General features: G+C 43.5%; 1 protein-coding gene across 6 annotated transcripts; it reads right to left on the bottom strand.

Moving 5' to 3' along the window:
* Nucleotides 1-9,223: 9,223 nt before the first annotated feature.
* Bcl11a (BAF chromatin remodeling complex subunit BCL11A) lies at nt 9,224-111,649 on the bottom strand. 6 transcript variants are annotated; one of them, XM_004665527.3, is made up of 5 exons: nt 111,098-111,648; nt 103,928-104,257; nt 24,492-24,593; nt 17,477-19,222; nt 9,224-9,730 (listed from the first exon to the last, which is right to left on the bottom strand). In XM_004665527.3, exons 1-5 carry the CDS (start codon nt 111,150-111,152, stop codon nt 9,639-9,641), a joined length of 2,325 nt encoding a protein of 774 aa, XP_004665584.1. In that variant the 5' UTR covers nt 111,153-111,648; the 3' UTR covers nt 9,224-9,638. The 6 variants fall into 6 exon arrangements, with proteins under 6 accessions (XP_004665584.1, XP_004665585.1, XP_045003285.1 ...); XM_004665528.3 differs by having other exon boundaries at nt 19,080-19,222; nt 111,098-111,631; XM_045147350.1 differs by lacking the exon at nt 111,098-111,648 and adding an exon at nt 108,839-108,919.
* Nucleotides 111,650-144,179: the final 32,530 nt, after the last annotated feature.

Genomic DNA, 144,179 nt, shown 5'->3' on the forward strand with positions numbered 1-144,179 from the left:
GAACCAACTGCTTTTGATTTGGCTAACTGATCCCCTCAGTGGTACTAGACCCATAGCTGGAACTGGGAAACAAATCAGAACCATACCCAAACACAAGCCCACTCTCCAATATCAAGCTACCATCAATCATGGGGTACAAGAAGGCCTACACCTATCAAACTCTCTATCAAAAAAGTAAGTGTTATCTCAATTTTCTGGGTGCTATCTTACTCTCCGTTGGAGAATCTGCTTTTCTTTTTCAGATAGATGCAGATCCTAAGGAGAGAGCTGCCCCAACATACCTCAAAAGGGGCCCAACTGAAACTAAGGACAACTGGCGAAACAAGCAAGGGTGATGTTTTCCTGTGAACCGGATACCAGCACAAAGGGGAAGGAGACCAACACAAAGAAAAATCAACTCCTACCAAATCAGAGCGCCAGAGCCTCAGAGGCCCCCAACACCTCAGCACTGAAGCAGACCAAAAATGAACCCAACATGGCTCAGGGAAATTTTGCGGGGGGCAGAAAGAATGTCAGAGTCACATGTTGGGTCATGATTTGCAGAGACATTTATCATACCAATAACTGGGGGCTAACTCCACAATGCACGACCCATTTACATCAACAAGGAGGGTCCAATGGGAGGGGGTAGATCATAGATGAGCCTAAACAATGGTACCAAACTGCCTGTATTTGCTGACAAGAAAACTAATAAATTAAATTTTAAAAAAAGAACTGGAAAAAAAATTCTTGGAGGTGGCTGACCTATAAAAATCTTTTAGCTTTGGACTGGGGAGATGGCTCAGCGGTTAAGGCACTTGCCTGCAAAGCCTAAGAACCTGAGTTCTAGTTCCTAGTACCCACGTAAAGCCAGATGTGCACACTGGTGCATGCATCTGGACTTTGCTGCAGCTGGAGGTCCTGTTGCACCCATTCTCTTCATCTGTCTCTCTTCTCTCTACCTCTCTCCCTCTGCTTGCAAATAATTTTTTTTTAAAAGAAGAATCTTTCATCTTCCTGTTCTGTTTCTGGTTTTCCCTTTCAGACATGGCGCTACAGTGTTAAATGCTTGATGAGACCTGATGGCTTCTGTAGGGTAAAACAGTCTCCTTAGTAACTGATCGGTTTGGGCTCAAAGTCTGCACCTTTAAGCTCTTCTTTGTGAACCCAGACTTTTTTGTAGGCTTCCAAGGACAGTCTGAGGTCAGATGATAGGGCTCAGTGGTAGAGCAGTTACCTAACAGATTCAAGATCCTGGGTTCAAGTCCCAGTAAAGAGAGCCTGAGGTTAACCTGTATCAGCACAAATAGGGAATCCAGACATGTTATTGAACAATGGGACCACTCTCCATTTGAATGTGGCAAGGATGACTAAATAGTGTGGCCCAAATGCTATCTCTCTAGCAGAGAGAGCCCTTCCTCTATGAGTGGCCAACGCCATCAAACTTCAAACTTCCTTTGAGTTCCCCTTCAGTCTTGGCCATGCTCTGCTATATTCACTTGTAAACTTATCTGTGGACATGATTTCAAAGAAGCATTTTCTGTCTATAAGATAAAAATACAAACCCCACACTGTCACATAGTCCCAAGCTAACTTCCAATATTATCTTCTAGCATTTTCATAGACAGACCTCTTCTTGCCACACTGCTCTACTCATTACCCTCCAAGCACCACAATTCTGTCTTGGGCTGATTGGCTCTCATCCTTCCTAACACCAAAATCACAGCCTGCTTCTGAGAACCGACTGCAAGCCCAGCTTCGCTGCACGCCCCAGAGAGTACTCTCTCTCTGCATTCCTCCAGTTTCTGTTTCTCATTTATGAATTAATCATATTGCACCCATCCATTGTTGTGTTTTTATTCTTATAATCTTATCTACCAAGTAGGACTGACTATAATCCCTCTGAGGAGAGAAGGGAGCTGGTTTTGTAGCTCCTAATTGTTCCCACAGTGCCTAGGACACCCCCTTACACACTATGGGGTGTTGGGAGCTTTATGTGTGCATATGTTCTGAGGGAGATAATAACTGCATGGGGGAGAAGTACAAATTTCTTTGTCATGTTTCATTAGACTGAATTAGCAGCAGGTAATCAGTCACAGGTCAGCTTGGAAGGTTAAAATACATGGACTTATTCCCTGTATAGGTCACTTATCTTTGATCACAGGACAAAGACTATCTTCCCATTATGGCTCTCTTTCTAAATAATGGTAAGACTGGGCCAAATACACAAAGACTTGTGAATGTACACATATCCTTCCCATTGAAAAACAATTTTAAGTGTGAATGCTATTGACGCCACTACATAAATGCCTCAGTGCTGGAGTCCCCTCCCTGGAACTGCTGTCTGTATTGGCAGAGTGAATCATATATTAGCATTTTAAAAGGCCACATCAGCTTACCCGAGACCAGTTATTGAGAAGGATTCTAATTAATTTAATTCTCCACTGGTGGCAATTTCTGATGGGCAAAGACTGGGCCTTTTGCCTCTTTACATGCCTTCCCCAGCACTTTATTCAGTTGGTGGCCTAGAGTAGGGGTATAATAAATATTTGATGATTAAACAAATGGACTGCAATGAGTTTGAGGCGAGCCTGGGCTACAGAATGAGTTCCAGTTCATCCTGGGCTAGAGTGAGACCCTGCTCCAAGAAACAAAAACAACATATGCAAAATGTCAAAAACTGAGCAGGCAATTTCATGCAAACATGCTCATATGTGAAATATATTACTACAACATTTGAATGTTAAAAAAAGAGAGAGAAGACTCGCAGGCAAATTCTTAAGACAAGTCTCCCAAAACCAATTTGGTCCTCCCCAAGGGACAGTGGACAAATGTGAGCGGTGTGAGAGGAAAGGACCGCCAGCCTTGTCAACCGACAATAGAATCAGACCTTTAAACAAAGCCACTTTGAATAGGCTAATCAGTGTAATTCGTGCTGGTGTTAATTCTTTTTTTATATTTATATTTTTATTTATTTATTTGAAAGAGAGAGAATGGGTGTGCCAGGGCCTCTAGCCACTGAAAATGAACTGCAGATGCATACACCACCTTGTGCATCTGGCTTCCATGGGTCTTGGGGAATCAAACCTGGGTCCTTTGGCTTTGCAGTCAAGCCCTTTAACCACTAAGTTATCTCTCCAGCCCAGTTTTAAAATATGATCACAGTCTTGGTGTTACAAGTGTGGACAGAAGGTGAGATCAGTACTGAGACCCAAAATGCGGAGATTCAGAGTGAGGGTCCTGGAGCCATCTGTAGTGGTAGCAATAGGTATATAACATTGGACATGTCACTTGATCTCTCTAAGCTTGAGTAGAATGGGAGAATTAATAGTGCATATCCCATAAGATGGCCATGAAGAAAATGTATGAAAAACACTTGTCCTCGCTATAGAATGTAGTAAATTATCAATAAATGGTAGCTGATATCATTACTTCAACATTATTTTTCTCTATAACATTTCTAGGCAGTCTGCCAGCCAAGGATGGGAAGGGTGAGGCTCTTAGTCAGAGGTGGTATATTGGTCACATATAGTGCATAGTCAGCAGAGGGAAGATGTGTGTGGCTTTACCTACCCAGGGAGTGCCCAAGGCCCCGTGGAAGCATGCTCCATGAGTACTTCCCTCTCACAGGGCAAGAGCCAGTGAGGAATTCTCAGTTTTAGGATGCAGTCAAAATGACCCAATGTACTGGAGCGCAGGATATGCAGCTGCTTAAAAAAATGAGCACATGGGCATGGAGAGACAGGCTTGCTTACAGAGCCTGATAGCCTGGGTCCAATTACCCAGTACCCACATAAAGCCAGATGCACAAAGTGGCACATGCATCTGGAATTCATTTTCAGTGGCAGGAGGTCCTGGTGCGCCCATACTCTCCCACCACCCTCCGTCTCTCACTCTCCTGATCTGTGTCTCTCTCTCTCAAATAAATAAAAAACATACTTTTAAAAAATGAGCACAATGACAGTTTGAGTTTTCAAGCCAAAGTCACAGCTGCTTTTTCCCCCAAGACATAAACTTGTAAATAATGTGGTCTTACTAGCCAAACACAAAGGAAAGCCCACCCCACATCCCCACAGCCCTCCAGCCTATATGCCAATACTTCACATCCATCACAGAGTCTATATAACATTGGCTGTTCCATACTTTTGTGACTACTGTGTGCTGCTGGTGAGTGCAGGGGTAGAAGGAGGAATGGGACATCCATGGCATCAAACACCGAGAATCTGGACAATGGCAATGCCAGGATGGCAGCCCAGAGCTGCAGAGACCACAGCAGCTCATCAGACTGGACAGAAAGTACAAACGTCATGCTGGTCCACCAAACAGCCCATCAGAGGGGGAAATGTGCTCCCAGAGAAGCTGAAAAATGGCCACAGGCAAGTCTACACAAAGGAAACTGCTTCAAAGGAAAAGGCCTGGTGTTCCTGAGTTGACACTTTGGGTGCATTTCTGGAGAGGTATATTTGCATTTTTAGCCCCACCCCCATGTGATGAAACAAGCAACACAAAGAACTCTGAAACACTGGAGCCAAGAGAAAGGAAGGTAGTCTGCGCACACCCCGCAGGTGCTGACTGAGGGAGGGGACAAGAACCAGAAAAGGCAGCAGGAGCCCCAGCTTATAGCACCACTAAAGGAATTCAGGGCAGCCCACCTCTGGAGCTGGACAGTAGGCCTTAGGGAGCCAGAGAGATTGGGGATGGGGGTGGGGGGGCGGGGATGGACAAATTCTGGCCTCTCAGACCATCCTTGGCAGAGACATTTGACTCACTGTTGTCAGGAGAAGCTGCCCACGATTTCCCTTTGAGTCCAGTGTGGGCTTTGCCATCACAGAATCTGCAGGTAAGTGTAGCACCATCAGACCCCAAGACATTCAAAGTCCACCCATATCCTTGCCAAAACATAAATGTGAGTCAAAGTAACTGGCAGAAAGAAATGACAGAAGAGCTGAACACAGCAGATCAAAGAAAGGGCAAGGCAGATGATGCTCATCTCTGAACAGAGCCAGGACCCTGATCCAAAGAGAAGGCAATAGCTTCATCTTGAACCCGGACAGAACTGGAGGCATCAATAACATAGCAAGAGAACAATCCTCAGAGCCCAGTGCGGTAGGCGCCCCCCATCAGCCCTCCCACAAGTCATTGTATTCCACCACCTCTGAACTCATTAAACAGTTCCAAATAACAAGACTCAGGTATACTACTGGGCCTTTGGGTTCCTAGCAGGATGTGATGAGGCCTGGAAATTCAAATTAAGTGGGTGTTTCTTATAAATCCTGCCTAGAGAATGGAACAGATTGTGAGATCTATTTAAGTCATTTAAGATGAATTTGGTTTGATGAGTAGCTCTTTTTTATGCTCTTTTAACTTTAAAAGCTATATCTCAGCAATTCTTGGTCCCCAAGTTTATTTCTACCATTGGATGGTTAGATCAAAGATTTCTTCCAGGCAGTGACCTCTTCTGTATTCTTGTCATACTCTGGCCACTACTTAGAAAACCTTGAAATATGGAACAAGCTTACATGTTCCTACTAGGACTGACAACATCATGTACACTTTTAATTTTATTCTTAAATATTCCTGAGATACAGATTTTTCTGCATTTCAAGTTTCTGTATTTCAGAAGAGATTTGTCACTTTAATTCCCTTGCATAGAAACTCGATGATTTGGGTTCAGAATCTGTCTTAACCACTAAGCAACTGTGTACCTTCCCTCTTGGCACTGACTGGCTTTCATCATGTGATCTTAGGTACTTCCTTCATCTTTAGGTCTCTGTTGCCCAAGCTTTAAAATCAGTGATTGTTATGGTCCCTTCAGTCTCCCCTTCCTCTCCATTTGTAGAATCACAAGGAGAACGTATCACAAGGACATATATGAAAGTGTTCTATAATCCTTTAGTATTTGCTTGGGCCAGTTTTTAGAATATGACAAGAAGAAAAATCATGTGATTAGAAATTCACAGTCATTTATACAAAGATAGAAAGAAAAATAACCACTGTTTCTGGATTTTGTTGGGATATCTTTGATTCAATGTAAAAACCCAAAGGAAGGCAAATTGAAGAGTGCTGTTTCTACTTAGGAGTCAGAGGAAAGAAACTTGATGCCCGTGTTTCACACAGGATGAGCTCTTGAGGAAGGAAGGTGTGCTTTGCAATGTTTGTTGAATTGAACTTCCACTAGCCTCCAGCTTCCTCAAATCAGCTACTCTCACACTACACTCAGCAAGCAGCTGAAGCTATGTTACACACTGAAAAAATTAAAATAAAAAAAGCCCTGACCATCTCACCTACACAATAATTCTAGTCATTTAAATCCATAATCCTCTCTACCTCTACTTTCAGGACACTGATTTGTTTAAAAAAATGTGTAGGACTGTACATTAATAGTGAGATTAAGAAAGCCTATGTTGATACTAATAAGCACTTTTTCAATATTAATATTACTCTCTGGTTCTCAAAAGAAATGAAATGTCAATGCACCCAAACCCTGAAAGGTATTCCTGTAGTTCAAATGCTCTTAAACATTCCAAGCAAAAGAACCTAGGATGGGCTGGAGAAATGGCTTAGCAGTTAAGGTGCTTGCCTACAAAGCCTAAGGACCTAGGTTCGATTCTCCAGGTCCCACGTAAGCCAGATGCACATGGTGCTGCATGCATCTGGAGTTCATTTGAAGTGGCTAGAGGCCCTGGCATGCCCATTTTCTTTCTCTCTCTCTGTCTCTGTTTCCTTCCTGCCTCTAATAAATAAAAATAAATCTTTTTTAAAAATTACCTAGAAAATATTCTGCCAATGTTTGGGGCACTTGGTGTGGCCTCAGTAAAAGCCAAGTTTGCCTTTCTTGACTAAGATTTTTCTTCAAACCATCACTGGATTTTGGTACGATTACTTCTCAAGCACTGCCAATATCCAACAGGCTAGCCCCATAAAGGATCTGAGTGGTTCTATGCCATCACGGACCCAAGAGTCACACAGTACTTCTTTTATGTGTGGAGGTTGGTTCAGATCACAAAATTAATATGCATAAGCCAGGATTGGGAAGGTAAAAATAATGCCCATACTTGGTCCCTACCATCTGAAGACCCAGCACCCCAGCACTGTGTCCTCTAATCTGTGTGCGGTGCATGCCCGGCAGCCAATTAATCTTTCTACAATTTGAAGTTCCTCTCTCCAGAAAGGGCACTGAAGATCCCAGTCAGATTTATCAGTCTCTTCCCCAGCTTCCACCATTCTCAAATAACCATGACCTTGACATGTCATACAGAGAAATGGCTTCCCAAATCATCAATCCTATGTGGGGTTTCGAAAATTCTAGCCTTAGCAGTAACACCATTCCGTAATGACTCCAACAGAAAATAAAAATAACCCTCTAATTTTTTTCAACTACAGAAAGGATATGGGAAAATATAAAGCATTTTGTTTTGAGGAAAGATCTTTCTTCTCCAATGGAAGAAGGTTAAAAAAAAAAAAAAAAGTATCCTTTACCCACATTGATTCCTTCCCCGCCAATAAAGCTTCTGTGAGAGCCTCCCATTCATTTAGAAACTGACTCTGAAGAGGAAGTAAGAGGTGGGAATGGAAACAGACCAGATCTGAAAACTGTACAGAATGCCAACTACAGATGTCAAGTCTGCATTTGGATCAGATTCTACAAAGGGTTCTCTCTGGTCTGCCAGTGAATGTGGTAACAGCAAGGACCTGGGCACACTGAGGGAAAATGCCAGTCACAGAATCCTTCATGGGCTTAGACCTCCATACTTCGGAGGCACAGCTCGGAACAGGAAGAGAATTTCTGTGAAACAACTTCTCGTCTATAAAGCCTATCCTCACCTAGGAACTATACCAGGAGACGTGTGCAATCAGGGTTACTTTTGTTGTTGTTGTTTGTTGTTGTTATAGAAGATTCACAGGAGACATTGAGGATGCTTGTGTGGTACACACAGCTGTTAGCAGGAAGAGACAATTGCATGCCTTTCCCAGTGACCATCATGACCTTTCTGTGTGTAAACACACACGTGTTTGTGAACCTGTATGGCCTGCATGCTAACAAAGGGAGACACACCCTTGGGATAGGCATGCCCTGTGATCAGTTCCTCGGAGTTCAGTGGTGAAAACTCTCGACTAGAAACTAGAAAACCTGATTCTCTTAGTGATGAGGCCTCCAACAAGCCCTTACTCTTGGGGAGCCCTAGTCTACTCCTCTACAGTAAAAGCTGTGACATCTGTCCCCATAAGACTCATGAACATTAACAAACAGTATGAAGTAGAACACTATTACTTATGATTAATGAGCAGGAAGGAATCTAGGTGCCCATTATTTTACTCTCTTTTCACTGGGTTTAGGTAACCTAGCCAGAGGGTGAATGAGTGAGACTTTTTCCCCCATGTGGGTTTACAGCCAATATGTGAATCTACAACATACAGGTGTTTGAGATCCATAGTTTATAAACTATACATATTTGATACTATATAGTTTATAAATCTCCTATGAATCTGTATACAGTAGAAAATACAAAACTGAAGTTATTAGCAAGTTCCTGTACCCTCCCCCACACACAAAAAAAGATCACCTGCTTGCAGCTCTCACTGTGTCTCCATTTCTAAGGAATGAGGCAGTACTGAGATAACAAAGCCATTTTCTGTAGTGCTTCTTATAGCTTTCCCCTTCTAACATCTTCTCCAAAATTTTCAGATGTAAAGACTAAAGAATATTATGTCTGATTGCATTAGGAGGTATTTGTTAAAAGTTTGAAATCCTCAAACTAAAATATTTAATAAGCAACTACTGATATTTATCACCTTGGTTAGGGTTTACCAGCCACTCAAGGACGTTCTCTTTCTTGAGCTAAATTAACAGACAAATTCAAACCCTGCATGGTAGCCACCAAAAGCATATATTTGAAAAACAGGATTCAGTGTGCCATATTATGCATTATTTAATGGTATGCAAATTATAAGTCAAAGAGTTAGGGAAACCACACGTCAGCATGAATAAACAGCAATACTACTACTACATTAATTATGATATTGCTATAATTTATTCCCATTTTGCAGTTTGATTCTCCTTGAAAATGTATGCCTTCTGATAAGCAGAACCCAATTTCCCCTCCTACACTCCCCACCCATCCCTTGAATCTCTTCCTTCTAATCACCCAATAAGCATCTGCAGAAACGGGTACACAAATACAAAGTCATAAGCAGCTGCATTGTCTTCTGAGCATTAAAAATTAAAGAATAAGCAAACACCGCCTAAAGCTCCAACATTTATTGTATCAGTGTGTTAAGCACACTTTAAAAGACAACATAGAATGTATAGAAACAAGGGGTTTGGGGCTCATGCTCATTTCCACAATACGGGGAACTAGGTTGGCTGGTTTCAAAAGGGCACAACATCGGTCAGGACAGCGATGGTCCCAGGGCCCTCTGTATGGGACTGATTCACTGTTCCAATGTGGTCTGTTTTTTTGTTTTTATTTTTTATTAAAAAATATAAATAAAATGGCACTGCAGGCCCAGGCTGGAAGGACTCCACAGGACTCTGTCTTCGAACAACGGCTTCTTGGAGGCTACTGTCAGGAAACATCACAAACTAGCAGGCTGAAGGACCACGCTGACTTCGGCTGGGCAGCACGCATACACCCCACCCCTGGGGGCTTCAAATTTTCTCAGAATTTAAGGGCTCTCGAGCTTCCATCCGAAAACTGCCACACATCTTGAGCTCTCTGGGTACTACGCCGAACGGGGGTGTGTGAAGAACCTGGAAAGAGGATGGAGACAGAGGAGGGGACAAAAAAAGTACAGGTGTGACTTGGCCCAGCGATTTTCTGTTCTCTCACTAGCTTTTAAAATTATGACTTAAATCAACCACAGGCTGAGCCACTTGGCAGGAATCTCAAATGTAATCTCCCGCCCCAGATACCTGACTTCTGAGTTGTTAAGCCATGCCTCCCCCTCCCTTGCGATCGTCACCCAAAAGACCCAGACCCCCAACCCCATCATATGGAAGCCCTATAAACTTGGGACACACCTGAAAGAAACACTTTCCCTTATGATTGAGAAAACTTAGTGGCAAACAATCCTTTGGTAAAGGAGAGTGGGAGCGGAAGGAAGGAAGAGGGACATTGTCTTAAAATAATAAAATTATAAAGAAACAAAAAAATCAAAATTGATGTAAAAGCAGCTCAACAAAAACATGAAATGTCATCAAGTTCAACGTCAAAGCAGCCAACGATTTACAAGAGATGAACATATCTCGAAGAGACGACCAGAACCTGAGGGAATGGCTCTCAAATCGCACCCAAACTGCCTGGAGCTTCTTTCAAACATGCAGGGATTTGGGGAGTTTGTTTTGTTTTTCCTTTTCTTCCCTTCTTTTCTTGTTTGTTGGGGGAGGGACGGGCCATGGTGAAGGGAGGGGAGTGGCTATTCTCCTCCAGGCTTCTCCCTTGCTGTGGACATTGACTTGAAGCAGCAGAACTGGGAGTCCAGAAGATGTGCCCGAGGAGGAGGGCTACCATTGTAGCATTCCAGACCTCGTTGCCATGGTGACCCAAAGCAGGGGTCTGGAGCTCAGCTGTGCTTTCAGTTTCCCCCACCCCCACGCCCCCAGCAGTGAAGACCTGGGCAGAAGGGCCTGCTGTGTCCAGGTGGACTCTGGGGAATCCCACTCCCAGTCCAGCGCTAGTCACTGCCCTTGAGCATCAGCTGACACTCCCGCCAAACCCCTTTGTCTGACACACTAACCAATATTTAAAGCCCTAGACAAATACAGCATGGGCTTGTACCACACTCCTTATTATTTAAAAGCACAGCCCCCTTAGGATTCTGGGAGCTCCTGCATTAGAAGCAGCAATGGGGGAAATGTTTAATTTGCCTTGTCTCTACGGTCTGGTTGATATATATACTTCTATTCCATAGTTCTTACCATGGTACAGAAAAGAAAAACAGCATTTGAATCAATCATCGAACTGTGTTCAGCCAAGTTGAGGAAGTGAAGTATAATATCACTCCTAAACTGTATTGGTCTCCTTTTCCCATTTGGAAGGGAGGGATTTATTGGATCCCATCACCAAAGACTGGTAAGTAGAGAAACAGGCTGACCTTCAGAAGGCTGATTCCCTGGTTGTATGCTGTGGTGAATGAAACAGATGCCAGCAAACAAAAGTGCATGGCCAATCACCCTTGTCTATGATCTGTCGCTCTAGTAGCCCAAGAATACATATGTCCATGTTGTCTCCAAAACTACTGGGAAAGCCACAGCTTCTCAGGAGACACACTTAGGAAAACTTGCTAAACAGATCATGCCTTTTAAAAGTTATCAGTCTACTAAAAAAAAAAAAAAATAGGTAAAATAAAATAAAAGGGTTCCTAACAAGTTAAAAGAGCATTGCAAATTCTATCCTCATATCAGCAAAATTTCCATTTTTTTTTAAAGGGAAGTAGTCTTTCAAAAAAGAATGGGATAGATGCACCTTTCAATACAGAAGGCCCAGGGGCAATGAAGTGATAGCAACAGTCATTAGGATTCATGGTTGTTTGTAGTAGGGAGCAGAGATTTCAAACCAAAAAATACTGCATGTCCTCCCTCACTCTCATACAGTGCTAATCACAGGATAGGACAGGCCCCAAGAGTCTCAGCTCCTTTTCAGGATGGTCCCAAATAGTCCAGTACCTTTCAGCCAACCACCTCATTTCTTTATTTCTCTAGTTGAAATTATATCTAATCTACCCTCCCTCTGTCACTTCCTTCCAAGTTCTTACTTCAAGCTTTATGAATGTACACAGTAAGCATCATTGCATATACAGAGATAGCACCTAAATAAACAGTTCTCTGCACTGAGTGCCCTGGGAAGATCTCAGCTACTTCACACTGCCCTCCAAGGCTGGCACACAAGGAGAACCACGCTCCTCCACTTCTCAGCAACCTTTAAAGTGTGTTAGTCCCAGTCCTTCTGTGGATCCTAAACCATGAGAGGAGAGCAAAGGGCTCAGAAAGGAGACAGTGTATGCACGGGAAGCATTTCTAGGTTAAAATTTGTGAAAATAGTATTTCCTGTATTCTTATGAAATTGTTCTTGAAGATTTAATAAAAAAGGGGGCATCTTAAGGCATCAGGAGTTCAGATTCATAGAGAACACCCCATCAGCATTTAAAAACTTACAGAAACTTAAGTGAGAACTGAGAGATATTCACATCCTTAATATTTCATCATTTTAAAATACATGTTACTGTAGGAAATGTTTGGGTTCAGATACAAAATGTCACTTAGAAGTTATATTCTTATTGCCCAAATTTCCATGTTCCCTTGTTCACTCAGCTTCAGAAATTACATTTTATCAGAAGGATTTAACCTAAAGAAACTGTCTCCCAATAAATTTATGTAGCTTTGGGATCATGTAAATCAAACATAATCTGTGATTTATCACCAGATATTTGCGCCACTCCTCACTCTCAGTTTGATTTAAGAAATCTGAACATGGAAGTATACCATAACCACCATTAATTCTGTCTGTCGGGATGCAAAACCTAATTACACTAAGAGCATCATATACTGAGAAATTAAAATGAATTCTGTATATAAAACCTACCCAGCTGCACTCAAAGCTCCTAATAAAAGAGTGATAGGGACACAGAGAAGTTTTATGGACATTTAATATGGTGAAGCAGAAATCACCAACACGACATTGGGAAATGCTTGTATCTGTCTCCCGCAACATTTTTGGAACCAGTTTTGAAGTAGCCTATTCTAAAACACAGTATCATTTTTCAGTTCACAGACAAGCATCAAATCCTCCAAGGCATCCAATCCCCACTCCATCTCAGCTCCTGTGCAACGTTCTCCAAACTCCTCATAGCGGAGTCTTGTTTTCCAACCCTAACTGGCTTTTAGAATAAATACCTACTTTCTCTTACTGTAAGAAGATAAAACTCTTCTTGCCTCAAATGAAAGGCATTGCATGAAAAGGCCACCTCACAGGTACCAGGGCTTAAGAACTGCGCAACAAAAATGCTACCACAAGAAGACAACAGAACAGCTTTTGTTTGGATTTTTACAAAAATAAGAACAATGTCAGATCCATTCATCTACACTGGGAACAGGGAGACAATATCACAAGAGGCAGGTGCTGTAATAAAGCAAATTGAGGCTACAACATGTAATAGTTGAAAAACTGACAACACAGGTTTCTGAGGGGTTTTTAAAAATAGATCTAACCTGCTTTCCAAAGAAGTTTCAAAATGTGAAAGGACAAAATTGAAGAGTATCCCACCTTCATTTACCATTGGTCAAGTGACCCTACCAAAAAACCTAAAATAGCTATCCACAGCATCTATAAACTTGTAGAATATCAGAACTACAGGTAAAACCATGATGCATCTGAGGAAATCAACTTGGGAGTCCAGAGATCTGGTTAGGTCTGGCTACCTCCAGCTCCTCTGTTTTGTTTATTTTTCTTATTCCCCGCCCCCCACACACACCTTTTAAAAACACATATATTTGATGTCTTTTGTTTCAGGATTTTTAGGGTTGAGGGGTAGGGTCATTTAAGGAGTTGATTTTTTTTAAAGACCTTTTTTTTTTTTTAAATTTTAAAGCATTGCATTCTAAGATAGAGCAGCAAAAAAATTTAAAAAAATCCAAAGGAAATAAAATTCTAAGATGCTATTACCAGCAAGTTTTCCACTTATATCATGGATTTCTGCTAAGAGATGAAGCAAAAGTTTTGAACATCACACTAAAAACGCCTTCCATTTCTTGAAAATTATTTTAGAACTTTGATGGCTAAAATTATTTCCATGGTTTAAAGTAGCTCTATTTTAATATAGTTAGTAGTTTATTTTCCTGTAGGGTATAATACACGCATCAAAATACCCATAGAAATAATCCTGAAAAACACTAACTGGCCTTCTATCAAAACCTGTGATTATCTTGAAAGTAATTTACAGAGTGTGTCAAATGAGGACACAAGAAGCTTACATTGTGTACTTTAATTTTTTTATTTTTTTCAATAAAGGGACAAAATGGGTGTATGAACAGGTTAATGCAGACAACTGCCAAAAAAACACAGACAGTGGTTTTTCCAATAGAACTTAACAAAGACCAGAAACAAATACAATAAAAAGCCAGGTTGTAATGACCTTTGGTCATCCAAATAAAAAAAAAATAAAAACAAAGAAAAATAAAAGATCAAATTAGGTGCCTCCGTTTTGAACAGGGCACATAAGCAATAATAAATAGTGACTCCCATAGTAAAAGATAAAATTTCAAGTTATGACAAACAGCTTTCATTACAGGAATAGAAAAGGCCAATAACAAAATATTCTGCATTGCCATTTACAAAAAAGTATTGACTAAAGCGGGCTTTCTCTTTAATATGCTTTGCATATGAAATTCTTTCCAATCTAAATATAAAGCACCATTTAGTTTTTGGCAATGAAAAAAACTGCAAAACATTTGTTGTTGTTGTTGTTTTTCTTTTTTTTTTTCTTTCTTTCTTTTACTGCATATGAAGGTAAGATGCTGGAGTGTCGGGTGAAAGGGGGGAAGGGACAAAAGCACACTACATAACAAACCAACGTTCTTAGCTCGCAGTACTGCATACAGCATGGCAGCAGGAAAAAGGAACAAAAAAGGATATGTACACCCCATGACAGCCATCCGTGTGACATTCTAGTAGGCTCCCCCAAACCGCCATTATATGGCTTCTCATCTATACAATGTCACACTTTTTTTTTTGTTTCTCTCTCTTTTTTTGTTTGAAGCATACAAATAATTTGCACTATATTATCCTGCCAAATTAAAAAAATATACTGTGGCAGCCTGTCTTTTTTTTTTCTACTACCAAAAAAGGTACATTGATACCTTTTAAGAGAACAAGCAACAGTTAAAAATACAAGCTTCAATATAAATACTATAGTGCCTAACACTAGATGAACATTTAATTCAAATACCATTCTAGAAATACAGAAAAAAGACCGTAAATGTGTTTTAGCATAGGAAACAACATGAGTGTGCATTTTCCTATATTTAAGTACTATATAATCTTAAACCTTTCCCCAATGTATGTTTTTTTACAACCTGAAGAGCGGTGTGTAATCCAAGGCATAGAATTTCCACTACCATTTTTAAATGGATAACAAGTCTTGTAACACCACCAAGACAATGGAACCCTAAAATGTTGTTCCCCCCTAAACATAATGAAGTGTCTTTTAAAAAATTTTTTTTCTTAACATTTATAGTTAAAAAAGTTTTGTACAAAAAAATCCTTGCACTGTAGAAGCGAAAGCAATCATTCATTTCTATGTTTAAGTGTGTTCTGTTTCCATTCACAGCGCTTGCAAGGTTGCGTCCAAGTGAGCTCATTAGTCAAGTAAATGGCTGGCAAAGTTTTTTAATTTTTTTTTTAAATGCTCATCAATGAGATTGTGTTCAATTTTTTTTTCAGCATTCTTGCAACTTTTCCCTTAAGTATAGACCTGTAAACTGGGAAAATTGTACAGTGCACTTAATTGTCCTATCTGAGCAGATTTATTTTATACTCAACCTCTGTATCTCTGATTAGAGAAAAGATACAGATATCACAGGCAGAGTCAAGTGCTATTTGAACACCAACTGGGGCAGATGCTAGCTTATTTTTAAAAAAAAAGAAGAAGAAGAAAAAAAAGAAAAGAAAAACAATGAGTCCTCTTCCATGTTAACACAAATAGCACACAGTGTATGGAAAGAAATGAAGTACAACTTTTAGGGAGCACATATATACTGCTACTCTTAATAGTCTTTCTCTTCTTTTTTTAAGAATGTCACATTTAAATGCAAGTCTTAAAAATTCATAGTTAATCATCATTATATCAGTATCAGCTTATACACCTGATCTAGTTTAAAATGGCAGATAGTACCAAGTTGTGCTAATAAATCACTTATGTTTTTCCTCTGTCCCCATTGTCAAACCTTATTAGAAGCCTCCTGTTTTTAATATGGTCTACAAAGTCTTAAGTTTATCATTTGATTGTCCATTTGACAACCAACTGGATCTGGATCTATTTCTTTCAGTGCCATAATTTTGTTAACAATATTATTGAAAACAAGTACTTTCTTCATTAAATGAACTCCTTACTGATGTATTTCGCCATGTTCCAGGGCTTTTGCACGTTTAATATTCAATTTAATTATCATTTAAAAAAAATAAAACTTTGGGCAAAAGAGCCCATTTCTTTTAAGCTCTCACCAGGAGCAAAGTAGCTTTTATACTGGTATAATCAGTTTTTGTTCACAGAATTAAACTAAAGGGAAATTGATGATTAACTAGGACATAATGGGTCATATTTTTTTTAGGTAGCCATTGTTGTGAGAAATACAATGTAGAATTACAGGCTAGGTCCTAAGGTGTATTACCTTACCCAATGCTGAATTAAGCTACAAGTTTATAACAAGTAGAAAGAACCATCAACGTGGTTTCAATAGATCCAAGGCACTCATATTTTAAAACCAAATGATAGAATAAACTTGTTCTGGTTTTCTGCTAATTTGTTAATTCAAGGCCCTTTTCTCCCCTCACCAGTTGATACATTAACCCTTTAGAGACAGACATTTAGCTCATAGATTTTTTTTTTTCAGTGCTATGCACTCTGTCTACAGAGGGTTAATCCAAAGACTGTTTGTCCTCCTCATGTTATAAAATAAAACTGTACATGATATGTATTACAGAATATATGCAGCATGGTATCTTTTTCTTTCTCTCTCTCGCTCACTCTCTTTCTCTCAGAACTGAACTGGAAACAGCAACATGTTTGCTCAGCAACGAATTAGGGACAATTTAAAATAGCCATAACATACCATACATGCTGTCTAAGTTTAAAAAAAAATAACATACACAACATGTAAATTATTGCACAAGAGAAAGGCTCAAAGTTTGTGTAAAATGCAATAGTATTGCCCCATACAGATCATGCATTCAAACGGTGAGAACGTAAAAGAATTTAAAAAGAAGAAAAAGAAAAGAGGAAAAGAAAAAGAAAAAAAAAAGGTGTGCTGGTGACAAGCACTCTCAAATTCTTAGCTTCCGTCACTTCTGCTTGTTTGTAGTTTGTTTGTTTAAATCACATGGGACTAGAAAAAAACCCTACAGGGAAGTGGGGCTGGAGGACCATGGGAAAGGGGGAGAGGAGTGTGTGTGAAATAAAGGGGCGGGGGGTCAGGTGGGAGTGAGGGGAGGGGTGGTAATATACCTCTATTCAGTTTTTATATCATTATTCAACACTCGATCACTGTGCCATTTTTTCATGTGTTTCTCCAGGGTACTGTACACGCTAAAAGGCATCTTACAAATTTCACATTTGTACACGTCCTTCCCCACCTGGCCATGCGTTTTCATGTGCCTGGTGAGCTTGCTACTCTGGGCACAGGCATAGTTGCACAGCTCGCATTTATAAGGCCTTTCGCCCGTGTGGCTTCTCCTGTGGACAGTGAGATTGCTACAGTTCTTGAAGACTTTCCCACAGTACTCACAAGTGTCGCTGCGTCTGCCCTCTTTTGAGCTGGGCCTGCCCGGGCCCGGACCACTAATATGGGGCGTGCTCCCTCCACTTCCCGTGCCGCTGCGCCCCGAGATCCCTCCGTCCAGCTCCCCGGGCGGCGTGGAGAAGCGCAAGCTCCCGTTCTCCGAGGAGTGCTCCGAAGAGGAGGCGAAGGGCGATTGTCTGGAGTCTCCGAAGCTCAGGAAGGGATCTTTGAGCTGCCTGGAGGCCGCGTAGCCGGCGAGCCACTGCGAGTACACGTTCTCGGTGTTGGGCATGGCGGCCGGGGGCAGGTCAAACTCCTTCTCCAGCTTGATGCGCTTGGAGAAGGGGCTCAGCGAGCTGGGGCTACCCAGCAGCAGCTTTTTGGACAGGCCCCCCGAGGCCGCGTCGCCCGGGGAGCAGCCGCGGCCGTTCACGGCGCCATCGTCTATGCGGTCCGACTCGCCGGCCACCGAGTCTTCTTCGTCGCAAGTGTCCCTGTGGGCCTCGGCCTCGGCCAGGTGGCCTCGCTTATGCTTCTCGCCCAGGACCTGGTGGAAGGCCTCGCTGAAGTGCTGCATGGAGCTGAGCACCATGCCCTGCATGACGTCCGGCAGCGCGCGGCCCTCGTCGCCCACGCCCACCACCGCGCCCCGAGAGCTGTTCTCGTGGTGGCGCGCCGCCTCCAGGCTCAGCCCGAAGCCGTAGTCCACCCGCTCGCTCTCCGTCAGCTCCTCCTCCTCCTCTTCCTCCTCTTCCTCCTCTTCCTCCTCGTCCTCCTCTTCCTCCTCGTCCCCGTTCTCCGGGATCAGGTTGGGGTCGTTCTCGCTCTTGAACTTGGCCACCACTGACTTGAGCGCGCTGCTGGCGCTGCCCACCAGGTCACTGGTGCCCGGTTCCGGGGAGCTGGCGGTGGAGAGGCCGTCGTCGGACTTGACCGTCATGGGGGACGACTTGTGCATGTGTGTCTTCATGTGGCGCTTCAGCTTGCTGGCCTGTGTGCACGCGTGGTCGCACAGGTTGCACTTGTAGGGCTTCTCGCCGGTGTGGCTGCGGCGGTGCACCACCAGGTTGCTCTGAAACTTGAACGTCTTGCCGCAGAACTCGCACGACTTGGACTTGACCGGGGGCTGGGAGGGAGGAGGGGCGGACTGCAGAGGAGGGAGGGGGGGCGTCGCCAGGAAGGGCGGCTTGCTACCTGGCTGGAATGGTTGCAGTAACCTTTGCATAGGGCTGGGCCGGCCTGGGGACAGCGGTGGGCTAGACGTGTTCCCTGCCAGCTCTCTAAGTCTCCTAGAGAAATCCATGGCGGGAGGCTCCATAGCCATTGGATTCAACCGCAGCACCCTGTCAAAGGCACTCGGGTGATGGGTGGCCAGGGCCATCTCTTCCGCCCCCAGGCGCTCTATGCGGTGGGGGTCCAAGTGATGTCTTGGTGGTGGACTAAACAGGGGGGGAGTGGGTGGAAAGCGCCCTTCTGCCAGGCCGGAAGCCTCTCTCGACACTGATCCTGGTATTCTTAGCAGGTTAAAGGGGTTATTGTCTGCAATATGAATCCCATGGAGAGATGGCTGGGAAGGACATTCTGCACCTAGTCCTGAAGGGATACCAACCCGCGGGGTCAGGGGACTTCCGTGTTCGCTTTCTAAGTAGATTCGTAATCCGTGAGTGTTCTGTGCGTGTTGCAAGAGAAACCATGCACTGGTGAATGGCTGTTTGCAAGTTGTACATGTGTAGCTGCTGGGCTCATCTTTACCTGCAAAATAATACAATACTGACATCAATGTTTAATCACCGAGGCAGGAATCAGCAGTTGTTTATTCATGTTCCACCTCCGGCCTTCCCTGCCCCCACCTCACCACCCGGAGGCCTGAGCTCTCACACATCCACCTCATGCCGACATGGTGTCGGGCCTATCTGGTGTTGGCACCCAATAAATATTGGTCCATATAGTCTTCTTGCCATGAAACACAGTTCTTAGAATTCTACAGCCAAGCCCTGAAGCAGACAAGTCCTGAACAATTCAAGATCTTGGGGGAGGCACGCTCTCAGAGTCTAGGGACCTCACAATCTCTTTGGCTATGGTGTGGGCCAAAGCATTTACCTCTGTCCCTGTCTCCTTGTCTGATAAATGAGGGACTTGGACGTGGCCAAGGAGACAGCCAGCTTGACTTCACTAAGGGAAACTGTTTTGCTTCCTAAATCCTATAGCCCTAATCTATTCCCTGTGGATGGTGGGCAAACTTTCTAACTAGGCAATCATTCCAAGGTAATATCAAAGTAAGAGGAGGTCAGCTCACTACAATTCTCCATGGCCCTCCCGACCCAGGTTTAGCCTGAACCACACTAATTGTTGGTATTGTTAAAATGGCAAGGGGCTGGGGAAAAAGTCTGTGGTAGAAGAAAAGCTAGCAGTAGTTTCCTGTTGCAGCTTTTGTGCAGGTCAGTGAGTCCTAATTTTGGTTCTGTAACATCCCATAGGGATACCATATTTAATCTCAAAGGATGTTGTGATTTTAAAATCTCCAAAGAACCTCTGAATTACGATCTCACTGCAAAACTGCACTGAACGCTCAGGAGTTGTCCTCAGTGCCACAAACTCAAGTGGAGATAAGTTAAGAAGAGTGCCTGGTGCCAGCCGCAGCAGACCCAGCATTCTGCTTGTCGCAGCCAGGACCACGACAGGCAGCAGCTGAGCAATGCTCGCCTAGCGTCCTCCTCATTATTTTGAGAGGCTAACAACGTGAACCAAATTATACAACATCCCGCGCCCTCGGCTGAGATTCTGCTCCAGTTGAGAAAGAAACAGAAAGATACAGTTCAGCTAGTCAACTCTTTGGCCAGTAGCCAAGCTGTCTGGAGAGGGGCCCTGCTTAAGTCACATTATTTCTCTCTTGCTGAAAAGAACCCGAGAGTGGTAAATGCCACTTTGGCAAAGAGGGGCTCAGCTTGATTCACAAAATCATTCATCATTCATTTCTAGAGCTAGCTAAATTTAAATGTATATACATATATATGCTTTATATATACATCTGTATATATACACACACATATAGGGAATATATATATATATATATATACACACACACACACATACATATACATACATACATACATATACATACATACATACATATATATAGAGAGTAACTAACCAACAGTTTACCAGCCAACTACAGCCTTAAAAAGGACACTTGGGATAGTGGCCTAGGGACAAAAGTGAGAACAGCTAATGTCCCAGAGATTCAAAATAGGGGCTTAAAATATAACTGAGAAATAAACTTTCCCCCACTTTTTATAAGTGGAGCTAGTGGATTCCTTAAGCCCCTGGCTAGTATTTGTCAGTAACTATTTTAAAGGGACAACATTCACCAGGGAGCTAAAAAGCAGGCATGAGGAATAGATCAAAGATCTGATTCTCCCATTTAACAAGTCAGAAAGAAAGCTGGCAGGGTCTTCTTAGGAGTCCTAAACACTTATATTCCAAAACAAGCCAGCCTTGCTCAAGCACTTGTCTAAATAATGGACTCCTGCCCTGACCTTGTAATTTACTTTACAATGCATTTATAATCTCACTCAATATAACCCACTCCTGGGTAAATCTCTTTAACAAGATTAGATGGTAAGATACCAAAATTAGGTTTCAAACGTTTGTCTAATGTGGAAGGGCGGGAGGGGAGGCAGAAAGATTTTGAAAGAAAACGCTGACATTACCATCACATTATCTGCCTATTTTTGTTTGCCTCTTCTCTTCAAAGGGAAATAAAAAGCTTCATTGAGAGTATTTTCATAAATTTTTCGTTGTTGTTGAACAAGGGCTTGGGTCCCAAATAGGCAGGGGAAAAAATGGTCTGGTTCCAACCACTAGGAGCCTCCTTGGCTTTCTCCTTTGCCCTCTATAGAGACTCTGGGATCATTACATATTTAGCCAGACAATCAGAACTGGGGAACTAAAGAGGAGATTTGTCAGGTGAAGCAAGTCCTTAACATTTTAATTTCACTCCAAATGCCTGAACTCCTATTTTACCTTTACAGTCTCATCTGAAAACCAAAGGCTAGTCCCATACTTGGTGAGGCTGGTTTGCAAGGACCTTGATGGGGGCACAGATAAATGCTGAGATTTGTGGCATTCTCATGTGCATGCTTTCCAAGAGGCAAAGTCCACTTTATTTTGTTGCCCTAAGCTTCCTTAAAACAATTTTTTTTCAGAGCCTGTTACATGATTATGCTACAGTATGTTAACACTATGGTGCTAACGTCCCCCCTCTCATGCATCAGGTCAGAGAAAATGGCATTTTATTTTATAATGAGCACACAGCATACAGTTTTCACTAGCGCATTTTAGTATTCCCATCAACTAGATATTCTAGATCATGAGGGCAGCTAGTATAATCATAATGTCAATGAGAAGGGCTGTTACGATTGAGACTAAAGATTACATGGAAAGAGCTACTCTGAAACTGGTAATTATTACCAGTCCACTAATAGCAAATGATGCATTACAATTTCCCCATATAATCTGTATTTCACTCAGCTAAGGCCAATGCACCACATTATATTACAGTGTTCACAGATTCTAAATTCCTAAACTGCAGTCATCAATAAATGTGTTACTTGCCATAATTTGTGAAATTACTTTGTTCACAACATCTTTGATGGTTTTGAAAAACCAGAATTGATTTCCTGTGTGGCAAAATTAGGACTACATTGATTTATTGATGTTTAAAATATAATAATATTTTTCATTTACTTTGATGAAAATCAACTTTTCAATTTGAGAGACTCATCAGGCATTCACCAGGATTGTTTTAATTTGAAGCAATAAATGGAGTGAGGGCCCCCAAGCTTAAGTGCTTATGGTACCAAAAGAGTTAAAAGCAACTGTTTGTCTAGTGATTTTTATGTGATTTCATTTCATTTTGGTAGGGAATGAAGCCTCCATTTCTACTGTATAACCATTGTGAAAAGGTCATGTGACTGAAGCCTTGAGATTAGGGCTGACAAGGAAGTTTGAGGCAAGACCCCGTTATTTTCTTACTTTTGCATCTGTCCTTTAATTTCACGGAGCCTCAGTATCCCTATCTGCAAAATGCTTAAAAACAATACCTTTCAAGAATGATGAGTGTTAAGTGGCAAAAACATCTAACAACCTTCTGTGGACTATCATGTCCAGCATGCAAGATTCCATTACTGCGGGTGTGACTGGTTAATAACTAGCCACATTGCACACCCAGTATGGCTTGGAGAGGAAGGTCCATGCAGGCCTCAATCCATACTCTGGATAAAGAGGTGGGAGGGGGTGGGAATTCTAAGTCACTGTTCCTATTTCACAACCAGGGAGGCAGCCACAAGGCCAAGGGCTCTGAAAGCCAAGGGTAACTGATCATCCCACGTGAATGGAGTGGACACTCACTTTGACCTAGACCTTTCCAGAACACCACGGCCCATTTCCACATACCATGATCTGTTCACTTCTATTCTCATTCTGCCTAGCTGAACACAAGCAAACTATGCACTGTGCACGTAGCAGGGAGAGGATGAGGGCTCCTGAGAAGACTCCCATTTTCTCACCCACCAACTCAGACTCCCTGTCCTCAAGAAGACCGAGCCTGGGAGAGAGGCCAAAACTTGTCCCTAGTCCTTGGCCCCTCGACTTTACCCTCCTCTCCACTGCCCTACTCCCATGTCTACCTTCCCTCCCAGGGTGGCCTGTTCCCACAGCCAAGTACAGGCCCCAGGCAGCCCCAACAAAAGGAGAGTGCTCTCCACCCATTTAGCATGTAGGAACTTGAATGCACGAGGGCCAACCTCCTAGACTCTCTGCAGTGTGTGACCTAAGCCAGGCTCCCTCAGCTGGGAGGAGGTGCAAATGAGGTGCTTTAACCCCTGCACCACCCAGCCCTCAGGAGCCAACAGCTTGTGAAACTCCTACAATAACTCTTTGTTACCTAAGAGTTAATATAAATAAACAGCTGGCTTTGAATTTGGTCTCAGGGTACATGTGTGTCCCACTCTGCAGACACCATTCACAAGACAGACAAGGCGAGTGTCCCCGCCCATATAAGAGACCCAACTCTTTTACTGCCTTAACTCTTGCATTTTACTCTTTGATATTCTCTTTTCCCTTTTGTTTTTCTTCCCAGAGCAAGTTATCTGCTTCCACAATAATAATTAGATGTTATGTTTCTTTTAATCTTGAACCTGTGTGTATGTGTGTGTGTGCACACGTACCCCTCCCCAAGCATTTTTGCCATGCATGATCCGTACCATATACTTCTACACAGAGAATAAAACTGAATTACTTTGTAAAACATTTTTCACAAAACATTTTTATAAATGAACAAATCTAAATTTCATGAAAGGTCCCCACTATAAAAGTTGGCTCTAACCAGTAAATGATGGTGGTGGGAAGTGTGGGGGTGGGAGGATGATAGTGAAATATTTACATTTTATCTACATTACTGCACATTTTCTCTCAAACTAGAAGAAAAATAAGCAGCAAGTATATGTATGTGTGTATCTATATGCATATATATGCACATATATAATGTACGGGTATATATAAATATGCCATGTTCAAATGCACATGTGAATTTATAAATAACATACATTAAAATATCTCTGGAGTAACTGTAAACTGACTCCTCTGCTAAAGATGTATGCCATGGAATAAATGCCAAGCCCTCCGGGAAGCCACTGGAGTGAGTGTCCAACAGTAATACGGGTTGTAAACGTACAGACTTGTCTAGCCACCATCCACACAGGAAGACCCTAGAGAGATCAGCAGGGATGAGCTGCTCCAGGATTCCAGTGAGACAAAAGAGGTGGAAGGAAGGGAAATTCAATCTCTGGGCAGTGCAGTTGAAGGCAGGGGGGACAAGTGAGTAATGGAATAATACACCTGTAAGTACAAGTCCATTTTGGAAGTAAGTAACTCTCTTCAATCCTTAAAAAGTAAGGGTAATTTCTGACCCTCATCTCTGTACACATAGACATTTGTAGAAAAAAAATAATGTTCAACTTACAAATACCCTGCGGGGCATATTCTGCACTCATCCCAGGCGTGGGGATTAGAGCTCCATGTGTAGACCGAGGGGAGGACAGGCCCCTCCAGTGCAGAAGTTTATCTGTGGAAGAAACCCAAAATCAAGCACTACTGTCATAAACAATATGCATCGTAAACCACAGGACATCACATTTTAATTCCATTAAAATAGATTAACATCATTACAACAGCTTTGCAGAGAGTTGTTTCCAACAGTTTTTGTTTTGTTTTTAATTTGGGTCCTTTGGACAATAGAGAAGGGGTCTGGTTTAGATGTGGAGTGGAAAAGGGTTCTTGGGTTCATTTGCTTATGTGTAGTTTGATGATTTTAAGAGATGTGTAAATAGCAAGGAGAAATTAGCACTAATATGTAGGTGAGCTGGAAAAATGAGATTGATGTGCAAGGCAGCGTTGCATGCATAAGTTGACTCCACTTTACAGACAAGCCCAAATAAAAACTAAGCTAATAGGAAATGAGTGGATTTGTGAACCATTATTTTACGGGGTAGTCCCTTGTGCCTTTCCCCATCCCACATCCCTCTCCCCAGAATAAAACAGGGAAACCACAGGCATTTCAGAATTCCACTGAGCCACACTCTAGAATTCTATCAATGAATGGATAGGCATGCCTTCTTACATACAAAGCCATAGAGAATGAAGATGAGGTTTCTAAGGTTAAAATAACTTTGGCCAAGTCTTTGCTTGAGGGTGAGGGATCATGCTATTAAGTGACAAGGAGTAAAACCAGCACCTAATAATGACAGCACTCAGAAACCACAGCTCACTGTCCCCACTACACTGCACACCTGGTGAGGAAGAGTGACTTCTCATTAGCAAACACAGTGGCTAGCAGTCCATCAGGCACTTAGTCTAGCACTGATAAGAAAAGCTGAGTTTAATGTTGAATAAAAAGAGTGTGTCTTCTGTCCTTTGTTACCGTAACTTTAAAAGTACGCTAGAAGTGGGGTGTGTGTGTGTGTGTGTGTGTGTGTGTGTAATAGTACTCCAGGACAAGGTTCCTTAAACAGTGGATCACAACCTCATATGGGTCATATAACTAAATGTGGAAGTTGTGAAAAATATGGCAACAATTAAAAGCTTCCAAATGTGCAGCAGCCAAAAATTAATCCAAAATTAACTGTCTTTTGAATCTGCGGCTGTTCAGGCGGTGCTCGCCGGTGTTGCGTCCACGCCTGCTTCACTGCAGCCTGGGTGCAGAGCACACAACACGCACACCTTGCGCTGCGCACGCTGGCATGCCACACAAGGTCAAGGAACAGTGCCTATTGGCACCACCTCAACTCAGATTCGAGACTATTATTTGTTATGAATTGCAGCGTTCTTACTGTTCACACAAAGTTCTCTGCTCTTACAGACACATAATGGTCTAATTATAGACAACAAGGACTTTTAAAAGTTCCCTATCATCACTGACCAGTGTGTATCAAACTATGTCTTTTGATTGTACTGGGTTAGAATTTTCATTTTTTAAAAAATTACTATTTGAATTACTGACCTGAGTTTTTTTGGGGAAAAAAACTGTGTAATGATTAGGACAAGTTTTCCAACAATAATTGAAATGGCCCTAACACCCTTCTGCTACTTTTTACTATATATTTATGTAAAACAGCAATCTTAACAGTGATAATTATAAATTGACAATATTGATTAATGCTGGGTGGAGCACTCAGGTGGCTGAAGGAGGAGGATTTCTGTGAGTTTGGAGCCAGCATGTGACAATATAGTGAATTCCATGTCAGCCTGGGACAGAGTGAGACCCTGCCTTGAAAAATGAACATACACATACAAATCAATTAACTCTGAAAAACTTGAAGATGCTCTCTATCCTACAGTATCAAATTTCAGCCAACATTCAATTATTTATGCAAAATAAATAAGCATGTTTATGTCATTAGTAAGCAAATTTGATTTCCTTTTTAATAAATGGTGTAACCAAAGAATTGTTTTAAGATAAAATTATTTACAAAAAATACCTATTTTATATACCTACATACATCAGGTCATGTGAAGGCTTCTCTGATTTAAAAAAAAAAAAAAAAGGACCTTGCATGGAAAAAGTTTAACAGCTGCTGTAGGGCAGCAGACCTCCAGTGTAAAACACATCCAGTTATCCTTGTACAGACACGTTGCCAAGTGCAGCTCAGAGCAGTTGGGGCCAGTCCCCTTTCAATGAGGAGCCTTGTGGAAGACAGTGTTGGGCAGAAAGTAAAAATCTGCTGTTTCTGAGACCAGATCCCAGCTAAATCACTCACACATATCCCTAGTTGCCCATTAATCTTGTCTACTAACCCATTAGTAGTAAATAAGCTGAGTTCAGAGCACCTCAGTATCTGGCCACCATAGTTTGGGGTTTTGATCGTTGAGGTTTTGATTTTTGAGTTGTAAGAAACCTTGGTGATTATCCACATGTACGCCACCTTCAGTCCACTGGTGGGAAAGTAAAGTAGGGCCTCAAAATTAAGTGGCTTGCCCATGGCCATGTGGTAACAAACTGAAAATCTAAGTAAGTTAGTCACCTAAACCCAGTCTATGCTATTTCCTGGGACATCTATCTACTCGCCTCGGCTGTGGTTTTCACTGCCTAGGAAATGCCAGTAACAGAACTTCTCTTCCTATTGGCCCATTGGGCAGACTTAACCTCTAAGGGACAATCCAGCAGAGTTGTGAGAGGGACTTTCAGAGGTCCCAGTACACCGACTTCCTTTCATAATTGGAAACTGCCCTTGCCCTGCAGCAAGAGCTTTTACCCTTTGTCCCTGCTTCCTCTGCAGATGAACCAGCTGGGGAGAAACAGCCTTGCTACCAGCCTGGCAGAAGATTTACTTTAGGAAACTGTACCCTGTCGTGGTGACAGGAGGAGGGGGACGCAACTTGCATGTCTCCCCTTCCAGGAAGAGGGTCCAGGTCAATTATGAACCTGATTCTGGTGCTGCTTCCACTATAAACCATTCCTAATATTCTCCTTCCTAAGGAGAATCGACATTCCACATGCACTGGAAATCTGAATTGTTAATAGCCCCCCTAGGGGTTTACTTCTTGCTATGATGCCTTCAATTATTTCATCACAGCTTAGACAAAGTAAAGTATTGCAATGAATGCTTCTAGAAGGAAAAGGCTATACACTGCTGAGGACTGGCTCAGGGAGAGATGGGTAGGAGGCTGGCTGGGATGTGGCGATCTACTTGTCGTCTGTATTTCTTTGCTTAGAAAAGTGGTTCCCAAAGTACAGAGCCAAGCCTGGCATCAACATCGCCTGGGAGCTTGGAGGGAATGCAAATTCTCAGGCCTCACCTCAGATTGACTGGGTCAGGGGATTCAGGGACAGAGTCTATGTTGAATGAGCCCTCCAGGCAGTTCTCATGAGCAATGAAGTCTAATAAGCCCCATGTTAGAGTGAGGGGAGGGTGGAAGCTGGAAGAAACCCATGGGATTGTCATCACTTCTTGTACAACCCACCTTTCTTAGGACTGGGAAAGTCAAAATCAGTGGAATGAATTCCTAAGGGTCCCTCCATATGGAATTTAAGGTTCAACCCTCCAATGATCCCATCACTAACCCAGACAGGAAAAAGGCTTAAGTCAGACAGATGATGTTCTCACTGCTTCCCAACAAGCTGCAACATTGGAGCATGCAGCTGTGACCTGCTGCATGGACAGACCAAGTACTGGACTCCAGTGCAGTGGATTTGAGTGTAAAATATCCCCATGGACGCCTGTGTCTGAATACTCAATCCCCAGCTGGTGGCACTGTTAGGGAGGAAATGTCACTGGGGATGGGCCTGGAGGTGTCACCACCCAGACACACTTCCCTCCCCGCCCCTGCCCCCTACTGATATGACAAATGTGAGCTGCTTCATGCTCCTGCCATGCTTTTCCCACCATGACAGACTCGAGCCTCTGGAACTTGAGCCAAATTAAACCCATTCCTTCCAGAACCTGCTTCTGGTTGGGCATTTTGTTCCAGTAAGGAGAAAGTAATTGATCACTTGTTTCCCTTTTTGGTTTCTGCAGTGTGGTGTGTGGCCTTCTTCTCAATCAGAATTTCAAATGCTTCATGCTCCTCCAGTAGAAGGTGTTTCAAACTGTTGTTTCAGAAGGGTGTCTTTAGAGCCATTACACATAGGATTTCAAATGCTTTATGCATTATTAAATTGCAGAGTCTCCTTATGACTGAATAAGAATTATGACTTACTTTTCAAATCTCATTCAGTATCTATAAAAGGGCTAGAGAGCTTGTTGAGTGGGTAAGGCACTTGCCTGAAAAGCCTAACAACTCTGGTTCAATTCCCCAGTTCCCACATAAAGCCATGTGCATAAAGTGGCATATGCATCTGGAGTTCGTTTGCAGCTCATTTGCAGCAACCAGTGGCCATGGCACACATTCTCTCTGTATCTTCTCTCTCTGCTTACAAATAAATAAGTACATTTTTAAAAAAATCTACAAAAATGGGAATCGTTTTGATTTAAGGTTGTACACTAGTCACTTTACAGTTCTATATTCAGTTGGGTACCAACTGACACAGATCCAGTAAGATTCCTGCATGTTTAAGATCATCCAACATATTGTTGGCTTTCTCAAGAACATCTCAAAGATTCCTTGACTATTAGCATGTTGTTTGTCTCTGCAGCCAGTCACTGGACACATGATTGTGTACTGAGCTCCAAATGCCCCGAAACAGTCAAGCACAAAGCATCATTTCCAGCACACTTCATGACTACTTCAGGAACCCAACTTGTATCAGGTCTCAGTTACCAGGCTTAAGGACTAAGGATGCAGCTCAGTGGTAGAGCACTTGCTTGGCATGTGTGAAGCAATTCCCAGCACCAAAATAAAATAAAATAAAACATGAATCCCAGGCCTCTCCACAGGAATACATAGATGTGCACTGTTCACTGAAATGTAGATGTGCAGATTTGTCTGTTTTAAAAATTTATTTATGAGTAAGAATGGACACACCAGGACCTCCTGCCACTACAAATGAACTCCAGACCCACATGCCACTTTATGTGTCTGGCTTTACACTGGGTACTAAAGAACTGAACCAGGCCATCAAGCTTTAAGAGTTTGTGCCTTTAACCACTTAACCATCTCACTAGCCCTTCCCCCCCACCATTCAACATACACATTTATGTAATTAGGTCCCCAGGTAGAACAGGCTCTTGTGAAGCTTTGACATCTCTTTCATTTAAGTCTTCAAGAAAAACATGGATGACAACCCACCACCACCAAAGACACCTACACTGGTAACAGGTCACAGTGAACGACTTGAATAATCCCTTCCAGTTCCACAAGCCTTTAAGTTCCCCCTTCTCCTAGGAACCACTTTCTAGAAAGTACTTAAAATGCATCCTGAATGTGTGTGAAGTTTCCCAAGGAATTAATTCCAGTTCTGGATCTAATCACTGGGCTCAAGCCATACAAACAATACCTCAGCTCGTGGCAGGGTAGAAGCTGCTTTCGCCCTCTGAGAAGCAAATCCTCTTCAAAGTCCTTTGTGGTCACCTACTTCTAGCTTTTTTTTTTCTTTCTAGAATTTATTTATTTGAGAAAGAGGCAGAGAGAGAGGGAGGGAGTGCCATATATGCATGCACCACCTTGTGCATCTGGTTTACATGGGTACTAGGAAATTGAACCTGGGTCCTTTGGCTTTGCTGCCATGCGCCTTACTTGCTAAGCCATCCCTCCAGCTCTACTTCTAGCTCTTGACTCTGCATTTACCTTGGCTACCAGCTCTTCTTTGAGCATCGGCCGGAGGTCCTGGCACACCCATTCTCTCTGTCTGTATGTACCTCTTCTATTTCTCTCTCTGCTTGTAAATAAATAACAAATAAAAATACTTTTAAAATATTTCTCTTTTTAAAAATAAAAACTGTTTTAATTTTTGGCTAATGCTATCCTCACAGGACTGGGATTATCCAAACAAGTAGCTAGTTTCACCTTTTAAGAGTTCTCATGCAAGGTCTTGTCTCAATAAGGGAGGAGAGAGAGATGACATCCTTCATGCCCCTTTTATCTATAAAAATGCAAAAAATGCAAGCCACCAATCTGTCAAGCCTAAACAACATTTTCTGCAATCTGTGTCTCCAACATAAGCAAAGCATATAATTCAAAAAAAAAAAAAAAGAACTTGCTTTTTTGAAGAATAACTGGAACTAGAGACATTGTGTTTTATCTTTGTGTTGAAATGCAGAGTTCTCACTAAAAGGCAAATCCTTCATTTCAAAAGGTTGAATAGGATGGTACTTAAAAAAAAGAATTCCAGCTGGTTAAATTTAGGGTGTTGAAAAAAGTTCACTCCAATAATATTCTTTGGCTCTGGGCCCAAAGTATTTTCACTTGATGGTGAATTAGATAAATTTTTATTACACTTTAAGCTTTCGCCTTAGAATGGTGGGACTTTTTAAGACTGGAGAAGGGCAGCTGGAAAAAGAAAAAAAAGCAAGTTGTTTTATAGCTAGTTTTTGTCTGTTTAATCATGCACCTCACTATGCAAAATATGTTTTCTCAGATTAAGTTTCTTTCATACATTCTTCCATGCATTCATTCAACAAATATTTACAAAGTACCTACAATGCCCAAAGCAATAGGCTAGCCCATGTGAGCAGTAAAAAAAAATTTAAACAATTCTCCTGCAGAGCCTTCATCCAGCACAGAAGGCCAGGACAGAAACTGCTCTACCCAGCACAGAAAGTGTGTCAGGCTGTGGAAACCCACAGGAAGAGAAATTCTGATGGGTCTTTAGTATCCATGGGGGCTAGGTTTCAGGAACCCCTCTCAACCCCAAATATGCAGATGCTCAAGCCTCTTCTACATGGTGGCATATACAGACGCACATTGTTCCATATCCTTTGTATAAAAAATATTTTTATGGGGGCTGGAGAGATGGCTTAGCAATTAAGTGCTTGCCTGTGAAGCCTAAGGACCCCGGTTCAAAGTTCGATTGCCCAGGACCCACGTAAGCCAGATGCATAAGGGGGCGCATGCATCTGGAGTTGGTTTGCAGTGGCCAGAAGCCCTGGAGCACCCATGCTCATGCTCATTCTCTCCCTCTCTCTCTCTCTCTCTCTCTCTCTCTCCCCCTCCCTCCCTCCCTCCCTCCCTCTTTCTCTCTGTGTCTGTCACTCTCAAATAGATAAATAAAAATAAACAAAAAATTAAAAATATATTATTTATTTATTTATTTGCAAGTAGAAACATACACAGAGAAGAGAGACAGGCAGAGAAAATGAGCACACCAGAGCCTCCAGTTGCTGCAAACAAACTCCAGAGGCACATGCCTCTTTGTGTATCTGGCTTTACATGGGTACTGGGAAATCAAAGTTGAGTCATTAGGCTTTGCAGGCAGATGCCTTAACTTTAACCACTGAGCAATCTCTCTAGCCTTGTTCCATATTTTTAAACCACCACTACAGGACTCAATATCCTAAGGCAATGCAGATGCTTAGGAAATGTTTATATTGTTTAAGAAATAATGACAAGACAAATCTGTATATGTTCACGGTAGATGCAATATTTTCAACCCAAGATTGGATGATGAACTCACTATCATAAATGGCTGGCTATACTTCCCTTTGGAAGACAAAGGCCTTAGGCAAGAGTAACTCATAAGCTAGACCTGGAAAGTCAAGAGGACTTTCTAGACAAAAAAAAAAACAGTAAGAAAAAAAAAAAAACTGCGAAGAAGAATGGATACTCTGCAAGAAGCAAATCCCTAGGAGTACAGAGTTAAAGGGGTTCAAGGCAGGTACATTCATTCAAATCAAAAGACTGTGCACTCATTCATCCAGGTGACAGCAATAACTATGATCATCTAAGGACTTTGGGGCAGTCTTTAGCTTTCACAAGTTCATCTTTTCAAATACCAAGTTTCCTTAAAATAAGGGACAGAGGATTATTATGAGACTCCATATAAGCTCATCTGTCCTGTTTTGTTTAATCCCCCACCTCAAACTTTCTTCCCTTGCTGAGTAGTGGGTGGCCTACACAGGCAGAATCCCCTATGTCATTCCTCCCAGACAGACAAGTGTTGATAGCCACGCTCTCTCTTCTTTGCAATATTGCTTCCCTGGCCTAAATAATCTATTTCAGATGTACCATTGCCAGTGGAAGATGAGATGAAACTTGCAGAAACATTTTCAACGGATGACTGTGCAAGAAATGTTGAGATTTTCCTACACTACTTTGATTCTTCCATCATCAACTTGACCTTCCCTCCAAATTTCCCCTTTCTTCTCTTCAAAGCCGTGGCGCGGGGTGAGCGTGGGAGACTAGCAGGGACCTTAGTCTGCCTCCTGGCCTTTATTGGAGGATTGTATGTGTTCCGCTACTGTGGGCATTTTTCAGATTGTTTCAGGGAACTTGAAAAGTTTTTTTTTTTTTATCCATCCCACAAATGATGGGGATTTTAAAATATTTTATTTTCATTTATTCATTAGAGAGAGAGAGGGGAAGAAACAGGCGCACCAGGGCCTCCAGCCACTGCAAACAAATTCCAGACACATGCGCCATCATGTGCATCTGGACCATGTAGGTTCTAACAAAGCCAGGCATGGTGGCACATGCCTTTAATCCCAGCACAGCGGTAGGAGGATGACTGTAAATTCGAGGCCACCCTGAGACTACACAGTGAATCCCCAGGTCAGCCTGTGTTAGAACGAGACCCTACCTTGAAAAAACAAAACAACAACAACAAAAAAAGATAGTGGTTAAGGTGCTTGCCTGCAAAGCCAAAGAACCCAGGTTTAACTCCACAGGACCCACATAAGCCAGATGCAGCAGGTGGCGCATGCACCTGGGTTCGTTTGCAGTGGCTGAAGGCTCTGGCACACCCATTCTCTCTCAAATAAATAAAAATAAACATTTTTTAAATGCTAAAGTTATGATCAGAGAAGATGGCTCAGTAGTTAAGGTGCTTGCCTCTTCAAAGTCTAACAACCAGGTTGGATTCCCCAGTACCCCTGTAAATCCATATGGACAGTGGTGCATGCATCTGGAGTCTGTTTGCAGTGGCTGGAGGCCTTGGGGTTCCCATTCTCTCTGTGTCTCTCTTCTCTGTGTATGTCTCTGCTTGCAAATAGATAAGTAAAACTATTTTTTAAAAAACTGCTCATGATAGCTTTCTTTTGTAAGGCTAGGTGGGATAGTGTGTGCCTATAACCCCTGTCAGGAGGATGAGGCCAGACTAGGCTACATAGTTACGTTCTAGATCAACCCTGTTTCAAAACATACATACAGAGAGAGAGAGAGAGAGGGAGGGAGGGAGGGAGGGAGGGAGAAAGAGAGAGAGAGAGAGAGAGAGGGAGAAAGAGAGAGAGAGAGAGAGAGAGAGAGAGAGAGAGAGAGAGAGAGAGAGGCCTGCCTTGACTCACCACCTTCCCCTCACCCCCACCCCCATCCTAACAATTCCTGGAGGAACCTTGGTGCTTCAGTCCTAACTCTGCCAAGAACCAGCCATTTCTTTCTTTCTTTCTTTCTTTCTTTCTTTCTTTCTTTTTCGAGGTAGAGTCTCACTCTAGCCCAGGCTGACCTGGAATTCACTATGGAGTCTCAGGGTGGCCTTGAACTCATGGCAATCTTCCTACCTCTGCCTCCTGAGTGCTGGGATTAAAGGTGTGAGCCACCACGACATGCAGAACGAGCCATTTCTCACTTTGAATAAATCCCATCCTCTTAGTGGCCCTAAGGGAAAGTTGGATCAAGTGAGCAACTCCTCTCTTCTGCTTCTCTGACAGTGCAAGCTTCCTTGTAATCATGCTAGAAGCTAGCAGGGCAAGGCCTTGTCAGGATTAGGAGGAACCCACAAAATAGTGTGGCCTGGGCCAGGACCCCATGCTAATTCTTAGACAGGGACAGTGAGAGTAATGATGATGGATTTCAACCTCCTGCCTCGCAGACTTGCCAAGCTCACCCTGTGAGCTTCAAGAAGGAAACTTAGGTGAGTCCTGAGCCAATGAGACTGAAGGTCAGAGAACCAGGAAGAAGCTTCCCACACACCCAGGCTAAATGTCAAGGGAAAAGGTCTCTGAGGCTGATGACAAGAAAACCAGTGGCAATGCTCAGCTTGTGCCAGAGCCTGCACCACTGCTAAAGAAAGCACACACAAATCTCTAAGAAACCCGAGTCCTCCAACGAGGGTGCCAGGGACCCAGTGCCCTGCAGTCTGTCCCCTCAATCAGCGGTAAGTGTTCCTCGAAAGCCAGGTGTAAAACGAATTTCAGTAAACTGAATCTCATTTGCTAACTGATAACTTCAGAGAGGTTTCGTCACCCTCTTGGGCTCACTGAAAATTGGCAGGGCTTCTAACATTTTACCTTTTAAGTGTGTCCCCCCTCCCAACATCCTCTCTGTCAAGTAGTTAATGATCTGTAAACAAACACTTTACATTCAGTGGGGAAGCTCACTATTAAAGAAGCCCTGCCGTGAAACCTTTTTGAAAAGTTAACAATCTTTCTATAATGTGAAAAATCACCCTTTCATTTATCAGTTTCCATTGATGAAGTTTTGGTGTACATTGGGGCCCCTGAAAGTGGGGCAAAACTAGAAGTTTCTTGCACACAAGTGGTCCAGCCTCACACAAAATGTATTGGCAGATTTCCTACCAGCAAAATGAAGAAAGAAGGAAAAACAGGATGGAAAATTGTCTTCTCAGACACCTGCAGGCGATGGAAACCACCGCACCTCTCCACACTGGTTAAGTATTAGGTACCAGAGGAGGCTGAAAACCTGAAGAGAGAAAAGCCTTGGGGCTGTGAGGTGGATCCAGGAGAGTGACCATTGCCTAGCAAACATTTAGTTCAGATAACACCTGCCAGGGCAGAGACGGGCTTGTCTATCAAAGCCAGCAGAACACGCTAGTTTCCAGTTACTCCAAAGAGGCCACCCCTATCCTTTTTATCTGTGCCAACTCACAGCAAATGTCATTGATGCCTCTGTGCGTGCTACCGTTTTGATCAGTCTGGAGAAAATGCCAGAATAAACTTAAAGAAAGCCAATCCTGGCTACTCTGTTCTGGGGATCATGGGAGCTGAGGGTGATAAGGAGAGGAGAGACATGGACAGCAGATGCAAGGCAGCCCAGGCAACACACCTTAAGCTAGCTGGGAGTGTTCTGGTCTATCTTCCATGACTGGTCTGGTCAACCCTTCAATGGACAAGGGAGCCCAAAGAATTAAAAGACCTAGAAAAGATCACACAGGCCGCTCCCCACTGCCTGAGAGGGTTAGAGAAGCCAGCCTCCAAGGCTGCCCTTCCCAGGAAAGTGTATCCTGGCCCTTTTTTTCAATTTTTATATTAGTTTTATTTATTTATTAGAGAGAGGGGAAGAGAGAGAGAGAATGGGCACACCAGGGCCTCCAGCCACTTGTGAACGAACTCCAGACGCATGTGACATTTTGTGCATCTGGCTTATGTGGGTCCTGGGAAATCAAATCTGGATCCTTTGGTTTTGCAGGCAAGCGCTTTAACCTCTAAGCCATCTCTGCAGGCCCTGTGTAAAGCTGCACATGTTCTTCTCCCCAGGAGAGCTCTGAGAAGTTCCCTGCTGCAAATACTGAGAGCAAGGCTGACTCTCAGAGGCCAGCCCACCCACTTGGGGACCCACAGTCACCTCAGGACCTCAAGAGGGATCAAAGCAGCTATGGCACAGCCACAGAAGGCAATTGCTATGGTTCTGATACTTGGTAACATGCTTGGCCAGAGATTCTAAGAACCAAGAATCGCCAGAATCAAAACCTATTAATGTACTCAGGTTAACACAGAACTGCTTAAAAATCATCAGAACTAATTTAAGGCTTCAAAGCTCCAAAGGGAAAAAAATGGTCTAGCAGGTCAGGCTCTGACATTTCTTCAGAAACAAAACTAGGCTGCCCTCTTGCCTGAGGTGAGGCTGAATCTAGGAGGTTCTGGGCTGAGGCGGGGCCTCCTCCCTTGACAGCAAGTCCTTTCAGAAACAGGCCTCTTCTGTGGGCAGGCAACAACTGCTGTTTCCTCAGTCCCATAGCACTTTCATGCCTCCAAGACTCAAAGCAGCCCTAATCTCTCTAGCAGAGTCCCACAGAACAATAGACAGGCCTGTTTTATTGTCTTCATGGGTATTTTTCTGGGCTTTGATCCAGTTTCAAATCCTTCATTTCTACCATTGACCAATATAAAAAAGACTTCCCCGAACAAAAAGGAAATGTCCACAGGTACAAACCACAGTCATTGGAGTGGCCTCATTCTATGGCTGTCCTGGGTTTATTGATTCTGCTGATGCAATGGGAGGAACATCCCATGGTCACAGACACCTCCAAGCTCCTCAAACAAGGAATGGGCCCAAAATGGACCACTGTCAACTCCTTTCTACTCTCTGGCTGCATCCACTTAAGAACTAAGTGTGTAGGGACCTAATCTTCCAGGCAAAGAGGCTGCACACCAGAGGCCCTGGGGGTAGGGTGGGGGTAGCTAACAGGATCTTAGACAAACATTTTTATCTTAAGTTTCTCTGAGGCAGCTCAGAAAATGAAGAGGACCAGCATTCCCAGAAACCATCTAGTCCTATGCAGTGCCAACCACGAGGCTAACTGGAGGCCACCAATGTCAAGATCTCTCAGGTCTACTACAAATGTCAAAGATTCCACTCTCTCTTAACAAGCCCCTTAGGCTGAAATCCTTTTTCTTCCAGGGCCTCAATGTTCAACTGCTCAGTAGAAAGCCCCCTCTGTCACCTGCCCACAGATCTCTGCCGCCATGGCACTCAAACCCTGTCAGGTGCTGAAGACTGGGGACAGCAGGCTGATGCCATTTCAAAGAGGCCGACCAGGCAAAACCCATCCAGTACTCCTGCCCCGGCTATAATACAATAAAACATCTTCTATCAATGTAATTCAAGCCAAAGAGTCAAGGGTCTGTCACCATTTTAAAAAGGCTTATTACATGGCCACAAAAATGTGCCTCAGGCTCAAACTTGGCATGTAAGGTATCAGCGTGGGACAGGTTCTTTTGATTTGATTTGATTTTCTTAGAAAATCTGAAAATGAAACGCTTCTATATCCCTCCCCTCCACCAACAGTTTTTTGATTTATGGATAGGAGGAAAGAAATCTGAACTTGACAGGTTGGGACAACTCCACTCAGCTTTCTCACTTAAAAGCTGCTTTTGTAAAATCATACCTTGCATTCATGGCCTGAGGCTCTTAGCTGATTCTAATGGCTTCTCTAGTGTGGAGCAGGCAGTGGACTTCCCAGAGAGGAGGCCCCAAGGAGAGGGCTGCCCTCTCAGCACCAAGGAAGGGGGGCTGTCACAAAGGACAGGGGGCTGGATTGAGGCCAGCCAGTTAGGGCCCCAGAAGGACTTGCCTTTCTGATGCTTGCTCTCACTACATTTTTCTCCATGTCATCAACATGTGTCTACCACTGGATCTCCAACTTATGTTCCAGCTTTCTGAGAAGCAAGATTGCATCACCTACTCTGGTGGTCAGGCAGCATATTACCTGGGCAGAGAAAAAGCCCTTCATTCAGTACTCAGATACCAAGGGCTGCAGAGTGGACTTTTCACCCTATTAGCTAGCTAGTGTCAATGAGCTGTTTGCTGGAAGGACCAGGCCACAGAGCCAGCAGTGACCAAAAGGAAACCTTGCCTTTTTCAAGGGACCAAGGTCTCCCTAGTAAATGATTCACTAGCCAAGGAGCTTATGGGTCAGCTTTGAGCCAGGAAGCAATTATGACCCCCTTGAATGTGGCTGCTGGTCCATCGGTTCACTGTACTATTTTGGCAATATATAATTGTGTATTTACTCAATGGTTGTTAAGGGCAATCAGGTTAATAATTCACTCTGGAAACGTTATGTAATTACACAGAAGAACCACAATGGATGTCAAATTTCCTTAAGTCTTTGATAAACTCACCTCAATTAAAAGGCTGGGTCCCTTCTCCCCCTCTCACATTGCTAAAAGATTGTTCCACGTTTTCTTCTATCTTATCCCCCTCATCTTTCTGGCCCCAAACTAGAACAGTATGCAGCTCGACCTGTTCATGATCCTACTGGGGACCCATAATCCTAAGGCTTGCTCCACCGAAGCCTAGGAGGCTGGACGGGAAAGGCGCACTAAAGGCTGGCTGGCCCCAGCATCAGGTAGAGCAACACCTACAGCAACCCATACCTTGCCACCAAGCTGCCCAAGTCACAGCTCGAGGACGCGACTGCAAAGCTTCGGTGTGCTGGGGTAGTTGGGACTTCACAACCAGAAGGTCCGTGGCACAGGGAACCATGTATATGAGCTTCAGCTGGGGAGGCCCATTGGCAGAGCTCCCTTCCTCTGTCATGCCCAGTCACACACCTCTGTGTGTGCAGGCTGGAAAGCATGAATGGAGAAACAAGGGCATCCGTTTTTGTAAAAAATAGGGCAGGGATCCCAGAAAAAGTAAAAACATTCAGGACCCAAGAGCAAAACACCTGTTTTATGACTTCCACACACTACACCTCACCCACCACAAGTATAGAAACATGTTTTCAGGGGTCAAAACAATTTCTGTAGCAGAAGAGCAGTAGAATCAGGACCTGGATCACCCTAGGCTGAACCTGAGGCAACTCAGGTTACAAGCTTGGGGTTGTCTCAGAACACAGCTGGTAGCAGAGGGGACCATGGGTGACAAAGCTATCCAGGACCAGCCTCTGGCTGCAAGTGTCTGCAGCAGAAAGTATTTCTTCTTCATCTGGATGGCTCATGATTTTTAAAGTCTTTTTGATGCTTCACCCAATATTTTTATTTCTTCCTCTTAGTCTCCAGTACATACAGCATAGGGCTCCAGTGTTTCCAGACTTCCTGTTTCAGGGTGAGATTCATCCATTCAGTATGTTTTATGATATGGTGGGGTAGCCTGTAGAACACCCCATATTGTAAGAAGAGCTCAGTGTGCTCTCAAGGACATGAGCTGAGGAAAGACTCAATAGACAGCCAGCCTTTCCCTTCCCCCAGCCAGAAAACCCTCAAGCTCAGACCTTCACTGACAACCAAAGACCTTCCCTATACTGTCTGGTCAGTCCTAGCCTTGGTGTCAAAAGGACAGGATTGGACTTGTGTGGTCCATCTGAGGGCATGGATGTTACCTTCATAGCTGACACACAGCTTGTGGGGCACATAGAGAAGCAGGCCTCCTGAAGGGTGATTTCTACCCATCCAGTACCTTTAGAGACATGACCTGGGAAGAATCTGGAAAGTTTAGTTTAGTTGGAGTTTTCTAGGTTGTTCAGGTTGTGGTTTTTCTTCCTCCATTAAAAAAAAAAAAAAATCAGAGCTGTGCTTCAGTTTCCTGTTCATGAGCAGACAGAAGGAGGGTGTGCGGTGGAGGAGGTGTGCGGGGAGGAGGCGGAGAGATGGAGCAGGGCCGAGAATATCCGGAACTGGGGAAAAGTGAGAAATGGAGCTTTTTCTTGGCTCCCAAACAGTTGTCATTTCCATGCCACTGCCTAGCTCCTGGGCACCAGGCAGAGAGAGTGGGAAAGGGGCATGTGACAAGTTTGCCACAAATCAGGATTTGGCATTTAAATCCACAGGAAGCAAGAAGAATAGAGGGACTGCTTATTTATAGATTTGCAGATGAATCGAACGACATAACCAAAATGCACTTCTCATGTCTCTGAAGGAGCAATTCCATTTTCAGGCTGGGAAAGTTCTCCGTAATTGAGTCCTGCCCGACCCCAAGAGCACACCACCTCCCAAGGTTAAGATCAGCTTCCTGAAAGCAAGGCAGAGGCAGCTGCTTCTGTGGTAGCTCAAGAATTCTACTTTGAAGGACAGGTTGGTCCCACACTACATTTAACTGTATTCAGTTCATCTGATTATACAGTGCCTTGCTTTCTGGAATATGTAATCATCTTTCTCTGATGACATTTTAAATATCCAACTAGACAAATAATTGCAGCAATAATTGATAGCAGAGTCAAGCTGGAAGATCATTGATTGGCACAGTCCCCACTGAAACAAATCTCCCTTCTTTCAAACCTTACAGGAATGATCCTTAAATCTAACTTTTACTGATAAATGCCCAAGATTTGATTTACTGATAACGACACTGCAAAAAAAAAAAAAAATAGCACTTCAGCCTGTGATTACTTTGTGAGATGTTTGAGAAGAATCAGGCAGGATGATTTATATTATTTTCCATGAATAATTGTAAGGTAATGTGGGGAGCTTGAGAAGAAGTGATAAGGAGGGCTGCCCCATAATACGGTATTTCCTGGACAACACTGGCAACAGTTAGGTTCCCAGCCCAGCCCTTGGGGCCTCTAATGTCTATGTAGGGTAGAGAAATAGTCTCTACAGAGGAACACTAGAAAAAAAAATTCAAATGATCAGCTCCACTCAGGCCTTTGAAAGCTACTTTAAATCAATGCCTTCAACCCCCTGCTTTGCACACAGCCCTGGCTACGGTCAGGGGGCCTGAGTGCAAACAAGTCTCAAGCAGTCTCAGGCAGGTCCCTGTACAATCATGGTCCCCTCAGCCCTAGCCTCTATTTCTTCATCCAAGGTAGGACACAAATTAACAGTTGTCTGTATCATGTGTTTTGATTATAATATTTAAGTTGGCACGCTGTGTTCACCAACTCAGACCCTGCAGAATGCTGCAGTGGTCAGAAATAACTCAGAGGATGCGCGTCTCCAGGAAACATCAAATGAATGAGCTGGCATATTAGCAGATGTGGATTACAGTAAGGGAAATCGGAAAGAAAAGATGCATGGGAATGCTTCAGCTAGCGGCCACGAAGAACTCAAGGCAGGGCAGGGCATTCGCTCCAAGCACTGGGATGCTGACTTCATCTCCTCCTAGCCTGTTGTCTTGACCTCTTGTTCGTTCTTCCCTTCCTTCTATTCCTTGGTTGCTTTTTCTCCCTTGTCACTGAGCCTTGTTGTAAGCCAGTTGGTCTCGTTGCTTCTGCTGAAATCAGAAGCTTGTTAGATGTAATGATTATCTGCATTGTGACACTTACCGCGTGTGAGGGGGCTTGCCGAGCGCATTACTCTCATTTAGAGCTCCTCCGCTAATTAGGAAGCCCTCAGATTTTCTGCGAATGCAGGTCACTATCGACAGCTCATGCTTTTGATGCTTTGCCTGTAACAGTTGTTGGACTGCCCTTCCAGGAGCTGCCAGGGTTGTCCAGACCCTGACAGTGTCAGAGAATTCAGTCACCACGCCAAATCGCAGGAAGTTACAAGAAGGTCTCACAGTCTGTTTCTCTACAGTATCAAAGCCTGGAGAAATCTACATTCATGTTCAACTGAAAATAGCTCAAATTCCTTCTCTCTTTTCTTCTTCTATGCCCCACTCTCCTCCTGCCCTCTCTGTTCTCTCACCTTTGCCTCCCCACCTCATCACATCCTCTACTACCAGAAATGGACACATTCACCACAAAGAGAAGTCAGCCTTACAGATAAACCAGGTGGGTTGTTTTTTAATTGAAACAGCAGAGATTGTGGAACAAAAAACACTCCCCAACTCCATTTTAAAAAACATCTTCCTGTTTTGTTTTGTTTTTCTTGCAGTGGTCATAGCTGCACCTGACGAGGTTGAGATCAAGCCTACCCTTCTATCTTGATGCAACTTTTTTAAGAAAAAGAGAACCTTGGAGGGGCAGAGGGAAAAAAGGAGAATGAAGGGAGGAAAGGTTAACAGCTCAAAATTCATATGGGGCTCAATTAGAGGAATTCTCACTTTGGAAGAGCTCAGTGTGAGATATACATGTTAGGGGAAGAAGGGATATGTCTATGGTCATGTGTGTGTGAACTTGGTCAAGATCAAACCACAAAGAAAGCCCCTGTATCACTGCTTAGGACTTGGCCAAAAAAGAGACCAGCATCTTAATCTAAATAGAACAACTATTTTCATACCCCCACCAACAGTACAAAGTATCACTATGGACAAACAAGCTGGTCCTTGCAAACACAGTTCTGAAATGCATTCCTTCCAAGCAGGCAGAAGCCCAGCTCCCCCCAAGGGTCCCCTTCTTACTTGAGGTGGCAGCCAAGCAATGGGAGTCAGCCTCGCACTAGCTGGCCTGTGGCAATGGAATAGGAAGGGGCAGGATGCCAAAGGACGCAGCAGGGCAACCGTGGTGAGAATATGAAGGATGCAGCCACAGTGGACAGTTAATCTAGCGGAGGACAGTCAGATGCCAGTCCCTGGAAAGCCCTGGTGCCTTTAAGCTAAGTGAAAACATGTGACTATGTGAAGCAGAGCAGAACCCTTCATCTTTTAGATCCTGCCTGGGAGAGAACAACAAACCAGACCCAGAAAATAACCTGATCTGTAGCAAAACCTGATAATTCATTTAAAAGAAAACCCTTCTGTGGTGATTTGAATAAGATGCCCCTCCATAAACTCATGTGCCCCAACTGGTGGCAGTTTGGAAGGGAGAGCTTTGCTGGACGGAGGAGGTGTGTTGCTGAGGGTGAATCTTGACATGTATTAGCTCCTAGCTGCCAGTGTTAGTTCGGCTCACTCTCCTGTTCAAGTCCAGCCTCTGCTCATGCCATGCTTTTCCCTGCCATCATGGAGCTTCCTCTCGAGACTGTAAGCTAAAAATAAATGTTTTCACTCCATCCACTGCTTTTGATCAGGTGCTTTATCCCAGCAACAAGAAGGTAACTACAACAGCCTCCATCCAACGTCACAAAGCCGCCAAACATCAGGTTCTTAGGAAGCTGTCCTAGCAACCTACATATGAGAACCAACACTTGCTATTCTGAGATGAGGAAGAAAAGCTTCCTTTCACTAGGGACTGTAACACATAGTCTATAAATAGCAGCAAATGTCCCTTATGAACAATGGGATGAGCTCAACTCAGAGAAAGCAAGTATTTCCCTAAGGTCACACAGCAATTACAGGTCCTTCACACACACACTCCTTTTCCAGAGACAGCTCTTCATCTCTTAGAAATATAAATGACTACATCAGATTCCCATGTTCAACAGGAAGAAGAGGAATGTTTGCCCATTTGAGTATTTCCCTCTCCACCATTCTTTCTCCACCCTTTGCTCTGGTCTCCTCTCCCTCATCGAGAAAGAGAGAGGTGGGGGGAGAATATTTAAGATCTAGTTCTATATCTATCCAAAGACCTTGTTCTAGCAGCAGAGCAAGAGCAGAATTGTGCCTCCAGCTTCTGCATTCTGAGCTGAATTTGGCTAAATGGCTATTGGAATAACATGTTCTGCGGGGACTGGTACGGCAGTCCTCAGTGCCCCTGTTCTGTAGGTGGGCCATGGCTCATCCCATATACATCAAATCCACACAGTGAAGGAGAACAAGTGGCCTAGTTTGGTAAGCTCACTTCACATACATATGTGAGGTTAAGTACTGAAGTAAGGTATTTGTGAAAACTATGTTTGGACACACATTTTAAGAGAAAATTTCTAAGGACTTAGGAATCTAAAATATTGAAAGAAAATGAGTACATCTGGCCCAGAAAAGTCTTCACATTGTCCTTTGCTACAGCACACAGGCCCAGTAGTAGACATAAAATAACGCACAGCAGTGGGCATCAAGGTGCATTAGTAGTGCTGGTAGGTTATTAGCAGATACCTGGCAACTCAAACTCAACATCAGGATTGGGCCTGGACCTGCTTACAGGAAGACCTGGCAGCATTTTGCACCTGGCATGCCTCTTATAGGCCCATATGCTTGAACACTTGGTCCCAAGCGAGTGGTCCTATTTTTGGAGGTTGGGACCTGGGTCTCAGTTGAAGGACATAGTTCTCTAGGCACAAGCCTTAAGGGCTATCATCTGAGCCTCCGTCTCTTGGTTTCCTATCAGGTACAAATGGGGTCACCCCAGATGCCATGCACTTCCCTCACTTGATGAACCATATCCCCTGAAACCATGAACCCAAAGAAATCTTCCCTCTTTCGGCCTGATTTGTCAGGCATATTATCACAGGAAAAGTATCTAAGACAACCACAGCCCTTTCCTGAGTGGCATCCCAACAGTGCCCTATAAATGTTACTACCAGCAGCTTAAGACAAGCCACCATGTCTTCCAAACCTGACCATTGCTTTGCCCTTTCCCTGCCAATACACATGGAATCCGAGCAAATAAAAGTTTAAAATGACTGTCCTATCTGAATAAAAAAAGACTCGAAAATTCAAAGCCAAGCCTAACTAGGCTGCTGAGATATGCGGAGGGAGGGTTTGCCTGCCTTCAATCCATTACTTGCCACAGGCAGGAGGGAGAAAGACAGCGTGACACCCCTAAGTGTGTGCAGTTCTAACCTTTTACCCATGTAATGATCTACTTAATATAATATTTTGTCTTTAATCAGTGAAAGTGTAAGATAATTTGATATCCCATAAAACTCCCTAACCTATATTTTGCAAGTCAATTAGTCAAGTTCCTCATGTTAATGTCAGTACAGCCAATGCTGCACCTCCAGCCAGGCTTTCGGGAGTCTGTGCCCCATGCCATCGCACACCTAAGAAGAGAGCTCAGTGGCGGAGCAGCGCAGCGTGCAGGTGCGTTTTGTCATGTGTGTGGAAAACTCAAATGGAAATGATCTTCCTCAGGAACTTCTAAGAAGAAAATAACATAATATACTAAGCAACACTAGCTTCTTTTTTAAAGAATACAGAATTAGATTAAGGAAAAAAACTAAATTAAATCCTTATAAAATCTAAAATAATGTCTCAAAGGGCATGAAAAAACAAGTCTTAGCTATCCCCTCTTGTTATGTTCATATTTCCTGGCAACCAAACCAGCCTTGAAAGATTTGTGTTCAAAGCTACCATTTCTCACTCCTTTATTTATGAGTAGAATGTGAGAAGAAAGAGACTTAATTTTAACACAATGATATTCCCATCTGAGAAGTACAGAAAGGTGAAGATTCTCCTAGTGATAATATGGAGGAGAGGGTTGTCTACCCTGTGAGAGGAATGTGGTCACGTGGCACAAGCACAAAATACAGGTAAATTGAGCTCTAGCTATCCCCTCACTGCTGCCTCTAAAGAACTTGTAATTTGGGCTTGAGAAACGGCTTAGTGGTTAAGGCATTTGCCTACAAAACAAAAGGAGCCAGGTTCAACTCCCCAGGACCCACGTAAGCCAGATGCCCAAGGGGGTGCATGCATCTGGAGTTCATTTGCAGTGGCTGAAGGCCTTGATGTGCCCATTCTCTATCTGTCTCTTTCCCCTTCTCTCTCTCTATCTATATGTGTGTGTGTGTGTGTGTGTGTGTGTGTGTGTGTGTGTGTGTATGTGTGTGTGTGTATACATATACACATATACACACACACATATATATATACATACGTACATATATATACACACACATATATATATATCAAATAAATAAAAATACACATTAAAAAAAATGAATTTGTGACTCAATCTCATGTCTAGAATGGACTCCCCTACCCAAGCCTGGGGAAACACCATGAACACCAAGTGGATGTTCAACACTTTGGTCCTTCTCTTCACCACTGCTTTTGCTTTTGTTTTAAAAGCAAAACCATAATACCCTTATCTAGTGCATTTTACAGAAACCTGTTCTCAAAGAATTTATCCCAGTGGCTGTTAAAACTGCTTCTTTTTTTTTGAGAGCATAAGGAGTGAAATGTGGCTATTTCATCAGCGCCTGTGAAAGAACCTGGAGTTGTGATTTTAGCTAAACAATATCTCCAAGAACTCAACCTACCCGATAGGGAAAAACACTGCACCATCTCTGTGGTGAGTTGAGAAATGCCATTGCATTCTCCCTGAATCCTCTCCTCTGTCCTTGGCAATCCAGTTACGACTTGACAGCATTTCAAGTTGACAGTACTTGAGGTACTAGGACAATGCAGTAACAGGATTACAGCAAATGCGAAAGAAAGGACACACATAGGTACTGTCATTTAGGTAATGTCATCTATGATCCATTTTTTGGTTTCATTTTTTTGCTGACACAGAAGTCAGTATCACTTACACAATTTGTTGTAAACCCTGTTATGGCTATAAATTGTTGTATCTCTACTGTAGAGGGATTCCATAAACTTTCTAGCCTTGGTCAGTGTGAAAATAGTAAAGAAATGATCATACACTAATAGCCAAAGATTAAGAACAGCTTACTATCAGCCCAGATGAATTTATCTTTACAGAAATCAGGGGGGAAAAAACCTTCTGTGAGTCATAAACCATAAAGAGACCATGAAGTTTCTGAAGGAAGTCTTAGCTATCAGTGAAACTGCTACCTACGTTAGAGACGTTGGGACAATGCAGTGGAGACACCAAACCAGATTTATGCTGGGACAGCCCATCAACACGAGCTACTTACCAAAGAAGTCTTGCCAGTCGTGCTATTCTCAATCCATTTCCTTTTTCTTAACTTTTTATTTTTTGTTTTATTTATTTGAGAGAGTGACAGAGATAGAAAGAAGCACACAGAGAGAGAGAGAAAGAATGGGCACTCCAAGGCATCCAGCCACTGCAAACAAACCCCAGACACATGTGCTACCTTGTGCGTCTAGCTTACGTGGGTCCTGGAGAATTGAACATGGGTCCTTAGGATTCACAGGTAAGTGTCTTAACTACTAAGCCATCTCTCCAGTCCCTCACTCCATTTTCTTGATGTCACTTCATTGAGAACATGCCCCAATCTATGGACAACCTGCCTTTGGAACCCAGTCCTACTCTGTTTCCTAGCTAATGTATGTCATTGGAAGTCTTTTCCCAAGTTTACCAGGTCTTCAAGAAGCCATTGACCCTGTGCAGGGAGCACATGGCTGTCCTGGCATTGAAACAGCACCTTCATTGTCCATGACAAAGAGGCATGCTGTGTACCAAGTGACCAACCACAAACAAAAGCTCCTTTGATCAGCATCTGTCTCAAAAGATAATCTAACTAGAAGAGGAGCTATCATAAAATAGGCTACAGAGAAGTTCTGACATGGTAAATCCAACAGGGTCTAGTGCTTCTGTAGAACATTCTGGGTCACTAGGTTATCTGTTTTCTATATTAACTAGCTAATTTCCTGAGACCCCAGACCCCCCTTACTTTTCAATTGCTTGTCCACTGCCCTCTTTATTAACCACTCTTCTACTCCATCCAAAGAGTTCATTCAAATTCAGGCTATCATAACCACCTTCCAAGTCAACAGAGGAGAACTCAGCATGAACAACTTTTCAGAGGATTTCAATAACCCTCCACCTCGCCCCCCCCCCCCCCCGTAGACTCCTCAGCATGGGGAATGGAATGCCACCTCTGTCCCTTGCTCAAAGTATTTCTATAACTTCTTGTGATCTCTAAGATGTCAACTAGCTTCTGAAACTGCCATTTCCAGAGATCTATAATCCACGTCCAAATATCTCTTCTAACCTTGGCTCCCTGTGCCCACCAGTGGGGGAAAAAAAGAAAAAAAAAAAAAACTATTTTGCTCAAGTAAAATTCCCTTCTGTCTTCATTTCCTTTCTGGCTTTTCTTCCTGTACATTTCCTGGAATGCTGCACCCGCTTCAAAGCCTCACTGAAGGTCTGACTAGAAAGCTGGCCTCATCCTTCTCCAAACTCCCAGAGCACTAGAACTTCCACCACTGTTATCTCTTTGCCTCTGTTCACACCTATGCCTTTCCAATGTGCTTCCTAACCCACATGCACGGACTCTGTCTTCTACTTGCTTTTATTGCATTTTAAAGCAATAGCACATGTGACATATGATAATCCATATACCCAAGGAATGCTTGGATAGCACTGTGGTTAAAGGGCTAATTTATCTTCTTAAATGGAAAGTTACTTTTCAAAATTACATTTCTGTTCAAAATGGTAATTTTAACTTTCTCAGTACCCACAAACAGTTCTCTTCTGATATCTGCTTGAACTTCCAGATAAAAAGAAGGCAAGTGGCAATAACATGCTATGCTATACAAAGATTAGCATTAATACCCACCCTCTTAAACAGCCACCCCACACCCTGGAGAGAGCAAATGGGAAGTTCACGGGCCAACCAGACCACACATTAGGTTGATCAAGTCTGACAGTTGCCAAAATATAACATCTTCGAAATGAGAAATGCAACTTGAGGATTATATAATTCTGTAGATGTGTTTTAACCATGTTCATATGCAGAAAAGTTAGGCTTAGCATGCGCACACCCTGAATGCAAAAAACTAGACGCTAAAAATTTCTTTGTATTCTGTTTTGTTTTTAATTTTTCTTTTTATGTTTGATTATTGTTTATTAGGTGACATAGTGGCAGGGACTCACTAGATAGACCTGGCTGGCCTGAAACTCACTATGTAATTAGACCTGCCTGGTCTCAAATTCAAGGACATCCTCCTGCCTCCACCTTCTAATTGCTTAGATTATAGGCATTGGCCACCATGTCCAGTCCTACATATGCATTTTTTAACATTCTTTTAAATCCAGAACCACTAAGAAGGATTCCTTTTTGATGTCAGAAAGCAGCGAACATGGACATCCTGGGCCCAATTAGCTAGCGGGTATGGCAAAAGGAAGTCTTAGCAAAACCTTAACGTAGCAGCTAATTTAACTATGATTGGAAATGCTGACATTAACTTCTCCACACTGGGCTGACTTGTCCATGGGAAACCACCGTGAACATCCTCATTGTACCCTGAAAGCCAGCACAGGGATCAGGAGGATGCTCACATGGGGCCTACCACGATTCAGGCCACTTTTCCACAGGAAGGACCCAGATCTACAGAGAGCCCTTAGTGCCCATCCAGGTTCAGAAAAGGCACGCTACACAAGCCAACCAAATAAATCAATTTAGATACTACTTTTATACCAACTACCTATGAAAACTCTGCATGAGAGTCAGTTTTGAAGGAGGAAGTATGTTAAAATCTCACAGGGCATGATGGTGCACACCTTTAATCCTGGCAGAGGCAGGAGGATTGCTGTGAGTTCAAGGCCAGTCTAAGACTACATAGTAAATTCCAGGTCAGTTTAGGGTAGAGCAAGAGCTTACCTCAAAAAAAAAAAAAAAAAAAACTCTCACTTTTCAGTACTGTTACAAGTTGGAAAAGGGGCTTCAATGTATAGGACTAAGCTAGGTTCTTTCTCTTCATCTTGTAAAGGCCACTGGAATTCTAAGAAACTCCCTCCTGTCTCTTTCCCTCTCATACTCACAAACACACATACTTTTCTCACAAACACACACGCTCTGTTAAAGTGAATAATCCCATCACAGCCTGCCTCTCAGTAAGATTACTAATTTCTCTGGAGCCTACTCAAACCCGAACAACATTCACATTTCCCTGAAATTTTCTTTGGAGTCTTTCCGAGTTGGCCTGAGCCCTTAAAAAAAAAAAAAAAAAAAAAAAAAAAAAAAAAAACTCAAATAGTTAACTAGTTAACAGCTACAGACAGCAGGCAGCCTTCCACGCTGCTTCAACTCAAGTAATTGGTGTTTTGTAAACTTTATTAAGGCATAATTTACATACTCATTTTAGGTGTACAGTTCAATGAATTTTGCTATGTAGTCATATAACCAACACCAAAATAAAAAATATAACTTGTGAAAAGAAACTGAAAAGTTTCCTTGGGATCTTTTACTATAAAATCTCCCCAAAGCTCTGTCTCCTTGTAATCACTGATTTCCTTCCTAGCGATATGGTTTTGAATCTTCTAGAATTTCAAATGAATGAACTCATATAGGATATTACCTTTTGTGCCAAACTTCTTGTTCACTGAGCAGAATGGTTTGAAGATGCCTCCAGGTTGCTGAGTGTATTCCTGGTTTATTCTTTCATTATTGAGGTCTAGTCTATTGGACGGATGTTTATTCATTCACCAATTGATTTGACATTTAAGCTATTATAATTTTTTACTCTAATGAAAATGCATTTTAAGAATGCAGAAAAGATGTTGTGTGCTCAAAAGTCACAAGGAGCCCCATCTTGTCATACTCTGACTGCCCCACTTCCATCCCATTCCCTGAGGAATTCAACTCCTAAGCTGATGTTCCAGCCATCTGTTTGTCCTAACAATAAAATGCCATCTTACCTCAAGCAGAAATCTGTCAAATACACTAAGGAAATGATGGGTGGAGATCACAGTGCATCCATGTAGTGGACATTATTTGGACTGAGGCCCCTGTGGGCCACAGATGTGATGCTGAGAGTCCTAAGAGCCCCCACTAGGCCAGAAAAGGGGTGGTTGGCTCCCCATTAGCAGGAGAGCTGAACAGCAACTAGAGGTAACCTACTTTGTCAAAAAGGTCTCGGGAAGAAAGAAGACATCAAGTTCTCAGACAACAGCTGAACAGGACCAGCTGATGCCCTGTGCTACAAAGACCAGCGCAAGAGCCTAAAACTCACCCTTCTCCCCCTCCCTCATCAGCTAAGACAGAACAGGGCCAGGAGGAAGCTGGAGCCTCAGAACTAAAGCTGCCCTGGCCCCATGCCATGGTAAAAGTAAATTAAGGAAAGTATAGGGAGTGAAAGGGTCGTGAAGACAATAGAGAGGGTAGTCATCTTAGCAGAAACAAGTCAAGGGTTGAAGAAGCTGAAGACAGAAGGGGGACTGCTACTGGCGATGAGCAGAGAGAAAACAGAGCCCCAAGAATGGGGCAGTCTCTTACTTAGGACACCTGAGTGACAGTGCTTCAGCTAAGTAGAAGGAGGGAGCTTGAAGAGCAGGGGTGAGGCTGACAGCGGCACCTGGGAGTGCGGGAACCTACAAGGTGGTATCTGGGAGTCTGGCTTTTCACGGGTGCCTTGTTGCTACATGGGCTCGTGACCATGACCAGACTTTCTTACCACTCTGGACCTCAGGAAACTCACTAGAAATGAGCAGGTTGGAATAAATTACATCCAATACACCAACTGCTTATAAATCATTGCAGAGATGAAAGTGTAGAAAAAGGAGAGTGGAAATGGCCCAGAGCCAGCAGTGAATGATATCGAAAGGGAGGAAAAATATTCATTCCATTGCTTAATCTCCAGTTGGCAAAGCCAGACTTGGGACAAGACAGCCTGATTCTGTGATAACAAATAACTCCAGGTCCACTCCAAGTGATTCACCACCAAACTTGATTTCTTCAGCTGGAATTAAAAAGTGACTCATCTGTAAAATAGGAATAATAATAGTATCAGCTTGTTAGGAAAATAGAATGAGTTGCACACGTTCAGCAGAGTAAGGGCTTGGTGCTTGTGAAATAAAATGCATGCCGCCTGGTATTTATTAGTTACACCTCAGCAAAAATGAGGTTATCAGCTCTTTTTCTAAGAGCAAGTTTGGGTCATTAGAAAAAGGACTGAGAGGAAAAAAGGCAAAGAATATAAGGCTGTGGGGAACTGTCAATTAAGAATGTGGGTTCTGACACAAGCGTATTCTACGCAGCAACAGATGATAGATGAGTGAACACATAAAAATGGGTGGCTGGTGAGAAGGTGGGGAAAGTACAGACAGGGAAACTTTTACCTTCTTCATAATTTGGGGAGGATTGGTGTCGTCTACTAATAACTTTATTCATATTTAAAAATAAAATTCAGTTCTTCATTTAAAGAAGCCATCTGAGCAACAGCCACAGATTCAGAAGTCTACCATTCCTCTTCCACATACATGCCCACACCCCCACCCCAATCCGAGGCCCAACTTTTGTTTGGGGCATTGTGATAAGGGAACTGTTGGCCTGCACTAAGCCAGCTTCAAAGTTGTACTGATCCCGCTGCATTATGTTTAAGACGAGATACTGTCTGCCATTTTGGGCCAAGGTTACTTCCTGCTGGGGATCTGAACAGGAATCGGCTACCTGCTCTTCTCATGCATGCACACCTGGGGCAGGAACAGCCCCGTGAATACCTTTAGTCATATCACTACAGACAGTCCCAAAGCCCTGCCACCCTTTCATCCTTATCTCAGGGGTAACATGCAGGCTCCCCTCGTATCTCAGAGACCACCCCACTAGAAACAAGTTCAAATTCAGTTCAGCCAGTGGGCACAGTCAGGCTGTTTTCTGAGTGTGATGTAAATATGTGTCTGTTGTAGGCTCTGTGGTTTGAGTTTGGGGTTTCCCTGAAAGCCAAAATGTTACAAAGGGACCCTGAATCTGCATGCATAGATAAAAAGGTGTCTAGCACCCCCAATTCCCCTCCTGCTCAGGGAGAGGTGATTCAATTTCCTCTCCCAGCCCAAAGCCCTGCCACATGGGAACTGGGGGCAGAGAGAGCACATTTGCTTACAAATACAAGGTCAGCTCTCAACAGTGCCATCATGTCTCCAAGGCTCTAATCCACATGGATGTTTCTATCTTAGGATATTTTTAAACACCTGGGGAACATTGCCAGAAAGGACAGACCAACAGAAGAGAAGGGGTGCAGAGGCCACCCTCCGTGACTGAAGGCTTTGGGATAAGCAGGCACAGGAAGTAAAGCTGTGCATGGAAACTGCATGAGGAACATAAATGAGGGAACAGGGACTTGCTCACAGGATCCCAGAACAGAGGATTGGGGACGTTCTGGAGCCAGGAAAAACCATGACCTTTGCAATGGAGCTCTAAGAAGCATTCACAGGACGTCTTCCCAGAGCGGCAGGTAGACGGGATGAGAGAGGGCCGCAGAAGGTGCTTCCAGAGGTGCGAAGGTTAGCGTTCAAAGCAGAGACAGCGGCAGGCTGCTGGTGAGCGTGCCGATGCCCCAGTCTCCTCTCCTCTGCTCTGGGCACATGGCAAAAATGAGACTAGCGAGAGCAGCTGCTCACAGAAGGGTGGAAAGACAGCACCCGCCTTCCCTGGGACCTGCAATTAAGGCAGCTGCCCCTTCTGGAAAGGCTGGGGTGAGCTCATCACTCCTGTCCTAGGCAACCCAGGCCATCTCTAGAATGCAAATGCTAGCCACACACTTATATCACAAGCTAGCCACCCGGTAGCCTTTCACACTTGAAAGCCATGATGAGCTCTCCCCACACCCCCAGGAGTCTTAGGTCAGCTCCTTCCTCAAATCTCCTTCCTTGTCTGCAACAGTGTTATTTCTGAAAAGTAATGTAGTCTGAATTTCGGTAAAACAGGACCCATTTGCCTGTGGACAGTCTTAAGGCATGAGCGAATACCACTGAGCCACTGACCTGTGACACCAAGTCTGGACTCCAAAGGGACTATAATTCCCAGATGGAAAGGCACATGCTCTCTCCTCCCCCACCCGAGTGCACAGGAGTACTCAGCCACCAAGTGTGGGCCAGCCAATTCTGATTCTCACTCTGAGCAGCATACCCTAAGCTAGAGCTGGGAGTCTACTTCCCTGCAGCCTTCCTTTTCTCCACCCACCAAGGTTCTTTCATAGTGTAGTTAATGACCTGTAAACACTTAATGAGCTAGAGAAACAGTCCATGAAAAGACATACCACTGTGGATCCTTTTGTAAGGTGTGTGTGGCAGGAGGCATGTAAAATGAAACCTGTTAACTGTTCTGCTTTATAAATTCAAATTTGGGGGGAGTATGAGTATGTCGTATCCAAGTACATGTGATTTGTCTTCAAGTCAATCCCTAAAAATTTGACTTCAGCTAAGCAGGCCTTATCAGAGAACTTTGAAGTGTAGACTCAAACTCCAGCTTTGGAACTGAGTTGGAATGCCACAGGAAAGAACTGGAAACTTGATCAGTGCTCACCAGTCACCACCTCCCCCACTGCTATATCCTATAAAGTAATAATGACCATGATGATGATGATCATAATAAAAGCTTCCACTGGATGGCACCTTGCTGCATACAGAGCAATTTAACAACCTTTACTTCTTCTGAAGCCTTTCCAGACCAAACTTCTACTCTGCCCTTTTTCTGGATGACCACTTTACTAAGAGCATGCGTTCCTCCAAAGGGCTCTGATGTAACTGATTGCTATGAACAGAACCCAGAAGAACAGTGAAGGTGATGGATTATGGTGCCCACAGAGCAACCCTAGACAGTTGGGTTTGAACCCCTGGGAGGGGGGGGAAGGGGAGGCATTGCTCTGCACAGGGCTGGCATGAGTCCAAAGTCCAGGTAAGTGAGGTCAGGGAACTAAGTCAGGCTCCAAGCAAGATGGGCCTGCAGGTAAATGGGTGTGAAGCTCCTTGAGGGGCACTTCAGCCCTGAACAGGGAGGTGGTGGGTAGAGATAATGCCCACAGTGATAACCAGAGGCCCCAACAGAAGAGGCCCTGGACACAGGAGGCTGGGCACAGCCTACCTCAGGGACAGCACGCAGGACCTGTAGCAGCATGCTCCAAAACTCCTCCACACCCACGACCCCTATCAGTGCCAAACAAGCACCCAAGAAGCACACCCAGGTTGGCCTGGACAGAAGGATCCCTACAAGGTTGTAGGGCACACCCTGAGAAAGCAGGAGGTCCCAGCCCCCACGTATTACATTACTATGATACCAGGAAGGCAAGAGACTGCCCCATTCCTGCTTCATTTCCTAGAAGTGGCCAGGTACATTCATAATCTCTGGCGCTTAGTTTTCTCAAATTTCAACAGCAAATAAGATCAGGGGACTGAGCCAAGCTTAGCAAGAGTGAGTTGGACTCCCCACCTACTCACCAACATATAAGATCAGTAAAGGCAATGAAGCAGGCAGAAGAGGGAAGAGGCTAGAAGGCAGGGAGGTTATTCAGATTCACACCACTGTTGACCAAGAACACTGTTTCTCTGAGGAGCCTGGGGACTTTGTTGCTTAAGCAAGCATCTTAAATTCGAAGACAATATTTGTGTACCTCACACATGCATATGAACTGTAAATCTTAGCTGTCTAGCTCACCCAGAAAGTACATCTCTCTACTCACACAGGAAACAAGTAGTGTAGGGAACAAGGAAAGGGTAGTGTCTCTTCCCATGTTCCCTTTTTCTGAATCTGTCCACTGATGGACAAGACACAGGGAAGAATGCCACAGCTAGAACTCTGCCATCTACCTTTCTTGGGGTTGGTCCACTGATGTGTCCAATGGATTTCTGGTTTCTAGGGCTTCTATTTTCTTCTCCAGTCTTTAAGGCCCAGGCAAAGATATGACAAACACTGTCTGGTGCCAGAGCCTGGGAAGACTTGGTGAAACCTAGGTGAACCACATGCATGGCAAGCCAACAACAGTATCCTTAGGTGGGCTAGCTGGCAGGGCCCACACATACCTGATCCTCTGCCACACACTTCTGGTCCATGCTGTTGGAGACAGAATTCAGTCAGATAACCCTAATACCTCATGCCTTCAGGAACAATTCCCCTGGGAGAAGCTGCACATTCTGTGACTCCCGAGGGAGCAGGAGGGCATACCCTTCAGAAGGATGGCATGGTGCACACACACAAACTTTCCAGGAGCAAGAAGAAAGGAAACCTGTTCCATTTTATAGGCAGGAGCCTGAGACTCCGTCCAAGGCCACCCAACGAGCGGGTAAAAACCCAGAAGGCCCTGCCTTCTCAAGACAATGTCCGCTGCTTGTCCAAGGGCCCCACAACTCCTGCACCAGATCTAGGCAACATGTCCCCCAAGTCCAAAGGGCCAAGGCTGGGCCATGGGGTACAGCGGAGGGGAGGCAGGCGCTGAAGCTGATCAGTGCTCGGCAATCTCGGTCCTCTCCTCCTCCCAGTGCCTAAGCAGACTCCAAGCCCCGGGCGCAGCTCTTAGTCAAGTGGGACTAAGAGAGCAGGCGCCAACCTGCTTGCCCCCAGGGCAGGCCAGCCTGGCGAACCCCTCCAGCCAGGGCACCCACCCCACTGTGGGCTATTTACTCAAGGTGGCTTTTGTCTCTGGTCCGCCCTGCTGCAGCTCCTTCCCTCCTTCTCCAGCTTTCAGTCCTCTGCCCAGGCCTGCCTGAGGCTGCTTGCCAGCATGAGCACATGTCAGGGCTATGCCCTGGGCACCGAGGGCCTGGGCTCTCAGAACCCTGCTGTCTGCCATGAACAGGAAGCCCAGAAGCCTGTCACAGTCTGACGACTGCACAGGGCTACGTGCTGCTTGAGACTGCATTCAATTAAAAAGTTGGCCTTTGCTGCAAAAGTCCTCAAGATCAGCCTGAGAAGAGAGGGGAATGGGGGCAAGTGAGGTTCTGAGACCAGTTCCCAAGGCCACCGTGCCTCTGACTCTTCCACTCCCATGCACCACGCCTCCGTGGGCTGACAGATATGCCTTCACAGCAGGGAAGGGAGTGGTTGGTGGCATGGCCAGCACACCCTGGAAGGAATGGGCATCAGAGCAGGCATCCTATGCAAGAGCCAGGAAGGGGAGGTGCGGCCCTGTGAAATGGGGTAAAGAGCAAAGGGGGCTAACGTGAGCCAGACACCCTGTGCTTCCCAAGCCCTTGGCACAGAGTCCCCCAATGGGGGCTGCTGCCTGAGAGATAGCACCTGCTGTCAGGCAACGTGCGAGACCGATGGCCTTGAACAGCGAAGGTAGCAAGCACAACACGGAACAAGGAGCTGAGGGGGCACCCAGGCGCCCACATGTGGCAGACAAGCTACCACCTTCCTCAGCTGCTACAACCCGGCTGTGAACTCTGAGCAGCTCTTTAACCTCTCGGAGCCTCACTTTCTTCATGAGTAAAACGTGCAGGATGACATGGTGTGAAGCTCCCTGGGGCTTCTATGGGGAGTGTCTGTGACGCACCATGTCCAGAGCAGGAACCCCGTAGTTCCTGGATCTGTTTCAAGAGTTGTCAATAAATGCCATTTTATGCTTATTTCCACCATTATTTGGGAAACATGACCTTCATCCTGCTTGGTAGTCAATGGTAGCAAATTCATTTATTCTAAATATGTATTGTTCATCACTGGAGATCTTAATGGCCTCTGCCCTACATTTGCCCCCAAGGAGCTCACAGCCTGAGCCCTCTCCCTCTAGTGACCTCTGAACACATAGGTAGGGGTCCCAGGGAATTCTGGAACACTTGGAGAAATAAAGGATCCTTCTGTCATATCTCTTCCAAATGTTTTACCTGCTCCATGTGTTCTCCCACAGGTGCTCACCCGAGTGGCAAAAGATACAAACAAGCCTTTCACAAGTACAACCAGGCTTCCTTACAGCCAAGTACTCATTTCACATTAAAAAAAAAAAAAATCTAAGATGGGGAACATGGAGACATTCAGAAGTTCTACTTGTCTCTCTGTTTTCCAGACAGGCCTTGTATTCCAATTATTTCACTACTGAAGGATGAAATAAAGCACTACTTTTCTTTCTACCCAACTTGTGTTGTCCTGGGTGAAATTTCAAGCTAACAGAGATACAGAGAGGAAAGGCCAGAGCAAGGCCATTGCATGCTCCACAGAGAAGCTGTCCACCAAAGGTCTGGGAAGCCTGGCAGCTCCGCATGCTGTAACAGCACAACTCAAGGCTATCAGAGTGACAAATATTTATACAGACATCTATTCAGGCAACAGTCACAGACGAGGTCCCTCATGTGGGCTGATGGGTTTACGCTTTCCTGTCCTGGGTTTTTAAGTTACCAGAACAGAACGATTCACAGCATATCTGCTGAGCTCCCAAGCCAGAGAGGAGGTAAAGTAGGGCACACACGTGCACACACACTCTCTCACACACACACATTCCAATGTCTGCATCCTCCTTGCCCCTCTCCTATGGGCTCTGAGAGAATGGAAAAAATAAACGATCAGAAAAAGTCTCAGCCCAATAAAATTACACAGGCAGGGGAACTTGTTCAGGGGACTAGGGAGCAGTGCAGAGGTTGAGCCAACAGACAGGAGTCCAGCCACTGCGCTGCCTACACAGCTCCCCACGTGCCCTGTGAGCTCCCTCCGTTCACCCTTCTGCAACAAGTACACTTCACACTGAGCCCTGCTATCTTTCTTAAAACTAAGATAAGAATGCAAAGTATAACCATTTAAGAAATGTTCCTGCCAGGTGTGTCACATACCTGTAATCCTAGCACCAGGAAGACAGAGACAGGAGGAACCTGCGTTCAAGACCACTAAGTGAGATCCTGTCTCAAATAAATAAAAAGTTTTCCAAGCATGGCATTCTTTCATGTATTGATGTTCTTGATATATTATTAAAACTTCAGGGCTGAAAAGACAGCATAGCAGTTAAGGTGCTTGCCTATGAAGCCTGTGGATCCAGGTTCGATTTCCCAGGACTTACATAAGCCAGATGCACAAGGTGGCACATGCATCAGGCGTTCATTTGCAGTGGCTATAGGCCCTGGTGTGCCCACTCTCTCTCTCTACCTGCCTCTTCCTCTCTCTGTGCTCCTCCCTCCCATGACGGGGGGGGGGGGGGGGATGGGACTGTGACCATAGTACACAATGGGGCAGAGTACACTTGTCAAGTTATCAACATAGATTCTGGTCCTGTCACTAAGAAGCTATGTGACCAGGCAGAGGTATTCAATCAATCCCTAAGGGAGTCAAATTTCATGTAGGTGAAATTGACAGGTTACATGGGTCCACACATGAGATGGAGAAGGGGCAAAAGAGAAAAATACTACAGTCAGCTTTCTTGTTTACTCTCTTCCTAATACCTACCTGCCTTCCAGGGCCCAGGCCCATGCAGGATGGATGGCTACTGGCTTGGAGAAAAGCCAATGTGTCGGTCATCTTAATACACAAGGCGCTTGTTTTGAAAGGTTCAAGGCCAGTCGTGAAGGTTATCTGTGGAAAGGGGATAAACCCAAACCTACTCACCATACTGGCCTTGGTGGTGGCAGCAGGGGACAGCTGGTTCTAGGAGGACGGCTTCACATCACTCACATCATGCTAACCCTTCTCTGACCGTCCCCGAGCAGCGGGGAGATACACAGCGCCCAGCCAAGAGGACCAGGACACATCCGGGGAGGGCACGCAGCCGCACTGTGGTGTGTTTAAGCTTCTATTGCAAGGCCACCCCAGGCTGGGCAGGCACTACAGGCACCAACGCCAAGCTTCTCCCCAGGGAGAAGCTGGTTCTGCCCCCCCCACCCGAACACAAACATTTCCTGGGCACCTTCTCCTCCCCTAGGTTCACCTGTCCAGGGTTGCCCCAGTGCACTGTGGAGCTCGGGTCTAAGCACTGACAACGCTCCCACCATGAGAGGTGACTTTCAGGTTTACAAAGCACGACTGCATTCCCTGCTTAACAGCCCCTGGAACACACCTGCATCAAACACCCAGATGGCCCTTGCCCACCCCACCCCCTGGAAACCTATAGCTCTTGCCAGGAAAATGTGACACTTTGTGAGGACCCATATAACCCGTCAAGAAGGTCTGGGAGAGAAGATGCAAACCTAATGCCCTTTGACAGAAGCAATATTCCGGATCTTTTATCAGAGCTTAATTATTTTTAGATAATCTTTGCAATTAAGCAGTAATTTGCATTCATCTAAGCCTCCTGAAAATTGATTATGGGCTGCTTTATTGATTCTAGTAAAAGGAAAAGAAAGAAAGGAAGGGAGGGAGGGAACAACACAGGAAGGGAGACAGGAAGGAGAGAAAAAAGAAAGAATATTGAGTGTTAAGACTTAACAGAAATCCAAACTCCACTTTTTAAAAAATTTTTGAATTTTTATTTATTGAGGAGAGAGAGAGAATGGGCATGCCAGGGCCTTTAGCTGCTGCAAACAAACTCCAGATGCATGTGCTACCTTGTGTATCTGCCATTATGTGGGTCCTGGGGAATTGAACCTGTGTCCTTTGGCTTTGCAGGCAAGTGCCTTAACCACTAAGCCATCTCTCTAGCCCAAACTCCACTTTTCCCCCATGCCTGTGGGTAGCATTCATGGCTGTGGGAGACACAGTCTGAGAGCTTGGGAGAGTATCATTTAGACTCCACTGCCCTGGTGCCACAAGGCCCAGGCCTCCTTGTCCATAACTGCCTGGCAGTATGCACTACACAAAGCAGAGGTACTCAGCAAAGAAGAGGGCCTAAGGCTCACACCCTACAGCAGTATCCCCAGTAACCCCCAGTCTGCTGCCCCAAGCATGGGCTCTGGAACAACAATGAACGTGCTGTCTTCCAACTCTGTCAAGGTATTTCTTTCCTTGAGTCACCCAGTCCAGCCACCCACTGTAAAGGCCAACAAAGCCATGAATCTGAATGCCAAAACATTACACACCCTTGAACCTGCCAGCCAGCACTCCCAAAGAGGAGGGTATAACAAAACAAAAGTCAACCAGAAGACTCCCTGTGGTTTCTAGGCTATCCCTATTAAAATAGGAGTGCATTGTCATGGAACCCAGAAAAAAAAAAATCAAGTCTACGGTGAAAAACAAAGGGAAGGATGGGTCAGCTGAAGTGACCAGCTCCACATCTGCCTTTCTCACACCTCCTAATTCAGTGCCTTCCCTCTGCATTGCAGCGAGACAGGCTGAGGCCCACAAGGACAATGCCCCTCAGAAGCCTTACTCAAGACCCATAAACTGTACTGGTCTCAACTGTCTTCAATGTTACTTGAACAGAGGGTGTTAAAAGGGCTTGGCCCAGTTGCTTGTAACCAAAAAAAGTTAAGAAAGTTGGAAAGAAGGAAAGAAATAAGTACTCAAAAATTACTTCAAAGTTGTCCTTTTAAGAGTGCCATTCTTCCAGATTTTTCCAAATGCCTGGTGCAGTAATAACAGGCCCAAAAGAACACAGCACTTTGTCAGGACGTGTAGGTGAAATGTGCCGGAGCAGCTGTCAGCTTGGGGAAAATCACTCATCAGGTAGTCAGTGAGGGGGCTGTTTCCAGCTGGACAGACACTGCATGTGCTCTGTCTGCACTGGGACCAACAGCTCTCCTGTCCTTCCCGGAGGCCACACTGACCTTCCCCTACCTCCTCCAAACACACACACCTCCAACTCTCCTGCCAGTCCCTTAACCTCTGTTCAGGGGACAGACAGCTCTTTGAAGCACTTAGGCACGAAGGTTACAAAATAACAACCCCTTCCCAGCCAGCCCTACCTCCCAGGGTCATTCTATGATTTTAGACTGAGTCCTCCATGGTTAATTCCTACACAAGAGGGCCAGCTGTACCTGAGGGAGGAGGGAAGTAACTCCCCAAAACAACAATGAGCAGAAGAATGTACAACCAGTAAACACTCGGGAACAATAACAGCCATCTCCTTTATCTGCCAGACGCTGTGGGGGTGGCATGGTGGTATCTGGCAAATAACCCAAATAGGGTTTTGCAGGGTATGGGACACCACACTAGGCTTTGCAGTGTGAGTGACACCAGATGGTGTGAGAAGACAATGAATTACTCACAGGCAAAGAATCTGTTGTTAGCACACCTAAAAATCCTTTTTTTTTCCCCCAGCCATTAATTGACACCCACCACATTAAATCACATAGAGGTGGGGAAGAACACCTGAGCCCAAAATAGACTGACACTAGCCAAATGCCAGCTCTCCTTTCTGTCTGAGGGCACAGGGCAGTGGGGCGGGAGAGAGCCACTAAAGGCTGGGGGCTCTGGCCTCCTCACTTAACCCTTCCCTCTAAAGGAAAAGTCACCTGCGGGCAGGCTATGGTCTGACTTGCCTAGTCTTGCATCACAAAGCTCTGCCAGTGACACCCATCCCGGTGTTGTGAAATTCCCTGGGATCTTCAGACAGCAGCCTCAGAGTCAAGGAGTAGCCCAGGGATGCCAGCACTCGGATCCCCAGAGGTGACAAAAACCTCACTGGACTGTATCTTGTCTTTTCAGCCTCAGTGAGCTGGCGCTCTGCATTCTCAGGAAAGCTACACAAAAGCAGCACCCAGAGCGCCTTTGTGTACCGCCTCTCGGAGGACTAATGACAGAGGCAGCTCACTAAGCAAATGGCAGTGCCCAACAGCCTCCTAAATGTCAAAAGCAGCGTTTACTAGAAACCCCCCTCCTGTTTCCTTCTAAAGGCCTGATATATATCCATTTTTCTGTCAGCAACCTCAAATAATGTCTGTAATGCTGAGATTTATACATGTGTACTTATAAATGTTATTTCATTATAGCCTCTGCAACACTACCTTTCTGCTTAAACATTCAATTAATGTAATTAAATTGCTACCTGATGGCATTATCTAATTTAACTTGGGATCCAAACTATTGAAAAGCATGTGCCTTTTAACACCCTGACTGGTAAGGCATGTGATGAACAGAGCTATAAACATGTTGGCGTAACTGAGCTGTTTAAAAATAAATTAGCAAACTATAAAAATAAACAGTAACATACATATGTACTCAATTATGAACTAACTCTAATTTTTGTTCTGAAATACTGTCTTTGACCTTAGTCATAAACAAGCACTATTAAAAAAACATAATATCCCCACAGACAGAAGGCCAAGGATTAAATGCTCTCACAGTGCCGCAGAATGCAAAATGAGACAGCAAGAGAAAAGAAGAAAAAGAATCAAAGAAAAGAAAGTGTTTGCCTTTCTTGAAAAGTTGGAAAGATGTGTACAAAACCTCTAATGCTCTCACTCTGGTTGACTTGGAGCTGCTTTCTTCCAGAGCCAAGGAAGTTAAAAACTGGCCAAGTGCTTTAGCATTTTCAAATGTTTTGGAGTCTCTCAAGGAAAGAGGGCAGGTAAGGAGAAGAACTGTTTCCAAATGCAGCTCTCTCCACAGCTCACTGTCTGCATAGTGCATGCCATTTTGATCCTACTAAGCTCATGGCCCTAGCCCTGACACTGCCTCTATGTCCTCAGCTTTTGAAAATATAAGACAGAAATGGGGGAGGGGTCAAAAAATCAAGATGTTGCAACTGTACCTAATCCTGCTAATCCAATGCCCCTGTGACAAAAGACAGCATGCGATGAGGTCCTTCCTGTGAATTCTTATAGTTGCTAAAGCACAAACACAGCAACAATGAAGAATGCCACAGAAGACACATTACAGATACAACGTTCTAAAGTATATGGCCTTTAGCACTGTTCCTTAGGAGTTACAGCTATGCCCTAACTGAGTAAGACAGGTGCCAAAAAAAAAAAAAAAAAAATCACAATAAACCTGAAATGCTTTCGTGTTAAGGTGCTCACTGCCCTTTATTTCACAAACAAAAGTAGCTGTTGAGCAATAGCTAAGGAGTTATTATTCATCCCAAAGAGCCAGCCTAAAATGCCAACAGCCCAAGGGTTGCCCACCCCCTCCCACAAGCAGGAACAAATTTCGCAAGTAAAAACTAAGAGGAAACTCAAACTCACCCACATTTATTTAGCATGCAAATGTTGGATGGAAAAGAGGAGCTAGAAAAAGATTTCTGGGTATACAGGCTTCCATCCCAGGCCAGGCTCCCTAAGACTCATTAGGAATCCGCAGAGACAAGGAGGTTGCCAGCCACTGCTGTGAGACAAACATCCCCAATGGGCATTTTTAAAGGAATAAGACTGTGAGGTTTGGGAACACTGTGATTTCTTACATCATGAAGACTGGTGGAAAGGGATAAAAACTAACCTCAGCCACCATGGAACTTGGTCACAGAGTTTAGTATGATCATGCAGACATCAGGAAATTCTCTCAGCATGCCTAAGGAAGATGTAGGTGCTTTCCTGTGTAGGCCCCTGGGAAGGGATGAGGCCCTTGGAGTTCTCTGAAGATGTCCTTAGCAAGTGGACTGGTCCTGTGAAATGCACTCTAAATCCTTCTATGGGCTCCTTTTGGTCACTGCCAATTGAAACAATTTACTGTCTTTGGCAAAGCCAGCACCATAGAGGAGACAGGCAGAAAACCAAGATCTAACACAGGGATGCTAAAGTTAGGCTCTATCCCTTATTGACAGTCTTTCTTGGGACAAAGAACGAAGGTGGTCCCCTGAAAGGAACAGGTTCATTCACCTACCAGTCCTAAAGCCAGAAGACTTTCTCAAAAGACGGGTGGCCTGGATAGAAACAGTGACTCCATTTTTAATCAGACTCCCAAAATCGTGGTCTTCTAGTCTGACTATTCAGCCTGATGTCAGACCAAGTAAATAATTTGTTTGACTCAGGTCCTTGCAAATTACCCCCACATAATTTCCTGATCTCAGCTTTGGCTAGCTTGGGTGTTGTGAGGGTTCCAAGAATTATTCAACTTTTACATTAGAGGGCTCTCCACTCTCCTTTCAAGGAAAATCGGTCTATCTGCCAGCCTGCATCTTTCCAGGAATGGAAAGAAAGGAGGACAAATGATTTCCACTAGTAGCCAGCCTCTGGGCTGACCAGCAGACATGCATGCAGGGCAGGCACCTCCAGAGGGATCTTGGGAAGTGTAGGGAGAATGGCTATGAGAATTCTGAGAGGCTAGTTATGTGCTCCCCAATCCTGTGTATTCCTAGCAGCTCCTCCCTTCCACCCCCATGGTTCACCTGAGGAGGAGAAAAGAAGTTAAGAGAAAGCAAGGAACAAGGCAAGTAATCATTCTGAGCCAATGGATCAAACAGACTTTGGTAGCTGAGGAACAACAGAAAAGGAGAATGCAGGGCAGAACCTGCCTTTCCTAAAAAAAAATCTCCAGGTAGAATTTGAGGTCATCTGAGCTGTGAGCAGTCAATAGGTCTCCAACCAACCCAACCTAAGGACCATTCACTTTCCTCCACAACCCTTCCAGGATAGAAGCAGTTTTATAGTCCAGCACCCACCTGTGATCTTACAACAATGCAAAAGAAAGCCCTGGGCATGCCTGTTCTCCAGAGTACCTCTGAGTACTTCCCACCTCATCTCAGTGAAGCCCAATTCTAACTTTCCAGTCACCAAGGCAAGTATCTCAGGCTTCGGCTAGACAGTTTTCTTCCTTCCATACCTCAAATCCAACCTGTAAGAAAATCCTGTTCATTTTATTCTCAAAATCTGTCCAGAATCCAACCTTTTCTCACAACACCCACCATCAGCCTCCTGGCAGCCTCTTTAGCACCTTCTCATGCTCAAGTGTCAAAAGGCAACCAAAGTAACCTCTAGTCACCCAAGTCAGGATGTCACTCCCTCCTCCAGGAGCTTCCACCTCCCTAGAACAGAAGCCAAAGCCCACCTAACAGTCATCAAGGACATGTCCGCCTGTCTCTGGCCTCAGTTCCCACTCAGCTCCTATGTTCCTGCATCTCCCCATAGGCTCTGCCCTCCTCCTGCAACAGACTGACTCTAAAAAAGGTTTCTGCACCTGCTATCACACTAGAGCCTAGAACCCTCTTCCCCAGACCCGCATGGCCAATTTCCTCCCCTGCATGGAAGCTTGACTTCTCATCAGGGTCCTGCCTAACCATTCTGTTAGCAGCATGCCTGCCACACCACCCCACTCTCTCTCTCTATCTCACCTATTTTGCTCCAAGGCAGTTTGATCTGATGTAGTATTATAATTCACATTTAGTTACTTATTATGTGTCTCCCAGGTAGAAAAGGAGTGCCGCAAGAGCAAGAACTTTTTTTTTAATGCTTTGACCATTGCTACATGCTTAACTCCAAGAACAATTCCCAGTTCATGGCAGGTGTTCCAAATATTTGTTGAAAAATGAATGAGTGTACCCTCACCTTTCCAAACTGCCAGGAGGTGGCTCAGCACTGCATCTATAAAACTGTCAGGCAGCCCCACCTGGGGCACTGGCTTTGGAGTCTGGTTTGGAGCCAAATTCCATTTTCCCCACAGGCCCTAAGGCCCAGAGGGAAGAGCATTTTGCAGTATAATATAAATGAAGGGGTTCACCTCATTTGGGAAAAGGGAAAAAGGCCAAAAAGACCAAATTAAGAGTCTTTTTTCCTAAGGCTTATGAGAAGCCATTAGAAGACGAGGCCAGGAAAAAGCCAACCTCAAATATCATATGATAGTCAATACACAGACACACACACACACAAATGCCACATATATACCACACGCACCATGTGTTTAGGCACAAAGTTCTGAGATGCCAACTACCCTCTCCCTCTTTCTGGAGAAGTTAGAGGACTGAGAAAAGAGACCTGGTGGAAGGGCAAATCCCCTACACTTGAGGCCCCCAGATGCATCCAGAAACAATACAATGCTGCTTCCCACCTTGGCATACATTTTGACAGGTGAATAAATGCTCCCTAGTAAGCAATAACAAGAAGAAGTCTGAATTAAAAGAACTTGCCAATTTGGAAAGTAATACCATTCAATGTGACTCCACTCTATTCTCTTACCAATAAAACACTTAAAGATGCTATTCATGCAGACATAAAGTGCTAATGGCCACTTGTTAACATGTTTCATAATGCTAATATTTCCTTCTGATTTCCAATGGTTCTTTTTTTTTTCTTTCTTCTTTTGGGGGGCTATTTTAAGTTAACAGATTCAAAATGAAGACTTAAAGAGCTGTACTCTGCATAACTGAGCTATTAATGATACCCATTGCTTTCTGTGCTGAACATTTGATGAAAACAGTCATCACTCAGTCAATGTATTTTCCATGCCACAGAAAAGCTGTAGTAAGTTGGAAATGCAGTAGGCAAAGAAGCAGCTTATAATGCAAAGTGTGGCGGGGGAGGAAGAAACATCTCTTCTTCTCCAAGATTTAAGCACTATCTCCATGATGGCAAACCAAGTGTGAGAAGACCCTTTTTTCCTTCCAAACAGACCAGTAAGACTGTAGGGTACAGGATCTGCTAGGGTCAAATGTCCAAGCACCCTCAGCAAGTTGTCTTTCCCATAACTGGGACAGGGAGTTTTTCAAAGGCAAAAGGAAAGGAATCACTCATGGCTCAAACACACAGTAGCTCCTCCCAGTGTCATAAAAGCTCCGAAGTATATAGGTATGCAACCATGTGGCCTTGCAGTCCCACTCCACCAACATGAAGAGAGAAGAAATGCCAAAGCTGAAGAACCAGAAAAGAACCTTCATGCTCATCCTCCCCAGATGACTGCCAAAAGAGAAAGCCTACTTACTTAGATGTTTAGGACAATTTACCAGAGCCCCACCCCATAACTTTATTTATGATAAAGATAAAGCCTGGTGTTCTAGAAAAAGTAGGTACTTTGGACTCAAACTCATGTATTTGGGCTGGTGGCTAAGCTCTGCGAAGTGGCTTGGGAGGCTGAGAAAATCTTTTCCCTCCCTTGGCTTATGTATTAGCTTTTCTGACTCCATGTCTTGCTCTCAGGTAGAAAGGACTTGCCCCTTCTACCCAGCCCTGCCCGCCCTTCCATATATGAACACATCTATCTCTCAGTGAGAAAGTCCCTTAAGAGAAGATGCCTCAGAGAACACTAAGGAAAGAATGTAAGAGCCAAAGGATGGGAGAAGTGTTTCGGAATGCTATACTCTGGACGTATGGTGGCTGCTGCATTCATATCCTATCAGTGCCTGTCTTTACCTGCATGATATTGGGCTCATCAATATGTCATCAAGGATGATGAAGGAAGGAAAAAACAACACATCAAAACAGAGGGGCTGAGCCGGGCGCGGTGGCGCACGCCTTTAATCCCAGCACTTGGGAGGCAGAGGTAGGAGGATCGCCATGAGTTCAAGGCCACCCTGAGACTACAGAGTTAATTCCAGGTCAGCCTGGACCACAGTGAGACCCTACCTCGAAAAACCAAAAAAAAAAAACCAAAAAAAAAAAACAACAGAGGGGCTGGTTGAAGAAAGGGCATCAGCAAAAAGGATATGAGGGAAAAAGGACAAAAGAGAGTGATGGGACTAGGATAAAAATACATATATTAAAATAGTTATGAAGGGACTGGGAAGATGGCTGAGCAGATAAAGGTGTGTGCCTGCAAAGCCAGCTGGCCCGACTTCAATCCCTAAGCCACCGTGTCAGCTGAATGCAAAAAAGTGGCACAAGCATCTGGTATTCATTTGCAACAGCCTGCAAGACCCTGGTGGCACTGGCACAAGCTCTGAGTGCACGTGCGACCCCCCCCCACACACACACACAAATATGTGACTTAAAACATAATTTAGAGCTGGAAAGATAGCTTAATGATCAAGGTGCTTGCCTGCAAAGCCAAAGGACCCATGTTCAATATCCAAGGACCCACATAAGCCAGATGCACAAGGCGGTGCATGCATCTGGAGTTCATTTGCAGTGGCTAGAGGCCCTGGTGCTCCCATTGTCTCTATCTGCCTCTTTCTCCCTCACAAATAAATAAATTTAAAAAATAAAATACAAAATTAAAATTTAATTTAAAAAGAAGTGGTTACAGCACTTGCCCGCAACGCCTAAGGAAGGACCCAGCTTCAATTCCCCAGGACCCATGTAAGCCAGATGTACATGGTGGCACATGTGTCTGGAGTCTGTTTGCAATGAGTAGAGGCCCTAGTGTGCCCATCCTCTCTCCCTCTCTCTAAAATAAATACATTAAAAAATTTTAATTATTAAAAAAAATTAAACAAAGACATAACCAGTCAGGAAGTAGTAATGCAAATACGTAATTTAGAAAGAAATAGTCCCAGCAGTGGGGCGGCTAGGTAGGAGGATCACCATGAGTTCCAGCTAGAGTGAAATCCTGCTTCAAAAAACCAAAAGAGAGATAAGGGGGGGGCTGCTTTGCCACGCCCACCTCTCTCCAGCACTATCACTGCGCTTGGCATAGGGCATGGGAGTACTCAACAGGCACAAGTTGAATACAAAGTGCTGATAAGATTAGATGAGGTGGCATCTCCTTTCAGCTCTAAGTTCTGAAGTCTCAAGAAAACTGAAGCCACCGGCAACTGCATGCTGTTCATCTAACTTAAGGTAGCTTCTACATTGTAACTGTTGGGGCTTCCTTAGGTTAGCTGAAGTCAGCTGACAGTCAGGGAAGATGCTTTATTCCCTTTCAGCTTCTCATCTATGAGTCACTTTTAATAAGGTGTACAACAACAAGCAGGTTGTACTATACAATACACACCAAAAATGAATAAACCTGACCATGCTGCCCACCTACGATGGCATCCACCTGGATGATATAAGGAGAAAGTAGTTGTGGTTGTACTATGCAATACACACCGAGAATGAATGACTAAACCTGACCGTGCTGCCCACCTACGATGGCATCCACCTGGATGATATAAGGAGAAAGTAGTTGCAATGAGAACCCTGTGTGGCAGCTGACAAGTCAAGTCAGGTCACACCTACCGACTGCAGTTGTCGGCCTTCCCAAGGAAGAGCAGCAGTTTCCTGGGCTCAAGCTAACAGCAGGCATAGGGACTCTGGGCCACACAAGTTCTTTTCTCCTACTTCTCCCTGCATTTTAGAAATGCCCTGGTTTGTGATGGGCAAAATTCACTGGGCTGAGGTAGGATGCCTGGATTCTGGTTCTACCACCTCTAGCTCTCTCAGTCCATGGCCTGGTATCCATCTCTAAGAGGGAAGCGGCTGCCTGGGCTAAGGCATGCATGTGGACTCCGGGCCTCGTAAGCCACTTCCTCTTGGGCTTCTTTGACAGCTCTTCTGGTTGGCAGTGGTAGCAATCCTTTCTCTACCTCTTTAAGAAGAAGGCTTTTCCACTAAGCTACCTCCTGCATGCAGGTGGAACCAGGTAACAAGATAATGGCTGAATTATCCTACTCAACCATCAAGCCTATAAAGTCTGTGGGCCACCCTGGGCTCCCAGTTCCAGAACACTGGTCCAACTGGGTAACCTATGTTTAGACAGTATCAAACCTTACAGAAGTTGTCTAAAAAATAGTAATAGTTAAATTTGAGAAAGAAATCAGAGTTGCAGAAGAAAATCTCGTTGATCTGGCTGACTTTCTGAAAACATACTCTGAAGAGCAGCATGCATGCTGTCAGTGACGGGAGAGGATTTCCCGACTCAAAGTCAGAAGTCTTGAGAGGAAGAGTCAGCATGGAAGCAGTCCACAGCCAGCTCTGCCTGGAGGGAGGCGGACTCAGTCCCTTCTGGACCCCGGCCACACTCTCTCCTATGAGGCAGCTTCTGCACTGTGCACAGGACGTGCTCCAACTTCCCACACTCCCCCAGGACATCTTCTGTTCCCCTAAGAAGCTCTCCCACACATGCTATAGGTGGGTGGAGACAGAAGCTGCAAACAGAGCTCACTGCTTCGCCATGGAGTGAAGAGAACAAAGATGCCACCCCAACACCAACTGCAGACGTGGACATGGACAGAGCGGGAAACACACTCTCCCAGACTCACACCTTTCCATGACAGGCAGACAGAAAGTCCAAAGCAAAGCAGGCCTCCAATCATCACATAAGTACAAATTAGCCGGGCGTGGTGAATCCCAGCAGGCAGGAGGCAGAGGTAGGAGGATCGCCTTGAATTCGAGGCCACCCTCAGACAACACAGTGAATTCCAGGTCAGCCTGGGATAGAGCGAAACCCTACCTCAAAAAAATAAAAAAAGTTAAAAAAAATACAAATTAAATACCAGAAATGAACCAGTACTGTGTAGGGCAGCATGAAAACATACACAGAAAAAAAAATTATTTTAAAAGCATGATCCCTGTCCTCTAAATTGGTATGTGTAATCTAGGGAGAAGACAATACTGACACCATGAGGCCATGTGAACACCACTGACCACCTTCACAATCCCAGAGCAACGCCCCCCAATCCCACTCGCACTCCAAAGGGAACCTTGTTAGGAGAGCCAGGCCTTGGTCGAGCTCCACCTCAGTCAGAGGCCTGTGGAAGCACAGAAACAAGCACTCAACAAGTGGCTGTGAAGCTGGCCACCTCCCTGGATCAGCCCAGCACTTTCAGGCAAGAAGTGCACCAAGGGACAGATGTGGCAGACTCTGACAGAGTTCTGTGATCACCCACTGTCTCGGCTTCCCCACTTTTGCTCGAGTTGATGCTTGAGGCAGAAGTTCCCAAGCCACCCAGCCCACTGTGAGGTCATCTTGTGAAGGATTAGCATCGCCACTGGCCTGGGCAGGATAGTAAGCAAGTCAGCCTGAGAAAGATCCCACCAGGGGATGTGCTCTGGGCTCTGCAGGGGCAACAACCAGGAAAGGATCTGGGTCCTTGGCCTCTAGAGAGTGGCTTCTCACCACTTCAGTTACATCTTTATTGAACTGGAGAAATAAGCAAGGGAGACAGGAGTTGAAAAGCCAGCCTTGTGGCTATAAGCCTGCGATTACTCATGCCATATTTGTGTACTCTGAAATGCTTTCCCATGTCTGTAATGCTTTTCATATCATCCTACACACTCAGTCACCTCTTCTCACCCCAGCACATAGAAAATATGTACTTCTATGTGCATTAAGGTTGTTCTGTGCCATTAAACACAATGACCAACTCCTTTGTTATTTTAACACAGGTTTTGCTGGAAGCACAAAAGGAAAGGGAAAAAAAAAAATCTTGGTCCTGCAGGGAATCTGGGATCTGCTCCTCCAAAACCTTTGTTCTCTGGATGTTAACAGAAAGTGTGGTCAGGTCTCTCCCCAGTCTAAGTTACCTTGCAGTAAGTGAGGCAAGAAAGGCCTCTCGTTCTATTTCTCAGTCTCTGTGAGGTTATCAGTGGGAAAGGAGCCAAAGAGGAGAAGGCACCTTTGGAGACAGGATCAACGCTCTCTATCATCCTGGAAAGCTGAGAAGTGGACGGGCAGAAAGGAAACTCGGGTCTGGAGAGAAGATCGAAGTCCAAGATGGACTATGTGCAGTACAGGCACAGGAGGAGAGAAACAGCACACCCTAGCCGGGCGAATAGCCAAGATCCAGGGTTCCTATGGACAGCAAGCTGAGCACGGCTCCCCAATAAAACACCGGGTCTTAAAAAAGTAAGAAAGATGTAAGAGTACAAAGGGAAGACTGGAGAGTTCAGGAAACACTCAGGTATCTTCCAACTGTACTCTGCAAGCATGGGACTAGTGTTTGAACAAAATATGTGGGAAAACAGCAGGATATAAAGAAGGGCACAAAAGTAAGAAACCAGCTAAAAAAGAAAATATCTATGTGCTCAGGCTCCGAGAAGAGGGATTATTCAAGAAGATGCAATAGCAGAGAATCCTAAAGTATGAGAGGTCTTTAGTCTCATGTTGGTAGTAAGATGCTCAGAATTGTTAGAAGTAAAAAAGAAATGGGTATAAATTAAAGCATAAAAGATTAGAAGAAGACAAAAGGAAGGATTTCATGCTGTTAAAGAGATGTTTTTAAAAATAGAATTAAAGTCTGGGGAAATGGCTCCATCAGTACCCATGTAAAAGCTGACGGCAGGATCACACTTGTAAGTCCAGCACTGGGGAGTTAGGGACAGAGAATCTCTTGAACTTGCTGGCTAGATGCTCCAGATTCAGTGAGAAGGACCCTGTCTCAAAAACTAAGGTGAGGGGCTGGAGAGATGGCTTAGCAGTTAAGCGCTTGCCTGTGAAGCCTAAGGACCCCAGTTCGAGGCTCGGTTCCCCAGGTCCCACGTTAGCCAGATGCACAAGGGGGCGCACGTGTCTGGAGTTCGTTTGCAGAGGCTGGAAGCCCTCGCGCGCCCATTCTCTCTCTCTCCCTCTATCTGTCTTTCTCTCTGTGTCTGTCGCTCTCAAATAAATAAATAAATAAATAATTTTAAAAAAAATAAAAAAAAAAAACTAAGGTGAGGAAAGATTGAGGAAACCCCCAGACATGGGTATCTAGTCTCCACACACATGAGCACAAACTACCATGCACACACATGTGCCTACACACATCAGCATACACACACATACAACACATGCAAATATGCCATAATACATGTATACACATACAAAATTGAATGAATGAATGGAACAGAACTATCTAGGTAGGAAAAGGTTTGAGCTGACTCTAAGACCCATGTGCTTCAGAAAGGATACAGTTCTTTTACCACCCCAAATTCATCTTTCCAAGGTCTAGTGATCTAAATGATAAAGACCAAGCACGGGGCTGTGTAAACATCAGAACTGTCACACCAGGGGAGCCCCAAAAGTACTGGGTGGCTGGCCTGAAACAAAGCAAAAGAATCAGGGACAGAGAGGAGGTGGTGTGGATTCCAGGGACAGGCATAGGAGGCTGAGTGGAGAGTCCCGTCTCCTTTTCACCCAGGACCATCAGGTTGGCACTGCCATGAAAGTGGTAGGCTCTGCATGGGCAAAGCACCGTGTCTGGTTCCTCCTGGAAAGGGGGGGATGTGAGTCAGCATAGCCAGGTGGGAATGAGAACTGCGCAGGCCCAGCTCTGGGGCCAGATCTACAGTTGCCGAGCAAGTGGCTGACATCTGTCCATCACTCCCCTCTAACCCGCAAGCTTCATCTTATGTAAAATGAAATAATAAGCAATATGACTTGATGACTCCATGTCTGTACAAAAGATGCTCAATGTGTGTGTGGGAATGAGGGGTGCTGGGGTAGACAAGCGCTGTGCCCCTAAGCTACATCCCTAGCCCTGATGCCCAGCAAGTATTGACTTGGCCCCTCTGTGGAGAAAAACATTTGTTCTGAAAGGCCCGTCATTTCCTCTATGATCTCCTGGGTAATCTTATCAACTATAGGAATAAGAGCCTTGCCCTAAAAGTCAATTTCATGGCAAGTCAGAAATGTTTAAAAACACTTCAAAATAATTACTAAGATTTAGCTACTTTAATCTGATGAGGCACAATTTTTCTCCGCTAGATTCCCTCCAACAAGCCTGGGCCTACAATCTTCTCCTCGAATTCACTGTATCGTCTCGGAGCTCCCAGTCTTCATAAGCATGCCAGGTGACGAAGGCATCCCATGAGACCTGCAGCTCTGCAGCACTGTTGCACCCTGTCCTGAAGTAGAGCTGAAGAATTTATCATGAGTCAACACTACAGTTTAAAAATTGCTTTTGTAAAGATCTGTGTTAAGAGCAGATTCAAAGTATGGGGAGATGGTTCCATTTATAAAGTGCTTGCCTCACAAGTACAAGGACCTGAGTTCAGTCCTCGGTACCCACATACAAAAGCTGAGTGTGGTACGGCACACCTACAGTCCCTGCACTAAGGAGCCACGGGTAGGCGAATCCCTGGCACTTGCTGACTAGCCAGTCGAGCCTAACTGATGAGCTCCAGGCCAATGAGTACTCCCATCTCAGAAAAGGTGAATGTGACATGGCATCCAGCATAGCTGATCTTAAAAACCAACTGGCCTCACCAACTGAGCACCATGGAGGTAATCAGCTCAACACAGGTGACATAGTCAGCCCAACAGACAAGCTTTTCTTTTCAGATGGCGGTGACCACTGGGGAAGACTCAAAACTCATCAAGGTGCTGAGAAGTGACAATGGAGTGCTAAGCACTAGAGGAGACATTTCTACCACACCTTTCAAGGCTCAGGGATCATTGTGAAAGAGAGGCTGGAAAGAATGTAAGAGCCAAAGGAAGGGGCCGAGTGCTTTGCAATCGTGTCTTCAAGATATAAAGTGCCAAGCCAGGCGTGGTGGCGCACGCCTTTAATCCCAGCACTCGGGAGGCAGAGGTAGGAGGATCGCTGTGAGTTCAAGGCCACCCTGAGACTACAGAGTTAATTCCAGGTCAGCCTGGACCAGAGTGAGACCCTACCTCGAAAAACCAAAAAAAAAAAAAAAAAAAAAAAGACATAAAAGTGTCGGTGGCACTCCTGACCTCACAGTGGTTGTTTCTACCTACACAAGACCTGCATAATGGGAGAAAAAATATGACATCAAAATAGAATAGGGAGTAGTTGAAAAGAAGAAGGGAGTCAAGGGAAGTGGGAGATGGGAAGGGGAACAAAGGAGGGTGGTGGGAGGGAATTATGATCATGGAATATTGTACACATGTATATAAAGATTATCAATAAAAGGGTTTTTTAGGGCTGGAGAGATGGCTCAGCAGTTAAGTGCTTGCCTGTGAAGCCAAGGAACCCGGTTCAAGGCTCGATTCCCCAGGACCCATGTTAGCCAGATGCACAATGGGGAGCACACATCTGGAGTTCGTTTGCAGTGGCTGGAGGCCCTGGCGTGCCCATTCTCTCTATATATCTGCCTCTTTCTCTCTCTCTCTGATGCTCTCAAATAAATAAATAAATAAAACTAAAACAAAAAAAAATTTTAAGGTTTTTTATTTAGCCAAGAGTGGTGGCACATGCCTTTAATCCCAGCACTGGGGAGGCAGCAGTAGGAGGATCGCCATAAGTTCGAGGCCACCCTGAGACTCCATAGTGAATTCCAGGTCAGCCTGAGCTACAGTGAGACCCTACCTCAAAAAACCAAGCAAACAACAAAAAGGTGGGGGTTTTTTTTGGTTTGCTTTTTTTTTTTAAGGTGAAAGACATTCCTGAGGATGATTCCCAAAACTACCTTCTGGCCTCACACACACTTGCACACACATGTGCAACTGCACACACGCACGTTTGTTAAAACAGCAGATTCAAGATTACGATGTCTGTAAAATCATATTCTGACTCAACTAAATCACAATACAATTACTTGAGGAAAAAGTGAGAAGTGGGGGCCAGAAGAAAAATTGGGTGAGAATGTCAGGTCCTTACACACATGGGCATGGGAAACAAGGTCACTAGACCTAGAACACATCACACCAGAGGGAGTGGAGGCCACCGCTAGCCTTCTGCAGAGTACTGAGATCTGCTCTTCATTATGGGATTCCCTTAAATGAGCAGAGTGTGGTGGTTCACACCTGTAACCCTAGCTGAGGCAGGAGGACTGCAATGAGTTGCAGGCCAGTATGGGTTATATAGCACCATACTGTCTCAAAACACCAAAACCAGGCTGGAAAGATGGCTCAGTGGTTTAGATATTTGCTTGCAACACTTGACAGACTGGGTTCAGTTCCCCTGTACCCATGTAAAGCCAGAGCCAGATGCAGAGTGGCACATGAGTCTGGAGTGTATTTGCAGTGGTAGGAAGCCCTGGTTTCTGCTCTCTCCCCTTGTAAATAAGGTATTTCGAAAAACAAAACAAAACAAACCGCAATTTTTAAAGTCCATCCACATTCAGAATGTAAGACAGGGGGCCACAAGGCATTCTGGGAGGAATGCTCCAAGCACCTAGTAATTGCTATTTAACGTCACGCCGAACTGGACAGACAGACCCATGCACACGCTGCTACTCAATAGGCAAAACTATGATGTCATTTAAGTTGAAACCTAAAGCCACAGTACACACCAATCCATCATCATAGAGTCCTCAATGGGAAAGTTCTTTTTTTACATCTTAATTGTCATTTGAAATTCTATTGTGTAGTGTATGGATGGATACATGACTGTAGAGGTCAGAGGACACCCTCGGGTGTCAGTTCTCACCTTCTACCTTGTTTGAAACAAGGTCTCTCTTGTTATTTGCCATTGTGAATGCTTGACCAGCTGGCCTGCAAGCATCAAGATTCTTGCGACTCTGCCTCCCATTGTGGTGAGCACCCTGGAGTTAGAGATGCATGTTAGGCTGGGATCCAGCTTAATATGAGTAATGGGGATTTGAACTCTGGTGGTTAGGTTTGCAAGGCAAGCACTAAAAACATTGCCTCAAAGGAAATTTTTTTAAAAGAGTTATGGCATACATCTCTCACTCCTGATGAGAAAACTGAATAGAGGTGGGCCTTTCTTTCCCATTTCGACAGGGAGCAGGGAACCTCTGGTACGTCATACCAAATCAAGAAGCTTCTTTTGAATCAAATGTACCAAAGGCCCTTTTTAAATATAGAAGCTCCCTCGCCAATAAAGGAGGTATAAAAGTGGGGCAGGAAACAGAACCTAAGGCCTATGTATGCTCTGTCTATAGGTATCAACATCTTTAAGGCATTTTGTGGTCTCTTTGATTCTCTAACCTCTATAGTGAACAACATAAAACACAGAACATTACACCTGTCAGGTGCTGGGCCTTGAACTATCTCCAGGCAGCTGAAAGTCAGCACATCAAACTTTGAACGATGTGAAAGTTAAAGATTAAAAACATGTTGGAACACTTACTTTATGCAATGCCAAAAATGTGTCCATAACCTGTAAGGAGAAATGGGTGTGGAGCATCATAGGAGAGAGAAAACTGCCCTCGGACTACGAGAAAATCTAAAGTCCTCACTGGCTTTCTCACATCGGCTCCTCCTGCTTTGTGAGGGAAATTAATACTGAAACCTGACATGCTTGGCAACAGCAGTAAATTGGCCACTCATGAAAGTGAGGTAGGAACCACTGGCATCCTGTGCAGACTTCCGGGGATGGTTCTATTCTGACACATGAGGTCGGGAGACACAGGTGTGGGCAAGGCACTCACATGGGCATGGGGCACACACCTGTTCAGACATAGGCTCCAGGTCACATCCTGTATTCTCCTAAATTACTCCAATAACAATAAAAACTTGCTGAAAGTAAAGACAGCCTTTCCAATGGGCACTGTTATTTGCCAATTCATAACCCCAGAATTAATGGCTGTGCTTGGCCAACTCTCTCTTGGCACCTACTTATCCCCCCACAACAGGAGAATCATATCAATGGCTGGCAATTATTATACTTAATAATTTAGCCTAAATTTCATGCATAGCTGCAATAGACAGCTACACATAAATGTGTATATGATGTAGTGCTATGGCTTCTTGTTTCCAAAAACTGAAAAGTTTAAACAGCCAAAGATAACATGCCATGCACAACATATCCTATGTGTAAGGGCCCACAAACCCTTACAGAATTATTTATCCAAGACTACTAAAGTTTTCCTCAAAAGTTCCCAGGCAAATGGGTGTCTCTTTAATTTTCACCCTTACAATAAACTCTTCTACAGGTTTTGTTTATTTTTAGGAAACATTTCACTTTTTTTTTTAAGACATGAGGTGTGAATGATGCAAAACAGTATTTGGATATGTAAACTGAATTATTTGCATAATGCATTCCTAATCAGTGAGTATAAATTCTGGAATCTGAATAATTGAAATCAAGTGCCACAGAATTTTTTTATGTCCAGATTATCATGAGGCTAGAGAGAGAGCTCAATGGTTAAGTGCACTTCCTGCGCTAGCCTAAGAGAGCATGAGACCACCAGAGTTTGAATCTCCAGATCCCACACAAACAGCTAAGAATAACCAAGAGCACCTATAACCCCAGCCTCACCTGGTGGCAGAGACCCAAGAATTGTCAGAGCCCTGCAAACTCCAGAATCAGGAGAGACCCTGGCTCAAAACAAAACCCAGGAGAAAGACAGAACACCAAAGGCAAGAACATAGCACACCACACCACAGCACACACGTGTGCACACACACATATACCACACCACAGCACACCACATATGTGCACACACATCCCCATACACACACCATACCACACTCCCACACACACACCACACACGCACACTACCACCACACACAAAAAAAATTCAAGAAAACTCTAGATCATAAAAATAATGAACATTGCTATTAGTTGGAATCGTTTACACATCTGCATTCTGTTTATAAGGGAAAGTTATGACTAGAGTTTCCTGAAGAATCTGAAATAGGTGCTTCCCTGTTACTCCAACATTGTGAGGCATAAAGGTCCTGAGCTCTCAGGCCCAGGGACACAGCACCAAGGACAATGAAGCACACGTCCCCCACACATTCATGTTGGTCTGCCTCTGAGCCTAAAGAATCTGCACGTACACCACCCACAAAATCACTTTGGTCCCCAGTGTCAAGGAGCCAAAAACCATCTACATGGCTCTCCCATTGGTTTCCAGTGGTGTCTGTATGCAAGATTAGCTCCTGCTTTAAAAAAAAAAAAAAACTAACAGAAATAGTGTGCAAACAGTAGAAAACAAAAATAAATTATTTCAGCTTTATAATGCTTTCCTTCTGTCAAGCAAGCATGATAAACTGAGTTGAGATATTGTGTGCCTAGACAAACACTTTTGGGGAAGGAATGTAGTGGAACCAGGGGAGAGAGATGTAGCTTAGTACTCAGCCATCATCCCTAGTACCCGAATGGTAGGCCAGTGACTCCGAGGTTAATCAGGCTCCTAATCTCCCAGACAGATGAGAGAAAACACACACACACACACACACACACACACACACACACACACACGTCCTTGAGGGTTCCAGGTTACATTTCCACAGCAGCTGCTCCTATTGTCTACTGCTAAGGAAGCCAAACCAGCCTAAAATTTAATTTAATCTGCTGTAAACCCAAGTGTCAGACACTTGGATGGCAGTTAAAAGCGCCACTCTCAGATAACTGAGTGACACTTACTAATAATAGCCTCTGCGTGAAGCGAACGGGAGCAGACATTTTGTGAAACCAGAGGGACCTGGGCCTCGGAAGGACTGGGGAGGCTGGCCCCAGCTTCCAGGCAGCAGATACTGACCATCTTGGCTGCTGTGTGATTGGCTCTGTGAAGCCCACCGGGGTCCTGCTTTTCAAGCCAAGCAGCGACAGTCCCAGCTTTCACTACATAGGGGAACAAAGTCCCCCTTTCCAGCTTGGTGGGCCACTCTCCTTCCGGAGACCGAGTCCCAGTCTTCCCTGCCAGGTAACACTGTAGAACTCCCTCCTTCCCTGGAGGGTGGTCAGTCTCCGGTTAGGCTCTCGTTTTTCTCTAAGACCACAAGCTCCAACAGCCTTGCTTGCCTTCGTGGACACAGCCAGCTCAACACTTGCACAGGAAAGAGACATGACTGACACTCCACCTCCACTCTTCCCCCCAACACAGCAGCAGGCGTGGATGGGTCCCTCTTCTTCCAGGTCCTCTCCCTCCCCCCTAATCATGAGCTTTCAGGACATAAGACTGAGCTTGCGAGTAACCTGCTTCCTTGAAGAATACCTGCCCCTCCCTGCCTCCAAGCCTATCCCTTGTATTTGCAAAGCAATTTACCTCCCTAATAGTCCTGTACTATCTTCATTTTCAGGAAACTCTCAAATATACACAAATGCAGAGAGAACCGTGCACACATCCTCAGGCTCCAGTGACCACTCTCACCTCACAGCTGTGCTCACCTCTCCTGCAGCACTTTCACCTTCCCTGCCCACTGATCATCTAAGCTGATCCCTGACATCACCTCACATCACCAGTCAATACTTCAATAAATATTTTCAAAAGATAAGGACTCTTTTTTTTCCCCTAAAGCACAGCCACAAAACCATTATCACACCTAAAAAAATAATAATAATAAAGAGACAGTAATTCCTTATCACCAAATAGGGCAGTCACTTTAAACTCAGAGCCACTTCTTTCCAGCTGGGTCATGCTTCAGAGGATCCCATCCACCCAGGTTCAAAACTGAGGTGCCAAGGAAAGCATTCAGAAAATCACATGGTCTGAAGGGCAACAGACCTCACTGAAAGCCACCTTGCACGTCAGCCCAAACTCCTTCCTCTTTCAGTCTTAGAGTGTACCCCCGGGGTCCCCTCCAACGACCTTCACCCCTCTCAACTTCCCCGGAGCTCCAAATCTTCCTCATTCCCTACATATGGCTCAGGAGTGCATCAGACAAGCAGGTGCACTCCCAGTGTTCAGAACTGGTATTTACTTTTCTTCCAAAAAATATGTTCTCTTGAACAGTTCTGCACAGAATTCATTCACAGAGCATGTCTTGGATATACAGCTGACTAGATATGTCAGTTATGTTCCAAATGGGTTTTCACAGGTCAAGGTTCTGCAGGCAAGAGCAAATACTATTTTTAGACAGGATAAGGTCACAATGCTTTTAGAGACAGTGAGGTCTACAATAAAACCTATTGATCAGCCTCTGGAACTAGTGCTCCAGAGAGACACAGAGATTGAAACAAAAATTGCCTGGCCGTTTTCTCAGTAGACACAGTGGGTAAAAGCTTGTTGGACTTAATATCTTTCAAGATATACAATAAGTAAGAAGTAAGTGTGTACAGATTACTGGCGTCCATTTAACCAGATGTAGAGGCAGGTCACAGGAAATACACTCATGGCAGAACTCTCAAGGAGGGAGACTCTGAGCAGCACGTGTTGAGAAAAAGAACAGCGATGAGCCTTTTCTACTCAGTGAACACCATGCAGAATTTCTGCCTGGGACTGTGCCCCTAAATATGCGACAGTGACACTCAATCCAGGGCCTTGTGAATAACAAACTGTCAGACAAACAGCATGAAGATGAGCTTGCTTAAGCCAGAATTTGAGGAGAAGTGGTATTTTCATGGACAATTTTTAAAAACTTCTATAACAACATAATGAAATCATGGTAAATTCTAAAAGTCTGCCTACTCATAGTATAGATGATAGATAGATACTATATATGTGTACATACACAAGCACCTACATGTTTTATCTTATGATGACAGTATTGATGCATTTAGGAATTGCTTTCTTCTAAAAAGAAACAGTAGCTCTTTCATAGGTGTGCAACACTAGACTGCAGTAAGAAACTCATTCGTGGCTAGGTGAAACTTGCGAGTTAAATGTAGAAATCACAGGACAGTCTGCAGACACACCACTCTGAGTGCACCTGATGTCAAAACCACACAACACATTGGGCCACAAAGAAATACATACACAGACTGAACACAACCAGCCACTGGAGAGTTTGTCAGCTAACCCAGTAAGTTTACCAAAGTTTTAACAACAGTCCTAAACAATTTATTTCAATCAAACAGGAGATTTAAGCAAAGATATTCATATAATACACTATCACACCTTAAATTTCAGAGACGTAAAACTTTCAAAGATCAAGTAATACCTCCATAAACACCTCTTCACTGTCAGGGAAGTTTTCTTATTTTGGAGGCTCAGGACCACAGGAAGTAGTGTGAAAACTGAAAAGTCTCTTCATTTATCATCTATTCCTAGCTCACAAACAAAATATGACATGGTAAACAAAATCCATATATCACTCTGTGACACAGCTGACCCCACTAGTGATCAAGACTGTCCGAGGGGCAGCTTCTCATCTTACACTAACAATGCGACAACCGATTAGTGCATCATAGCACAGGAAGGGGAAGGAGAAGAAGAATCTTGGGCTGTGAAATCCAAAAACTTCATGTCTGAAAACATGTTGCCAGTCTCTTTGGCATGAATCTTGTACTTTTACTTTGAGTAATAACTGAGGAAGAAAGTAGAATCTAAGAAGATAGCCACCATTTGTTTGGTCCATCTAATTAATACTTTCTTTTGGTTTGAGCTAGGGATGAACTTTATTTTCCCTGTTTGTTTTTAATCTTTTTCTTATCTTTTGTTAGCTATTTATGCATTTATTTGTCTGAGTCTGAAGAACATTCAAAATCTGAAACAGATGATTATTAATGCCCTGATAGAGCACTTCTAATAAAAATTCCCAAAACATTATAAATTAAAGAGGCAGTAATTTAAATAAATTATTTTTTTACTGAAGCTATAGATCTCAAGAGTGCCTGTGTCCTGCAAGGAACACTATTCACAGCTAGTTCATTCTCCCCTTATTCTGAGCACATAGGATAATAAAAAAAAGTTTTAGATAATAATTATCCAAAGGATAATTTGGAGTGCTTCTTTTTAGCATGCTTCTGAAAACATCCTCTTATATCTAATTTAATTTCATGTATAAATGGCATTTTCTGGATGGCATGGAAAACAGAAACATACATGCTAAAAGTCAATTGTAAACACTAAGTTTAGAAAATGGATTGCAAAGATCACATGTCCTAGAGCAGGCCATATGCTTTTACCTACATGATGAATTAAAAAAAGAACATATTCCCTCAATTTATGCTGTCTTCCAACAATAACAGAGGGAGAGTTCTTCCAAACATGTTGCATCAGATGACTTTAACAAGCAAAAATATGAAACTCCAAGAACTCAGCATATGCAAGCTATGTCCATAAAGAAAAACCAGCTTTTAGAGGCAGGAATGAGCAAAATATCACTGAATTAAGCCACTTAATTGAATTCAAAATACCTGGCTATTTAATTCAATGGACTTCTTTTTTGAGTAGATTTCTATTTTAATATAGCTACAGTTGTCCTCCTCAAAAAAAAAAAAAAAAGTGGGGGAAGACAGTTTCAAGAAAATGCACATTACATTATTTGGAGATTGCAACAATTAAAAGATGAAGCTATAAGCTGGAAATTTCTGTTAACTGTTACCAATCCATTACACTGTGTTTCAAATTTGCTTCCAGCAATTTGAAAGATATCATTAAGTTTTCGGCTACCCTACTGCCCACCGTTTTTCCATCTTTGACACACACCTAGAAAATATACTGCCCTCTGTGCAGGTGTACCTCATTCAGCAACAAAATTCAAAGAGCAACCTGTGTTATAGATGAGAAAACCAAGATGCCAAGATGTGAAAAGGACCCAAAGCCCCTGGCATGACACAACCAGGGTCAGAGCTCAGGGCATCCTGGTTATTTATCAGACCAGAGTTTTCCTTAAAGTCCATACAAAGCAGGTATGGCAGTACACGCCTTTAACCCCAGAACTTGAGAAGCAGATGCACGAGGATCACAATGGGTTTGAGGCTACCCTGAGATGACATAGTGAGTTCCAGCTCAGCCTGGGCTAGAGTGAGACCCTACCTCCAAAAAAAAAAAAAAAAAAGTCAATACATTTGAGTTCTAGAAACATCTATAATGTCCAAAGACATGACCCCCTAGCCAGTCTTGGTGTGTTTTTTCCCCATTGTTTTCATGAAAAAGGAAACGTCTAATTGTAAGGCCTTTGCTGATTTTTGTATGGTTTTCTTTTTATTTTAGTTTATTAAAAAATATTTTAGGGCTGGAGAGACGACTTAGTGGTTAAGGCGCTGGCCTGCAAAGCCAAAGGACACAGGTTCGACTCCCCAGAACCCATGTAAGCCAGTTGCACAAGGGGGTGCACGTATCTGGAGTTTGTTTGCAGTGGCTGGAGGCCCTTGTGTGCCTATTCTCAATCTCTCTCCCCCCCTCCCTCCCCTCTCTCTCCATATATATATATATCTCCCTGTCTGTCTGTCTCTCTCTCTCTCTCTCTCTCACCTTGCCTATTTCTGTTATCTCTCTCTCTCTCAAATAACTAAAAATATAAAAATTTTTTGAAAATAATGCCTTTGACTAAAGTCTTTTTACATGAGAGGCAGATACTGTTCCTTCCTAGTAAAGCATCACAGAAGGAATGAGAGTGTGTGTGTGTGTGTGTGTGTGTGTGTGTGTGTGCACATGCATGCATGCATGCGTGAGTGTGTGTTGCTTTCTTTTCTGTAACAATGATAAAAGGGTTTCTCATTCTAGGTACGAAGCAGACATGCTTCCCTTACCTTAACTACTACAAAATATAAATTTGGTCAAATTTCAAAACTGGCGATTTGATAGAATGCAGAATTCCATATTTTTGGATGATCTGTTCTAGCAGAAAGCTATTGGTTGGCTGCATTCTACTTTTTATTCCACAAAAGATTCTTTAACATGGTTTCTATTTTAAAAAAATAAAGATTTCAACTTTGGATTGTGCAAATGCCAAAGTCTCTATACATCTAATCAATCAATAAATGAGACAAACACAGTAGCATATGCTTATCCTTTACCATACTGGAAGTGTACATTAATTATCCAGTCTCCTATGCCTCCTCCTCCATCTCAGACAACGGTACTCAGAAGGGTCCACAAAATAAAAATGTGTGGGGTAATTAAATGGATATTTATAATTAGAACTTAATAATTTTCAGCAGGGACAAATGAGCTCTGGTTTTAATCTGCAACACATCTAGATGAGCCTGAAGATAGCGTAATGCAATGGTTTATAGGCCTCCTCTCAGATTATGAAGTAACACCAAGCCTTCAATGCAGCCTGCCTGTGTCAGGAGTGTGTTAAGGAGAAGATGCAATGAAAATGTTTGACAATGTGAAAGCAGCCATAAATTACATGACAACTGTGTAAAAGTCATGATGAGACAAATAAAGGGCTGACCTATAATGCGTCTGATTCATCGTGACACACACAACTCCCTGCACTAATCTCTGCCCAGCCAACGCATTCTTAAGCGGGGAACTACTTAGCACCAGGGACGCTGTAAATTATCACTAGTCAACAGCATTGATTTCTAGTCGACATTTCAATCAGGTTGAAGTAGAAATACTACCCAGATCCTCCAACAGCCTCCTAACCAGTCTGCTGCCCCTCTGCATTTTCCTGCATTATGGCTTTGTTAAATTTCCATTGCTCTCACCATCCAATATTTATTGTGGCTTTGCCACAACCAGGCACTTGACCTGAAGGTTCACTAGCCTGCCTCTTGGGACATTAAGTTCATGCTTACCTTAATGAAGGCAGAACCGGAAAAAAAAAAAAGAAAAAAGAACCAAAAGGCCACCATCAGAGATCTGACCTGATTTTTAAGAAAATAAAAGGAAAAATAGGGGAGACCAGAGATAAAGGTTCTAAGGCAATGGCATTCTTTTATTATGTCAGTTTCCCTGTGTAAAAATCTGGACGAAAACAACAACAACACAATACACACATACACACACTGCTTCTCTTCTCTTCTCATCTCTTCTTTTCTCTTCCAGGGTGATCATGAAACCCCACTACACTCTTGAACCAGGGTAACAGGGACAAGGTAAAGCCATAAGTAGAAGACAGGGAGAGGCAGGGACTTGTACCACCAGGGATGAGCATGCCATCAGCTGGCAGGACAGAATTAAATCTGAAGGTGCAGAGTTCCTTACCCACCTGTGTTCTCAGTAGCCACGTCCATGCCCACCACCAACTCGTGGAATCTCTTATGCCAATGGCATCCTCTTGGGGGTGGATCTGAGCATCCTCCTATGTGTGCAACAGAACTTTCCAAGTGAGCAGCGCTCACTTCTGCCAACCTTCCACTCCAAGTGGAGTGCCCGCACAGAGTAGGTTTGTCCAATCTACTGCAGTTGTATAGATGGATGGGGAGTGTGAGGAAAACACCAACATTTGGTTTGAGGATACAATAAGTAATCCCTCTGCAAGAAACCTCAGGTCTTGCTTCAGCAAATATTAATGGTGTCAAAGCAGCCTGAACAGAACTGGGGGAGGGCACCCTGCAGCTGAAAACCTGCCTCAGGGAAAGCCACATGTGATCAGATGGATTGCTGACTGGTTTCCATTCAAAACTTCCTCTAATCTCTTAGCCTGCTTTCCTGGTTTGCCTTCAACCAGACAAAAAAAACCCTTGTAGATGGCCCCCAACATACCACTCCTCAACAACCTCTCCACAACACACACACACACACACACACACACACACACACACACACACACACGCACAGTGTAACTCTAACTCTCCATTACAGCCCTTTTTAAAAGCCCTATCTTGGTTCCTTGGTCAGCCCACTGCTGTCTCCTAACCAACTCACACCAAATAATAAATTCTACTTCTCAAGATCCTCCCCGGATGTCTGGCTTCTTCTGGACAGATGTGGGAGTAAGAACTTGCAAAGCAGGAGAACTGTAGGTGTTCCCACTGCCCAAGGACCCTCCACTGTGCCTAGAACATCTTCCTAGAGGCTAGATGGGAATATTTGTCTCTTCCTTTCTCAGAGGAATGTAAAACCTTGACCACAGAATCCCTGGCAGGGTAGCTGTGTTGGGGGGGTGGGGGAACCATCAAACACCAGAGCTTCCCACCCAGTGTGCACCCAGCCCCACTGCAGAAAACAACAAAGCTTCTGAGGTAGCACTGGTGATGATGGAGCCAAGGTACTGACTCATGAGTAACTATGGGTGCTCAAGGAAGTTGTCCAAACCTTGATGGGCCTCAATTTCCTCCTGGACCAAACAGGCATAATGGAAGCACTTGCCTTCTGGGGCTATGGGCTGGAACAACAGTGTATCAGACACAGAGGGCCAACAGCAACTTGCAAGTGTATGACAAGGGATTTAAGCGCTTTCTCTCTTACCCATCTCATCAACCCTACAAGGTAGACTTTTGAGTTTTCTCCATTGCACAAACTCTCTAACCAGATAGTGGTGAAGTAGAATTGTGAATCCAAAGTGACTACATCTGTCTCATGCCCAGAGAATGTGCAGCTGTTGTCTATGGAAGACTGAAATCACTCACTGTGGGAGATGCCACCGGTCAGAAATCCTGCCACGATCACCCATCTCATCAGATCTGCAGTAGCTACTGACCTGTCCCTACTTAAAAAACCCTTTCCATGGGCTCAGATAAAAAGAAACCCATCGGGCTGGAGAGATGGCTTAGTGGTTAAGCACTTGCCTGTGAAGCCTAAGGACCCCAGTTCGAGGCTCGGTTCCCCAGGTCCCACGTTAGCCAGATGCACAACGGGGCGCACGCGTCTGGAGTTCGTTTGCAGAGGCTGGAAGCCCTGGCGCGCCCATTCTCTCTCTCTCCCTCTATCTGTCTTTCTCTCTGTGTCTGTCGCTCTCAAATAAATAAAAATTTAAAAAAAAAAAAAAGAAACCCATCTTGAACAGAGACTTTAAGGTCTTTAGAACCCACTTCCTGACCCCTTCTCATCCCCAACCTGGGGAGCTACCTTTTGAGACTCCAATTCTAATAGAAGAAAATAGTTTCAAACCATGAGTTGTAGTCATAACAGTAATTGGCCTTGTTAAGTACTTACCATGTGCCCAGCACTAAGCCAAAAGCCTGTTCTCATAGGATGCTCACATGGCCTACAAGTGGGCCCTACAATTCCCCTCACTTTATAGATGAGGACACTGAGCTTGGACAAATGAAATCTTTACACAACTAGAAATCACAGTATTTCAAAACATTGTATTTTGTGAAATTAGAGGCTGGAGAAAAAAAAAGAAGATAAAAAACAGGTTCAAGGGCTATTTCCTCTCTTGGTCCCTCTTTCTCTTCTTATGAACCAGGTTATAAAGACACCCAGATGGAAAAGAAGACAACTACAGGTAGGATTTCCTCTATAGGTTATCTTTGGAATGAGCCCAGTAGCCCCCAAATTTTTCTATTAGCTAGTAAATAGAAAATTTTTTTTAAAAATCCATCTCCCTGTAAGGTTTCCACCAGTAGGCAGAACAATGATTTTACCATATGTGATAGACTGCCTTGTCAAGGACATAAAAATATAAAAATATTGTGTGAACAGCATTTTGGACAGGTCCCTAAGCCCCTTGGAAGCCTTGTGTCCCCAAACTGGGATTCTCTGAACCCAGCTCCAGTGTCAGCAGCTTCTCTGGTGGGAACCAGAACATGCCTCCTGCGGGTTCGTAACAGAGAAATTCAATTACCTGCCACTGGTGGCAGGAGGACCAGGACTGCACAGTAACAAAGCTAAGCATGTCAGGAGCATTAGGCTGATGGTGCACGCTCACAGGTGGAATGCACAGCATCACAATAAACCAAAAATCACAGAAAGTGACTGAGAAAGATAAGATAATTAGGAGCAAAACCAGCCCAAACACATAGGTATGCCATAAGCCCTGGGTGGGAAGTGCGGTGCTGCCGACAAGGGGACCGTCCCTGGCCTTTCTGAGCTTTTCTTTCGATTACCTTTCTCAACCACCAAGAGATTAATTCACAAGTGCTTCCTGACACGCTCAACTTCAGCCATTCAAGAAAAAAAGTTTCCACTGATTTCCTACCTGCACACGCAAGCCCGCTAGACACACCCTGCCCAGCTGCACCCACAAGCTTACACACGCTGAGCTCCTGAGCACACCCAGCCCTTCGGATCCCAGGCCTCCGGGTGCTTGGCTATCACAAGTCTCTTTTTCCCAATGGCAAGCCAGGAAAGATGATGTGTGTGTAAGCAAAAGACTGGCCTCAACTGGTTCAGAGGGAAATTGAACTGCTTGTCTCTCTCTGTCTCTGTCTCTGTCTCTCTCTCTCTCTCTCTCTCTTTTTGCCTTTGGCCAAAAGACCTAAGAGCATTTGGTGTACAGTTAGCAGGTATTTAAAAGAAAGAAAGAAAGGAAAGGGGGGGGAGATAACACTGAAAAGGCTTGACTGCACTGAGGCCCTGACATGCTCTCATCTAAAGCCTGGCCCATGGCCAAGTTCATCTGTTAATGGACAGCCACGATCAGGGTCTGCACCTCCCCCACCCCTCCTCAAGTCTTCTCTGTTCTCCTACCTCTTTGGAGCTTCTAAAAACTAGACATCGATTATGTCTGTGCTTTTCCCTTTCTATTCAAGATAAACAAAGTGCTTCAAGTTCAGGGCGCACCCTGGGACCCTTGACAAAACAATCTATCATTCTGTCTGCTAAACCAGTCTAGCTACACCACAACCAGGGAAGCAAGGCTCCCAATGTACAAGTTTCCCTTTGTGCTCTATCCGTCTTGCCACTAACCTCTTTTCTTCACCACCTTATCCGGAGCAGATGGACTTGACCACTTTCCTAAGCCCCTCCTGGCAAACCTCAGAAATTTGAAGAAAGGACCAGAGCTCCTGGACACCCCTCCCCCACACCGGATTTTCTCCCTCAGTGTCCTCATCGTCTTACACACGGCCCAGCCCGAGACCTGCACATTCCTTTCGGCCCTCTCACCACTAACATTACCCAGAAAATAAATTAAATGCAGGAACTGCCCCTTCCTTCGCTCCTTGCAAGAATATTTTAAGTGAGTTTTGTTTTAAATCATATCCATTAATTTATCCTGACTTGCAATTAAATGCAAGTACACTTTTTACAACCAGTACAGAATGTATTAATTATAACTACAAATGGTCAAATGAGCACAGTCCCTCCTAAAAATATTAATAAAATGCATAATAAGTAATATTAATGAAACAAAAATAGATTCATAAGGCTTGGCCAGGGCTTTTATTATTTCACGCAAGGGGAAATGCAGCCAACGAAACTTGCTCCACACACTTTGGCAGAGCTCTGACCCACCACCACCATTAAACTAAAGAGTGAGTGTGGCTGTTCCCTGATTGGGAAGGGGGGATGCAGAGGCCACCATGAGAAGCTAGCTGATGGCCTTGCATCCCAGATAGAGTTGGAAACACATTACCCATGTGGTCAGGAAAAATCAGCCACAGACTGCTTCACCTTCCTAAGGCTTATCTATTCTTCCCCACCCACCCATACCGGGCCCAAGGCCTCCAGACCCTTGGCAGCAATGGTGCGCACCTTTCTTTAGTCCCAGCATTCAGGAGCTGTGAGGTATGAGGACCATCATGAGTTCTAGGCCAGCATGGGACTACAAGAGTGAGTTCCAAGTCAGCCTGGACTACAGTGAGACTCTGCCTTGAAAAAAACAAAAATAATAAAAAAAATTTTTAAAAATAGGAAAGAAAGGGCAAGAAGAAAAAAGGAAGGAAAGGAAAAGAAAAAGAAACCCAGAGCAGACCAGTCTAGGTAATGCTCTGGGGCTCCCACATCACCAGCACCTGGCTTACAGCCCCGCCCCGTCACTGGAAGCTGCCCGTCCCTGCCACTCTGCCAAGCTGACCTGTCTCCACACCCCTCAGCCCTGGCTTCGCACCAGCACACACCGCCCCGGCCCTCTCCCCAACCCCCACGCCAACACAACCACCACACAATCGAACCTAATTAAGATCAGGAAGAAATTTGCATTTTCTTTTCACTGTACCCCCAGTAATCACACAAGTTCTTCAAATTTTCAGAATTTTGTTCCTCTGCTAATTATTTCCCTAGTTTTGCATTTTAAGGCACAAAGGCAGTCTAACTCACTGGTGGTCTATTAATAGTTTGAAGTTTTGAGCACAGAAGGTAGTTTTTTTTTTTTTTCCTTTGAAAATTATTCTGTCATTTCCACCTTTTTTAAAAGGTTGGGTTGAGGGAGGTTTTGTTTGGGTTTAATTCTTATTGTGGTGGTTTTTGTTTTGGTGATCACAGTACTAATATTTCTTCAAAAAGACAGGCTCTGCACCATTCTGCATATTAGGGTTTGGTCTTCCCTTGACAATAATTACTCTCTGCCCTATTTACTGATTTACGGAACCTTGGTGTGTAATGTTTAAAAAAAGATAAAAGAGGAGAAAGAAAGGGGAGAGAGGGAAAGAAGGAAGAAAGAGAGGGAGGGAGGGAGGGAGGGAGGGAAGGAGGGAGGGAGGGAGATTCCTTGTCAAAACTATATGTTTGCTGATCAAATTTCAAATCATGTGTTGCTCACTATTATGACTTAACTTGGAAAGTCTGCCGCAGTAAGACAGGGTTGTGCTACATGCCTCCTGCCCCTTTAACTCCCTTGAAGCACTTTGAAAAACAGTGCCATTTTTTAAGGTACACTTAAAGCATGAACAGGTTTCTATTAAAACAATGTCTCAATATCTGCAAATTTCCTTAGAATACATTTTAGAAAGGAGTATGCCAAGCCACCTAGGATTTTGAGGGAGCTGATGAAATTGTCCCACCAACAATATGTAATGATGACTTAAGAAATTCTACTACTTTTCATTTACTTCCTGCAGAACTATTTGTGTACTTGACATTTATGCAGTTTCTCCATTACATAATAATCTACTCTGAGTTCACAAGATCATGCCAATCTAGTAGAAGGAAATCTGTACTCCATATAAGCAGAAGTTTCCAGTCAGCTTTGACTTACATTATGTTTCAATGTGCAGTGTTATTGTAGCTGTGTCGAAAGCACAGCTACTCCACGCTTACGTTTTTAACTCTAATACTGTAATCTTTCTTGCTGCTCCTAGGGCTGTGTCAGTGTTTACATTCCTGGGAGTTAAATAAACCCACATGGCAAAACTCCTGGATAGACTGAATAATAAGGCTTGTGATGACTAAATTGTTTACTTTTTACCTTGTTAGAATCCCTTTCTTGTAAAGTTTGAGAGAGAGAGAGACAGAGAGAAAGAGTGAAGGGGGTTGATATGAGATGGAGAGGCAGATTTGCTCACTGGTTTCCATATGTCACAAGGACCTTCTCAGCCAAAGCAACACCACTGAAGCAGAGTGCCTCAGTTACTCTGGCCTGCTTTGTTTTGTTTTCTTAAATACCAGGTCACCTGGATGCCCCTACTCCATTCCCCACTCACCCTTAACAGAAAGTATGAAGATTTCTTTGTCCATTTTCAAATAGCAAATTATCCATTAGATTTCATCATATCTTAGTAAAGCAATTACATCAAGAAAATGATAGTGCGTGTGGAATCAATTATGCATGCAGTTGGCCGGAGACCAAAGGCTGTGAAGTCGGAGAGGGCAGAATCGCTCGACACACACAAATATAAAGTCCCTGGATCTCACAGATGGCCCCCATCAGTTCATCTTACTGCCTAAAAAGTTCATGCACTTAATAATTTATTTGTGTTCTGGATACTATTTCCCAGCTGAATATTAACAACTTTGAACTGAAGCATGCTTTTAGCATGGTGTGGATGGGAGTCACAGCAGGGCAAGGCTAGGTCCCTCGGAGGTTAAAATTATAGTTATGTTTTTTACACACTGTTCATTTTCCATCACAATTTATCTTCTTTCATTAAACATTCCTTTTAATCAGAATATCTGTTTTTGGTGTTCTGATTCTGCTTGTTAGCCAGTGATAAACTCGTAAGCCAAAGAGCATCAATAATACAGCAGAAGCTATTGCACAGCAAAAGCAAACAGCAGAATCACATGCTCTCAAGAATCGGAAAGCGTTAGTTAGCACCTTGTTTTCACAGGCGAGGCCCTCATGTACCTGGAGGGGAGGAAGTGGGGAGCCTGGAGACTGCGATTTACTTCTGGCAATCAGAGGAAGGCACACTGGGGCTCAGAGCAAACTTGCTGGACCTACAAGATGAAAGAGTCATCCAAGCCCAGGCTCAGGGTGATGTTGAGGTGCAGTCATTTATTTAAAAGAAACACAAAGCATTGTTAGAACATTTGTAGCTTGCTTTCTTCCAAAGGAGTAGCCTGACGTCTTAATACTGGAACATCTCTGCCTCCCTGCCATCCAGCTATTAGCAGTGAAGCTGCCCAACAGAGTCTGGGGGACACACAAACAGGCAATCCATATTTCTGTGTGTCTCTGGACTGGCCTCAATCACACACTTAAATTTTACAGTCTTCTCCCCAAATGAGAACAATTTTCCAGCCAACACATCCACAAACTGTACTTAACGTTAAAAGAAAACGGATAAAACATATGTAATTACTCAAGGTTAGACTTCTAATTCCTCAATTCACTAAAGGAAACTTGGCAAGAAGATGCATCATTTTTCTCCTTTCTACTGGGGCATCTGAGGAGGAGAGCCACTGAGGCAGCTAATACACAAAACATGATCAAAAGTGATTAACAACAGCTTCATATGCAAATTGCATTAATGAAGGAGTGCAAAGTCATCATGTAAATTAAATATGTCAAATCTCTTGGTGAACTTTCAATCTTGAGAAGAAAAAACACTGCTTTAATTTTTTTTACATCATCAATTTTACAAGATTGAAAATCTAAGAATCTTGGTGCTATAAACAATTTTCACCTTTTTTTTCTCCTTCAGCAGGCTGACAGGCCAGCCTGATGTGCACCGAATGTACATGTTAATAGGCCAATCAAAAATGCAAAACAATTCGCAATTACTGGAAGGACCTAATGGTCATTAGAATTTACAACTAGGTAATGAACTGAAGTCTGCCCACACCATGCATATTCATAAAGCAATTTAGCCTTTGAAGATTAAAGAAGTGCTTAAAATTCAAATGAGCTTTAGCAAATTATCAGTAAGATTCATCCAAAAAGCAAAGGGTTTTTCTTCGTATGATTTCCTCATTTTTTTAATGCAAAATTTTTATATCTTCCAGACTGAGCTTAAACTAAACATAGAGCTTCTAGTCAAGCCAAAGGGGCCATAAGACAGACAGAGGCTGCAATCATCGTCATGGACTTTGTTCACAAAACTAAGCCCTTAAGAGCCAAACCTGACTCTAAACATGATAATTTACCAAAACCAGCCCAGAGTTGCTCATAGTTAACACTGCATAGTCGTCCTCCAACAGCACAGATTACCACACGACCCTGCCCCCTCCTATGAAGCCTCCCCCCCCCCACCACCCCTCAAGTTGCCTTTCCTGTGTAAACATACAGAATGGTAGAAAAACAGCTTTTTCATCAGCTTGGGATGGCATGCCTTTTCAAAGTTTCTGCTTCCAAAAGGAAGAGACCAGGAAGGGAGAGGAAAGGAAGAGGAGCAAAGAAGAGCAGGCTCTGCTTTACTTCTGGGAGTGAACGTCCTGTCCTATGGTATTTGTAGTCCTGATTGCCCCCATTCAGACTGGCAGCACTTAATCCAAGAGGAAGGGGTCACGCAGGCATCAGCTGATGGTCGGGAGGTGGTATGCCCACCCACCACCAGCAGCCCACCCCAGTTGTTTTGCATGGTGAGAATATGGATTTCCATGCCTCCCAATTGCCAGCCTTACATGCTAAGGGACACCCACTAACCTCTCAACACTAAAAAGCAATCTCCAATGCACCCCATCCCCCAAATGCCCCACCCCAGATGGAAGGCTATGGAAGTCCTAGCCTAGATGGTGAACAAGTCAGACAGAGTAATAGCTTTCCAAAGGCCATGTGTCCATGCTGAGGCCCTCACTGTTAAGCCCAAAATTGCTCTATGTAGGTGGGGATTTCACTTGGACTCCTATTGAAAAAATATTCCAGAAACTTCTGTAGGACACTGTTCTCCCTCCTGCCTTCCACCTGCCCCTCCCACCCCCCACATACACACAACTGTCAGACATTTTTCATTGTCAATCTTCCCAGAAATGTGGGTGCATCAATGAAGCACAATACTGAGGGAAGGAGACCTCATATCCCAGCCCTGATTCCTTGACTCGCTCATTCCCACTCGACCACTCAGAAGTGTGCCACATTTTAACACTGATTAGAAAGGATAGGACACAAAACTGGATGAACCTCCATCCACAACCATCTGTACGAACCCCAAGTCCGCAATCCTGACCAATTCTGCTTGACACTAACGTTGCTCTACATGAGTAAAGTTCAATGCGAGTAGATATGGGATGTGACAGGGTAAATCAGAATTAGATTAAAAACAAAAGTTTACTGACCGATGCTGCACAGCAAAGCAAATGGAACTTGAAGGCCAAATTTCTCCTAACTGCCTTGGAGTCGTTTTCTCTATTAGAGCACTTGCCCACCATCCCCCTGCTGGCAATGCCACAGTCACATAGAGTTGTGGAGTGGAATGCATGTAGGAGGACCTGGGATAGTCCTCTTTAAATACAATACTAGATAGTTAATATACAGCAATTAACTTGTGGTCAGGAGTCTGCAGGCAGCAGGCTGCCCCGAGCAGATAGGAGGGAGGAGTGCCTAGAGCTGGGACAAGCACAAAAGGCAGGTCCGACAACAATGCCTGCTGTCAGCAGCTGAATTATTTTTATACAGGAATTTTTATCTCTATTGTACAAACAAGTACGTGTCTGTGCTGACTTGTTAAGCAATCCACTTGTATGTAGAATAAGATTTTTTTTTTTCCTGCTTGCTACCAGTCACACAGCTCCAAGATCAGAAGAAATACATAGTCTTTGAAGCCGCTCAAATGTTTTAGTTAAAAGGACAGCAGTTGTTTTCAAAGATCCAAGAATATCTTTATCAGAATTAAATTTTCCTTATTGATTTTTCCCCTTAACGTAACAAAAACATAACATGAGAAGGTTATGATTTATTATTAAAATTTTTTACCCTTAAATCATTCATTCTTCAGTAGACAATGTTCACTTTTAAACGTAAAAGAAATTTTTTAATCTTAAGGTGGAACAGAATAGAAGAAACTCCTGAGATTTAAAATTTAACACTGGTTAGCGCTTTGTTTTAAGTGTAAACTCAAAGGGTTCAGGATGGACTAGGGTTCAAATGAGCAGTAAGTGGATCATTGTGGGCTTCCTCTTAAATATAAATAAATAATGAAATCATAGCATACCTTGACTTGGTGGAGGATAGTAGGAAAATGCTGCAATTTTCATTTGGTTTTGTTTGGGGGTGGGGGGGCGCTGAGGGGGAATAGTATTCTATTTTGTCCAAATAGAAACTGCATTTGAAACATCAAAGAGCAGACTTGGCATGCTATGCATTGTGCTCTAGCTAGGTAGGAATCCAACCTACATCTTATTTCCCTAAAAATTAACAGATGTGATATTTTCTCTGCAGCTTTTTTAAATGCATCATTACATATCAAGAAAATGAGCAACTGATGAATATGAATTTCAAGGCCCTGATGCTTAGCAGGAGGTCTCCTTATGTTTTAAAAGTTCAAAAAGAAAATTGAAAAGGGGCGGGGACCACACCAGCACCAGTGTTCATGTTGAAAGCACCTTTGCAGGCTTCATAGTAATTCCACCATTGATTCTAATGGCAGTTTTTAATCAATGAATTCACCTCTATCTGAAACCAAGATCAAATTGTAGGTGTAATTGTTCAATGCCAATGCTAACAGCACTGAGAACACAAACAAAAACTCATTGTGAGTGGCCAAAGGTCCCCAGGTATCCCCTTCATCAAAATACCTGCGCCAGGTTCCCACTGGGAATTGCCTAGTGGAGAGTGTATTTGGTTCTGAACAACACACTGCTAACCCTATCTGAAAAAGGGTGTGCAAGGCGCCTTCTCACCTCTTTTACAGGAAGTTTAAACCTGATCATCTCACCTTTAGGTGAGTATAATTTGTTGTTTAGCACTCTCAGAACTTGATATTTTATCTATCTAAATAGATCAAAAGTGGGGGTTAGGAGGGAGCTGTTGAAGCCAGCATAGCTCTGGTGCATGTCAGCCGCACACAGTGCATTGCCTTAGAGGAGCAACCTGCCCATGGAAACTTTCCAGCAGTGTTGCATCAGATCTGCTCAGATCGGTCTCTAGGGCGACTTGGGAGATGAGACACCTTAGTTCCCTGTCTACAAACTTCTAATGTGCCAGTTCTGGCAGCTTGTTTTTCCAAGTGTTTTGTTTCAGGAAACGTGTATATTTTTCTTTGTACGTTTTGTAGTTTTACCACAACTGATTCTGACAGCTGTTGATTCTGCTAAATGAACACATTATAAAATTTTTCTTTAAAACCTCAAGCAATGACAGACTCAAAACTATAATGGTAAAATATTTTAATGGAGTTCCAATTGAGTGTAGGTTTCTTTTTAAAAAAAAAAAAAAGTACAAATGAAAGTATAAGTCCTTTAAATCAGCACTAGATTAATCTGAATGTGTTTGTGTGTGTGCGCGCGCACGCGTGCACATGCATGTGTGTGTTTAATGGGGAAAGAGGGGTGTTGCAAATCACCACAAATATTTACACTATAATCCCTTTGTTCAAATCACATACTTTTAACAGGAAAAGCTGGAACTGTGGCTATTTAAAATTTTAAATATTCAAACGCCTGTAATTAACCATATGAAACAAATTATGTCGCATTTCTCCATACCAACACACGCATAAAAAATTCTGGTGGTGGATTGGGAGGTGGCAGAGTTGGGGAGACAACTCAGAGAGGAGGAAAGGATGATGTTTTCATTTTGCTATAGATCAAAGGAAAACAAGATGGGAACTGTGGCATAGCAAGCATTCTTCCATTGCTGTCTTTCATACTGGGCTATCTAAGTTTATACAATTCCCCAGACTGGCTGCATATTAAGCTCACTGTGTACAGCTTTATTATGGTGCGGTGGTGGAAAGAGCATTAATATTCCAGCTCCACATCTGACAGGGCATTTACATGCGCCCATCTGAGCGGCACCTGAGAGCCCCTCCAAGGTGCAGTAACTGTGCACCTATTGTAAAGGCAAATGAAGCTCACCTATTCCCTGCTGGGATCAGAAGTGACCTCGCCACCCCCCATGCCTCAAATCCTCCCCTTGCCAACCTAACTCAATGCCATTGCAGAATGAAGAATGAGCTCAGAAATAGACCCCAAGTTACTAACCCTGTAAGAAACAGCAAAAGCCTTTACTGAAGAGTTTTTTAAATGCATAGGGAATGAGGCTGGCCAGTAAAAAGCAGGGAGACAAACTCCTGTGAACCCAATATGGAATACGTTACATCCTAAAACTGATTGGAAATACGGCCTGATGTTTACTGGCTTCAAATTGAACTTGGCATCAAGCACACTGGCTTTAATAATGCTGGCATTTTACTATGGTTATTATTTTAAATCTGCCTTTGGTCTCTAGGAGCACATGTGGAGAGCTAAAGAATTCTTACTCATCAGGTTACATTTCCTGGAAATTAAGTTTGCGACAGAAAATAACTCCAGTAGCAATAATATGGTTCATACTCAAATTAATTAGGTCATTGTTGTAAAAACTACATGACAAGTTACAAAGGTAAATTTACTGATATTAGCCAGTATCCCATGCCCTGGCATTAAATGGAGAAGCGGTTTAAAGGTGCTGATCTACCTGGGCCAGAGAAAAGAACAGAGGAGTACAGTAAATTTTCTATTTGTATTACAAATAAAAATTGTAGTCATTCTCCATTAAATTATATAATCTGAACATATTTTATGAACTTTATTAATGTCCTCCAAATTGACACATAAAATAAAAACCTGCTTGATTTAAAATATTAAAAATAGGGCTAAGTTTAAAAAAATTTAATCCTTGAAATAATAACAGTGCTGACACAGCCATGACCCAGATGAAACCTGAACAAGCAGAAGGTACCGAAGACCCTTGGTGATTGAATCTCATGTTAAAACAGTGGCAAGGAGCCAGGCCGGGTCCAGCTTGGTGCCAAGTGCTTTTTATTTCATGAAGCTGGTACTACTGTATGTAAAAACAGACTTGGGCTTGGGGTAAATTTTGCCAAATGATTTCTTTGTGTAGTAAAGGATGTGGACAGACCAACCAAAGTAGATTAAATTAACACCCAGTAATGTTCTCCTGGTGCATGTCCCTCATGGGGCTTTCCACTTCGATTAAATCTAATATTTTCCCCCATAAGAAAGCCAAACTTTCTTCCTTGCACACTGATTAGTGGGCAAAGCTACCATTCACCTCTTTTCCTTTATTAAATACCACTACTAAGACATCATGAAAATGTAAAAGCTATTTCCCCAAGATTTGCATGCTTGCTAGGTACCCCAATTTAGCCCTCCCACATTATCCAAACTACATGAAGGATGCAGTGTGAAATTAAACATTTTCCAAGACTCTAAAATATGCCATTAATATGCATCCAACTCTCCTTTTTTCTGAGCTGAAGGTGCCTGTCCTGACCTTGCCTGACTACATCCAGTTGCATTTTCCAGCCCATGGGCAGCCCCACAATTCAATGGCACATTCACTGGGAGAAAGGTAAAATGTATTTCAGATCCTTTAAAGGAAAATGCACATCCTGCACCACAACAAGGGATGGAGTGATTTGAGAAATTACAATACTGGTTTTTTAAGCTTTCACAGAATAAACACAGAGAGTGGGAGGGAAACTTTGTCCCCTCTGCTCCTGTTCTTCAAATGAATACATATTTGTGTTTCCAATAAAAGGCCATTTTTATATTAACTGTCTGTAACAGCAGGAGACAGAAAAACCAACACAATCTCCACATCACACACAGGATGATCTTCATATCACGTGGACCCATCCTCAGCACTATTATTTATAAAAAATGACTAGGAAAATGCACAAAACATCTTTTCTGTGTCACCAAAGGGTAATGTCTAAAGAACTTTGGGATCTTTGGGATTTTAGGATTTTTTTTTTTCTTTCCAAAGTAAATTTAGCAGCCATGCAGGCCACTGTGTTTAATTAAGCTTTCAAAAGTCCTCTGACAATGCCAACAATTGTAGGACACTTCTGCGGCTCAATCATGCAATCACTGTGACAGTTCTATTTACAATTTGTCTTAGAAAGAGTTTCTCTGACATTATACTTTGACAAAACATCCAAGCTGCCAGTTCACAACCTTTCCCTGTCTTATTTACAAATACAGCTTGTATATACGACTTCCAGTTGCATGAACATCAGTATTTGGGTAGAAAATGCTATATATTTATTAAGGAATATGTTCTCCCCTCTCCATATTTTGAAGGCTAACAAAATGTTTGTCTGTATATTATTTTGGTTTTTGGTTTTTGTTCTTTTTAATTTTATTTATTTATTTGTTTGCTTGTTTGTTTAGATGGAGGCTGTTTGCTGATTTTGCTACCAGGCTGAAACTTCATTTCAGAGGTGAATATTCTTTTTTTATTCAGAATCACACAAATAAAGAGAAATAAAAAATTAAGGAGTCACAGTAAAATACTGTAATTTATAGTCTCTCATTTACAATTAAAAGTATATACACACATATATCTCCCAGTTCAGTCTACGCAAGGGAAGAATTAGAATGCGTACAAAAAGCAAAGGCAAGTTAATTCTATAATTCTAAAAAGCATGATATGTTATACTTGATTTACCAGTAAGTAACATGCTAATGTAGTTCTGCTGTGAATGAGTATTTTCGCTTCATTAAAGAATCTGTCTTACATATCAGCTGTTCTGCCTAGGCAAATTATTTCAAATACCTTGATAGAAATGCCTATGTTCAGGATTTTAAGAGGAAAACAAAGTCATACATCAGTAACAGCAATTTCCTTGCATTTTTGTTAGATTTATGTTTTTCCCCATTTTCTCTAAAAACTAACTTTATGATAGGTCAAGGCTAATTCAAAGATTACTGTAATAAGCCAAAACTTCAAATCTGATGCTGTGTGTATATTTTTGGCCTTTTCTATAAAAGAACAGTTTCATATCCACTAATCTTTGCTGAATATTTCACCCATCATAAAAGACTCAAAACAAAACAAAATCCATACTAGACACTGACTGTCAGTCAAAGGCTGCTCTTATGTGATGGTGGGTATTTGACATATGTGTGGATGAAATGGGCCCACACAATATATATGCTGTTAATTCCCAGTTCAATTACTACTATTTCAATGGTGTCCATGGATCACAACCACACAATACTCTGAATACCTATATAAAACAGGAAAGGTAACTTGGGTAACACTATGGATACAGGTAACGCGTGTGTATGGATAAAACACGCCCATCTATTCAAAAATTCCAAACATCCAGTCAGCTTGAGGGGGTCTGAGTGCAAACAAAACACATCATTTTACTGCAGGTCTGAAGACCTCTGCCTTACCCTCCTATTGAAAGTCCCAAATTCTAAGCTTTATTTATCTTAGGAAGATATGTCACTGTTTTATTCCTCCTTCCTGCCCATAAAATGGCAGAGCACAAGTGAACTCAATCAAATCCAACTTGCATCACCTTAATGAAGTCTTTCCTCCCCAGTGTGCTTAACCTTTTATGTAGTTGCCAAACATATTCTTGTACAGATTCATCATATATTCCTTTCGTAATACAGAGCATTGCTTTCATTCTGTGACATACGATTCAAATGTCTACCAAATGATTACTCCTCTTGTTTCCTTCCTCAACCTAATAAAGAAAAGCAGACTTGAAGTCCCGGAGATGTGCTATAGGGAAATACACTGGGAGTGCACTGCCGTCTTCCCAGAACTTCCTTTCAGGCACACCTGAGGGCCAAGCATCATAATTCATGTGCTATATGGTATACTGTTAATCTCACCATAGGAAACTATCTCTTAATTCATGACTGCGAATGATGAGAAGTCATGATTCCAGTCACTGACATCTCACTCGGCAATGTGACCGTGCTCTCTGTTCAGAAAGCTCAGGGGTAGGAACAGGTGATTAAATGCAATGGAAAGAATCAAGATTTTGTAATTATTTGTGCATGAAAGGTTTACCTCACCTGGGTTATAGTACTTGTATACCCATTGAGCTTAGACTCCTTTGATAACTTTCTATCTCAGCAAAACTAGTAGTATTAGCTCTATAAAATATTTTTTAATATGCTTTCTTTTTGTTTTATTCTGTAGGCTCCACTATTGTACAAGTTATTTAAACACACACAAACATACACATACACATAGAGAATCATTATGAGAACCAGGGAGTTAAAGTCAATCCTTTCCCTGCATACCGATGTAGATTCACAACTGTAAAAGTAAAAAAGCCTTAGCTATTTATAAGGCTTTTTCCAGCCTGCAGATTCCTCCCCTAAATACAGAGGTCCAGATTTTTCAAACTGGCTAACCTGAAACTGAAAAACCAATTTGGGACCTCAGGAAGACGTGTGGTTTTAATTCTTGCTTGACAGACACTGTGTTTTGTCTTTTAAACGAGCAGCTCGATATGTAAATACGATGTTACATCACACAAATGTTACTCCATATTTGGTGATTTAGCAAGGCTTTGGATCTCCAAAGATGACAAATCCCCTTCCGCCTGCTCTGGTTTCATTAATCATGCCTTATACTTCTGTTCATTTTCCTTCCAGTCACAAGGCAGCACACAGAAATGGTCATTGCTATATCCTAAGACTGGGGTGGGGAAGATAAGAATCTTAACCTGTATGTCACATAGCTAAATGTGGCAGCTTCCAGAAAGATACTCTGCACATGAAGCGTCCCTCGCAGCACGCTTCTCACTCACTGAAGGGAAAATATCTTGAGTGTTGTTGCAGAAAGCATAAAAAGGAAAGACAGAAGATGCCGGGTTTGATTTTAATGATCAAATTTCAGAGAGGGAGAAGAGAAATAATATGGCATGTAATCCCCTCTGGACTACTGACCTATAATGGTTCAACTTTGTGGTCAAACTATGTTGGAGAGACAAGTTACAGTGAATCCCTTTACAATCTGCACTACCTTTCCTAAAATGAACAAACCTCTGCTTTTGCTAGTGAGATGCAAGACACTGACTGTTTTCCAGATGTGTTAGTTCTATCAGTGTGGAACCTAGTTGCTTTGTCTAAGGTGCTAAATGGAATGATGCTTTAAGGGCCACTATACAGTGTTACTGTTTATCACTTGGAGCAGGGAACTTAAGCCTCTCTGTTAGCCTTTAATTCCTTTTCCCTTGAGCTAAAGAGAAACCCACACACCTAGCTAGTAAAATTAGGAGGGGCGGGGGAAGGAAGCTGTTGAATATGTATATGTATTTTTCTAAGGAAATTTTTACATTGGGTTAAAGAAGAAACAGTAGAGTCCAGACTGGACATTTGTAAGGGTGACATGTAGTAGTGTAAACCACAAACAAAATCAAGATACATCTGTCAAAACCACATCAGAGACAGTGGAGAGCCCTGAGAAGCATTTATCACTGAGCTGAGGAGGCAGGCTGCAGAGCGCAGCCGTTCCTGTCAAACCAACCTTTTGAAATTTCCAACATGCCCTTAAACTTTTCGAGTAAGCATGTCTGTGCGCTTCAGCAACTGCCCTCTCTACTCTGGCCTGGCCAGTCGAAAATGGCATCTTAAAGTCAAGGTCACAGTGTCATCCCACTACAGGGCTGTGTTTAATTACAGCCCCATATGGGCTGACAGCCAATATGGATCCGAGGCTAGCCCTGGAGCTCAGTTAACTCTTTCCACCCCCTCCAAACCACCCTGGCAGCCCACTCCACTTTAGGGGAGCCTTGAGAACTGCACCCCTAGGGAGCCCTAACCAGATGACCTGAGATAGACAGGTCATCAGCTGAACTATAATGCCTGTAGAGCCACTTGGCCTCTGGTTAAGTCCCCAAGGCTGGAAGAGGGCATGGAAAACTGGTAAAGTCATGTCAACACTTCACAGTGAGAAGGCAGGCAGGGAAATCAGAGAAATTCAACATCAGCAGTTCCAAACAGAGAGTGGCCAGTGTGTGTACCTTTTCCACCTACATCTGACTCTGTGAGGTGGAAAATATTTATTGTCTGTGTTCTAGACGTAAGCAGTAGGAATGATTACTTTAACATTACAGGGCTGTCATGGATAGTCGCATGGAGAAATACAGAAAGCACTTCAGTACTCCTTACTGTTTGGCTACAGCTCCTCTGAAAATGAAAAGAAAACATGCAAACAGCTCTTCTCCTCGCTTCTCATTTACCTGCTATGTGTTCCTGTTTGGGGCAAATTCCTCTAGATGACGTTGATAAACAATCGTCATCCTCTGGCGTGACCTGGATGCCAACCTCCACAGGATTGGATGCCTTTTTCATCTCGATTGGTGAAGGGGAAGGTGGCTTATCCACAGCTTTTTCTAAGCAGAGGCTGCCATTGCATTGTTTCCGTTTGTGCTCGATAAAAATAAGAATGTCCCCCAATGGGAAGTTCATCTGGCACTGCCCACAGGTGAGGAGGTCATGGTCCCCTTCTGGAGCTCCCAACGGGCCGTGATCCGGTTCATCATCTGTAAGAATGGCTTCAAGAGGTTCGGCTGCGGTTGAACAAACAAAAGCACAATTATTAAAATGCCAGAGAAGAGAGAAAAGGGGGGAGGCAGCACATTCTCAACCCCATACCACCTCACCAACATGTTAAGTGTTTCTAACCTTCTCCATAATAGCATTCAGAAAATGCTAGCATATAAAACATATAAGGATGTGGTGATTATGTTATCAATAAGAAAGAAAATTTATCAAGGAGGCTAATCATCATGTACTTAAGACAATCCATCTGACTTGTATAAGAAACATACACTATACATCCTTGTTTTTAAAAACATGATTTAAATCAACACAAGAAATATAAAGAAAGCTTAAATAATAACTACAAGAAAAACTGGGGAAAACATGAATTGAAACCAAATTTGCTTATTGCTTTCCTTTGCATTAGATTGTCTACTGTGATAAAGATGAAAAGGAAAGGTGAATGAGCATGTATGCGCGTGCACGCGTGCGCGCACGCACGCGCGCACACACACACACACACACACACACACACTTGGTGTGTGAATGTATATGCTAAGTATACACACAGAGCTCCACAGAAAGCCACTACACCACACAGAAATGTGTCACATTTCCTCGGCTGTCATAAAGAAATGACTATATTCACCTGTGAAACAGACCTAAATAACAACCCTAACACAGCAAACCTCACACTGCCAAAAACCTTCCTGATCTCTCTCAGCAGTGCCACAAAATCAAAGAAAATACCAAACCCACTAGCAGTTCTTCTCTAGTACATTAGCTAAATGGGATACTTTTGAGTACTTAAGAAAATAAGCCAATTAGTCATTTTTTTTTTATTCTGGAGAAAGGACTCACTAAAATATTCTAAACATGTGTGTGCTTAGTGGCATCTATGACATAACCAGAATGGTCAAGCAAACTCCACATTTAAGAACCAGGATGAAAGTCTTTTCTTTAGACTTGAAATGCTTCACCTAATGCAGTCAAAGTTGACTAATTTTCTGAATGAGCTCCAAAATGCTTCATTATGGGACTATTTCTGCACACATAATCACCAGTGGACGGTGTTACAAGGTAATGTCTTCCTTTCCTGTTTGCCTTTAAAAAAAAACTTTGCACCAAAATATGCCAGCATGTATGAGCAGCTTCCATCATTTTTTTTTTAACCTTCCAAATGGGAAAGGATAGCTGAGAAGTCTCTGTTCACAAAACCCTGTATTTACTCTATCCAAAAAATTAAAATTTAAAATTTAAATCACAAAGTACAAAACATGACCAGGTTGCTGCCAGTTAATAAAAGTGAAGCAGAAAATGTACAAGTCTTAAACAGTTAATCAGTCTGACCTTCTTTAGCAAGCCGCCAATTTCACATTTAATGAACTTAAAGCCACAGAGAATCAAAAAATAGATTTTAATTTGAGTGTAGAATATTGGAACAGATTTTGATAAAGTGCAAAAATCCAGTGAACTCAGGTTAAATTTATTTCAACCCTACCCAGGCTGAATATCGAGGGGGAAGATCTGGAGTAACTCCCAGATGTGCCGGGTGAAATAATATCGAGAGCCCTGCCTAGCTGCACCTGTGCTCAAGTAGGACATGTCATAATTTCTAGCCTTTGGTACGCCTCCTAATTTAACATAAGGTCACCACAAGAATATGAAGGTTATCTCCCTACTAATGAAGACAGCAAAGCAAGCACTTAAGTGTTTCTTTGCCCAACATCCTGACCAAAAGACAAACGCAGACTATACATGCTCACTTTTCAAATAAAAAGAGACATGCAGAAGTGCTTCTGCATTGTGTAGATGTCATTTCTCCCTACATTTGCTTTCATTCTGACAAAGTGAGAAATGGAATAGGGAAATCATACTCCGAGATCCCTACTATTTAAATTAAGGATTTTTAATGCACATGGACAAGTAAGCTTTTCTGTTGTTGTTCAGTTACTACAAGTTCTGAAGTTTAGACATAGACAACTCAATAAAAAATATTTTATTTTGTTAAAGTTAAAACATTTCTTACAAGTATCATCTCTTAGATTTGTTTGGGTTTTTTTTTTTTTTCATTATTGTTTGTTGTTGTTCTCTAATTCCCAAAGTCTGACACATTTCTGAACGTGAGCAAAAGGAAATATTCTCTTAGGTATCACATACTTCAAGGTAATTCAGAGCAAACCAGACTTGGGTAAAGTCTTCTAAACCTAGTGACTGAACTGATTTATAATCAAAACCAGGAAATGAAGTGGTAATTCACAGGTTGCTGATTACACCTCCACATTTCACCTAATTAATTTTATAGGAGGCAAAGTTCTTGAAAATAACAAGATGATCAAATGTACAGATATAAAACCTGTAACCTGAACATTTTCTATGCTCTTAACGTAAATTATTGCTAATTAACAAGAATTATATCCTAATGTATGAAATATGTTTAACATGGGCCTTCTTGAAAAATATTTGGCTAGTAATGTTCAGAGAAATATCAAAATGTGTTATTATTGCTGTATTATTAAAAATCAGGCCAACTGGGGCACAAAGAAAATATGAAAATACTATTCTCTTACTGCAGCCTACTGATCTGCATTGACATCTTCTCTCAGTGGCAATCAGCATTTCCTTTCTGGGCATCAGATAATTTCTCTGTATTTTAATGCAAATTCCTCGTTCCCTAAAAACATTCCTAACCTCAGCCATTTTATCCCCTCCCTCAATTCAAGTCCTTCCTAATTCGCTACCACAATACCATCCTTTCTAAGCTCGGGCCTAACTCGGTACAAAGCGGGGAGTCCTCGATTGAAGTGGAAGGGAGTGGACAAATCATCATAATAATTAGCCGAGAATTCTCTCTGTAAGGAGAGGAAGAAACAGAAAAATCGCTTCTGCATTCAGCAAAACAGACTGTAACGTCTCTCAGTATGCCAGCGACAGACTGGGATATATTCATTCAGTTTCCCTCTCCCTCCCTCCCTCCCTCTCTCTCCCTCTCTCTCTCTCTCTCTCTCTGTCTGTCTCTCTCTCTCTCTCTCTCTCTTGCTCGCTCGCTCGCTCACTGCAAAAATTCTAAAATAACAAAATTTTTTAAAAGAAATGTCAGAAAGAAGCAAGAGAAACCAAGGCTGCGGGGGGAGGGGGAGAAGAGGTAAAGAGATGTATCTTCAAGTTTCCTTTCCAAGTCCTTCCTTCCCCTGGATATTCTTAAACAGAGTCCAGCAAAGAGGAGGCTGAAATACAGAGTGGAAAAGCAAAGAAACAAAAGCCAAGCCAAGAATCCCAGGCCCTGGGCCGGGGCCATGCAGGAGCAGGCCTTGCGGAAAGTGAAGTTGGGCGCCCGCCCCGCCGGGACGCGGGCACAAAGCGAGCAGCCTCCAGCCTGCAGGCTACGGCCGCGCGGTCGGCCCGCGGGCGAGCACGTGCACCAGCGGCCTGCGGGCCGCGGGACTCGACTCTCCTCTCCACGCCCAGGCGCTCGTGGTCCGCGCCCCGCGGGTTGGTGGGAAAGGAAGCTTGGCTTGCTGAAGCCGAGAAGTCTTGCTTTCACCGCACACACCCCACGCGCGGGTCCTAGAAAGCATTCTGTGTCCACGCGCTCCCACTTTTTTTACTTTACAGGAGGTGTGCGAAATGCGTCCCCCTGCAATTCTGGGCCCCGCGTGTGCGCCAGCCAGCGACCACGGTTATCCATTATTAATGACGCCGCTAGCCCGCATCATCATGATGAGAACTATTACTATTGTTGGGATTTCGGGCTGCGGGGCGAGAGCTGCTGGCGGCGGGAAGGACAGCGTGGGACTGCTAAACTGCTGGTGTCCGCCGAGATCGGGGCTTTGCTTGGGATTAGAAGAGGGGAAAGTAAGCCTGAAGGCCAAGGGCAAACTTGCCATCGCTCTCCCTCCCTTCCTCCCTGTGGCCGGGCCCCAGAACCCCAGCGCGCACGCTTCCCCTTCCACCCTCTCGAATATCCGCGCCACTAAAGGAGGCTCCACTGCACCCAGCTCGGCGCCGGACGGGCCCGGGCTCACAGGCACGCACACACGGGGGCTGCTCGGCCGCCCTGGCCAGAAGCGTTTTTAAAGTCAAAATGAAGAACAAAGACCTTAGGGGAGATGCGGGGTGGAGAAAGGGAATTCTGCCTAACCGTTCCTGGTCCCTCACCCCCACCCTCGCGAAGCACGTCCCTCCCAGGCGGAGAAACGCCGGGCAGGGGTGGGGGAGGCTGCGGTGCAGGTTCAAGTTCGCGCAGCTTTCTTGATCTTGTTCTGCCTCCTAGCGACCAAATGGCTCATTCCGCCCACGTAGCGGGGGGGGCGGGGGCATCCTGTAGACCAGGAGGCTCCGGTCCCCTCTGAACACCCCCTCCCCGAAAAAAAAAAATAGAAAATAAATAAGTCATCCCTGGCCACGCCACTCCAAGTTGCCCCCTAGCCCAGCGTCCGCCCCGGTGCAGGAGAGAGGGAACTAACTTTCCCAGCAACTGTCCCGAAGTGGGAGGAGAGACAGTACGACAAAGCAGCTCGGACAGTGCTTGGCGGCCCCACGGCATCTTTGCGAACGGTCCGGCTTTTCCCGAGTCCTGCGAACACTCTGCCCTTCCTTCCCGCCGGTACCTGGCCGGGCTGTAACTTCACACCGCTGCGCGCCGCGTCTGCTCCGCATCCGGCGCAGCCGGGGTGTGGGGGCGGGGAGAGATGCGCGGGGGTGGGGAGAGGGAGGGCCCCGCGACGTGCCGGGCGGGGGGGGGGGGAGCTTCCGAAGTGTGTGACAAGTTCCAGGGCCCAGTGAAAAATTCAATTCTGGGGAGCACCCCTCCCCTGACAAATCCAGAAGAGAAACATAGGTGGTCCTTGAAACTTACATCAAAAAAAAAAAAAAAAACAGTCATGAATGAGCTAGGAAGGTTTGATGGGGGAGGGGACTAATGCACCTTTCCTGGCTGGACTCAAACTTTCCTAAGTGCCCACCGCCCACCTCTCCAAACTCAGTTACCTGGAGATAATCGCCGCCACTACCCATTATAGACACTCTAGGCTCACAGGGACCCCTGTTCAAGCCAGGCACTGGGTTGGAGGACAAGAATCCAAAGGTGGGGCCCGCAGGGTTGGGGGACCAGCACCCCCAAAAATGCATACTTGAACAGACTTCTTTCCTGCCCCGCCCCCTCTCCAACCTGACTAGGCCGCGCTGGGGTCCTAGAGGCTAGTGGCCAGACAGAATGGGAGGGAAGACAGAGAAAGCACGTGGTGACCTCCCGGCGTCCAGAGTTAAGGACCAGAGAAGTCGGAGAGGAACCTCCAGAACGCACTATTACGGTGGCTTTGCAAAGGAAAGATGCTTTGCAAAAAAAAAAAAAATGAGTTTGATCCTGCAGATTTCGCAGCCTGGGAGGTCGGGATCTGGGGCATTGTGCTGGGGGACGGACGGGGCTCGCAGGCTGGGCTGGCGCGGAGTCGCAACAGACCGCGGTGCCCGCCGGGTGGGCGGGGGCTCCGGGTGGGCAATCCGGGGCCGGGCTGGGCAGCGGAGAGGTCCGGCATGGCCCCGCCACCAGCTCCGGGGCTGCCGCGCCGCGCTCGGTCCTCAGCCTGTTTGTTGGCAGGAGGCTCCCGCACACGCGGTGCTTGTAAACATTCAGACACGAGATTTTTCCCAATCAAAATCCACTTCCACTTTTTTTGAAAATCTTCCAAAAAATAGTAAGAGGAGGGAGTTCCTCGCTTCTACTCGGTGCCACCAGGGCTCTTAAGTTTGCAGCTGAAGAGGTTTTTAAGGAAGGGGTTATTGTCAATTTTCCCCCTCTGGATTAGAGAATGCGAGATTTATTGGGGGGGGTGGAAGAGTCAAAGAGAAAAGCACTGGGGGGGGGGAGAACTGGAGGAGCGTTTGGCTTCAGTTTAGGGGCCAGAAATTGTACGCCCTCTTGCATTATTTAATTAAGTTTTGCATTTATTTTGCACGGCTTGGCCTCGCCTCTCTAAGGCTCGGCCGGGAGGGGCGGGCAGCGGCAGGCAGCCAGGCGGCGGCGGTGGCCAGGCTCCCTCCCTCGGCGCGCGGCGGGCCCGGGCCGCCTCCCGCCCCGGCCCTCGCTCCTGCCCTTCAGCGGCCGCGGCGGCGAGGAGGGCAAGTGCGCGGAGCCCGCACAAAAGGCGGCGGGACAAACACCCACCTCCGGCCGGAACAAAAGACGGCAGCGCCGGGCGCGACTCCACTCTTAGCCAGTCACCCGGCTCTCCCTGGCGCCGCAGCCCCTCTCTCGCGACCCGACGGACTCGGGAGAGCCCAGGGGCCCTCTTCCAGCGCCCCACTTTCGGACCTTTGTGGGGATGACTACTTTCCTCCCGCCGAACACTTGACCGCGCGCACGTTGGTGTCCAAGGGCCAGTCTCACCTCCGTTCTCCCCGGGAATTGTTTTTTTTTTTTTTAAGACTTGGGCTCCCTCCCTCCTTCCCTCCCTCCCCCTCCATTTTCCTACAGTGAGTGGAAGTAACCCCCCTCCTCCCAGCTCCCATCACCAGATTTGCTGGAGTTTTTCGCATCCTTAGCTTTTGTTCATTATGTTGCAAACTAGGGAGGAAATTATTGCATTCCTTTTTGAAAGAAATAAAGAAGCGGAAAGGAGGAAAGAGGAGTCAAGATTTGTGTAAGATTAAATAAAATTAAAGGGTGCGTGCTATCTCAAAAGTGCACACAGGGCTCGTTCGAGAAAGGATGAGGGACATTTTCCCCTTAAATCTCTTTTTCATCGAGTCTCGGAGGTTTTTCACGTGAAAATTTTTTAAATGCATGCACACACCCCTCTCTCTTGCTCCGCGTCCTGCGCGCTCTTGTGATTATTAATAATTATTATTACTATTATCGGGTTACTTACGCGAGAATTCCCGTTTGCTTAAGTGCTGGGGTTTGCCTTGCTTGCGGCGAGACATGGTGGGCTTCGGGGCGGGCGGCGGTGGCGGCGGCGGGCGGACGGCGGCTCGGTTCACATCGGGAGAGCCGGGTTAGAAAGAAGGAGACTCCAGAGAAAATATCTTCATCAGTGCCTTCTGACATCCAAAATAAATTAGAAATAATACAAAGATGGCGCAGGGAAGATGAATTGTGGGAGAGCCGTCATGGCTTTTTTTTAAGCAAAAAAAAAAAAAAAGAGAGAGAGAGAGAGAAGAGAGATAGAGGGAGAGAGAGAGAGAGATGAAAAAAATGGCAAAAGCCCCCCTGAGCTGCAAGTTCAAGTGCGGACGTGACGTCCCTGCGAACTTGAACGTCAGGAGTCTGGATGGACAGAGGCACACAAAACATGGGCAGGGCGAGCAGGAGAGAAGGGGAGGAGGGAAGGGGAAGCTCACACCAATGGACACACATCAGGGGCTGGACATGAAAAAGAGACCAGGACAAGCCAATGGCCAGTGCGGGGCGGGGGAGGTGCGGGGCGGGGGGCTCTGCAGACTCCAGACGCGGCCCCTGGGGGAGGGGCGGGCGGAGGGGAGGGGGCTCGGGGCCGCTGGCTCACCAGTGGCCGCAGCGAGCGCCGCGGCGGTGGCGTGGCGGCGAGAGAAGAAAGGGGCGGCCGGGTGGGAGGGAGGATGGGGGGGAGCAAGACTTACGCCCTGCTTCCCCCCTTCCCCCCACACACTCTCAGACCCTAAAATGAAAAATTATTTAAGAGGGGAAAAAATAACCGAGAGTGCACCAGGAGGCTGCAGCCCGGGGCCTGGGTGGAGGGAAGGCAGGTAGAGTGGCTCCCGGACACCCTCCTCCCCGCGCACACCCACTTCCCCTCCCCGCCTGCGGACGCCCGGGGCCCCAGTGAAAGTCCAAGCCCGCGGCGGTGCGGGGGAAACTTTACTCCGGGAAAGGCTAGGCAAGAAAAATCACCCGAAGTTGAGAGCGAAGCCTGCAAGTTCCAGAGCTCCGCTCGGGGCCCGGGGAGGCGGGAGGGAGCGGGCGGCCGAGTGCAAGCCTGCCCAAGTTTGGAGGGTTGCGGGTGGGGGAGGCCAGCGCCGGGGCCTCCCCGAGCCAGGGCGGCCTGAAGAGAGAGGGGGAGGGTGGAGGTGAGGACCCAAGCAGGCCTGGGCCCAAGGGCCGGGAGCGCGCCCCTAAGGCCAAGCCGGGGCCAGGGGATCTGAGCGACCCTAGCAGCGATGGGATCTACATGCAACTGAAGCCTCGCGCTCCCAGATCCCTAGGGTCGTGGCCACACAGAGGCCGGGGAATAAAAGGACCCAGAAGCCGGAGTCCGGGAGCGAGCGGGTCCCGGGAGGAGGGGGAAGCACCTGGGGCGGGGACGCGAGACACCCGGGCGTCCACCCACGGAGCGGTCCAGGGCTGGGGTCTAGGGAGGTGCACAAAGCTTAGGCAGTCCTCGGGATCGTGCTCCCCGCGCCGCGGGAGGTCCTCAAGAAGCCCGGGCTTTGGGAGGGACGCCCACACACACCTCCACTGCTGAGCGGTGGAAAATCAAATGTTTCTTACGGACACTGCCTAGCTGATCCTAAGCTGCTACCCGGGGAAAGAGAAAATGGGGAAAGGAGGGAGTCCTCGCCCAGAGCAGCCGGGAGGCCACGGTCGCCCAGGGTTGGCCTCGGACTCCCCCGGCGCCAGCGGCCACCGTTGCCCCCTCGGGAGTCCTTAGCTCCCTTGGGTCTCCCGCCTGACACTCCTCGGAAACTGGGGAAGACCTGTTGGAAATCAGCCCCTGTCTCTTTAATGCACACACGCGCGCGCGCTGCCGCTGTCAAAAAGCGGGCTTCACTCTGGCGTGGGATACTTTCAGTTTTACGTAAAAATGTACAGCAACAGCACCCCCTGCGATTGGAAAGTTTATTCAGAAACGTGCCTGCAAAGTCCCCCGGCGTCTCCCGCCTCCCAGCCTCGTAGCCTGCCTGCGCCACCCTGCAGCCGCCGCCGCCGCCGCCGCCGGGGAGATCGCGCTCGGATTGCACACCCTGCACGGCTGGGGCTGGGGCTGGGGCTGGGGCTGAGGGGGAGGGGCAGGGGCTCACGGACCCACGGCCCAGGGCGCCGGGTGGGCCCGAGTGGCCGCGGCCGGGAGACCGGAGGGAGCTGCAGGTGGACTCGTGTGTGCCTGCTGATCCCGGAGCCTGCCGGTCCTTCCGCGGCTCCCCACGCCCCGGGAGTCTCCACACCCCTCCTCCAAGAGGTGTTGTATCTGTGAATCCTCCCCTACCCCGCGGGGGGCTGTATTGTTTTAAACCGGGGCCTGGGGCTTGCACGCGCTCGCCCACCTCCCAGCCTCCGCGGCAAGCGGCTGTTTATGCCTGTGTCATCTTAGGAAAGTTTCAAACCTATTAGAAAATGACAAGCTTGCCTAAGCCGGGGAAGCTCTTGGCCTCTATAAGGAGGAAAACGGAGGTTTGGATGCTCGTGTCAGGAGAGGTGTGGGCTGGAGCGTGGGGGGGGGGGCTGTTATTGTTTCCCTCCTGTTGGTGGGGGGGTCTCAGATTGTTTAGGAGAGACCCACTTGCACAGCTGTGCATCACAACATTTTTCCCTTTCCTGAGTTCTTCAGCGCGATTCAGCATCTCTTCTTCCTCTACTATCTGGTTTGTTTGTGGTTTGTTTTTCTTTTTCTTATTAAATCAGCCTGCGAGTCACCCAAAGAATGTCACTGCGGTGGGGTGGGGGGGATAGCGAGGTGGACAGCTGGAGGGAAGAGGAGGGGAAGAACGTGCAACTGGGAGGCCTTTGCGAAATGAATGAATGAATGAATGCAAGCTTCAGGTAACAATGGTGAGCAGCACTCCTTCAGGAAGGAACTGTTCAGATTTGAATCTTGTTCTCATCCATAAAAGTCCACGCACAGAGATGATAAATACATGAGCAAATGGTGCTGTAGAAATATATACTGTATATGTGTGATTTATATATAATGGTGTGTGTAAAGCTTTTCCGGGTTGGCTGCAGTGTAAAAAGTAATGACTTTATTACCTCTGAAAGGTTCTGTGGTTCACACTTAAGTCTTCTGAATTACAATTCATTACACAATTGTGTGCTCTCCAAAACCGGCACCCTATCAAGACTGCTATCTGTGGTTATTTCCAATAAATAACTGGCAGCATTTTATTGATTTTTCTTTAAAAAAAAAACATGGGAAATTAAGCACTTAGTTACAAGTAGGTCCACTATGTTATTTCACTTGTTTCGGATTCCAAGGGATCCCTCCTGAAACCACATCTTAACACATACCTTACAAAGCTAGCTTTGCAGCTGCTCTCTCTGGGTGCCAGCAGAGAGGTAAGTAGCGAGGTTTCCACGATTAACATATATTTAATTTCACCGTCATTAGATGCCCAGGGTGAAATGGGACCTGCCCTCCACTGTCGCCCCTTCCCTAGCCAGATTTCCCTCAGCCCAGAAAGCCAGAGCTGTGCATGGGCACTGGATCTCTCCTTGTCGCTGAGCATCCTCCGGGTCCCCTGAGGTAGCCAGCCAGCAGGGGTGTCAACCTCCCTCAGAGTAGCTGGATGACCACTATAGCGCCCAAAGGCAGGAGAAGGGAAGCGTGTTGTATGGGTATTTAAAGAAGTCAAAAATGTGTTGTTCTAAGTGGTTTTGGAAATATTATGTTAAATATTGATTAATGATGCAAGTGGTTTTGTGGCGGAGGGGTTAAAGGTCACTCTGAATGCACACACTTGGGTACACAATAAGTATATTTACCTTTACAGAAGCGGCTTTTAGAAAGTAATAAATTATGACAACGTTGAAATTATGTTCTGGCTGTTCAGTTAACTTCTTCTGAGGTTGTAGACCTTTGCTGCTCACATTGAGATGATCATTTCGTTCGGTGAGCTCTTTCCCAAACCTTCAGTGACGACACTGCCTGTAAACTCCAGGCCAACAGAAGACCCCCTCCCCCTTCTTCCCTCCTCCCCCCTTTTATCTTGCCGGCGGAGGAGACTCCCCAGTACTTCCTGCAGTGTATCTTCTGCCTCTGATCTCCGGACTTAATAGCCAACTCCTGCTTTATGCTTTATAATGTGTTGACAAGTTTTCTAACAGACTTTCTGAAATAATGCATATCTATTCACGTCGGTTAGAAACCCACCGTATTTTCAGAGTCGAGTAGATCTATACTCTAACGTAGTGAGAGCGTAAATCATAGAGAGTTTCATAGTCCTTTCAGTAGTTTTCGGTATGAAGTATGAGCCGCGTGGCCTCCAGACGTAACCTTTTAGAAAAAAAGACAGTGCTTTTATTTTATGGTGTAAAGTGCTTTTAGCTCCAGGGCTCTGAACGTGAATGTGGTCAACAAACAGCTCCAAGAGGGAGAGCGAATACAGCCCCAGCCCTCACACAGGCAGTGCCAGGCACAGGGGACTCACACTGAGCTGGAGAACGAAGGGTTAAAAGGTCTGTCTCGATGGAAACTACAAGATAAAAATAAAATATTCACTGTCTGCCTTTAGGGGGGAAACACTTTAGTAGACTTAAAAATAAATAAATGAATAATTGAATGAATGATTAAAAATACAATCAGTCCCATCTTGCTTTTTACTGCATCCTTTTTTTCTCTTCTGCATTTTCCCCTTGTTGGGAGACCAGAAACTAGAGAATGAATAGTCCGTCATCTTCATAAAATATAACTTGGGTTTGGATCCTACACCCAACACAGGTTTTCCACCTGGGCTATTGAGGGAGGCTTCTAGGTAAGGCATTGCTAGACAATGGAAATGAATTTGAAAGAGAGGCAGGTTGTGCTTAAGGAGGGGTGGGCTGCTGCTTCCTCCTCCACTCACTGTGTAACCCTGAGCCTGGACCCAAGGAGGCCCCTGAAAGGGGCAGAGGCTGCAGTACCTTAGGCAAAGGCACACCCCCCCACCCGGAAGTTCCTGGAAGAACCATTACCAACCAGTCTGACATCTTTCTCTTGAGGCTTCCTGGGCCTTTAAAGACTGGCTTGGATAGACCCATCCAAAAGAAAAAAAGGCGGGGGGGGGGGTGGGGGAAAGAGAAGGGAGGGTGGAAGGAATGGAGGGGCTGGATTTGCTGAAGGTGAGTGTATACTTGCCTGAGACCAGGCTGCTCTGTCCTGAGTCAATACTGCCTGGGGAGAGAGGAGCAGTAATTTCATCAGTTAAGTATGAGGGAAGAAACAGGCATTCTGGTTAGAACACTGCTGGGTGAAATTCTTCATGTAGCTTCTTAGTATTGGTATCAAAGACAAATAGGTGCTAGGCAACGCTGCCAGCCCAGTGGATGCACTGTACTAGAAATTTCTAATGTAGGAGGCTGGGGATGTAGCTCAGCTATAGAAGGCTTGCTTAGAATATACAAGGTCCTTGGTTCAGTCCCCAGCACTGCCAAAAGGAAAAAGAGATTTCTAGCGCAATGTTCAGCACACAGTAAATGCTCAATAAATGGTCATTGAGTGAATGAACTAACTATAAATCCTCTCACCACACTCATGAAACAAATTCATAACCATCTAAACTTTATTCCTCTCCCCAGAGACCAATAAGGTTTTGGTGAAAACTTATTTGGTGAAACCTTATTTAGTGAAAACCTGTGAAAATTCATGTAAGCCCAGAAGTGATTCCCACCAAGAATGGCTCAAAAATGATTATCCCAAATATCAGAACAGCTGAGCAATGAGCAAGACAAGGCCAGGCAAGAGCTGCCCTTTGCTTCCAGCAGCCTGTTAAGAACCCAGTGTCAAATGATGCATTGTTTCAGCATTGCTTTTGAATATGCACACATCTGCTTTCCCAAATGAGAGCACTTCTTAGGCAAAAATGCAACCAAAACAACCAAAAATCAAAGCTATTTTCAACTCTATTTTCTGACCTCCCCTGTGAATCTTACACTTTGAGCAAGAGAGCAATTTTTCAGTGTTTTCACACCCAAACTTAAAAACTACTTTCATTTATTTGCCTCTTTTTGTTGTTGTGTTGTGTGTTCATATCTTTATAAACAAAAGGAAAGCAACACACACGTGTGTGCCTGCACACACATACACATCTGGTCTGACATTTTGTACAGCAAGTTTCACTCCAATGTGGTTTAAAACAATGTGAGTTAAAAACCTCTTAAAATTTGAGTTTATAATGGAAACGCTGACAGACTCTTAATTATAGCAGCCTCGCCAGACACTGCTATAATGAAATAGTTGTGCTTTCATTACTATGGAGGCACTATAGTTAAGGGTCTGTCAGTGTTTCTATTATAAACCCCAAGTTTAAGAGGTTTATTACGCGGGCTATTTAAATAGCACTGGGTGAAATTCAAGTTATCAATCCAGATGTGAAGCTGTTTCATAAAAGGCAGAATAACTCAGCTGTGGAAGGTTTTGGATCTCTCTCTCTCTCTCTCTCTCTCTGTCACATACACACACACACACACACACAGAGAGAGAGAGAGAGAGAGAGAGAGAGAGAGAGAGAGAGAGAGAATTGCAAAAATGATTTTTAGTAGTTTTAGATGGTCTTACTAACAACTTCTATCTATGACTACACTGTCTAAAAGGAAATATAGGCAGTCCTTTATGTGGACTTTGCTATTCTTTTTTTTTTATTTTTGTTTATATTTATTTATTTATTTGAGAACAACAGACAAAGAGAGAGAGAATGGGTATACAAGGGCCTTCAACCACTGCAAACAAACTCCAGACAAGTGCACCCCCTTGTGCATCTGGATAACGTGGGTCCTGGGGAATCAAGCCTCGAACCGGGGTCCTTAGGCTTCACAGGCAAGTGCTTAACTGCTAAGCCATCTCTCCAGCCCTGCTATTCTTTTTTTTAAAAAAAAATATTTTATTTTTATTTATTTAGTACAGAGAAATAGAATGGGCATGTCAGGGCCTTGGACCACTGCAAATGAACTCCAGATGCATGTGCCACCATGTACATCTGGCTTACATAGAATTTGGGGAATTGAACCTGGGTCCTTAGACTTCTCAAGCAACTGCTTTAACTGCTAAGCCATCTCTCCAGCCTGACTTTGCTTATAAGTTTTTATTATTTTATTATTCTAGAGTATGTATGCACGAGCTTTTGTGTATATACCTATATGTATGTATCTATCCACACACACACAGACATGCACACATACATACACATATATATCTTAAAAATCAAGATTTTATACTAGGGAATGTTGCAACATATATAGAGAAATATACATTCTGTGTTACATTCTAATGAAAAAGTAGGAATTTAGAAAGAAAGAAAACATTTCATCTTTTTATTTCACCTACCAACTTTGTTATAAGAATAAATTAGTATTTTTAAAGATATTTTAATTGATACATATAATATGTTGTAATTTTACATACTTATGGGTTACAAGGTGACATGTCAATATATGTGTACAATGTGTAATGATCAGATCAGGGTAATTGGCATATTGCCACCTCTGACATAGTTCTTTGTGTTGAGAACATTCAAAATTCTCTCTACTAGCTATTCAATTAATTAATGTCAACCATCACCATTATTACCCTATTATTCTACAGTCATTAGAAGTTATTCCTCCTATCCAACTGTACCCTATGCCTGTTATGCATGCTTTCTCCATACTTTCTCTCTACCTTTCCCATGCTCTGATAACCACGAGCCTATCTTTACTTCTCTGGCCAACATTTTACTTTCCATATGTAAGTGAGGATATGTGGTATTTGTCTTTCTTTGTCTGAGTTATTTTACTAACATAATGTCTTCCAGTTCCATGTTACTACACATAATAGAACTTTGTATTTTCATCACTAACTAATATTTCATTGCACATGTGTCCCATGTCTTCCTTATTCATCAAGATATCATTCTATGTCTTAGCTATTATGTGTAGTACTATAACAAACATACAAGTGGAGATGTAAAGATTTAGCATTAACATTTTATTTCATATGTTGGAGCTTTCCTAGTATCAATTGGTTTGTTCAGAAAGCAATAGCCAATGCAGCTGTTGCTCCTTTGAAGCATCAAGAGACCTTGACACGCCTCCTACCCAACCCACGTGCAAATAAATAATTACTTAAGTATTTTAGAAAAAGAAGGAAAGAAGAAAAGAAAGAAAACAATTGCATAGTAGCACAAATCTATAATCCCAGTACCTTGTTATAAAAATAACTTAGTACTTTTAAAGACATTTTTAATCCTAGCACTTAGGGAGGCAGAGGTAGGAGAAATGCCATAAGTTCAAGACCACCCTGAGAAATTACATAGTGAATTCCAGGTCAGCCTGGGCTAGGGTGAAACCCTACCTTGGAAAAAAAAAAGATATTTTAATTGATACATATGATATGTTGTAATTGTACATATTTATGGGATACAAGGTAACATGTCAATATGTGTATACCATGTGTCATGTTCAGTAACTAAAACAGGAGATCACAAGTTAGAGGTCAACCTGGACAACTTAGCAAGACATTGCCTCAACATGTAAATTTTAAAATTGGATGTAGCTCACTGGTAGAACACTTGTTCATAATTTGTGAGGCCCTCGGTTCAACTGCTATTATCACAATAAAAAGAAAGGGAAGTATGGAGGGAGGGAGAAAAAGAAGGAGAGAGAAGCTAGTAATGTACAATCAACAATGGACTCTCCCACAACTATGCTTTGTTGGCAGATTGATGAAGGATTGAATGGACCAGAGTTTTGAAGTGTGTATTGAACCTGGCATATCGCCACTATAATATACAACTAACATTTATTAATAATGGGGGGGCTGATGCTGATTCTATACAAGAAGAAAACAAGGATGATTGTGGCCATGGTGCTGATGATAGTCATGAGAGTGGCGGTGATAGAGATGGTGGTGCTGGTGGTGATGGTGGTGGAGTTAGTAGTGGTGGGAAGCAATGATCATGATGGTTTCTCTAGGCAATATGTCCAGCACAGGTCAGTAAAATTAGTCTGAAACATAGAGTAAGATGCTCACACCCAGCAAGATGTAGTGGTCATGTTTATAATCCCAGTATGTGAGAGGCTAAGCTAGTAAGATTGCTGTGAGTTTAAGGCAGAAAGGCCAACTAAGCTAGCAGCACCATATCTGTACAGAGTTGAGAAAGCCCTCACTTCCTAAAGAAGAACAAGCACCAGTTCTCTAATCTCTGCTTCTGATCAACCTGACAAGTTAAATGAGCAAGTAACAAAGCTTCCTTCAGTCTTATTTCACACTAGCTTCCGCTGGTCTCCTCTGATATTAGCTAGGTGACAGAAGAGAAGCAGGTTCAAGTTCCTTCACTGCCAGTTTCTTACAAACATCACTAATGCCACTCTAGATACATGTCCATCACTCTCATGGGACATCAACTAGCTGGGGCCATTTTGGTGCCTTTTCTAGAAAGTAAGGCACTGTATTATTTTTTCCCAAATAGTCATATTTTTGGACCTTTTTGTTTTGTTTTCTGCTATGTTTTTTTATTTCTTTTGTTGTTTGTTTGGTTTTGTTGCTTTGGTTGGGTTGGGTTTTTGTTTACTTTTATGTATTTATTTGAGAGAGACAGACAGACAGACAGACAGACAGGGAAAGAGGGAGATAGAGAATGAGCAAACCAAGGCCTCCAGCCATTGCAAAAGAACTCAAGACTCATGCGCCCCCTTGTGCATCTGGCTTACTGGGACCTGGGGAATCGAGCCTCCAACTGGGGTCCTTAGGCTTCACAGGTAAGCGCTTAACCGCTAAGCCATCTCTCCAGCCCTTTCTAAAACTATTTTTTTGTTTATTTTTATTTATTTATTTGGGGTTGGGTTTTTTGTCCTGATTCAGCAAAGGGAGCTTTCTTGGTAGAAGGTGCCTATTCCTTCCTCATTGTTCTATGGCAACTCAGTAGAGAATAAACAAAACTCCATGTCCTCCCATTCCTACTCATAGAACAGCCTGCCTGTTTTCTCTCCTCCTCTTAAAAAAAAATAAAAATAAAAATAAAAATAAAAAATAAAAAAAATCTCTTTGCAAGAGATCAGTTATCTAAACCTCCAGATTCCCATAAAATTAAGAACCTAAGGTGGATGTTCTTTCTACCTTTATGGATCTCACAATGAACAAACAGGAGATGTGGACTCTGCTTTTGTGTGTGTGTGTGTGTGTGTGTTTCTTTTTAAGGTACTTAGACACATAAACACAGACACAAACATGTTGCACAAAGTTCACTAGTCACACACGCCAAAACCACACAAATGAAATCTACCATCTTTGTTTTGGGTAGCTTGAGTTTCACCTTGCTGATTTCAACAGTTCTTAGCCTACAGCAAAGATCTGTGCAAAGCTTAAGAACCCTGGTCACTTGTAAGAGCAGATTTTTACTTTCTAGGAAAACAGCTTGATTTTCTAGATATAAAAATGGTAAATAATGACATTGGGCCATGAGCAGCTAAGGCAATCTACTGTTCACAATGTTGATAACATAAACAAGTAGCTCAAGGTTTTCCTTTTGTTTGGTTACTTTTATGAGACAGGGTCTCTTGCAGCACAGGCCAGCCTGGAACTAGCTATGCAGCTGAGGCTGCCCTTGTACACCAGATCATCCTGCCTCTACCTCTCAAGTGCTGGCACACCAGCCTGACATTAGGTTTTGATAAATGATATTTCTGTAGCATTTATTTTGGAGGTAATATTATAGACTATGCCTGGCATATATCTGTAAAGATATCATTTTTAATATTTTATTCATTTAAGAGAGAGAGAGTGAGAAGGGCAGATAGAGAAAGAGAGAGAGAAAAGGCTTGCCAGGGCCTCTAACCACTGCAATGAATGACAAATGCCAGCACTTCCTTGTGCCTCTGGCCTTATGTGGCTACTAGGGAATAAAACCTAGGTCCTTTTAGCTTTGTCAGCAAGTGCCTTAACCACTAAGCCATCTCTCCAGCTCCCTGAAGATATCATTCTTAAATGATATCTTAAAATGAAATTTCAGTTCCCTAATACATAGTAGGCATCGAATGCATTGTTGAGACAAGAAAGGAATTCTTCAAGAGTATTTTTAATGGCTACTATGAATGAGCAGATGTAATGGAAATTATTTTATTGCACCTTTTTTTCTATTAAGTTTTTCTTTTAGTTTTTCGAAGTAGGGTCTCGCTCTAGCCTAGTCTGAGCTGGAATTCACTATGTAGCCTCAGACTGGTCTTGAACTCAAGGGCAATCCTCCTACCTCTGCCTCCCAAGTGCTGGGACTAAAGACTTGTGCCACCACGCCCAGCTTTATTTCACCTTTTAAGGGGGCACTACTATCTAGCTTACAAACAATGATCTACATGTACATTTGCATCAAGTAGACACAAATGCGTGTTTCAGTGTATATTTCAGGTAATCTTCTAGTCATAAAAGCCACTGAATTGCTGAGTCCTGAGTTGTTAATGCTCAGGAGGGCCTGTGCCATTCTCAGCTTTTTCTTCCTCAGCAGAGGAACAAGTCTGGCATTTGAATAAAACTTACAAAATATCCCACTTAGATTTCCAAGAAGTTCAAAACAGCCTAACACAAATAAAATGCCCCTTTATACTTATCACTTCACAGATTTTGAAATGAAATAAGTCATTCAAACATCCAAATTCCAAGTACCTTGCAACACAGAAAGAATTTAAGAGATTAAGTCTGGACCCTGATTCTCTTTCCTTGACATATCTAGTTCTCAACTGAGAACCAGAGATCATTTTCTGAGGCAAAGCTCAGAAAGCCTTGCATTGACAACCACCAACCCCACTTGTTCTAGAACAGGGATATTTGTTGGCCTGGCCTCGGGAGCATAGGAAATATCTGTCTAGTGCGATGGATAGAGTCAAGACCCTTTCTTTTAAAAGTATTGAATCTTGAACTCAGAGCTTAATTAGTAGGACAAAAAATAAGCAAATATAGTAGACTTTTAAAATTAACCCAGCTTCTGATTATGAATACACTAAGGGAAAAGCATTTACATTAATTATTTTAACATTAAATGTGTAGAGAAACTTGCTGAAGATTACAGATCTTTTCATAGGTTAATTTGTAGGTCCTAAAAATTAAAACTTATGCTCATTGTAAAACATTTATTTTGTAAGTCAACTTGCCTGAATAGGAACTTGCAGTTTTCAGTTTTTTCTTTTATTTTAGCAAATATAAGTCAAGCTGAGAAGCAGCCTCAAACCAAAAATAAACTTCCTTGTTTGGGTTTTTTTTAATTTTTTTTTTTTGTTGGTTGCTATGTCTTGAGCTTTGGCAATATCATCAGAATCCCAAGATGGACTGTTTATTGCTACAGATCTTCATGTTTAAGAGAGTGAATCATTTAAAATCAGTGTGGCAAAGAGAAGAATTTAAGTCCTAAGTCTAGATATGTGTTTTCAGCTGTTTTACCCTCAGCAAGGTTAGCACAAGTATCTGGTTTGTAGAAACATCTGAAATTGATGCATTTGTGATAATGCCAAAAAAGTTATGATTCATTTCTTCTAATTTTTCAAATATTCTAGAAGGAAGAAAATGTTCACTATGAGAAATAAAAGTGAAGGAAAAAAAACTCTGGAAGCATTTGGTATCTTTTTTAGGAATCTTGATTTTTAAGACTGACCAGCAATAAGAAAATGCACATTAATTCTGAAGTATGCATGTATTTTTTCAATGTAATACCAAATGGCTAAATGTGTGCGTATACTTACAGTGAAGGAATAAGATGATAGCAGTAATTACTTTAATGAGAATTTCCCCAGACACAATAGCAAACAATATATCACCTAATGTTACACTGAAAGGTAGAATACATGCACATGTACTATGGTGTCTAATGCGTGATACAAGAATCCTTCTGCTCGCAGTTTGGGTATTTATGTCACCACATATTATTGATGGCACACATTATTTTTACTACATGGTGTCTTTATTACATAAAATCTAATTTCAAGAAAAAATTATTTTTACTCTCTTGATTTTGATAGGTATTCTCATCAAATGGATGGGAGGCATAGAAGGCCGCACGTTGTGGAAATCCATGATCACTAAGGTTGTATGCTGATAGCTGCTGATACCAGCTCTGGGAGCACTGTTCCCTGACCTTTCTAGAAGGAAGGAAATTAAGTACAATAGACTTATGATAATGTAAGGATGAGGTTCTGATAAAGATATTCAGAAGCAGGATGTCTCCAAATTAAAGCTTCAGCTCCCATCGTCCCCGAATATCCCTGTGCTCAGGTATTGCCCACTAAAGAGTAGATATACAAGTCTCCCACTGAACTCAACCCCCTGAACTAAAAACAGCACATCAACTGCCTGTTGGTGCTGGAATAGGGAAAAGACTACATTTTTTTCCTGGTTGTAGTCTCACTTCTGATACTTTTGTGGGCTGCCTTTTAAGAGAGCAAACGGAATCACAAAAATCTGGTATCCAGAAGCCAACAGGCCTGAAAGTCTGGACCCCATATAGCTTCCACAAAGAAGGTCAAAAGGGGCTCGAAGAAAAGTTGTATCAAAGATATCCTTGGAATTCAAAGCCAATAAAAATGAAACTGTTCTCTTCTGAGACCTAATTAATTTTTATATCCAAAGGTACACTGTACATTTGTTCATTGCTTATGAAGAGGGCTAATCTATATACATGCCATGGAGCTAGGCTTTTCAGTGATCTCTTGGTTAGCTTTTTCTTGCCTGTAAGAATTTTTCTGTTTTTTAGAAGCAGTCATTCATTGATTAAGACTATGCTAATTTTTTCCCAAAATATTGAGTACTTTTCTATATCCATTTTCAAGGAATCAGGGAGTTGTTCCTATAACTCCCAGAATATTCCTTTCAAATCCTAAAACAAAAACAAACAAAAATGTTCAGGAAACAAATTTTATGCTCTGGGCTTTGTAAAGATTAGTCTTCTATTAGAGTCACTGTTCCTATATGATCCTTTCTCATATTTTAAAGGAGGATATATATTTTTCTGTTACCTTTCCTGACTGTAAAGCAATCACAGGAGCCTGCAGGAGGCATCATAAATATGCAAATTTCTGCAAGATGACTGTTTTCCATGGCTGTGCCTCCAAGGATTGAGGGAAACAGAGAGCTGAGCTGCCTGTGTCCAAGGAATTCGCATGTTGGTGGTGCCCCCTGCTGCAATCACAGGTTGTCCAAGACTGGAAGAATAAAATTCAGAAGTATCTAGATCTGGCTAAGATGTGAAATTAATACCCTCTGCTCCTGCACTACAGCAGCCGTACCAAAGTTCAGAGTCCCTCCTGCCAGCCACAATCCCACTTTAAATACTTTCGCAAACTTAAGTTTGGAAAATTCACTTTGATCTCAAAATCTTTCAATCTGGAAGTTAACACACAGATGGATTTTCTCAAAAATAAAATAAAATAAAATCAAGATCCAAACAGCATTTTCAAATAATGAAATGTGTTAAGAATTTTCTAGAGGTTATCTAATGATAATAAATTATGAATTAGAAGACTACCATGCTATTCAGTAGGACATTGACACAGAAAGGGGAAAGTTAGTGTTAACAGCATATAAAGCTATTACACAGTTTCAAATGGCTTTATTTATTAAAAAGAAATTTTGTGAGCCATTAGCTCATACTGTAGACTGGACATTATGAGATTCAGAACAAAACAAAATGAAATAAGTACAAGAGACAATTAAGTTGGGGACATTGGAAAACTGCTGTTGCTCTATAGTCATTCTATTACGGATTTTCATATCAAGATGGTGGGGGCCGACAGAATAAAATAACATGACACAATTCAGACCTGTGATGGTCTATTGAATACATAATATGCATTTTTAAATTGGCTGAATATGTATCACATGACAGAATCTCATGGGTTTAGGAGGAGTTCTTGCTCTTGATCAAATCATAAAAACTGTTATAAACTTGTCCATCATACTAATGCATGTATTTCTATCAAAATTTTTCTTCTTGTTTAAATACTAAAGTTTGAACAAATTTTTCTTCTTGTTTAAATATTAAAGTTTGAACAGATAAAGGGAAATTAAACCTGGAAAAAAAAATCTCAAATTAGCTGTCATTAGAAGCTATAGATTATAGCCACCAAAGCAAGTCTTGCTGACCAGCATTCTGAACTTTTTCTGGTGGATTTTCCTCAGCCTTCCTCAAATGTCCCAAACCCCCAGTTTTGCTATTTTTTACCATCCATTTCAGAACTGTAAGCATTCTCCTAGTGTAAACATTTCACAGTGGCTATGTATGTGCTGGAGTCTGAATTTCAACTTAGCTCTGCATCTCATTTCCATATTCAGATCTTCACAGCTACAGCAAGGCAGAGGACTGAGGAAATTACCCCCATCATTTCAGCAATGAGCCTGCCTTTATCTGCAAACCCAGGAGTCTTGTAGCCTGTCTGTTGAGCTCTGGACCTCAGAGCCCATGGGGAGAGGAAGGGAGAGAAACTGGTAGTTACTACTTACCAGGCAGAACTAATTAGAAATACATCTTGATATTAAAGGTTTCCTTCTTTTCATTCCCCAAAACTCAAACAGGCACCCATGGCTGTCTATATGATGAAGGGGATTTGTAACCTCTCACTCTTTGTTTTATTGCTACAGAAGGTGAACTGTTAGAAAAAGAAAACCAGTGGACAACAGCAATTGGGACTTGAAGCTTCCCTACCAGATCCCTTGCCATACATGTTCTGCCACTCACCTTCTAGATTCTAACCACAACCATTCAGTCCACTGAACTCAGAGACTGTTTGATCTTATCTGCATCTGTGAGCTGACTGTCAACCTGCTTAGACTGCATATTAAATCATCTATAGTAGCTGTATCAAGCTGGGATGATCTGTTAATTCTAAATTTATTAACCCTTGGAGTGCAGTCATCATGTTTAATCTAGTGTAGCCCACATTTATTTTACAAGACTAAATCCTTCTTTAAGATATGGCGGTGCTGTAGGTTAAAAACAGCTAATGTGGGTTCCATTATGATAATTGAGGGAGGAGAGACTGTCTGAAAAATGCTAGTGTGACTGCCCAACCAGGCTGATCCCAGACTCTCTCCTAGGTTGAGTTTTGCCTTTGAGATAAAAATTTTGTCCATAAACAGTTCTCTAAAATGAATGCAAGAGTAACAAGGAGGGGAGAGGTAAGAAACAGAGAAAGACTTCTGACAGACTTCCGGTGGTCCAAAGCCAGAAAGCTACATGGCCTATTGCCGCATCACATCACTGGCAGCTTCCAATGTAGTGGTGGAGGAATAGATTTCCAAAGGCACACATCTGGCCAAAAACACCAACAAAATTCCTGGAGTGAGTCAAACTTCTGGATCAGTCAGGATCGTCTATTTTTGGATTGAAAGATTTTTTTACTCTCCTCTCCAAAAGAATTCTGAACAGGTAGCACTGCTATGAAAGGAGAAAAAAATGTTTGTTTAATATCTTAATCTGGTCTTCAGACAAAAAAAAAAAAAACAAAAACCAAAAGATAGAGATCTTTTCTACTTGCCCATTACTGATGTTATCAACATATTCATAGCTTTTCTTTCAGACACAAACTGCTAGGCATGCTCCCTTTTTTGGTAACCACGTGCCTGATCTCTCTCTAATGTAGCCTAATAACAATTTTAGCATTCAGATGAAGCGATTCCATTCTGTGACTGCCTTTTCTATTAGATTTGATTTTGAGAAGCCCCAGTGGGTGCCTTCGAGGCAGAGATCTATCTGTGAGGCTGCTACCGACTCAATAGCAGCCTGGGCTAACCTTGACCTTTCCCGAGACCCTTCTCCATCTGGTGCCAGCCTGCTTTCCACCCCAACCCCCCTTTTCTTGCTTCATAGTCAACATTGATCAAGGCAGAACGGAGCGCTTTGGAGCGTTTGTCTCCTGGAAGGGCTGGGCAGACTCAGAGCACAGCACACTTCAGTATATGGAAATGATCAAGCCTCTTATGCAATCATAAATCTACATAGGAGTCTTGTGATTTGATATTTCATTCACCTCCAACGATTTTTTTTTCTCCCTCCCAACAGGGATTTATAAACTCTATGAGAGCTTCGGGACAACGGCTTTCCCCAACACCTGGAAATTATCAGGCTTGCTGCTTGCTGAATGATGCTAACAGCTCTAATGCTGCAAATTCATTTTTAACAACTCCCTGGCTTTTTATCTAGGGTGTGTGTGTGTGTGTGTGTGTGTGTTCATGTGCCTTTAAGAAAAACCTACCAAAGCAAATGGTAATATTAAAGACACCAAAATCAAATCTCATCAGAATATCCACACCCATCCTCATTATGTGTCTGAAGATAGGTCAGTTTTCTATGTCTGTCCACATTCTAAACCACTTAGGGAGGAGAGAGAAAGACATAAGAGAAGAGTCCGAAAGAAGGCGTACAGGAGAGAGAGAGAGAAAAAAAAAATGCAACATTCTAATGAGCTTGAATACCACTTCTCCTGGCCTGGGCCTCACCCCCCTCTTCCCAAAGACCCACACAATGTCTCCTCCAGATCACCCACTTGAGTACACAAATGCCGCCCGCGCCTCCTCACACCGCTTCCTCCTCTGTGCACCCGGGGTTGGGTGGTAAAGAGGCTGACTGCGGGGGAGTCACGTGGGCAGCCCGTGGGCAGCGGCGGCAGCAGCAGCTCAAAAGAAATTGACTGACTGGCCGCTTGGGCGCATTTCAATATATGGAAATGACCAGAGGCTTCTGCAATAAATCAGCACTCAACACTTTGTCATTTTTCTAGTTCTGCTTCATTTTCCTATTTTCCTCCGCTCTTCGCAAAAGCCTCATTGCTTGCATCTTGCCTGGCCGCGTCTCTTCCCACCTTCAACCTACACCTTCTCCAAATCTTGCCCCATCTTTCCATCTGCCCCCACCCTCCCCCTCCTTTATGTTCTCTGTCTCCCCTGTAATTGGAAACATCCGATCGGCGACGATTTTTTTTCTTTTCCTTTGCAAAATCGTGCAGTATCTCCTGTCGTGTCTCAAGATTTTCTACTTTAAGAGGCGCCAGGACGGGAACTTCAAGCCTCTTATAATGGGGGGGGAGGGGGGGGAAGAGACCCAAAACAAAAAACAAACAAAAATACAAAACAACAACAACAACAAAAACCACAGTCCTCGTGTCCTTTCCCCACCCCCGCTCCCATCTCCGAAGAGTTCCCTTACAAACTTAAAAGAATATCAAAAACAACTTGTGAAATGAAATGCCTAGGGTAGCACTGGGTGGACACCCCAAAGAAAAGGGAGGGCGCAGCGCGAGGCTTTGCAGGTCTGCGGGTCCCTACTGGGCTTCTGCAAACCCTCCTGGCTGGTGCCCTCCACCTCACCCTGCCCCTGAGTCTCGGGGCTGTTTGGAGCTAAAAGCTGCGTGTCCCCGTAATCTGCTAACGAGTTCGATGCAGCCCGAATGTCGTGGTGCATGCAAAAGAAGCGAAATTAACAAAAAATCCCACCATTTCTTGGCGGGGGCGGGGGCTCTGTCTTGTTTTACCGCTGTTTAGAAGCAAACACTAACCCCCTCCCAATCTCAGCTCCTACTTGAGATTTCTAATCTTTCAACGAAGAGTCCCTCTTTAGTCCACTGGACAGTCTCTCTCTCTCTCTCTCTCTCTCTCTCTCTCTCTCTCGTATCTGGGAACAATAGGCATGTAAAGGGTCAGTGGGCATCACCCTATAAAGCTCAGAACCTAATTAATTTTATTAAGGGAGGATCTGTTTATGCAATATGACAGCCTCGGGGAATTAACCATTTGAGGACCCAGACGCTATTCACACAACACAGTCCCTGCTCATCACATAAGCGTCTACTTCCTGCTGCATTTGATCTGGGCAGAGCCGGGTTCTGGGTCTGGTTTCTGTTTGACCTTGAAGAGTGTTCCTAAGCCGGTGACTGTGCGCCACTGGAGAAGCACTGGGAGCATCCCCACATCCCCGCCCCGGGTGAAGGCTGAAGGGCTCACCCTCAGCTCCTTGTAGTGACCACTCTAAGGACCTAACGGCTGAGAAGGGAACTGAACCCTTGGATCTTCCTGAAGAGGATATTTGGCGTTTGAAAAATCTCGGAAATCACGTTTTATGAAATCAAATATGCCTCCTCAGGAGCAAAGGAAAATGCAGCCGTTTCAGTTATTTTTTTTTTAATTTTTCTTTTTGCAACTCTGATAATTTGAAATCCATTGCTTTTAGTTTGGGCTTTTAACTGAGAATTTTAATATAGAAACTTATTGCAGTTTGATCATAATCCCTCTTTTGTCCCCCATCCCATCCCCATTCCCTCAATCCACTTCTCTTTCCAAGCAATCCTTATTCTATTTTGATGTTTCATTCTTTCTGTCCTCCTCCATTATCTATGTGCATGCTTAATAAAAACAATGTAATAGCCCCGACTATTGTTCTTTGACTTAACATCCCTGTGCAGTCTTTAATTGCCAAAACAAAGTTTATTTCATTTGTAAAGGCTAACTCTATATCCCCTAGGAATTCCAATGTCATAGTCTTGTGTGATTTTTTTTTCTTTATCATCACCTTAGATTTTGTTCAACAGGGATCTAGAAATGTGTAGCATATGTATAGAAATAGATATGATAAAATATTCAAGAGCTCTTTGAAGGAAAATGTGCTTGAAAATAACCCCCTCTTATGGAATTTGTTTTGATTTAGATCTATAGATAGAAAAAAGAATGAAAGAAACTGTGAATTACACTGAATATAAGATGTTTATCACTTTAATATTACACTTCCTAGCTTCCACATTGCAGAGCTTTACAATGCGCCCCAAACTTTCAGATGGAAGCTCTGCCTCATGTGGTCTGAGGTTCCTTTGGAAAGACCTGCCAGCACATGCCAGCTCAAAATGAGTGTCAATTAATAATAATAAGAGCTCCCTGATTTCTACACTCATGTAATTTAACAGGTTTGGGGGAACATGAGACGACAGCAGTTGTGAGAACATTCCAATATATGCAGTTCTAACAGCTTTCATTCGAAGATGCCAAACCTTCCTAAAATAGAATGGCTTAACATTTCTTTTTTATATTAAAAGTCCAATCTACACCTCACATAAAATGTTTTTTTATCACAAAAATATTTGTCTCCAACAAAATGCACTTTTTGTTCTACCAAAAAGCAAACATCTTGAAACAGATTCTCTCAGCTTTTTACAGCTCCCCAATGCAATTTTCTGCACTATTTTCAAATGCCCCCTCCCCCATATGAGGTATTTTGAACACTAGAATAAAAATAATTACTATTGAAATACTGAACATTCTAGAATGCCCTGTTTTCCAATATTGCTGACAAAAGTCTCTAATTTTCAAACCATACTCTGAGACAACTAGGCAAATTGGGAAACTTACACTGATATTTCTAAGTGCAATTTGTTGTTTTAAAAACATATTGTACTGATTAATAAAAATGTGAAATAATGTAAGTTACAAATTTTGAACTACAGATCACCATCTGCTCAAATGAGGGAAAACCAAAAATTGCCTAATATATTTTCTCACCTCTTCTTTTTTTTCATGATAACATAAACAACATTCCTGAATAATTAAAAAAAGAAACTAACTACACTTAATGCATTTTTTATAGTTCAACAACTGCTTGGTGAGTCCACCTTCTCAAACGTGCAATTATTCTTTTCCTAATTACTTACATATGTTCTAATCAAATGATTCAGGTCCTAGGGCTTTGCCTGTATACTGTGCAAGTTTCTGGGCTGAAATGATAGCACAGACTTCAATGGACAGTAACTCAGCTTAGTCCTAGCCTGCAACTCTGTCAGAGACCTGCACAAACATTCAGTCTGGGGTGATGAGAAAGAAAAAAATTCATGAACATTTCCCCAAAATCTGAATTTTGGTGAAAAGCACAACCCACCAAATATACAAATACAAAGAAATTTGACAAATCAGTTATGGGGTGGGGGTGGAAATAGGTAGGTAGGTCTGCCATTCATGACTATCACAGGGTTTTTCTTTTGAAATTTTTTAAACACTTTATTTATTTGAGGGAGAGAAAGAATGGGCCCACCAAGGTCTCCAGCCACCACAGACTAAGTGCAGATGCATGCGCCACCTTGTGCATCTGGCTTATGTTTGTCCTGGAGAGTCAAACAGGGATCCTTTAGCTTTGCAGACAAATGCCTTAACCATTAAGCCATCTCTCCAGCCCGCAACTACAGCTTTTAATTCTGACATCCAGGACCCATAGGAATTCACAATTCCACCAGAAGAAATGAAGACTTTTCTAAGATGCAGCAAGTTTTAGGTACTCCAGCCATGTAGATGATAAGCCAGGGAGGGGCCATCAATGCAAGGAGTCCAACAGGAGATCAAAAGCAGTGTTCAATCCAAGCTTTGTCAATGCTATTCTGGGCTTGTACATGACAGATAAAATAAGTGAGGTTTTGCATTCATGTGTGTGTGAGATACTAGGAATCAAACCCAGAGTGTATGTACATGCTAGGCAAGTGCTCTACCACTAAGCTACATCCTCAGCCCACAAGCCAGTGAATTTTCCATCATCCTGATAAAACTAAATCAAATTCTCTTAGAGAAAAATATAATGCTTCTCGCCTTTCTTTTATTTAGTTATTTTAAAAACATTTTAATTTAATTTACTTATTTTCAAGCCAAGAGAGATAGAGACAAGGAAGAAGATAGAATGGGCACACCAAGGCCTCCAGCTGCTACAAATGAACTCTAGATGCATGCACCACTTTGTTTGCCTGGCTTTATATGGGTACTGGGTAATCAAACCCCAGTCATTAAGTTTTGCAGCACCTCTCTCGAGCCCCTTTCCTTTCTTTTAATTTCTTTTCTTTTTCTTTCTCTTTCTTTCTTTCTCTTTTTATAAAAGAATTTGGCTGTGCTGGGGGTCATGAAGGTTCCATTTTGTTTTGTTTTGTTTTGTTCATTTGTTGTAGAGAGATGGCCATTGGTACACAGTCCAAAAGCCAATCACTCATGGTTGTGATTGCATCCACCAAACTGTGCCTGGGAGAGGCGCATTGTGCCATGTTGTCATGGCCATCACTATTTATTTATGTCCAGACTTAGTTCAGGTATAATTGAGGGGATGAATCCCCAGGCCCTTGGAAGGATGGGGAAGTTGCTTTACTGTGTTGTGATAGGTAGAAGGAAATAAAGAACTGGCCAGAAAATATGTCTCTCAATCTCTCACTCTTTCTCCCTCTCTTAAACTCTCTCTTTTCCTCTCTCAATCTCTACCTTCAAAATGTGAGTTCCTGAATGTCAGCCTGTTATTTTTGTTTTGCTTTTCACCTATAATGCATATTTCTAGTACATGAAACATTAAATACTACTTATAATGTAAAATAGACAGATTTCTTAATTAAAGTCATTTAAGAACTGGTGATGTTTGAATATGCGGTAACTGTCAAGTGGGGGGGAACTAAAATAATAATAGAGTACATTATGAATCTGAATCCAAGGAGGGAATTCAAACACATTTGTATACAAAGTAACTTAGGCTTACTTTAGACTGATAGTATAAAAGAGAGCAAGGAGGCACATTAGAATAGGATGGTCTTATGGGCAAGAATGAGCATGAGAAAAAAATGAATGAATGTGAGGAAAAAAGAAAAGAATGAGTGTGTGAGAAAAAGAAAGAGCGTGAGGCTTTGCTAGAGGGAAACATGTGAGAAGAGCACTCAAGGTAAAAGTGGTGGCCTAAGCCAAGACCAGGCACTGTGACCTGGCTTAAAGTGTAAGGCGATACTAGCCTAGTATAGTGAAATCATAGCATAGAGTGTCAGGGATCTATCTGGAAAAGGAAGGTGGCACAAGATTGAGGCAAACCTACAATGTCACTCTTTACGGTCTCCACCTGATTCCATAGATGGTTATATGAGGGTTTGGAGGTCTGGTGGGTGGCAAGCCCTTGGGGAAAAAAAATGAGCCCCGGAAGCAATTTCAAAAATGGCTTAAGGCAAGCTGTTCTCTGCCATCCAACCTATGTTTCTATAGGCCAATCTGCAGGAATAGTGGCCCATATGCAAATGCAGTCACTTAGACCTTATCCAGGAACATGGAGTATTCAACTTTCTCCTTCATAAATGAAGATGTCTTTTCTGACAGTGATTTCAATTTACATGCACAGGGTGGCTAACTTTTGCAAGATATATATATACACACACACACACATATATATATATATTAATGTATGTATGTATGTATATATAATCTGTTCCTTGAATGCTTCTATATTTGGGAACTTTATGTCTAGGAGTCTATTTTATTTTGCTCTTTGTTAGTCCAAAAGTTTTAACGTCCAACCCCCATTCCTCCTCTTGACCCAATTTGCCAAAAGATGTGACCCAAATTCATGAAGTCCCTGTCCCTCTAAGAATAGACATTGGAGGAACCTATGCCCCTAATCTTAAAATTGTATCTCCTCAGCATCCCTGTATGCACAACCTTTCATTGAACTCTCTTTAAAACAAACCCAAACATATGTGTTAAGAAAATCAAAGGCTAGAGAGATGGTTTAGCAATTAAGTCCTTGCCTGCAAAGCCAAAGGGTCCAGGTTTGATCCCCAGTACATATGTAAAGCCAGATGCACAAGATGGTGCATGTGTCTGGAGTCTGTTTGCAGTGCCCTGAAGCACCCATTCTCTCCCTCTCTCTCTCTCTCTCTCTCTCTCTCTCTCTCTCTCTCTCTCTCTCTCCCTCCCTCTCAAATAAATAAACAAATAAAATATTATAAAACAGAAAACCAAGAGGAATAATATATACCACTATAATTTCTTTAAATAACCTCCATTATCTGGTTGGGTGGCAAGCAAGTTTTAGCAGTGGTCCAGAAGCAACTTTTGCAAGGTAAAACCATTTAAAATGAGTTTCTCTCTTTATAAAACTGAAAAGAACACCTCACAAAAATTTTACCTACAAGATTCCATGGCTTTTGCTTTACTCTTCTACCTCTGCCCAGGAGAAAATAATAGTCTGAAAAATGGGACAGCATGCTGCATTTTGAATAGCCTTCTGCTAATTAGAAAATTACCCTGTATTATTCCAAGGACCACAGCATTGTTTTAATATGGGTCTGCTAATATTCCATTTGGAAGGCCCTAATTTAAAAATCTTGTATCTTGGCTGCTAAATCCACTGCAGGCTGAGTCTTGTCAAGCAGGAGGAAACTTTGTTTTTCAGTCCTGGACACGAAACATAATGGTGTCATTTTTAAATGCTCTGTGTGTGTGTGTGTGTGTGTGTATTGTGGAGGGCAGGGAACTGAACAGATAAGAAAACATCCATAAACGCTTTTCTCTCAAGACACCTTAGCTGTGATCCCAGACCAGAACCTATTTCTCTTGAGAATGTAGATTTCTTTGACATTTTTAGAGAGGAAAATCTCCTCACTCATGAATTTCTGATACTGGATTTAGCTAACATATTTATGTATATGATTTCAACAAAGTTTCTTATCATTGTAATGTTTCTCTGTTAAACTATTTGTTTTGGTTTATATAAACTCTTCTCTCAGCAAGAAGTGAAAAGTGTGGATTCCTGTTACATAAGCATATATTTACATGTGTATTAGCAAGCTGTATTAAATGCATAGAAATATACAGTATGCCTGCTTTAACTAATATCAGAACTGGATAATTATGGTCTGACTTTAGAAAAACTGCAAGGAAAATCAGAATTAAATCCTTACTTGTACTCTACATTAGTACATTGTGATTTGGTATTAGATTTGTATGGTTCCCCACTTCAAATATCAGATAATAAACATTTAATTCAATTTATGTATCTTGCATACCACAATGTTAAGGCCTAATGCAAAAGAATTTTAAAACACACGCATGCATACACAAACACACACACACACACACACACACACCCTTCATTCTGAGCCCTGAAAAGCAGGCTTCACATTATCTGGTTAGAGTATTGTTTTAATTAGCTGGTGCTCTTATATGCTGTCATTCAGAGGAAGAGATACAAATAATCATATCCTTGGTAAAGATTTAACTCAGAAAATTAGTCTAGGCCTTTTCCTTTTCTTCTTGCTAGCTGTACTTCCAACATCTTATCTTATAGATAACTTCTAGTTAAATGTGGAAACTGATTATTCCCTTGAGTTACTCTTATTTAAATTTCAGGCCCATAAGTGTTGCTTTTCATCCTTGGCAAGAATTAAAAGTATCAAGTTAAAATGGGAAAGCATCTCTATCTAAGAAACAAGTTTAATAGTTTACAGTATGTGGCAATTTGAGTGTGATGACTACTTCCAAGCTCTGTAAGCATTCATTAGCTTAGTTTCCTCCCGTTCACTTGCAATAAAAATAATAATATTTGCCATTTAGTAGAGGCTTTTCACCCTGGAAGTGTTTTACAAGCATCAAGTGGCTTATTTATTAATAATCTATGCCCTGCTTAATAAACTAGATTTCTATTTACAATCAAAAGGAAAATTAGAAAATATTCTACATGTAATAAACACAAGGAGTTGCTAACGGGATATCAAATTACATGTTTATTTTAACTATTATTTTTAAGTAATTTTATGTTGGCCAATTAAAAACTTCAAAGTCCTAGGCAATGAAATATAAAAGTCTGTTTCATGTCTGTTTGTTTTTCTGATTTTGGAAGAAGTAAGTTAGTTTCAGTTTTATCCCCCAATTTATTCATGCAAAAGGAACCTTGGCTTTAGATACTAAGGATTAGACAGCAAAGAGGTCTCTTCCTGTGTTTATAAGAATATACCAGCAGCTCTGTGCTGAGAGACTGGAGCCTCTAGAACCTCGAGGGTATCGACTTAGAGATCCTGGTTCAATACCAACCTGAACAGGAGCTGCAAGCAAATCATTTAATGTCTCAAGATATCCAGGACATATCATGTTGGCTCTTTCATGTTGCTTTCTGATTTCAAAACTGCAGGTGGGTATAAGCAGGAGCTAGAATAGCCCTGAGGCAGGTGACCTCTACAGAGTAAATCAAATAAACCAGCCGGGATGGGGATGGGGGCTTAAGTGGCACCCAGATATAATGACATCTCTGGAACATCCCTACACTATGTTTCAAATTGCCCTTCTCTTCTCAAGGCACACTGTTCCCAGAAAACTCATGTTTAGTGGGAATTTCTTATGATTTTGTTTTGTCGATACTATTCAGAGTTCTCATGAGGGACATTTGAAATGTTTTCAAGTTATCTGGAACTTCCTTTCAGGCAGAATGGAATAAAAGGAAGGCAGAAATTGATTTACACCCAAGTTTCAAGTGGCTTACTGTCCTGCAACTTGGGCACATAAATGCACAAAGGATCAGAAGGCTCAGAACTTTAGGAAATAGTTGTACCAGCGCTGTGCTATTTTTTAAAGCTTAGAAGTCATTATGATAATAGGAAAAATAGGTTAAGCATAGTGTTACTTCATAATTTTTATACATTCACATTTATTCCCTTTTTCAAAGAAGTGTGCTTTCATCTTTTTCATAGTGATTTTGGCTTAGTTGCTCTTTAATGCTTTTTTGTTGTGTGTCTTGTAACTAATAAGAATTACGTAGTATAGGGGCTGGGGAGATGTCTTTTGCTTGAAAATCCTGGTTCAATTCCCCATCCACTCACTTACAGGTAGACAGGCTTTCATTTGTAGTGACAAGAGACTCTGGCACACCCCTCACCCCAGCCCCCCTCCCCACATGCATGTGTGCAAGTGAAAATAAAGAGTGTGAGTCATTTCTATCACATCTGCCAGAGCATGGGAGACACTACAAAGGAAGTGCCGATTTAAATGTGAATGCTGGTCTCACTTCCAACCTGACAACCTGCTTACAACTCAGCAGAGCGGAGATTCTGAGGAGGCAGACAACTCAACACTGACAGAAGAACAAAAGGAGACTAAAAACATGCCTTCCGAGGCCCAGGGCACAATGTTGAAGAGGGGGCAAAAAGATTGCAAGAGCCACAAGGTGGGAAGGCGTTTCCAAAGACATTGTCCACCCCCACAGAGATTGGCTGATACATTCATGACTCCAGTGAAGAGGGCTCTCAATAGAATAGAGGCAGGAGAGAGAGGATGTAAAAGCATAATCCAACAGTAATATGATGAATATGCAATATGTTCATACTGAAAACTTCATAATAATAAAAATAATTATTTTTAGATAGAGGACAATAGGGCATGAATATGAGCAAATTACAGCATGCTCATGTATTAGTTCTCAATTACAAATGTTTAAAGGGCTGGAGAGACAGCTTAGTAGCTAAGGCACTTGCCTGCAAAGCCTAAGAACTCATGTCCAAATCTCCAGGTCTCATATAAGCCAGGTGCACAGTGACACAAGCGTACAATGTCACACATGTGCACAAGGGGGCACATGCATTAGGAGCTCACTTGCAGTGGCTGAAGGCCCTGGCATGCCCATTCTCTCTCTCTCTCTGTCTCTCTCTCTCTCTGGCTCTCGCTCTTGCTCTCAAAATAAATAAATAAAATGTTTCAAAAAAGAATGAGGGGCTGGAGAGATGGCTTAGCTGTTAAGGTATTTGCCTGCAAAGCCAAAAGACCCAGGTTTAACTCCCCAGGACCCACGTAAGCCAGATGCACAAGGGGATACCTACATCTAGAGTTCCTTTGTAGTGGCTAGAGGCCCTCTATCTGCTTCTTTCTCTCTCCTTCTCTCTCTCTCTCTCTCTCAAATAAATAAATTAAATTAAATTAAATTATAAAAAAGAATGAGGCAGTACAAACATCGTTACAACATGCTTGCACAGTGCCACCTTGGTATAATGAAGGATCTGTAAACCCATAAGAAAAATTTGTTCATTGTTAAGCATGGAGCATCAGGATCTGATTCTGCAAACCCCATAACACCCTGATTTTTTTTTATCACAGAAGAAAAAACACACATGTGAAACATGAAATTCTCTGACAGGGTTTTGTTTGTTTGTTTGTTTTTGACAGAATGCCTTGGAGTACCTTCTACCCTTATTTGTGCAAAGAATGGCTATGTATGATTAAAAGTTAGTTGTGATCTTTTTAGTTGTTGGACAAAAACACTGGAGACCGAAATAGGCTTTGTGATTCACCTTCAGATGAAAAGTGCAGCATCAAGTGGAGTGACCCCCATTCCACGGTTTCGTCTGACCAATACTCACGATGCCCATCTCCTCACACAGGTGGGGCCTCCCCTCCCCTTGCTCAGCCCAATAAAAAACTGTGTAGGGTTGGAGAGATGGCTTAGTGGTTAAGGCATTGGCCTGAAAAGCCTAGGGACTCATGTTCAACTCTCCAGGTCCCATGTAAGCCAGACACACAGGTGACACAAATGACCAAGACAGAGCATGTATCTGGAGTTTCAAGTGCAGTGGCTGGATACCCTGGGACACCAACTCTCTCCCTCTCTCTCTCTCTCTGTCTCTCTCTCTCTGTCTCTCTCTCTCTCTGTCTCTCTCTCTCTCTCTGTCTCTCTCTCTCTTTCTCTCACTTTTTTTCACTCTTTCTCTCTGAAAAAAAATATAATATAAAAGATTAAAATAACCTGAAGATAGAGACATAAAAGACTACCTCTCTCTATTTAACAAACCATGTCTCATTCCCCATCTCTTTCTAAAAGCAGTCTTCAGATTAAGAGAGAATTGCAAAGTTGGCCAGAAGTGGGAACAAAATTGCAATTCAATTGCCTTTTTTTTAACATGTTGTAAAATAATGGCATTAAGTTAAGTAATCAAAATATTTAGCTGTGTAAACTGGCTTTTGCCGCTTGTGTGGTTGTTTCTTTTCACGAGGAAGGTTGCTTTACATACCAATAGGTATTTTTAAAATTATCTCAATGTCTATTTAAACATGCTGTATCAGGAAGGTCTTCTGGTTTTTGTTCCATTGAAATTAATATTTGCTAATAAAAGAACTGTCAGGCCATTGAAGTAAACACTCATTTATGTACTCAAAGGAACAGCATGTTTCCAGTTTTCACTTGCCTGGGCTCCCTCTGCCCCAGCCAGTGAGCTCCTAGCTCAGGCCACAGCTGGACACCCAGCCCAAGACATTAGAACTGAAGACGAAGAGCAGCCTCCTCCAACAGGAACATGGACTTCAGCCCTGCACACACCTGACAAAAGCAGAGTCAGAGTGTGGGCTGGATTCTGAATTTTCTCATGAAGTTTAAGGTGTTGGCTATGAGAGTGACTGTCAACAGGCAGTTGTAGCATAACCCAGGAGAAGGGGCGGGGCATGTGTTCTAGAGGAAAAACCCAATCTCACACCTACTAAATTTTCATATCTCTTTTAGGCAAAATGGATTCTAAAATTTTGTGGCTTGTAAAAGTTGCATAAACACAGTGCAGGCTGCAATGCTGAGACATTAAAACATGGAGATCTGGAATCACAGGTCAGATCATGGAGCCAACCTAGGCAGGCTTATGACCTCAGTCCAAATCAGACATCACAAAGGGGTGATCATCAAAGGCAGCACCCCTAGAGTTCCCTCCAAGATGCCAGTCAACATTTTAGCTTAGACCTCAACTTCTTTGCCAGGCCTCTCTCACACCTGCCTACATCAGGAAAACCTACACAACTCAAAAAGAAAACAAGAAAAGATTTTTTTTCAAGTATTACCAAATCAATTACTAAAACAGAAAAATAAAAAGGAAATAGTTAAGCATAATATGCTAGAGCACATTTGGTTCTAACAACTGTCTGGGAATGCACTGTGAACACTGTGTGTCTATGTGTTGCAGGCAAGTCCACAACATTTTAAGGTACTATTTTGGCCAGCAGGCATAGACCCCAAATGAACAGTGGTCTAAGACCTAGAAAGCAAGAGACAGGCATGTACTGAAATGAGAAAAGCATTCTCAGACTATTATTTAACATTCCGCATATGTGAGATACAGAATGAAAGAATGAGAATTATCTTAAAATCCCTGCTAAAGCAGGGCCTGCTTTCTCAAGGCAATCTCAAGCTTTAGTAGTTCAGACAGATTCTCTAGCTGACAATTAATATTAATGGGTAGATTTCACAATGTGGCATTATCACACAGGAGATGGGTGGGCACACCATCTGGGTTTTGGCAGGCATTAGATGTAATCAAAGGGATTACTTGGCTCAGGGAGAAATAGAAAACCTTGGGTTTGTTTAGTCTCTTTCCTCTTTTGTTTGGACGCAGCTCTAGGTGTGCTTAACTATTTTCTCTCTTGTTCCTTATTTGTGATTGTCACCATCTCTGGAGGGAGAGAGGACAAAAACAAAATGAGATGGACAATCTGAAGAGATTCATGGCCCATTTTCCCTTCTCACTTGAAATTCACCAAATATTAGTTGAATGCTTACTGTGGGCAAGGAGCCCTGCCAGGCCAGGATAGCTCAATAGGCTTTAGACGTCAAATAAGATGTCAGTGCTCACAGGTCTATTTCTGGATACTTGAGAGATCAGACATGTTCAGGGTGGTAAGGCCGTAGACTTCTAGACACGTTAGAATAGGTAGAAGGGTTCAGTGAATCTGCAAGGATCTTCAAGCAACTTTGTATCTTTCCCACCACTGATATCCATCATCATGTACACATGCAAATGTTATTTAGGTTAGAAGGAAGCTTCCATATTGGGTTTCACATGATGCACATAACTGTATAGCTAATTGGAAACATTCAACACAGTAGGCCAAGTTACCTACCAAAGGCTTTTATATGCTCATCTTCAATAAGTGGAGCTGTTGGTTGGTTTACATTCTTGGAGACAGGTGGTCAGTCAGCCCTGGCGGAACTATAACTGTTGCTGCATGCTGCAAGTAACTTTGAATTCTACTCTCTCAACTTTTTCTCGAGAATAAGTGAGAAGTAGGCTTGCCACTCAACACTCCAACCCAGGGAAAGCATTTCAATACCTAATTTCCTCACTCGGAACTGTTTTGCCTCTCACAGATGAATGCCTTCCTAATGCACAGTTTCTTTGCCCAGTGAGGGAAAAAGAACACAGACAGACCCCGTATCTAGGTTTTCTTCCCCACCTCCTCAGGAGCACACAGGCCTGCACAAGACTGTAAGTTCTGTCAAGGTTGTTCCTGAGTCTGATTATCTTTTTAAAAAAATTTTGTTTATTTTTATTTATTTATTTGAGAGCAACAAACAGAGAGAGAAAGAGGCAGAGAGAGAGAGTGAGAATGGGCACACCAGGGCCTCCAGCCACTGCAAACAAACTCCAGATGTGTGCTCCCTCTTGTGCGTTTGGCTAACTGGGTCCTGGAGAATCAAGCCTCGAACCAGGGTCCTTAGGCGTCACAGGCAAGTGCTTAACCGCTAAGCCATCTCTCCAGCCCAAGTCTGATTATCTTATTCCAAGAAACTCAGCATGTAGGATGCATGTACTTATACACTTAATAAATAATAGTGATTACGCCCCAAAGTTTCTCTGAAGACAGATCAGAGATCAGACGGGGCAGTCCTATTTGCAAAAATAAGATTTTATAAAGACCTATTTCCTTTTCACCTGTTTTCTCCTGGGACATAACCTCAAACAGGTCACCCTCTGTTCCTCTCCCTATATAGACACAAAACACTCAGCTGGCTTACAGCCAAGTGCATTTGTTCATTTCTTTTCCCCCAGCTACACGTGGGCACATTTTCAGATGTAACAGACATACAGTGTGTTTTATATGAATCTTTATAAAGATTTACTAGTAACTCCATAACTGGAAATTCAATTTCTCAGATCAACTGGAACCCTTAAAACAGTGTGGCTCAATGATAGCCACTAGTCACATTTACAAGTTAAATTTCATTTCTTCAGCAGCATTTCCAGAGCTCAGTAGTCACATGCATCTAGTGGCTACCCTATTTTGACAGTAAAAGCATAGAACAAATTCAACATCACAGAAGGTTCTACTTGGCCCCTGGACCAGTGGAAGTGAGGGCAGAAGAGGACAGTTTTCCTGGGCCCTGCAGAGCCCACTTCGGAGAGCCAAGTCCAGATGCCATAAGCTTCCAGTTAGCCTACATGATGATGCCAGGGTCTGCTCTGCGGGCAGGACACCTAGGCCCTCTAGCCTTTCAAATGGAGGATCAGCGCAGGGTTAAATTACAGGGGAAATTCTTTGCTGATGGGTGCCAGGGAGGCAGCTTCCAGCCCCTCGCCCTTAACTGAAACTTGCAAGAGACGGATGCGTCTGGAGTGTATGCCCGGCTAGCACTGCCCGTACCCAACGTCCTTTCGCCATGTCCTTTGGATAAGGGCGGGAGGCAGAACAAAGGCCCTGGCGGCAGCTGCCCGGCTAGGCTCTCAGGGGCGGCCACGGCCACCCGGGGCGCCCGCCGCCTGCACCGCCCGGCGGCCTGGACGCCCGCCTTTGTCTGGGCCGCCGCCGAGGGCCGGGTCTGCGGGAAGCGGGCGCCATCGTGCGGCCACAGCTCGGTACTGTGGCCCCGGAGGCGCAGCGGGATGAACCGCCCAGCTGGGCTGAATCCTCGCGGGGACATCGGTGTGTCAGTCACTGGTGGCGACTGCATTTACATTTACAGTTCCGGTGCCTTCTATAATGGATGTTACGTGTTGTGTAAACATAGGAGCACTTCTAATGGAGGAAACTGAGCCAACGCCAGAAAATAAAAATAAAAAGAAATAGCCATACTTCTCTATGTGCAATAAAAATCTCCAGTCATAATCAAGAATACTTGTTAATACAGTTGCTTAAATCCGAATGGAGTATCTCTGAGGAATCACAAAATCAACTGATTACCATACTGCCTAGGCGACCCTAGGAAACAACATGTCTAGGAAACAAGAGTAGACAGCTGCTCCAGAGTCTTTTGACTTTTGGACTATGGACACTTATTTCCAAAATTAAGACATTTGATGATTTATGTTTCAATAGCATACATTTAAAAAAACATGCCCGAGGTACGTGTCCTATGAAAATGTTAGCAAAACCATATTTTTGTAAACAAACATGTCAAGAGCCCTGCCCTCCTGCAACCCTGAACACAAGAACAATCTGAAAAATCACAGAAATGGAACTAAACTGCAGTTTGGGGGACATGAGTACTAGAGATTTTTCTAGATTGCATGACCCTGAACAGTATGTGAAGCTTTTGCAGTTTTAGAAAGGATGGAAAATG

The sequence above is a fragment of the Jaculus jaculus genome, chromosome 4, assembly GCF_020740685.1.
Source record: "Jaculus jaculus isolate mJacJac1 chromosome 4, mJacJac1.mat.Y.cur, whole genome shotgun sequence".
Taxonomy (NCBI): domain Eukaryota; kingdom Metazoa; phylum Chordata; class Mammalia; order Rodentia; family Dipodidae; genus Jaculus; species Jaculus jaculus.

What these genes read in the sequence shown, in the direction of transcription:
- Bcl11a (XM_004665524.2), bottom strand. Translation starts at nt 111,152, where the DNA reads ATGTCTCGCCGCAAGCAAGGCAAACCCCAGCACTTAAGCAAACGGGAA. An exon ending in CAAACAGGAACACATAGCAG is followed by an intron (nt 24,594 to 103,927) that starts GTAAATGAGAAG and finishes TTTCTTCCACAG; the next exon opens with ATAAACTTCTGCACTGGAGG. An exon ending in ATATGCCCCGCAGGGTATTT is followed by an intron (nt 19,223 to 24,491) that starts GTAAGTTGAACA and finishes ATTATTTTGCAG; the next exon opens with GTAAAGATGAGCCCAGCAGC.